Raw genomic sequence first — 144,179 nt, 5'->3', positions numbered from 1 at the left:
GAAGGAATTGCTGAGAGGGAATTGACCAACAGGAATTGGGATCAAGAAGACGAAACCCCGCTGAGACCCGAGTCCAGGCGAGCCTGTGAGCCTCTGGGCTCAGATGTGGTCACACGCCTCTGGGTCTAGGTGAGGCCTCACGCCCCTGGGTTTGGGTGAGGCCACGCGCCCCTGGGTCCAGGTGAAGCTGGATTCCGGGTTCGGGTGAGGCCATGTGCCCCTGGGTCCGGGCGAATCTGAACCCTGGGTCCGGGTGAGGCCATGTGCCCCTGGGTCCGGGCGAATCTGAACCCTGGGTCTGGGTGAGGCCGTGGGCCCCTGGATCCGGGTAAGGCTGGGTCCCGAGTACAGGTGAGGCCGTGAGCCCCTGGATCCGGGTGAGACCACGCGACCAGGGGTCTGAGAGAGGTAACGCGCCCCTGGGTCCGGGTGGCTTCGTGCACCTAGGTCCAGGTGAGGCCACGTGCCCCTGGGTCTGAGAGAGGCCACGCACCCCTAGGTCCGGGCGAGACCATGTGTCCCTGGATCCGGGTGGGGCCTCGTGCACCTAGGCCCGGGTGGGGCCGTGTGCCCCTGGGTCTGGGGGAGGCCAGGCGTCCCTGGGTCCGGGTGAGACCGTGAGTCCCTGGATCCGGGTGAGGCCTCGTGCACCTAGGCCCGGGTGAGGCCACGTGCCCCTGGGTCTGGGGGAGGCCAGGCGTCACTGGGTCCGGGTGAGACCGTGTGTCCCTGGATCCGGGTGAGGCCTCGTGCGCCTAGGCCCGGGTGAGGCCACGTGCCCCTGGGTCTGGGGGAGGCCAGGCGTCCCTGGGTCCGGGTGAGACCGTGTGTCCCTGGATCCGGGTGAGACCTCGTGCACCTAGGCATGGGTGAGGTCACGTGCCCCGGGGTCTGAGAGGCCAAGCGTCCCTGGGTCCGGGTGAGACCATGTGTCCCTGGATCCGGGTGAGGACGCGTGCACCTAGACCCGGGTGAGCCCAAGTGGCCCTGGGTCTGGGTGAGGCCAAGCGTCCCTGGGTCCGGGTGCGACCATGTGTCCCTGGAGCCGGATGAGGCCTCGTGCACCTAGGCCCGGGTGAGGCCACGTGCCCCTGGGTCTGGGAGAGGCCAAGCGTCCCTGGGTCCGGGTGAGACCATGTGTCCCCGGATCCGGGTGAGGCCTCGTGCACCTAGGCCCGGGTGAGCCCAAGTGGCCCTGGGTCTGGAAGAGGCCAAGCGTCCCTGGGTCCGGGTGAGACCATGTGTCCCAGGATCCGGGTGAGGCCTCGTGCACCTAGGCCCAGGTGAGGCCACGTGCCCCTGGGTCTGGGAGAGGCCAAGCGTCCCTGGGTCCGGGTGAGACCATGCGTCCCTGGATCCGGATGAGGCCTCGTGCACCTAGGCCCGGGTGAGCCCAAGTGGCCCTGGGTCTGGGAGAGGCCAAGCGTCCCTGGGTCCGGGTGAGACCATGTGTCCCAGGATCCGGGTGAGGCCTCGTGCACCTAGGCCCGGGTGAGCCCAAGTGGCCCTGGGTCTGGGAGAGGCCAAGCGTCCCTGGATCCGGGTGAGACCATGTGTCCCTGGATCCGGGTGAGGCCTCGTGCACCTAGGCCCGGGTGAGCCCAAGTGGCCCTGGGTCTGGGAGAGGCCAAGCGTCCCTGGGTCCGGGTGAGACCATGTGTCCCAGGATCCGGGTGAGGCCTCGTGCACCTAGGCCCGGGTGAGCCCAAGTGGCCCTGGGTCTGGGAGAGGCCAAGCGTCCCTGGGTCCGGGTGAGACCATGTGTCCCTGGATCCGGGTGAGGCCTCATGCACCTAGGCCCGGGTGAGCCCAAGTGGCCCTGGGTCCGGGAGAGGCCAAGCGTCCCTGGGTCCGGGTGAGACCATGTGTCCCAGGATCCGGGTGAGGCCTCGTGCACCTAGGCCCGGGTGAGCCCAAGTGGCCCTGGGTCTGGGAGAGGCCAAGCGTCCCTGGGTCCGGGTGAGACCATGTGTCCCTGGATCTGGGTGAGGCCTTGTGCACCTAGGCCCGGGTGAGCCCAAGTGGCCCTGGGTCGGGGAGAGGCCAAGCATCCCTGGGTCCGGGTGAGACCATGTGTCCCTGGAGCCGGATGAGGCCTCGTGCACCTAGGCCCGGGTGAGCCCAAGTGGCCCTGGGTCTGGGAGAGGCCAAGCGTCCCTGGGTCCGGGTGCAACCATGTGTCCCTGGAGCCGGATGAGGCCTCGTGCACCTAGGCCCGGGTGAGCCCAAGTGGCCCTGGGTCTGGGAGAGGCCAAGCGTCCCTGGGTCCGGGTGAGACCATGTGTCCCAGGATCCGGGTGAGGCCTCTTGCACCTAGGCCCGGGTGAGCCCAAGTGGCCCTGGGTCTGGGAGAGGCCAAGCGTCCCTGGGTCCGGGTGAGACCATGTGTCCCTGGATCTGGGTGAGGCCTCGTGCACCTAGGCCCGGGTGAGCCCAAGTCGCCCTGGGTCTGGGAGAGGCCAAGCATCCCTGGGTCCGGGTGAGACCATGTGTCCCTGGATCCGGGTGAGGCCTCGTGCACCTAGGCCCGGGTGAGGCCACGTGCCCCTGGGTCTGGGAGAGGCCAAGCGTCCCTGGGTCCGGGTGAGACCATGAGTCCCTGGATCCGGATGAGGCCTCGTGCACCTAGGCCCGGGTGAGCCCAAGTGGCCCTGGGTCTGGGAGAGGCCAAGCGTCCCTGGGTCCGGGTGAGACCATGTGTCCCAGGATCCGGGTGAGGCCTCTTGCACCTAGGCCCGGGTGAGCCCAAGTGGCCCTGGGTCTGGGAGAGGCCAAGCGTCCCTGGGTCCGGGTGCGACCATGTGTCCCTGGATCCGGATGAGGCCTCGTGCACCTAGGCCCCGGGTGAGCCCAAGTGGCCCTGGGTCTGGGAGAGGCCAAGCGTCCCTGGGTCCGGGAGAGACCATGTGTCCCTAGAACCAGGTGAGGCCTTGTGCAACTAAGCCCGGGTGAGGCCACGTGCCCCTGGGTCTGGGAGAGGCCAAGCGTCCCTGGGTACGGGTGAAGCCAGATCCTGGGTCCGGGTGAGGCCGTGCGCCCCTGGATCCATCCGGGTGAGGCTGGGTCCCAGGCCCGGGTGAGACCACGCGCCCCTTGGGTATGGGTGAGGCCACGTGCCCCTTAGTCCGGGTGACGCCGTGCCCCTGGGTTCGGCCGAGACCAAACCAGAGGGAGTCGGACCTCCATTACCACCATTTGTCCACCATCCAGAGCTGAGGGGTCAGTGCTGACATGTACACATAAGGAACTACTGGACATTGAAATTGGGTCTCAAAAGAACTGTTGGTCCAGGGGGAAGCTCGCTACAGATTGATTCATTTGCCTGTCAGCATAACTATTATTGCTCGTCTCACATTCAGTTCTTATTAGTATATATCTAGTGACATATGATCTCGCTCATCTAGGGGAAATGATGAACAACATAGACTGAGGAACAAGAACAGAACCAGAAGCAAGGAGGCATCGATCGGACTATCGGGCCTCAGAGGGAGGATAGGGGAGGGTAGGGGGAGGGTGGGGGGAGGGGGAGAGTTCAACCAAAGGACCTGTATGCATGCATATAAGCCTATCCAACGGTTAAGTTCAACAGGGGATTGGGGCATGCGTGGGGAGAGGGGTGGGATGGGAATGGGGGGATGAGGACAAATATGTGACACCTTAATCAATAAAGAAATTTAAAAAAAAAAAAAAAAAAAAAATAAGCATCCAGAGGGGAGGGGAGGGAAGGGATATTTGTCTGAAACCAGGAAGAAAGCTGACATCTTAGTCTCAACCACCTGGGTTGTGTTTGGTGCCTAAAGAGGATCCATTTATTTTATAATACTGTCAAGCCCTATTTCAGGGCCAAGATATGAATAATTTGACTCTTTAGGGGACAACACACAGAGAAAATAGAAAAGAGATGTCTTAGAAAAGAGAAATAAACCAAGTTTGGGCATTTTTTTAAGACCAAGAGCTTGGTGTGGTACACCTGTAAATTACAGATGAAGTGTTTTGCTTATAAAATACCATTCTGCCATGAAGAGACAAATGTTTTTACATATTAAAAGTAACAGCTGCGTTATTTAACTCAACAGAGAAAATAACATGCAAAAACACCATCTCAGGTAACCCTCAGAAAGGTGGCTATAAATGGTAAACTTGTGACAGCAAGAGTTAATAACCTGCAAAATCCACTGAGTGGTCTTCTGTGGTCAGCGGGGGAGGGAAATGACGGTCACACAAGCACTCCCCCGAAATGTCCAATCCTGGCACTGGTCATACATGCTGAAAGGATGAATCTGATTCTACCTCTTTAGCATCTGACATCTACTCTACCTACTGAAAGGGGGTGAGGGGAAGGTTTCAGGGAGTGAAAAGGATGAGGAATCATATTTGTCTTGATTGCTCATGCTCATGCTGGATGTGTTGTTCTACAAATTAACAATCACCCTAATGTTCTAAAATAGCAAAAGCAATCAAAGCTCACATTCCCTGAAGTTTCAACTGCAATCACTAGATCATACAATTTGTATTATGAAGTCCAAGTTTATATATAAGGGTTACTTAAAAAGGCATTGATGACAAGCTTGGTAATCCACTGTATTCTGTTAACAGTTTATGCTTTCTCCCCCAAAATAATCACTAAATCCAGGAAGGGTGAACCTAAAGGACAGAGCACAATGTCATAGGTTTAAATACCTTTATTTGGAAATTGAGATACCTGGTCTGAGGACTGAATTGTCTGCATTTGTTTTGAAACATGTGTGTTTCTAGCACATCCTTAGGGTACATAAAAGTACAAAGGGAATGCTAACCCTACTACAAATTCATTTTTTAAGGGCTGCTGGATATTTTAAAAGCATTTATGTGATTTGCATATGCTAATAATAAAGCATTCTGGTTATTAATTCAAAGAGGTAATGTAAGAACCTCAACCATGCAACATGGCTGATTTATTTCTATGGTATAAAATAAACAATCACTTTTTAAAAAATCTACATCCAAGAATTTTCAATCAAACTGTTCTTCTTGTCCGTCATTCATCTATAGCATCTTATCCTAAACATATGTAACCTGTCTAGAGTGAACTCAATATGCAGAAACTTGCACTCACAATTTATATACATTTAGGGCATAACTTCATTGTACCTTTGAGATCTTCATTTTAGAGAAAGATTCACAAGGGAAAAAAGTTATAAGAAGTTTCTATAATATTCTTAAACTAAAACTCAATTTACATACAATTTCTCAGAAATATATCTGAGTAAAATGAAACATATATCCAACTCCCCACTCTTCCAACAGACACTGACATGGCCATTCCCTCTCTTCACTCAAATGATCTTCAAATGCCCACAATCAGTGCCCTGACCACCCTGTATAAATCGGTATCCCAGGCCCTGATTCTCTCTCCTCCCTTACTCTGCTTTGACTTTCAGAGTATTTAGCACCATCTGACAGATGACATAGTTCTTTTTTGTTGTTGTTGGTACTTAATTTTTGTCTTCTCCGCTTAGAATATGACCACCTTTTGGGCAGAGTCTCCAAAGAACAGCTCCAGCTCCAAGAACGGTCCCTGGCAAAGAGTGGGCATTCAATAAATAACTGTTAAATAAGTGATAAGTATCATCAAGCAAGTGAAATAAAGTCTTATAATCTAGGATGAAAGATGTTGAACATTTTCTTTGATGTCCTAGACTAGGAAGAAATTATTCGCTGGGGGTATTGATAACTGTATCAATATGGTGTCTTAGAATCGTTTTCCATTGCATTAAAAGCTTTGGGGCAGATATTTTAGGAGCTAGCCATCATCCTTCCCCATTTTAAGTCAATAGGAATAATTAACCTAGTACAGATATTTTTAAACAATAAATGTATTAAAAACTGAAATTTCTTTTTTTTTTTTTTTTTTTTTTTTTTTTTTTTTTTTTTTTTTTTTTAAATATATTTTATTGACTTTTTACAGAGAGGAAGAGAGAGGGATAGAGAGTTAGAAACATCGATCAGCTGCCTCTTGCACACCCCCTACTGGGGATGTGCCCGCAACCAAGGTACATGCCCTTGACCGGAATCGAACCTGGGACCCTTGAGTCCGCAGGCTGACGCTCTATCCACTGAGCCAAACCGGTTTCAGCAAAAACTGAAATTTCTTAATGGTGGCAGTAGTTAAAGAATCTGGGGTATGGAATAAATCAAATCTCTCCTAAAACAGAACAGCTCTTTGATTCAGGTGCAGTCCATTCTCACTGAAGTATGAAGTTTTCTAGTGTTTCCCTGTGGGAGTTCTGACCTCTAGCTGTCAAACATGAGGTGATGAAGTACTTGTCCTTATTATTATGCACTTTGTGTGGGTAATGGATGGCTTCTTTATTTTCTGGAAGGTAGAACTTTGTTTATGAGTCACCTCTGAAATCTGTTTTCTTTCTTGGGTGGCCTTTCATTGTGCTCTATTGTAGCAACACCTATTCTTCATCCTTGTCATGCCTGGAGTAAGGGAGCATTTTAGAAAATGAACGTGTACTATACTTTGCACCACAGATCATATGCACCCTATAATTTTTCAATGTGTTCATATGTACAGTGTTAGGTGGTTTGTGTTTATGCTTCAGAGAGCAGTTCCTGCCCTCCGACACTCTTTGTATCAGTAATTCTCGTTCACACTATCCATTAGGCAGACAGAAGAAACAGATCCAGAGTGGCTCTCTTCCGTCAGAGAGGATTCTGACCCGACAAAATGGGCTCTCTGGCCCTTAATAGACTAACCCCACAGGACTGAGTTCTTATTTCTGACCCCATGGGGAAACCTTGAAAAACCACACAGATCCATAGGAAAAATGTGTCACTTCCAAATGCACCAAACCACAGGAAGTTCATTAGACTAGAGTTTTCCAGTGTGCCCTGTTGGATTCTGAATGTAATTACGATTGCCACCTGTAGGACTGGTCAGCTCAGGCTGTTATGCTGCCAGCAGCAAAGAACTCCCATGTCTTGGTGACTTATAACAATAAGGTCCATTTCTCACTCATGTAGCATGTTCAAGAGTCAACTTCAGCCCTGGCATCTTCACTCCTAGCCCAGGCAACAGGCGCAGCTCCTTTCTAGGGCATGTCAGTCTTATGGCACAGATAAAGAGTAATAGCTCTTACAGCTTTTTTCAGCAGTAGCATATGCCACCTCCACTCACATTTCATTGGCCAGAGCAAATCTATGGCCAAGTCCAACATCAGTGGGTAAGACTCTAACGCTTCTGCAGGACGGGAGCGAACAGGGAGGTACAGTGAATAGTTTTGAATAATAATGAAATTGACCATCCCTGTGACCTAAAATCCTAAATGGTTTAGGTCATGGTTGCTTGACCAGTATGGGAGTAGTCACATACCCCTTTGAGAAATCTGATGAAAATTACAGAACCTATCCCCAGAAAGAGGTACATACTTATAAAACTATCTCCAGAAATATGTGTATGTGTGTGTGTGTGTGTGTGTGTGTGTGTATGAGTGTGTGTATGTATGTATGTGTGTAGATATATATATATATATATATATATATATATCTACAAAAGTTTGCACATAATTTTAAGGGTCAGGCACTTCCTGAATGCTATACATGAACACCAAACCCAGAATAAGAACTCTTGTTGTAGAGAGAAAATGTCTTCACAGATCATTAAACAACAGCCATTTGTCAACAGGAGGTCAGCTTCCTCATTCCCTCTGAAATTAGAGGGGAAAGCCCTCACCTAGGTTCTCTGCAAACTATCTGCTATGCTTGCCCTGAGATCACTGCCATTGACAAAGTCCATTGAAAGGAGGCTACATTGCCTTTACAATGTATTTTCTTCCTGTTTAAATGGCCCACTGTTTTGTAATAGTACTTTTTTCTTTTACTATTTTATAAATCATAAATATATATAATTCTAATACTAAAACTTAGTAATATGAATAATATTACTAAGTAATAATACCTTAGTAATATTAAATAAATCATAATGCCTTATCCTAAGGCAGTGGTTCTCAACCTTTCTAATGCCGCGACCCTTTAATACAGTTCCTCATGTTGTGGTGACCCCAACCATAAAATTATTTTCGTTGTTACTTCATAACTGTAATTTTGCTACTGTCATGAATCGTAATGTAAATATCTGTGTTTTCCGATGGTCTTAGGCTCTACAGCAAAATAAAGATCTCTATAGTTAGCACATGGTGGTTAAAGATCTCTATAGTTAGCACAGCAGTGGTGGTTCTCAACCTGTGAGTCATGACCCACAGGTTGAGAACCGCTAGTAGGGTCGCTTAAGACCATCGGAAAACACAGATATTTACATTACGATTCATAACAGTAGCAAAATTACAGTTATGAAGTAGCAACGAAAATAATTTTATGGTTGGGGTCACCACAACATGAGGAACTGTATTAAAGGGTCGCGGCATTAGAAAGGTTGAGAACCACTGTCCTAAGGCAACCACACATTATGGTTACACACACACACTTGGATATTTGTGGTTCTGTTGATGGAGTTGAGGACCTGTAGCTTTTTTCTAAACTCTAGCAAAGTCCTTAAATGTTGCCACAATGAAGATTGAATGAGGGACCCCAGTGGGAGGGGGTAAGGCCATTCTCATTCTACCCAGAAAGCAACATTACCAAGGAAGCTGGATATGAGGGCACATGGCCTGCCATAGATCTAACAACATTTTACCAAATGTTAAGTAAGGTGGAACCAGCCACCTGTTAATGTAACACAAACCTGACAGAATTGTCAGCTGTATCTTTGTGAAAGCCATTGTCCTTTATGCTGTGGTTTGGGCTCCTTTATTTTTTAAATATTTTTAAAGATTTATTGATTTTTAGTTGTTCTTTGGAGCCAGAAATCCAAATGAAGTTAAAGTGTTTTAAGAACATGGGAAAGCACGAATAGGATGACAAAGCACGGGTCATCTAGAGAGAAGTTGCATATAGTTCTGCTTTCTGACCTGTATATCTCTCTGTAGGGTCAGGTAACACACGGAGCAAACACAATTTTAATTTGAAAGAAGAAAACACCTGGACATTCTATTACTTTAAACTTCAGCCTGGAGCAGCCATGATCAGAAGTGCTTCTCCGGGATGTAGAGTGGGAGGCTCAGCAAGGCTTGCCCATGTCCAGCCCGGGCTCGGCTCAACCTATGACAGCCTAATGCCACTGTGTGTGCCAACGGCCCTGCCGCACAGGCCTGGGGGGCTACAGGGCACAGTGCTCTGAGGGGAGAAATTGCCTCCCATGTTCTCATCTAAATAGGCTCTCACCTTCCGATTTATTTTCTTTGGGGAAGAGGGAGCCGCTCTGAATGTGTTGTAAAATCTTACTGAGAATTAAAGCTAAATAACTTCACTTTGGAATTTATCCCCAATCCAAAAATGCTTTCTGTTGGATTCCAAATCTCTATTTGAATTTTACATACAACTGCATGCATTGCTTTAAGAAAACCCAACACATAATATCCTGATTAGGAGGTGAGAATTTGCTTTACAAAAACTTTCACTAAAGATATCTTTAAATAGCAACCTTCTCTGGATGCATTTAAACATAATTTATGGAGATATAATGTGCATGTTCATACATAGTGAAGATAGTAGGAAAGTACAACCATCCACCCATATCTAGTTATATCTTTGTTCCTTAAGACTTTGCTAAAACATAGGTATCAAAACAACAAACACCCTCCAAGTTTAGAGAATGGCCACACTGTGATCTACAAAATAAATAGCTCTTTTGAAATAATAATAAAAGGGATAATATTTGTGCAAAATGTACAACAGTATAAATGCTATTATTTTCTGGGAAATATGGATTAACTATTATTAATTTCATTTTAATGGATTTAAGTATCAAAACCACCCTACCTGCTGCAATTTTTTAAATAATAATAATTGTGAAATAATTAAAAGTGAAAATGCATGTAACAATTTTCCCATATGGTCCCACTCTAAATCCCATTTTAACCACTTCCCTATCTATATTCCTCAATGCCTTGGAAATACCCCATACCAGTTATAAATGCTATGTCAGCCCCAACCACAGTACATGCCAACCCTCTCTACCCTGTTCCCTTTTGTCAGGGCTCCAGGAATGAATGGCTATAGAATAGGCTCCATAGGGTACCTTTCAAGCTTTTATAGACCACGAGGAAATGAGTCTCCAGATAATGGGCCATTTTAATACTTCAATTCCTCCAATTCAGACATTCCCATTACAGAGATGTCATGATTAGAAAATCCAAACAAAGAAAAATCATTTTACAGTATTTACAACTGTTCCCTAATACTTTAAAATATCACATAACTCTCCCGAAGGTTTTCTTTCTTATGGGGCAACACATGCTACATGCTGACATCAGCTGAAAATTGGGATAAAATACAGAGAGTGGGAGGAATGAGAAGGCTTATCAGAGAGAGAATGGAGCCCAGAAATCTTGATTAGCAATCACTTCTACCTTGTAATGAGTTTCTCCACCAGCAGGGGTGAAATTGCATGCCAAAAGTAACAATAAATTATTTTCCATTGGAACACTGACTAGCCATATCATCACCTAGTTCTAATGAAACTTGAACTTATCAAATGCATGCTGAACAAAAGCTGGCCTTCATTTCCTCATGTAGTTGTCTATGCTGGATGACTGAGCTTGGATGAAGGCTCTGTAATGTGGAACAGTGACCCACGACCGTATATCAACCACTGGGCATGTTATTATAGTGTCAACCAATAAACATAGTCTTAAGAGACTCCGTTAGTAACATACTATTTCAAGGGCTGGGCCAGTCTATAGAATAACTGCTCCATAGAGAAAGTCACAACAAGGTACCACAATTGCTATGTCCCTTCCTTCAAGTAATACCACCTGGTATTGGAGTAAGCCACCTATGCCACCTGGGTGTTTAAAAAAACAACTGGTTAACTTGTTAATCAAAATAGTTTAGAACAGCCTTGAAAGCAGATTTTAAATAAGCCATTTCAATGTACCCACCTACATTTACCAATATCTTTATTCACCTCTTAACCTATTACTTTCAGCAGCATCACAATAAGAAGACATATATATGTTTAACAGTCCTCAAAAAAGCAGCAATTTCAAAGAAAATCAGACTAATGGAAAAATGTAATGGAAAGAAATGTAGATTTCTCTAAGGTTCTCTGCTTCAGATTTTTTTATCAATATGAGCAAGGATGTGGATCTGTATATATAAAAAATATTTCCTGAGATATTTTCTGAGTCAACAATGTCATGCTTATCTGTGCACAAATAGTTGTTGAATTTCATTCACTCATTCATTAATTCATTCATTTAAGATTAATTCAACAAGTGTTGACTGAGTTAAAATATATGCTAAGCTCAGTTCAACACACACAGGGAATACTAAATGAAAATATTTATCATTGCCTGTAAGCCCAGTATAGGGAAAGAGAAGAGAAAAAAAGAGTAGAATAAATGCATTGATGGAGACAGGTACTGAGTATTCTGAATCTCCTATGAAGGCTACCTAAACAGATGAGGATCCCTCAAGGGAAACTTTCCCAGGGATGATCCCTGAGCTGTCCTAGGAGAGAGAAAACATCACTTCATGTAAAGTTTGAAAGGGAGGGACTGACATGACGGTACAGCCTGACCAAAGGAAGAGAGACCAGCGGAGAACTATAACCATTCTGCATTGTGGAATGCGAAAGAAGTCCCAAGTAAAGAGTAGCAAGAGACAGGTGGAGAGGTAGGCAAGACTTGTTATAAAGCCCAAAAGACTAGCTTTATCCCATAAGCAACAGGAAGCCACAGAAGAGGAATGGCCTAGTAAAATATGCATTTTTGAAAGATTCTTCTAGGAACTATATAAAAAATGGGTTTGTACAGAATCAAAGTGCCCAATTTAAAATAGTCCAGCCAGACCAGTGTGGCTCAGTAATTGAGAGTTGACACATGAACCTGAACTTTCATGGTTCGATTCCCAGTCAGCGCACATACCCAGGTTGTGGGCTCTATCCCCAGTGGAGGGTGTGAAGGAGGCAGTTGATCAATTATTCTCTCTCATCATTGATGTTTCTCTCTCTCTCTCTCTCTCTCTCTCTCTCTCTCTCTCTCTCTCTCTCTCTCTCCTTTCCTCTCTCTGAAATTAGTTTTTTTTTTAAAAATAGTCCAGATGAGAGTGGCTGAAGACCTGAACTATGGCAGAGGAGAAAACATTAAAGACATAGGATGCAAAATTACTAAAAGCTGGTGCTTCCCTGGATGTAAGAGTGAGGGAAAGAAAAGAGGCAATAAGGCCCTGGGTTTGGGGTCCTTGGCAATCAAGTGAACGGGACACTGTTGACACAGATGGGAAATGGAGAAGGAGAAGGAGCTAATGTAGAAGGTAGATGATGAGGCATATGTCTGAGGGCCTGTGGGACCACCAGCAGTGGCTGAATTTTTTAATCTTGGACTCAGGGTAAAGGTCAGCTGGGACATAAGTATAGAGGAGTTGTATCTTCTCTAATAATAGACAAATATGCAAATTGACCATACCTCCGACACACCCACAAGCCATGCCCACAAGCCACACCCACCATCCAATCAGAGCGAGTATGCAAATTAACCCAAACCAAGATGGCTACAGCCACAGAGAGCAAGGTTTCATAGGTAACAGAGAAAGCCAAGCTTTCCGCCTGCCCTAGCCAGGCCTAAGCCTCCACTCAAGCTACGAAGTTTCAATTATAAAAGGTAAACAAATTCAAACAAATGGCGGCAGAATGGAGCTTGAGAGAGCAGGCCAGGGTTGCCGGCGGCAACAGGGGAAGCAAAACTTTTCGCACACCCTGGCCAGGCCCACCCGCTTAAGGCAACAAAGTTTCAATTATAACCCCAACACAAATGGCTGCGGGCCTCGGAGGGAGCCCCAGGCTTGGCTCCGCTCCAGGCTACAAAGTTTCAATTGTAGAAGGAAAATAAATTCCAGATACCAGGGCCTCTGCTTGGGTCGCTAGGGGGCGTGGCCGGCCTGTAAACCACCACAGGCTCCTCACTCAGGCCGCCCCACACCCTAAGGGAAACCTCACCTGATCCGGGACGCCCTTCAGGGCAAACCAGCTGGCCCCCACCCCTGTACCAGGCCTCTCTCCTATCTAATAAAAAAGTAATATGCAGATTGATCATCGCAACACACAATATAGCTGCCCCCATGTGGTCAAAGATCCTGCCCCCATGTGGACACAAGATGGCCACCACAAGATGGCCAGCAGGAGAGGGCAGTTGGGAGGTACCTGGCCTGCAAGGGAGGGCAGTTGAGAGGGACCAAGCCTGCAAGGGAGGGAAGTTGGAGGTGATCAACCCTGCAGGAGAGGGCAGTTAGGGGTGACCAGGCCAGCAGAGGAGGGAAGTTGGGGGCAAACAGGCTGGCAGCAGAGTGGTTTAGGGGGTAATCAGGCTGGCAGGCAGAAGCAGTTAGGGGCAATCAGGAAGGCAGGCAGGCAAGCAGTTGGAAGCCAGCAGTCCTGGATTGTGAGAGGGATGTCTGACTGCCCTCAAGGGGTCCCATATTGGAGAGGGTACAGGCTGGGCTGAGGGACAACCCCCCTCCGTGCACGAATTTCGTGCACCGGGCCTCTAGTCCAATTATAAAGCAGTTGGTATCAAAATGTGTATAACATCACCCACAGAGTGTGTGTAGCAATAAAAACAATAGCTAATGCCAGAACCGCGCAGGGGAGGGGCTGCTTGATATTTAGTAAGTAGGAAAGGAAGCAGAGTCCAACTCTGAGAGAAAAAGACCAGACAGAGAGAGTGAAACATGTCATATTTGAAAGGAAGGAGGTGATTCACTAATCCAGCAGAGAATATTCCATAAGGAGAGAAACAGGAAACTATTCCCTGGGTCTGGAAACTAGAGGATTGTCACTGTTGACCCAAACAAAATTCATATTATCATTGTGATAGAGGTGATCCTGGACAACAGTGGGCTGAGGAATAAACTAGTGACAGAAGAAAGAGTAAGGCTATTTGTTCAACAAACTTGAATAAGAACAGAGGTAAGAGAGTATGCTCTAGTTCAAAGGGGGTGGTTAGAAAGGCTGAAAGGGGTTGGTTTATGTCTTTGTGTTATAAAGATGAGGGGATCTGTGAATGTGTTTATAAGCTGGAGGGAAGAAGCTGTGAAGGTGAGGAGGGTTAAAGGTTCCAAGATGCAGCAGGATGAGAGAAGATACATGTGATCAAGAAGGAGGTGGGAGGGAGTGTGCAAAGAGAAAAGAAGAGGAAGCTAAGCCTGGTGCCAGATTGATTCAGCTTTCTAGACACCACTCTTGCTACCACACTCCCTTCCAACTAATTTTAAAAAGCCATCGATGCCTTCCTAAGAAAGTTGCTGCCACGAAGGAAATCAGGTCAGCCTTAATGCTGACTTCAGAGTCCCTATTGACTAACAACTATGCAAAGAATAAAAAATCCACAAAACAAGTTACTTGCATTCATAAGCACTACATTTACACAAGAAATACAAGCATACTCACTAAGTACTAGTATATATTATACCAACTTCTTAACAATGTCCTACAGTAAATGGCTGTTTAGGTCGATTGAAAAAATACATGAAGTCTTCCATCTCACAGAGCATCTCTGTGACCTTCCCAGGAAGTCTGTCTCTACTCAAAAACACAGCAAGTTCAAATGTCAAATAATATGTATGATCAGCCTTGTATGCACCGCATAGACACATGGGTGTTCTGGGCCTGCTCATTCCAACAGGAAGCATGCAGGCTAACACAGTTCACTCTGGGGAGAGGAGACCCTTGTAGGAACATCCAGGCATTAGAGCAACAACAAAAACAAAAGCAGCCTGAGTGGAAGCAGAAAGAAAAAGGAGAGAAACAGCCCAGGCAAAGGAAAGTGTCAGAATTCATCATTTGGATTCTCCAGAGTGCCTTTCTACCTGCTCTCATTGCTATGAAAAGTTTGTATACTATTCTAAAACCATCTTACCAAGTACTGCATTGTGAGGACACTGGCTAGCTAGCTAGTGGGGAAAAAAAGAATGTAAGGTCCTAAGTCATGCCTTCTAATAAAATTAATTCTAAATGAATCAAAGACATAATCTAAAATATTAAACCATAAAAGTATAAGAAGAAAACCCAAGAGATTTTTTTAAAATCCAGAAGCAATAAAAAAGAATGATAAATCTGACCAATATTTTAAATTTCTGAGTTGTTAAAAATAGTGTTAAAAATGAAAAATTGAAGAAAAATATTTGCAACCAAATATTTCCTTAATAAAGAGGTCCTTCAAACAATAAAAAGTCAACAAATTAAATGAAAAAGAAGCAACAAATATGAACAGATACCTCACTAAAAAACGAAATATGAATTGATTTTAAAAATATGAAAAGATATTCAATCTCACTATAATAAGAGAAATATAAATTAAAATTATAATGAGGTGCCATTTAATCAGATAGATAAAAATATTTGAAAACACAGAGTGTTCAGAGTGTGGGAAGAAGGAAATTCCATACATTGCTAGTTAGATTGCAAATTGACATGACATTTATGGAGGACAATTTGGCAATTCCTATCAAAATCTAAAGTGCACATACCCTTGGACTCTGTAACTCCATTTACAGCTATTTATATGTTGGATATTTGTATAGGGATCTTTATTGGAACACATTTTTAGAAGCAAAAGATTTAAAACAATCTAAATGTCCACCAATCTATATATATAAAAGGCTAAGTGACCTTCTGACCATCTGACCGGCCAGTACTTATAATGCACACTGACCACCGGGGGGGGGGGGGCAGACACTCAACGCAGGAGCTGCTGAGCTGTGGTGACGTGGCAGCAGCAGTTCTCGGGTGACGCACCCTGAAACCAGAGAGGAGGGAGTCCGATTCCTCGCGGGGCCTCTCTATTCCACCTTCAGCCGTGTGTTATGTTGTTCCTGGGGCACTGTCGGTCCTGAATCTGGTTTACTGGACACTTGCATTTGCATTCCACGCCCTGTAAGATAGTAACTTTGCAGAGTGCCCTCTCGCACTCCAGGACTCCCTGGGGATGTTGGAGAGCCGGTTTTGGCCCAATACCTGCAGGCCAGGCTGAGGGACCCCACCTGCCGGAGGGACCCCGCTCACTCTGCAGACGCCCTTGCAAGCCACAGCGCTGCCCCAGGAATTCTAATTAATTTTCTTTCAATGTGCATGAATCCATGCACTGGGCCACTAGTAATAGATAACTAGTAAATAAATTGTAGATTACCCTTACAATGAAATACTATAAAACTGTTTCTTTTAAATGGGACAGCATTACAGGTACAGATGAAAAATACTCTCTAAGATATGTTAGACAAACAAACAGACAAGAGAGTAAGGTGCAAAACATGTGTAGTGTGCTATCATTATATAGAGATTAATACATATACATACATATCTGTATATGTAAATTGCATAAATTATCTCAGAAAGAACAGACCAAAAAAAAAAGGTGACTGCCTTTGAGTAATAAGAGATAGGTAACTGGGAGAAAGGGAAAGGCAGGAAACACTTTTTATTGTATGCCATTTTATAGCTAGAACTAGAGGCCCAGTGCACAAAATTCATACATGGGTAGGGTCCCTAGACCTGGCTGGCACTGAGGGCCAATCCAAGCCTTCCTTCCCCTGGCTGCCGGCTGCCAGCTGGGGCCTTCCCTCGTTCCGTGCCGCCCCCTGGTGGTCAGCGCACATCATAGCGAGTTGGGCGAACTCCCAAAGAGACAATTTGCATATTAGCCTTTTATTATATAGGATTGTGTGGTATGCACCTGCATTACCTACTCAAAGGTAAATTTAAAGACATATCTCACAATCATATGGACTCTTTTTGCTATAGTCATATGATATCACCTGTTACTAGGAGATACATTGGATGACAAAATCAACAACCTATGTAAGAATAGGGAGGAAATAAAGTGTGATATAGGTACAATAAAAAACAATATGAAAGCTTTCAACAGTAGACTGGGAGAAGCGGAGGACCAAATTAGTGAATTAGAAGAAAGGGAAGCAAAAGACACCCAATCTGAATTGCAATTGGAGAAAAAAAAAAACAAAAGACAGGAGGAGAGCCTGAGGGAGCTTTGGGACAACATGAAATGAAGCAACATATATATAATAGGGGTGCCAGAATGACAAGAAGAGGAGCAAAGGTTAGAAAGCCTATTTGAAGAAATAATGTCAAAAAAACTTCCACGATTTGGGGAAGAAAAAAGTCAAACAAGCACAGAGAGTCCCAAACAAGATGAACCCCAAAAAACCAACACCAAGACACATTGTAATTATAATGGCAAACGTTAATGACAAAGAGAGAATCTTAAATGCTGCAGGAGAGAGACAGAAAGTTGCCTACAAGGGAGCTCCCATTAGATTATTAAATGATTTCTCAACATAAACACATCAGGCCAGAAAGGAATGGAAGGAAGTATACAAAGTGATGCCCAGTAAGGGACTGAATTCAAGAATACTAGGTGTACTGGTTAATAATGTGAATTTTTTTCAATAGATGCAGTTACATATATGTTGATATATATGCAATTTGATATGTATGCTATTTTGTTGTTTTGAAGCTTGTTGTCAATAAAACTCTCAGCAAAGTGGGAATAGAAGGATCATACCTCAACATAATAAAAGCCTTATATTGCTGGGAACCAATTCCAGCATGTAATAATTACAAGAGTTTCACCAAAAGGTTTGTGAAGCTTGGGCGGCTCAACAAGGGTGAGCCACATATGCAGTTTACCTGTTGGAACGGCTAAACGGCACTTCCCCCAAACCTGAATAAGATTGTCTGCTGCTAGATAGCTCAGGGCATTTTATTGCCTTCTATTGGTCAAATACCTGAACAGCTGTAGGCTATTCCCCAAACTGACAATGCTTCTGTAAACCTACCCTTTGAAACCTTACCCTATGAAGTGTATATCTCCACCTTGCCTTAGGACAAATTGTGTTAATAAAAGCAAGGGTCCTAGACAAGGAGGTAGTCTTCAGTTCCTTTAGCTGAAGCACCTCTGACCCCCAATGCCTTCCAAAATTATCTTTCATCTTTGGACTCCTTCTTGAATCTACGCATCAGCCTCTTTATCCAGATTGCAGAACCCTTGGTAAGGCTGGGACAAGATCCCCGGCATTATATGACAAACCTACAGCCAACATCATACTCAATGGGAAAAATTAAAACCATTTCCACTAAGAACAGAAACAAGACAAGGGATGCACACTTTCACCATTCCTGTTTGACATAGTACTGGAAGTGCTAGCCATAGCAATCAGACAAGAAGAAGAAATAAAAGGCATCCAAATTGGAAAAGAAGAAAAATTGTCATTATTTGCAGATGACATGATATTGTACATAGAAAACCATAAAGACTCCATCAAAAAACTAGTAGAACTAATAAATGAATTCGGCAATGTAGCAGGATACAAAATTAACACCCAGAAATCTATGGCTTTTTTATACACCAATAATGAACTCACAGAAAAAGAAACTAAAAAAATAAAATTAAAAATAAAAATTAAAAAATCCCATTTACCATTACAACAAAAAAAATTAAGATACCTAGGAATAAATTTAACCAAGGAGGTAAAAAACCTGTACTCAGAAAATTACAGGATGCTAAAAAAAAAAAAAAAAAAAAGAGATAGAGGAAGACATAAAAAAAATGGAAGAATATACTGTGTTCATGGATTGGAAGAAAAAACATCATTAAAATGTCCATACTACCCAAAATAATCTATAGATTCAATGCAATCCCCATTAAAATACCAATGGCATACTTCAAAGACCTAGAAGAAACTCTCCAAAAATTCATCTGGAATAATAATTTTTAAAAAAAGACCCCGAATAGCTGCAGCAATCTTGAGAAAGAAGAAAAAAACAGGAGGGATACAATACCAGATATCAAGCTACATTACAAAGCCACTGTTCTCAAAACTGCCTGGTACTGGCACAAGAACAGACATAAAGACCAATGGAACAGAACAGAGAAGCCAGAAATCAACCCAAGCCATTATGCTCAATTAATATTTGACAAAGGAAGCAAAAGCATACAATGGAGTCAAGACAGTCTCTTCAATAAATGGTGCTGGGAAAATTGGACAGATACATGAAAAAAAATGAAACTAGACCACCAACTTACACCATACACAAAAATAAACTCAAAATGGATTAAGGACTTAAATGTAAGATGGGAAACCAAAAAATCCTAGAAGAAGCCATAGGCAGCAAAATATCCGACATATGTCATAGCAATATCTTTACCAATACAGCTCCTAGGGCATTGGATACTAAGGAGAAAATAAACAAATGGGGCTACATTAAAATAATAAGCTTCTGTACAGCAAAAGAAACCATCAACAAAACAAGAAAGCCCACTGCATGGGAGAACATATTTGCCAATTTTATCTCCGATAAGGGTTTAATCTCCAAAATTTATAGGGAACTCGCCATAACCGGTTTGGCTCAGTGGATAGAGCGTCGGCCTGTGGACTGAAGGGTCCCAGGTTCGATTCCAGTCAGGGGCATGTACTTTGGTTGCGGGCACATCTCCAGTTGGGAGTGTGCAGGAGGCAGCTGATCGATGTTTCTCTCTCATCGATGTTTCTAGCTCTCTATCCCTCTCCCTTCCTCTCTGTAAAAAAATCAATAAAATATATTTTTAAAAATATTATAGGGAACTCATACAACTTAACAAAAAAGAAGTTAAACAATCCAATAAAAAAAAATGGGCAAAGGACCTAAATAGATACTTTTTGAAAGAAGACATTCAAAAGCCAAGAGACATATGAAAACATGCTCAAAGTCACTAATCATCTGAGAGATGCAAATCAAAACAGCAATGAGGTACCATCTCACACCTGTCAGAATGGCTATCACCAACAAATCAACAAATGACAAGTGCTAGAGAGGATGCAGAGAAAAAAGAACCCTCTTGCACTGCTGGTGGGAATGCAGACTGGTGCAGCCACTGTGGAAGACAGTATTGCGTTTCCTCAAAAAATAAAAAAATGGAACTTCCATTTGACCCAGTAATCCCACTTTTAGGAAATATCCCAAGAAAACAGAAACACCAATCAGAAAGAATATATGCACCCCTATGTTCATAGCAGCACAATTTACCATAGCTAAGATTTGGAAACAACTAAGTGCCCATCAGCAGATGAGTGGATTAGAAAACTGTGGTACATCTACACAATGGAATATTATGCTGCTGTAAAAAAGAAGGAATTCTTACCATTTGCAACAGCGTGGATAGACCTAGAGAGCCTTATGCTCAGTGAAATAAGCCAGTCAGAGAAAGATAAATATCACATATCTCACTCATTTGTGGAATATAATGAACAACATAAACTGATGAACGAAAATAGAACCAGTCCTAGAAGCATGGAACAGACTGTTCAACCTATGAGGGAAGGTGGGGGGTAAGGGGTTAAAAGATCAACCAAAGGACTTGGATGCATGCATATGAGCATAACCAATGGACACAGATGGGGGGCGGGAGGGTAAAGGCATGTGCTGGGGGGGTGGGGGCGGCCAGGGAGAGTGGTCAATGGGGGAAAAAGGAGACTTATGTAATACTTTAAACAATAAAGAATTTCAATTTAAAAAAAAAAAGAAAGAAAAGAAACTAGTATAAAATTGGTTGCTGAGTGCTCATCTCCATGAGGATCAGGGTGGGAAGTGGGGTGTCATACTAAGCTTGAAAGAAACCCAAACATGTACCTATTGCCTTTCAGTGCTTCCCAACATTAGTAAGAGGCTTGTATCTAGAATAATAAGCTTGGCTATGCTGTAGCAACAAACAAGCTCCAAATCTCAAAGTCCTCAGACTACAAAGGTTTCTCTCCCACTCATACTCCATGTCCACTGCAGGTCAGCAGGGAGCTCTTCTCCATGTCATCCTCACCCTGGACACCAGGCTGACATCACCTCCAGCCTCGGAAATGTCTCTGGTCAAATGGAGAAAAGGAGGAAGACAGGACATGGCAGTTGCACACAGTTCTCACTTGCTTGCCCAGAAGCAAACATGTCACTTCCATTTATATTTCATTGGCCAAAGCAAGTCACATGGCAACATCTCATTTCACAGGAACAAGGAGGAATGATGGGTTCTGGAATGTGTCCAGCTGTGGGGCTATCTGTAAGCAGCAGTGATGATTATCACTAGGGCTCATGACAAGGATGCATGGGTAAGAAAACACCGCTGTGCCCTAGTGGGTTTGGCTCAGTGGACAGAGCGTTGGCCTGTGGACTGAAAGGTCCCGGGTTCAATTCCAGTCAAGGGCACATACCCAGGTTGCAGGCTCCATCCCCAGTAGGGGGTGTGCAGGAGGCAGCCATCAATGATTCTTTCTCATCATTGATGTTTCTATCTCTCTCTCCCTATCCCTTCCTCTCTGAAATCAATTTAAAAAATTAATTAATTAACAAAATAAAAATTTTAAAAAAACACACTGCTGTACTCAGAAACACCACTGAACAGCATGCCTATTTACACTGACTTTGAGTCCCAGCCTTTTTTTTTTTTTTTTTCCCAGCCTTTTTTTAATCTTAATTATTTCTGAGTTATTGGGGATAAAATAAATAACCAAAAAGAATTCAAAACACTTTATTTATATTAACTATCTTCAAAATTTAAAAGATAAGAAAATTAAGACTCTTAGTTCTAGTAAAATATCCTATATCTACCTGCTTAATTTCTAGAATTATTTTTTCAAGGACTAGTTTTAATCCAGTCACATGGGTGATATGTAAATCTGTGGGACAGCAGCCCATTAAATAATAATCTCAAATCAATTTACCTTCTTAAACGAGAAGATCAAGAATATTACATTAAATAAGAATTCTGCCACGTACATAAAATCTCATGACTCTTTGCTAATATTTATGTCTAGAAAGATTGCCAATACCACTTCATTTACTTGAGCCACCACAGATATATATCATAAAATAGCATAAGTCAAAAGTAAACTGATTATGTACGATATAGCTGATGAACCTGGATAAGACTAAATTAAAGAAAATTCATAAATAATAAAATACACTAACTCCCTTCCTTAAGGTGTTTAGATGATGAATTTTGTTGTTTACAATACATAAGGTATCAACAAAAGTTTATGATTAAAATGCTCCATGGCACAAACTTATAAAAGCAATAACACCTCAAACTCTACTGTGAGAACATGAATAGTCACAACTGCAGCCCAATAAGCCTACGACTTGATCCAGTAACCCTACTTCCAACTATTTATGCTTAGAAATAGTACAATAAACACTTGGTATGTGAATTAAAAAATGCTAACTGCAGCTTTGCTTGAAGAAGCAAAACAACTGCATTTCTTTCAGTAGGAAGTAGATGCAAGCCACATGAAATCCCTTTCTAAAATTAAGCAGTCTATGAATAAATTTTGAGTAAAACATTTTTAAGATATGCTCATGTATATATATATACCTATATAAAATTTGGCAGAATCTTCCCAAAGCAAGAATAAGACTTTGATACCCTGTCCAATCTGTATTTTTGAGAACTCAAAATACTACACAAACATTTCTGTTAACAGTGAACTAAAAGCAATCTTTAAAATTTCGTGTTAAAAACTAAGGTAATGCTCTTAACTTGCTTCAATGGTCAGATTTCTTACTCATGGAAACCCTCTCCCCTTTTCAATTTTTCTCTCTCTCTCTTTTTTTTTTTAATCACAAATCAAAATTTCAGTGGGGTGGCCTTCTATAAATGGGCCAAGTTTCTAACACAAATGATAAGACATGTTTGTTTTATATAGTCCTGCAAGGTCAGTGAATCACTCCCTGAAGTAAATTAAGCATTTGATCATTTAACAGTTTCAGCCCTTTGGGGAAGCAATTAGAATAGTGAAGAGAGATTTGACACATTTATGAAGAATATAACTCTGTCTTCCAACGAGTCCAATTTGTGCAAAGGAAGCAGCCTCCTCAGCCGGCAGAATTAGGTTCAACATGTTCATGTCTGGAGATCAAAATACCTGTTGCTGTTACAGCCTTTTATTTTACATACTACAAAAGTCATTAATGTTCATAACTGAAAATTAAGAAAATAGAGGAAAACAGAAAAGAAGACCATAAAAATCATACATAATGCTTCTATTTAGAGATAACTGTTGCAAACCACTGGTGCATTTTCCTCTGGTGTCTATTCTAGACACGCAGTCAACAATAATAGGGGTCTGGGGAGAAGGAAGTCATGGTCCATCACAAATCACAGTGAAAAGAAAAAGAGAACCAGAACCAGTCAACAGGAGGCACATTTAATAATGAAAACATCTTTAAATATTTACTATGCTACAGTTGCTCTTATATAAACTTGTATTGTTACTCAATTTCATAGCCGATCTCTCCTTATTTTTTAAAAAAAGCCTGTGTACCATCAGTGTATCGGTGAGCAAATGATCATTCCATCTTCTAAAGGATCAAGCAAGATAATTCAGACAATAAAAGCCAGCATTATGACGTTGTCTCTACTCACTGGCCACCAGCCATCACCACTCCCATGAACTCTGTCCTTGCCCCCAAACCCCCTCCAAGAGCCTCCAAAGTGTCATCTCCATCACTCCAGGCTAGGATCACTCCAGGCCAGAATAACAGCATCATTATCCCTCAGTGCCTTAATCCTCAACTTATAGCCATTTCTGTCAAGCCACTAATTAATGTTATTTTCATCAACTGTTCCCTACCAGAAAATCGATTTACTATCATAGAGTGACATGCCGCTCCAAAAGACAAGTCTTCTAATACATACGTGTTTTTGCTCATTTTAGAAATGCTACTCTTTAACTAGCACATTGTTGATTATTATGTCTATCACTGTTAATTCAAAACACAATTAATCTTTCCCAGAAAGTAAAAAGGTTTTATTTTATTTACAAAAAAAAGAAAAAATGGGATCAATCTGTTATAAACTGCAGTATTTGTAACCTTCTCTATTCTTTTTGTTTGTTTGTTTTGCAAAATTGGGATAACTGTGGTTTCTTTTATTTACTGTTTTGTAATCTATTGATTGGTTAATCAGAAATAATAGTAATGGGGGGGGGGGAGAGTCACTTGAAAGGATCTCTTTCACCCATCAATGTTGACCATTAGCAAAAACTTTGAAGAAACTTGAATTTACCTTCATCAAACCTCTTTCTATATAATTTTATTCTTCATTTTAGAGTCCTAAATAAAATAAGACAAATATGCCTTTTCATTTCACAGAACAAAAACAATTAGAAGAAACTACTTTCTGCTAAGGTTTATAGTTTTACAAAAGGATTAGCCAAAGAAAATGCTTCACCCAAAGTGAAATTTCAGGTACTCTAGTTATGGGAAAGTTTTCTGGACAAGGCTGTCCTATTGCCCTCATATATCTGCAAGAGACCATCCACAATGTTTATACATAAATCAAACTCTACCAACCAGGACCCTAACTAAACAGAGAGAAATTCTAAGAAGTGCACATTAATCTCTCTGGCCACACTGTAATGACAATCAATATTAATACATTCTGGAAAGCTAGCCTTCCTTCTCAAAATGCACAGGGACCCAAATTATGCAAAATCCATCAGGTTGAAATCAGAAAGCCACAAATGAATACAAGGTACTAAGCAAGAGGAATGCTAAAGAATATTGACTAAATTTTTATTGTTTATCATAGTTTAGTAGGTGATCACTCAAGCTTCAAATGGCAATGTATTAGTGATGGTTTGTATGAGAAAGGTGGGTTTCTGAATAATTCAAAAATTAAGCTATGGTTCAAAAAATGTTTTATACTTACTAAAATTCTTTTTGATGCAGCTAATGCTTAAAATTACAATAAAAATCCTTAGAGACAGTGGTTTTAAGAAAATGTTCAAGCTTATAAAATGTTCCATTTGCCCTTTCCACCTGCTACATTCATAGCTTAAAATCCAAGCTAGAAAAAGTATTTGAATACCCAAGTGGAAATTGTAGATATTCTGAAGGCATTAAGCAACAATTTCCTCAAGTGGAAAGTGTTGTTTGATAGCACTTACAAAATGCTTCAAGCAGAAAAGTGGAAGGTTTGAACAAGCAATCTGATCAGTCAATCTCGTAGACAGACCTCTCTCCTCCTCCAGGTAAGATTATTTGTCTAACCAATAGGAAGTTCACTAGTCATGCTTTTTGTAACCTTTTCAGTTCTTTTGGAAATAGTGGGTCCAATGCTGTTTAGATCATTAGACTTTTTGAATAGATGATAATAAGATACTCAGTAAGTAGAGTTTTCCATCTAGCTGAGAAATACAATATTTGCAAGGAGTTAATTATATATACATTCCCCACCACAGATTGCATCTGGCATAATAGATGAGAATAACAATAGCATCTGTAGTCATCATGTAAATACAGAATACAAATAAAATAGCACTCATAAAACTCTCCCAACATGTTCTGGTTATGCCGCAGTACATTATCCTCGTTTTCATTCTCTCAAACAGTTATCTGATCCCAATTCTGAGAAGCTGACAGAGAAAGACAAGATTTAACAAAAGATAACTATATACACAAGTAAAATGATGTTTAATATCTGTTCACTCCAAATGCTAGAGCTATATTTATCAATGTAGTCACTGTTGATTCTCAGACACTCTAATACCAGGTCTGCCCATAAAATAATAACAGGCCTGTTTTTATTTGAAGTGTCAGTCAATTTTTTAAAATCATCGCATGTCTTACAAGCAGTATCTCTCAGAAGATAATGCTATAATAATGGTATGGGAGGAACATGGTTAAAAAAAACTAATGAGTGATCAGGTAGGATAAATACTCTGCAAATACACTTTATTTCCATAAAACATGAGCATGTTCTAGCTTCTGTTAGACTAGGAAGGAAAAAGGAATCCACAAACTTTGGTTCCATTGTATCATTGCAAGGCCATTTCAAATATAAAATGGAAGGATTCTTTAAGGAAAAAGAATCATTTCCTTTTGCTGTTAGAAAAACCTAGCCCCATGCACATTGTATCAGGCTATTTCCCATCATATCCTTGCCAATCCAGATCACTGACACAGTACAAAAAAAGTCAGCTCTCCATGGACTTAAGAAAAAAAAAAAAAGCCTACTGGTAAAGTTCCCTTTATTTGCTTGAGTTCATTTTCACTACAATTTTCTAGTATCCATGCAGCACAGCCCTACTGCTGGCGAACAGAGCAGTGCCCCTCTGGGGATAGGTTCTGGTTACAGAGGAACTAAAAATTGGGTGAAAGAATATAATAAAATTAATCACCCCTTAATTCTGCTACAGAGATAGAAGTCAGATACCCCCCAATGAAAATATAAACTTGTCCATGAAATTATTCCCGTTGTATGAAATATTCATTCCATTTTAATATTTTAATCGTATAAAAAATACAATTAAAAGCTGAAAGGATAACTTTCTATAGTAACCAGGATAAATTCAGAATTCCTATTTATCAGTTAAATTTATGCAGATGAAAATTATCTGGAAGCAATATATCAACTGAATTCATTTAAGTATTTTGTTGTACTATTTTCAAATTATTTCAGCACCTTTGCTTATTAAGAGAGAGCCATTCTGGTTAGAGGAAAAGAATAAATACTTATCAATTAAAAACAATGCATTTAGTACTAGTCTCTATGGGGCATATAAAAAAAAAAAGGTAAAAGGGCCTTCCCTCTTCCCTTAATGAGCCTACAGAAAAGACAGATAAAATGGAACCAGGTATTGCTGAGTCCCAAGCCTAGTCAGTCCAGCCTAATGGCCTAATCAATCAATATGTTCCATCCTCCCCATTGCCAGTTTCTGGTTTAAAGTCAAGCATATGAACAAGGTTGGGCCAAACTGCAATCCATCTGGGACTTTAGCTATAAGGACTTTACCTGATGGCTAAGCTGAAGGGCTCATTCGTGTATGCATTCAGCAGTTCTCTGTTAGATATCTATCCCGTCAGGAGCCCTTCCAGATGGCAGATGTAAGCCACACAGAGGGGGAAAAAAGGGAGTAAAGGAAGGAGACAGATGGTTGGAGCATCTGGATTCAACCATGCCTGAAGTTAGATCCAAGCCTGGACTTTTTAGTTACATGAACGAATAACTCCCTTTTTAGTTTAAGGTGGTCTGAGATGAGGTTTCTGTCTCTTGCAATCAAGAGTCTTAACTAGCACCCCACGCCCAGCCCCAGGTCAGGGAGTAAAGCCTCGCCTCCTGGTACTGGTGCCTTGTACTGGTGCCTTGCCTGTTCCCATTATGGTCCGAGCCCAAAGCCCATTGGAGCAGCTTTGTGGCCATTCCTCACCCCTTTGTAGCATTTCTGTACCTAACTTGAAGTGACTCTCCAACTCCAACTTAGACTGGTCTTTTTCCCTTTGGGAAACCTACATAGTACCCACATCTGCACATAAACATACACACATGGCATTCGAGACACACCACCAGGGTACCTCCTCTTCCTCTTATCCAATGCCAAGAATCAACCAGCTTCTGGTTTAATACTTCCAGAAACAGGAAGCTCACCACCTCAAGCTCCATGTGTTCTATTACTGGGCACCTTCTATATCTGAGAAGTGTCATCATTATACCAAAACAAAACTTTTTCTCCCTGAAGTCTCCACTGCCTTATCTATTTCTGCTAAGTAAAACAAAAAAGACTACTCTTCCTTCCGTACTTGTCAACACTTCAAATATTTAAAGACAATTAGCATGTGTCTCTTTAGTGCAGGCGTCCTCAAACTACAGCCCGCGGGCCACATGCAGGTGTTTTTGCCGTTTTGTTTTTTTACTTCAAAATAAGATATGTGCAGTGTGCATAGGAATTTGTTCATAGTTTTTTTTAAAAAAACTATAGTCTGGCCCTCCAACGGTCTGAGGGATGGTGAACTGGCCCCCTGTTTAAAAAGTTTGAGGACCCCTGCTTCAGTGTATATTTTTTCTACAGTTCCTTCAGCCATTTCTTAAACTATGTGACTTCTAGATCCTTTGGCATCCTGATTCCCCTTGTCTAGATATACACTAGTTTGTCAACATCCCTTTTAAAATGTTATCCCTCCCACCCACCACTGAACAACCCTGTGGTGATCTGAAAGGCCCAGAACACTGTGCGCAGGTCACTTTCAAAAGGCTGGGCATTGCATCTGTGATAATAAGTCCTAAGATTTCATTGGCCTTTTTTTTTTTTTTTTTAATCTTTCCTCTCCTTTACTACTTTGGGGGTAATGGGTAGTTTGGTCTTTGTCTATTTTTTTATCCTAAGCCCCAGGGCAGGACCCTAGCAGGTTTGTTCATTACTGTATGGCCAGTATTTGAAATAGTGTCTAGCACATGGTAGGGACTCAATAAGGGCTGATGAACTAAACAAGTCTAAATTCAGCAACCCCCATCCATTTCTTTCTACTTAATTTTTAAATCAGCCTTGATATTCAGTTAGTTGGGGTCACTTGTAGTCTAAATTCAGCATGTTATATTTCTTAATTCATGCTCCTCTAAATTTAATAAGTCAGCCTTGTTCAGCTTTACCTAAGACATTAATGAAAACGTCGGACAGGCTGGAGCCAAGGTTGGAGCCCTTTAACTTAGTACTCAGCAAGAGGCACTGGCCAAGGTGACACTGAGCCATTATCCACGCTTCAGGGCTGAAATAGCTAACCCAGGTTAGATTTCATCATTTCACTTTTGGGAGGATTTTTTTAAAATGCTTTGTTGAAATCAAAATACAGTATTAGTAGGTTGAATCTTATGAAATTGCCATTTTTCTAGGCCGAAAATCTATTATCAGCAAGTTCATGTGGTTCAACCTAATGCAAAGCACTCCGCTAATAGCTAGTGAGTGTTTTGTTTATTAAGTTATCAGGACCTTCCTTAGAGAATCTATACTGGTTCTATTCTGTCATGCCCAAAAACTACCATCTTCCACCTCAAAAATAAAGATATTTTCCCATGTCTTCTCTAACTAACAGCTCCCCTGTGCAGGTTCCTTCTTCACACAGGATGCCATTTGCTTGAACCTGGAGACCAAGACCTATTCACTATAACTGAAGGGTAGTCTCCTATCAATGCCTAAGTGTGCCTTGGGCTCTCCTCATACTAAACTGTGTTTTAGCACTTATGGCCTGAAGACTATTCTCCATAAAGAGACTCTTAAACACACATAAGAGTTCCTCAGAATAAATCCCTATTCCTCCTGGAACTAGGTAAATGGCATTTTATAGTGCCCCAATAAGTGCTGAGTATTAAGGTATTTCTATAAGTAAATAGCAAGGTGATAATTTATACTATTGCAAAATGCCTCCCCACTCCAGACGTGTCAAATGTCCAAAAAAAGGAAGAAATTTCATAAGACAGATTGTATGTGACCTTTAAACAATAAACATAAATTTTTTAAGAGTCAGTGAAAAAATATTGATAGGTTCAAAGCTGTTGAATATATAAACTTGAAATAAATGCACCAACACATGAAATAATTTGACAGTTACACTATACATTATGGGCAGAGATTATATAGACATAGGCAAATGTAAGGTTAAGAAAAAGATTAGGACAAAAATTAAGCATAAGAAATTGTTTCAATATGGTTATCATTTTGAAAAACAATAGAAGCTAATGACTAAAGCTATATGCCATAATATTCTAATGTGAACCTGGTTCTTAAAAATATAAATGGGTTTTTAAAGTGTGACATCCTATGTATGGTATGTCAAAGAATTCATTCACCTCGTTTTGTGTGTTGTTGTTTTGTTGTTGTTGTTGTTCACTTCTTATTTTGCCATTAGTGACAGTGATCACAGGTGAAGAGTAGAGGAAAACAATTCCAGTAATGCACTACCACCAATGTGTTTAATTATTTTTAAATACATGGAAGCAGTCCTAAAAAGCAAGCCAGATCTAAGCTTTAATCAGATGAAATATCTAATAAGTATTAATATCTATTCTTAAATTAGAGAAAAGGAGGGGGAAACCCCATGGTTCTAAAATTATCTGAAACTAGAAATGAGATTATTCTTAAAAGAGGCATTGGACAAATGAACCTTGGCAACAAAGATTTCAAGTGAGCTATTTTGAATAAATTATTCTCTCTAATAGGCAGCCCAATCCGCACTGTGAAAGCTTCTAGCGCATAATTCAAAGGTCACTTTTCCTCTCAGGAAAGTAATGCTGTGCCCTCTGTACTTGCCCAAGCAGGCTTCAGGATATCACTTGCGTGGGCTGCTAAACTGTCAATTTTTCCTCAGGTTTTTTAGTTTGTGGTTTCTCCAAAGCTCTTTTCTTCTCCCCCACTTTGAGCCATACCCTTGCTTATTAGCAGTAACAGTGTACATTCAGAAAGGGAAAGGTGACCCTCAGGCCCAGCTCTCTGGGTGTGATTTGTAAAACAGACAATGGGGTGAACAATTGAACCTACGGTTTTCAACTGGGCTTGGGGATCAAGTGTGGATTTGAGTTTTTTTCCTAACTTGGCAACACTGTGGAAGCTTCTTGCTCACCTTAAATTGGTCAGCTTTTATGTTTAAAAGGTCTGGGCTCGCTACTGCTTTGTCTTTTTCAGATCGTCAGAAGGCACATGCTTGGTCTATTGCCCTCAGTTACTTTTCAAAGGCAACGCGTTGAAAAGGATTTGCAGCTGGAGCCAAGGTGACAAGTTGACCTTTGCTGGCTGCAAAGACCTTTGTCATAATAACCAGCTGCTTTCTGGTCTATAAGAGAACAATTCCTTCATCTTTCATTTACTGTTTCTAATATCAGCTCGGAGTCATTATAAATATTATCCCGCAAGTCTTGCAGAGAACCGGGGTTTGAGTGATGATGCCCTTGAAATGGCCCAGACCTGAACTTCAGCTGGAAAGTCAGGCAAAGGTTTCCTCCTATGCCTTATCTTTTGGAGAAAAATAAAAGTGGCTTTCAGATAAAGATAAGTTAATTCTTGTATACTTCCTAGTTATTTAAATTTGGGATGGAATTTGCCTCAAAAGAGACCACAAATTCACACTGTAAATATTCCTCGAAGTCTTCCCCCAAGGACTTTGGCCACTTATTAGAGTGCCTATACACTTGACAAAAGGAAAGACCCAAATATTTCAACCACTAAACACTGGCTCTGAATTGACACTAATTTCTAGAAACCAAAATATCACTGGTCAGGTGATAGATGGAGTTTTACATCAATTTCAAATTACAGTGAGCCCCCCTGGTCTATGGACCTACCTTACGGTTATTGCCCAGTTTCTCAGCGTATCATTGGAATAGACACACTTGGCAACTGGGAGAATCTCTGTGGAGTGAAAGCTACTGAAATTTCCCCTCCCTACCAAGAGAGAAAACCCAGGGAAATTTCAAAAAGTAGCGCTACTATCAAAGAAGAAGCAAGGACAATACCATGTGATGACTACTGCATGGCCATTGAACTCACCAATTTGGCCTGTGCAGAAATCAAGTGGATTTAAGAGAATGACTGTGGATTATCACTATCTTATTCAAATGGCGACTACAGCTACAGCTGCTGACCCAAACAGTATCTGTACTAGAGAAAATAAGCATGGCTCTGGTACATGGTATATAATTAGTGCCTTTCTCTCCACCGTAATTGCAAGGACCACCAGAAGTAGCTTGTTTTTACCTCACAGGGAAGACAGTATACCTTCACAGTCTTGCCTCAGGGCTATATCACTTTTTCTGCTCTCTGTCATAATGTGATTTGCAGGGTTCTTGATTGTCTTGACATTCCACTAACATCACTCTACATTGACAAGATTATGCTGATGGAATCTAATAAGCAGGAATGAACAAGAACTTAATGTCTCAGTAAGACAAATAAATGATAAAGCCCACAAAACGTTAGTCCTCCTCCCAATCTCAGTGAAGTTTCTAGGGGGTTAAGGGTATGGAACAAGTCCAGGTATTTCCTCCGTGGTTAAAGGTAAGTTCCTGTACTTTTACCACCCACCACCAAATAAAAGGTACAGTACACTTGAGAGGCCTTTTGGAATTTTGGAAGCAACATATACCATACTTTGGTGTGTTATTTTAACTCTTCCAGAGCGTCACCCAGGAGCCTATCAATTTCAAGTGGAAATCAGAGCAAGAGAAGGTTTGTAGTAAGTTCAAGGCTTTCTACCATTTGATCTTTATTATTTAGCAGATTCAGCAACACTCATAATCTCTGTGGCATATAGGGGTGTTGTTAGAACCTGCGACAAGTACGAACAGGAGACTCACAATGCAGACCACTAGGATTGTGGAGAAAATTGATGCCCCCTTCTGTGGATAATTATTTTCCTTTGGACAAACAGCTCTGGTTTGCTCCTGGGCCTTGACAGAAATTGCTCTCCTAACATGGGACATCAGGTGACCATGAGGCCTGAGCTTCCTATCATGAATTGGGTGCTGTCTAGCCATAGGCTAACTGTGTAGTAACATAAAATGGAAAAGAAAGACCAAGATTAAGCAGGTTTGAAAGATATGAAAAAGTTGTGCTGGGAAAGGCAGCTTCATGCATGGCAGTCTTTCAACCCCCACTCAGCCACATAAGAATAGGCCTTGGGTCTGGAACACATCCTTACCATAAGATAAAGAGCCTACACAGCCTGTGCTGGGCTTTTTGCCTTGTGTGGGAATATCTTTTCTTGTTTCAGGCTCAACGCGTGCTCCTTTGTTCTGTTTAAACTTACATCGATGGCCCTCGGGCATGGCCCCAGCTTTCAGTGTTTCAGACTCTGTGAGAGAAGTGGGGAGCAGTCCTTCTGCTGCACAAAGGCCAACCGCCCTGTTTTGGCTTCGGGGGCACCCACTAGACACGCGGGACTGATGCACACTACTGGAGCTGATCCTGCCCTGTCCCTTCTCTATGTAAGAAAGCATTGTTCCATCTAGAGCTTGACCATGCTTTCCTTGGTGACTCCAATACCAAGATGCAGTGGGCAGAAGTGTTGACTTCTATTCCCAGTTGCTGGCATTGTGATGATCTTTGCTATCCTCCACATAGTCGGAGTCCTCTCCCGGCATTGGTTAATGGTGTAGTGATACTCTACAATTTGCGTGAGCTCGTCACTGAGACTTAACACAACTCCATTTGCATTGCCTCTCAATCCATGCCACTGGCTTCCTGTGACCAAGTGACTGAGGAAGATATTTTTGTGCTCTCCATGAATCCCCATATTTATCCACTGCAGAGAGGAAGCTCTTACTAACCAAATGGACAAAACGATGCATTCACTGGATGTTAGTCAGTCTCTTTCCTTAGTCACCCCGGCGCTTTCTCACTGGGCCCGTGAACAACGTGTTATAGGCAAATGCTTGTGCACCAAAGAAGTGGGCAAACCCCAAATGTATATATGTAGGCTGGATAAGTTATGGCCCAGACACAAATTCAAATATTATGCAGTCATTAAAAATAAACTCTCCTAGAAGTTTCAATGAAATGTAAAGTGAGAGAAATCATGATACAAAACACTGTGGAGTGTAAAACTAATTATGTAAACACACAGACACACATTACCCACTACTGAAAAAAAAAAAAAATCAAAGACCAGAAGATTTACAGAGATTAGTGCAGCCTGATGGGAATGCAAAGGAAATTTTCTCTTTTCTTTACAGTTGTCTCTGTTTTCTAAAATATCTGTGATGCGCACTGCTATATTTATAAGTGTAAGTTATTTGTAATAAAGTATTTTCACACTTTCAAAATTGGCAAATATTTGATTTCCAAAGATTCAGTCTGTGGAAATGATTTCAGAGATGTATAGCTTATATTTATAATGACTATTGACAAGATCAATATTCCTATGTTATTTTATTTCAGTAAGAGGCAAAACTTACAATACTGCATGCAAACCATGTATAAAATTCATGTATAGCCCTCCTGATCCATTTTTACACAGCGATGCACCCTAGAAATTTTTATCATAACCAATGACACAGAATTCTTATTTTAAGTTCTAAGGAAGAACTATCAAGTTAAGCTCTAAGTCCGTCTTCTTCCATCCATTTCTCTGAGTTGAATTTTTGTTCTAAAACATAAACCAAAAAACTATTTGTCTTCCATGCCCGAATGCAGCCCTTCTCACAGTTTCCCCTCATAATGGCAATCAACTCAGGGCAATAGATTACGATCATTGAAACCATGCACTTATTTTAATTACTTTCCACATCTCCTATTTGCCACCTTGTCAGAACAATGTATGAATCACAGTGAACAATTAGTGCACTGGAAGAAAAGATGTCCAAGGCTGAACTAAAGCCTAGTTTGGTGATAATTCCAACAGCGCCATTCCCTTAAGACTAAAGCCACCCAATTATATTGACTTGCTCTTCATGTAGAGAGAGGTCTACTGATTTAACTACCAATACCTTCCTCGTACTAAGAAAACTCCTTCAGGGCTAACCTGGGTTGGCTCACCTTCACATCCCCCTATTGCCTAGGGTAGCCCTTGGCAAAGCTGGTACTCCTAAATGCTGGGCAGATTCACCTATACGGCAAGCTCATTTAATGAGGGAGAAAACTGTTTTCAGCAGTCTGGGTTTCGTCCTTGTTCTCAACAATAAAGGATAAACATGTTTATTTCTAGCTGGAATATGCTATTGCCACATTGACTGGCAGCTCAGTCTAAGAAAAGAAAGGCTTTGTTCCTTAGGTTTTCTCAATTGACAAGTGTTCTATTTTTGCAGAGCCACGGGACATTGAGGGTTTTTTTCTCATGGCTTTCTCTTATTTAACTCAGGAAACATGGTCAGTAGGATTTTTACTTTGTTAAGATTTAGGATCCTAGATAAGACCTGGACAAGGGTAAACAACAACCCCAAAGTAGCATTTGAAAGACAACAAAACTGTCCCTACTGAAACATTCTCTCTTATAATCCTTCCAGATTCTAGAAAATCACCCCACTGTGCATTGTTTTGGGCTCAGTCCCTGAGGGTTCCTGCTATAAAGGCAAGAGTATGATCTGGGAGAAATAAAATATTGGGTGAAAATTCAATATAGTTTTGTTCTTATAATCTTTTAAATTCCTTTTGGATGTGTTTTAGATAAGCTGGTTAAGCTTGGATTTGTTACTAAGAAGAGATACGACCCCTATAACAGAAAGTTGTTTGTGTTCTGAACCAAGTTTATGAGTTTGAGCTTCAGTGAAGTGGCTAATGAGTATGTTTAACCACTGTACTTAAATTATCTGCAAATTTCCACTAGCACCTGGCAAGACAGAAGAGCGAAGGAATGCTCTCTCAGTTGCTAAAAGGAAATTAGAAAATTATCCTACTGGCTGGGATAAAGGGTACCTGGGAAAGACAGGTATGTTACCTTTCCTTCTGGCTTCTGTTGGAAGCAGAACGAAAACTCCAAAGGGAACTAAGTTAGAATTATGAGACAATGACTTCAGTAGAAGGCTATATAAAAATACAGTTAATGAAATCATTCATTAAATGAAATAGCTATCGGTGCTACAACATCTAAGTTCAATCATAGCCAAGAACAGCTGGACCAAGGGTGGATTCAAGGAGTGGCTATAACCTCAAGGCTAGGGTTTCTAAACTCGAGTCATATTAAACAGAGATTTATAAGCACTAAGAAAAAATAAGGGGAAAAATTACTAACAGTTCTAAAATCAGGTCTATATATTTGATTCTTTAAGCCCTGTGCTACTCGTCAAGTATGTTTCTCATCAATAGGCACAAATCATAGAAGGGTTTGAAAAGCCCCTTCACTGTATGAATCACAGTGTCCTCTTGTAATACCACCTCCCATCTCCACCTCACCAAACCTTTTAACACTATTTATTCTGCCTTTTGGTGTTCAAAAACATTATTCGTGATACGAAAAAGAAAAAAATATATATGGATTGAGAAGACAGATTTTTGCTAAACAATCAACATTTATTTGCCCTGAGCATGGCTTTAAAAACACTTTTATTTTTCTTGTCATTTTTCCAAGTTCCAACTCATTCAGAATTTTAGCTTCCATAACACCATTCTTACAGACACATACTACCTTCTAATCATTACCCTTGTGCATACCTTTCCTTCCATCTCTTTTATTACATAAATGTTTTAAGAATCTGAACTTTGTTTCTTTAGGTTCTTCCATTGCTCTTCCAGATGATTAGCAATTGGACAATCACAGTGGTGGCTCCAAATTATAGGAGGGACTTAGGGCTGATAGCAATATGAGTGAAATAAGTGCTGAGTCTTGCTTTGAGGTGACAATAATAATAAGCAAATATATTTTACCTATATTTATGTAACAGATCAATAAAAGTAGTGAGATTAATAAATATCCAAATCAACAAATAATATTTTATTACTTCCATTATTGGGATTTTTAGTGGGCTAATGGATATTAATTAGGGATCCCTCCAAAGTACCCCTTGGTACCACCTTTAAGAGTTAGAATGCAGTTTTCTGAGCTTTCCATTCCTTGGGACATCTTCCTTTTCAGGGTATCATTCCGCTGACATACCCATGCCTTTCATTTCTCTGAACTTCTTGACATATTTTACACAGTCTGATTATGCTTCCTTCCCTGGAAACATGAACACTTTGCCAAGGGATGCCTCTTTCTCCTGACCCTCTCTACCCCTCCCATGGCATTAACCAGAACTTCCTTAATGGCCAGAATTAGAATCAGCATGATAGTTCCCTTTTGACGGCCTCTTTTTTCAGTGGAGAAAAAAATATTCCATTAAAAATGTTGGAGATGGTCTCCTTTTGGCCAAAAGTGGCTGCAGCAGACACCCAGAGAATAAAAGGTCCCCTTACTATCATGCCTTTAGCTATGACAAGGGCCACGTTTTTCATAGCCTTAAAGCAATACCCATTTTTAAAAGTTTTATTTTTACACACACACACACACACACACACACACACACACACACACACAAGTAGGTAAGCATGTTTCAGAAAAAAATTGTTGCACACTCCAGAATAATGTATTTCCCAACTGAACTTATTCGATACCATGCTAGGTATCAGGGCAGCTAGCTCTGAACTTCTTGAAGACATTCTTCATGCTCCAGCAGGGTGCAATGTGATTCCTTTGGTTCTTCTCCTCCTCCTCCTCCTTCTTCTACCCACACCCCCTATTCCTTCTTCTTCTTCCATTTATTCTCATCCATTTACTTTCTCCAAAAAAAAGAAATCTATCCCCAAATATATTCCTATGTCGGTAAAAAAAAAAAAAAAAAGAGTCTTTATACCAGTCAAACTCCCCTCTTAACAGTATAAATGTGATTCACTTTGCTGTCACTATGTCTTAAAATTGAGCCCTAATCCAGTAAGTCTTGGGATACCTGAGAAAAACAGATTCCTTTTCATTTTAGTGATGGCTTTTTGCAAGAGCCTATCATTAAGTAATCTTAAATCCTATTGTAGAAATCCAAGGCCAAAGATCTTCTCTTTCTTCCAATGTCAAAATAGATGTCAACTAGAAAAAAAATACCATGCTTGTGATAGCAGACTCCTTGTGTGCATGTGTGCATATGTATGTGCATGCATGCACACACATAATCAATCACACCTCTGGGTATTCACATTTTTGTACAGTTCATTCCCAAAGTGAATTTATGCCAGTCCTGTGTAACCAGTAGAACATGGTATAAGTAATGCTGGGTGCCTTCTGAGGTTAGGTCATGAGAAGGCTCATAGCTTCCTCCTTGCTCTCAAGGAACACTCTCTTTGAGAACAGCCAGCCACTGTGTAAAAAGTCCAACTGTACTGAGATCTTCATCTGTGAGGTAGCCCAAGATAACCATCAAAGAGACTACATGGAGAGAGATCGATGCCTGACCAGCCCTTATGCCAGACATGTGAGGAAAGAGCCATCTTGAAAAATACATCTTACATCCCATTAAATCTTCAGATGGCTTCAGCCCAACCATAATCTGACTGCAAGCAAGAACAAAGTTGAGTCCATAATTGTAACAGACAATAAGAAAATGTTGTTTTAAACCACTACATTGTGGCATGGCTTGTTAAAGTCATTTCCAGGTTCTCTTCTATAAGTGTCATTTGTCCCCATAAAAAAACATCAGGAGTGGATTAAGTGTGTTTCAGAAAACAATCTCATATACCTGTTTCCCAACTGAACCTAGCAGGTATTTGTTCAGCCTTTTCTGTTCCTGCCTCCCCATTAATAGGAAATCACCAAACACCATGACTTTTCTCTTCATTCCAGGCCAGTGAACAGTGGCCAGAAAATGCTTGGGATTCTTCCTTGTTGGCATGTGCTCTTCCCCCAAATATTCAGCTCCCTTCCGTGGGTGACCAGCACACCCATCGGGAGTCTCCTGTCTCATCCATCTGCTCTGTCACATCCTCTTGCTTTCCAAACTCTTGGTGCTGGTTTTGATCCCTCCTACCTTATCATAACCACCTTCCCCATGTTTTTCATCCTCTCTAAGAAGCTAAAGTACAGCACCACTCTCTAACACTCTTCACTTTGACCTCAAGTATAGACATCTGCTTAGAGTATGCCCTCACTTCACTAGATTCATCTGGAGCAGTAATACAAACAGCCCTTCTAATCCCCTCAGCCTCTATTCCTCTCATTAGAGGCTTATCTTTTTGGATTTTCATCCCTTGTGAGATCCCTTGATTAATGGTGGCAGGTGCTCATCCCCTGCACCAGCCCTGACAGGTTCTGAGGACTACTACCCTTCTCTGTCTCACACAATCAATCCTATGATGCTTCCTTCCCTTTCCAACCTGAACTCTCCTTCCCTGCCACAGATCAGCTTGGATCCTTGTTCCAGGACACTGGCCCAAGGCACAGCCTAGCTTTCTCAATACTTGTCTACCTGAACCAAGGCAGAGCCCCAAAAGAAATAATCTCCCCACTCAAGACTATAGCCCTTGCTCAACTCCTGCCACTTCCACGTCTAATCCAAGTCCCCCTTTCTATAGCTCTTTGCTTTCAGCAGACACTCATCCTCACTCAGCTGGAGTATCCCTCTGCTTTCGCTCAGAACTCAACTAAAACCCCTTTAAGAATTATGCAGATATGTGTTGAAGCAAATATGTGACAGCGCCTCAGTCTAGGTCATTCCAGGTCATCACCCACCCATATAGGCTTATGTGATTCAAGGAACTTTAATAAGGAAAGAACTAATTAAGAGAAATATTTTACATATGCATAGCATTTATCACTATAACATATGTCATATTTTTATATAAAATAAATACACATGCTTAACTTATTTACATTGCTTATTGTCTGTCTCCTTTCATTAGAATGCAAATTTCATGAAAACACAGATTTTCTTTTTGTTTTATTCACTGCTGTTTCCCAAGTGATGAGAAGAATGTCTAATACATAGTAGGTGCTCAAAAAATATTTGCTGAATGAATGAACAAATATTCACAGTTCTAATCAGAAACCCTGTTTCCTGTAGGTTCACAGATGCTCAATTTATATATTAAGGATTTGGGTTTTTGTGTGTTTTTTTGTCTCATGCAAGAGAAACTATTTATGGTTTAAACAAAGGGGAATTTGTGGGGATATGAAAATGCCAGAATTGTCAAAAGAAAGAGAAACATACTTGAAAAACAATTGTCAGTCAGATAGCTGGAAAACGGGAGGGACCAGAACATTCTCATCTAACTGGAAATGAGGGACTCCAAACTTTTCCAGTGTGTGTCCCTCTATTCAAGAGTCAAATTCCAGAGAGGGGTTATGTCAGAGCAGGGGCTAGCCCCTTGGACCGTGAACAATGGCATCAGACTATAGACAGTGGGAAAGGTGTCCATCTGATCCCCCAAGGAATTTGTTAGAAGGGAGAAATTCTGAACAACCAAATACAAAACTCTACAATCAAAGGGTCAAGCAATTAACTTGGGTTTAGCAACTCCAGCACCCTCACCGTTTTTTTAATGTGTTGTTTACATTTACTGTTTTCATTTTCTTATCACCTATTGACTGTTTTTTTCTTTTAATCTTTATTGTTGAAAGTATTACATAGGTTCTTCTTTTTCCCCCCCATTAACCTCTTCTCATCATCTCTTAAACTGCTTTACCTCAAAGAAGAGAATTTTCATCTATTTTCTTCCATTACTGTATGTTTAGATAAGCAAAAACAAATTGTATTAGAAACTTCTTAAAAACACTGTAGAATTATGTTTTAAATACAGTTTCAATATACTTTAGGAGTCACTACTACAAAGACTTGAAATATATGGACTCATTAAAAAAACGCTCCCCCTTAGAACCTTCTCTAGTGGCCAATCACAACTTTGGGCTGCTTTGATTTACGACCTTGGCTACTGTGGCCCAGCCATTTAATCTTATAATCAACATCAATCACCAATTTTTATTACAACATTTTGCAGGCTGAGCAAAAAATATTTCTCCTGAGGACAAATTAGGCACCCCAAAGTGACTCTTGCAAATAAATACTGTTGGCCATAACTCGCTGTGCTACAGTTCACTCACAACAATTCATTCTATAAGTGCCACAGAAACTAAAAGCAATTGTATAATTTAAAAACATGAAAGAAGTAGCCAAAGAGATTCATATCATATAATGGCTACCTGGTGACTGGATAAAGATTTTTAGTGGTTCAATGACAACATGTACTTTCATTTATGCCTCCAATGGTTGCCATCCAAAAGATATTAAGTGTGTCCAAATATCCTTCAAGACAGATCATAACTCACCATTAAGATGATGCAAGGCCCTATTAGGTTGACAGGCAGACTTCCCATTGGTTCAAGGTACTCATCCCTGAACTTGCACTCAATAGTGAAAAAGTAATGGCCAAACAGAAGGCACTATGCAGAATGGCTAATTGCCAGCTATACCACCAATAAATCAGCTGGGCCCCATTAATAAGTAATGGTGCTCAATTTACTGTTAATTCAGATACTCCCAGCAAACCCAGGGAGCTCTTTAAAAGTAACTGCAGTAATGATTCCCCTTTATGTAAGTCAAATAAAATTAGCATTTAATCCTCGAGTTGTATCCTGTAGAAATAATCATTATGATAAATTATTTAAATATTTCTCAGCACAGAATCCAGGATTCTGGAGTCCTGGGCTCACTATTCCATCTTAGCTATCAATACACCATGCAGCTTGTTGTCTCTGATAAAAGAGGAAAGCCCAAAATATTCCATAAATATTAAGTCTGGATTTAATCACTATTGACTATAATAACAAAATAATCCGTTTCCTCTGACAATCTCTACATGCTTACTTGGGTCTTCAGATTTTACCACAAATGGCACAGAGGGATATAGAGAAGCGTTCAATAGGGAATTCAAGGGTTTGCTTATAATTGCTGTGAAGTGGAAGGTAGTTTTCTCCTTTAATCGTGCCGTTTTTCCACCAAAAAAAAAAAATACATATATATTTTGTTCTTTTTTTTTCCCCCTCCTACCAGGCAGAAGAAATGATGACATATGGTCTCTCCCTGGGGACCGGCATGTCCAACACCTGAACACTAACTATGACACTGGTCAAAAATACAGTCCAAAGAATGCTTGTGTCTCTACAGCATCCTTTCCTTCCCCGCATTACCAGGACTTATCTCTAGCAAAAGGCTTCAGTGTCAACACTTGAAACCATCGCAATTGTCCTCCTAGGCTTTTTTTGTGAGGAACAAATGAGATGACGCACACAATGACACTCTGTAGAACAGTAAAATGCCATACACATGCTGGACATGTGTAGGATATTATTATTAATACAGTTTAGGAATAACAATCATATGCACTTAAACTCCCCATAAAAATAGCCCTCTGTGGTCTATTAATCCAAGCCCTGTCTGCAGCCTGGGATTTATATGTGCAGTATATCCTCTGAGAGCCATTCTGCACTGAGTGCACACATTTAAAAAATATAATCACTTCCAAATTACAAATTATGAGTTATTTTTCAGAAGACCACAGTGGCTATTATAACGGGTAAACATGTTTAAATAACAACACAAGCTTTTTAAAAACGGTATTAAGCAATGTTATATGGTGATTGTTTTATTGGGCTTCAAAAAGCTGAGCTAATATACACAGCAGGGTGGGCTATCAGGTCCTCTTCCCTCCACGTAGCCCAGGGGGCATCTCTCAAGGTCTTATCTTCCTGGAGCCTATAGGATGGCCCCACCGTCCCCTACTAAGATGAACCAGATGGATAACTCAATAAAGTCAGTGCCTCAGAAGACACTGGTATCCAGGCAATGTGAATTTCTACCACATAAACCACGAGAATTCCTGTTGGTTTTCATGCTGCTTTCTGTATTCAGATATTTCCAAATAAATACACACAAAAAATTCTCACATTTTCTTCGGTACTTAAAAACTATTTTTTTATCACAACATTTTGTTAAAATTCATAACCAGCTTATGATGTGCATAAATTTGCTTAATTGAGTTCAAAAAGTCTAAGTATATAAAATAAATGAATTAGTGCTGCAACTCTAATGTACATTTAAACTCAATATATTCAAGACATGAAGACGATTTTCCTACATCTCTTAAGCCAATCAAGTTAACATCTTGGATTAGAGAAAATAAATATTCATATGACAGTTCCTATGGTGACCTCTTAGAGATGAAGGTTATCAACCAGGATGAACTTAAGATTTCTCCACAAAGCAAGGTGGAGGAAGCAGCTCCCCAGTTTGGGGGCAGGATCGCCCATAAGGACATCAGTCATGATATATGCCCAGCATATGCCATGTCTGCCAAAGCGCCAGCCCTGCCCAGCGCCACACAAAACCCTAGGAAGACCCAGCAGTTTAGGACAACTGCACAGGTGTTGCCACGTGCACCAATAATTTTCTTCCGGGCCTGTTGCATTATGCATTGTACATTTCAAACACTGAGCCAGGAAAGCTCACTAGTGACACAAATATAAAGTTACAATTTGCATGGTTTTTCCATCAAAAGCAGAGTTTCCCAAAGGGTGGCAACTATGCCGTCATTTCAGGTAACTAGTAGTTATATATGTATTCTCGTGGACATTTTAAAGACATAACTAGTATAGCAACCTTATAATTTCATTACTTAAGACAGTGATGGGCAACCTTTTGAGCTTGGTGTGTCAAACTTTGCCAAAAAACTGAGCATAACTCGGGTAGTGTGTCACTTTGAGGAAAAAAACATTATTTCGTGATATTTATAGTTTAAATAACATAAATGTATAATTGTTATATATAATTGTATTTAATAAACCTCAGCGGCCACGTGTCATCAGAAATGGCTACGCGTGTCAGTGCTGACACGCGTGTCATAGGTTCGCCATCACTGACTTAAGATGTATTATATTCTTAAAACTGGCACATTATGTCAATAATAAAAAATGCCGTTCTACAGCTGCCATTTTGCAAGCTCTGTTGTACCACCCCAGGAGGTGGGAGAAGCTATTTGTTTAGCCATTCTCTCCCTCTCTCTCTCTCTCTCTCTCTCTCTCTCTCTCTCTCTCTCTCTCTCTCACACACACACACACACACTCACACACACACACACACACACACACACACACACAATAGTAGGGCTGTACCTGTGAACCTGGCTTCCTGATAAAGAACTAACAGCTTTTCTGCCACGCCCCAGCCTTCGCCTCAGCCTTTGGAATTCGGGTCCCATTAAAGACCAGGTTGGAAAGATGGGGCGCGGGTGGTGCAAACGCAATCATCTCCACCCGCTGTCCCTTCGGGCAAGGCTAACCCAGCAGCCTCAAGTCTTGCTGTGCACATTGCATCGCCTTGGGGGAGGCTTCGGATAACCAAGAACGGTTCTGAAAACATCACATCTTCCACGTCTGACCCCAACATCACATCTGCTGAGAGGGGAGGGGGGGTGGGGGTTGGGGAGGGGGAAGGGGGGACAAAGCAGGTTTCTGTACAGAAACTCAACTACCTGCCTTTCCATCCTGGAGTATGACTTCCGAATAAACAGGAACAGGGGAAGCGCTACAGCACGAGCTCCTTCCAGGCGGCTGGAGTCCCCGAGGCCTGGGGTGTGGTTGTCTCCCTGGTCCTCCTGGCCCAGCGCGAGCTCAGGCCGGGTCTGACTCTCCCACAATGCTCTGCGCGGGGAGCCTGCTGCAGCCCCGGGCAGGTGCAGGCCCTGTTCTAGCTCCTTGCGCCGGGGCCGTCGTTAATTAGAAGATCAGGTCCTCTCACCTTCCGTATGTCACTAAGTAAAAGATTCTTTGTGTGTAGTCTGTCCTAAATAACAGTAGAGCTGTTTGGGAAATCATGACATTTCTCCTGTGCCTTCACTCAGCTGGTCCTGGGCGTTCAGACACTAAAAAACAACCACCCTATTGAGAATAATGAAGGCCTGGACATGGACAGGATGAGTCAGATTTCACTCCAGGTGGTGGTCATTGGTAAAGGAAACTGTTGCTATCAGTCGGTAAGATGAGACTCCCATATTTAGAGGTCAGATTTGCCCCCAGAACTGAAAATCCTACTTCATCCAGTTTTTTGGGAAAACACATAAGAAGACATCAGATACCCTTAGTTTGCATTTCAGCTGTAATATGGTTCCTCACCTGTACAGTGAGGATTCATTTAAGGATATTTTCTAACTTAACAATCCCAGAAGCACTTTAATACAACTTTTTGATTGGTATTTTTTACTAAATGCAAATTATGCTGTTTTTCATATTGGAGGCCGGGACTAGCTGTATTAAAAATGTGCCCTAAACCCTGAATGTGGACTCAAAAACTAGTAGCACTGCCCTACCCTTGCTCAGTCGGCCTGTGGACAAAAGGGTCCCGGGTTCAATTCTGGTCAAGGGCACCTACCTCGGTCGCAGGCTTGACCGTTGCCCTCAGCCCTGGTCAGGGTGGGAGGCAACCAATTGCTGTGTCTCTCTCACATCGATGTTTCTCTCTGTCTCTCCCCCTCCTTTTCACTCTCTCTAAAAATCAGTGGAAAAATATCCTTGGGTGAGGATTAACAAAAACAAAACAAAACAAAAAAATTAGCACTGAAAGAAATATTAGAGCTCAATCTTCTTAACCTCTTTATAAAATTAAAAAGGAAAGAAAAAGAACAGATAGCCAATATTCACCTGGGAGCTTTGAGAATCATGGGTTAGATGAAGGAACATATTCTACTTAACTATTACCAGGAGAAAGCTTTTGAACAAGGAAGAATCTCCCCTACTATGTAAGGAAGGTAAGATTAAAAGGCCTCATGAAATATGGTCCCTGATGTATGCTGGCCTCAGGAACCTGACACATGCCACTGTGGGATGTGGTACAAAAATCTACCCCGCACAGGTATGTCAACAACAATGGGAGGAAGCTGGACAGACATCTTCACTCAGTTGTCTAGAGACAAGGCCAAGAAATGGGGGAGGGATTATAGAATTTAACCTCAAAATCAGCCCTTCTTTTTCAATGACTAAAAACTCAAGTCTGATAGCAACCGTTTCTTTTTCCAATGACCACCACCCTGGAGTGAAATCTGACTCATCCCTTCATTATCCTCAACAGGGGAGTTTTTCTTAGTGTGTCTGAACTCCGAAGACCAAGCAAGAAGTCTCTGTACAAACCCAACCGAGATACCAGAACAGTGCCGGCTGTGCCACCCATGGACAGCTGCTCAGACTCCTGTGTGGCTGTGCCTCCAGCCCAAGGGACAGGACAGGCTGGAGGGAGGCAAGTGCAAGGAGGACAGCTGAGCAGAGCTGAGAGTGGCCAGTCTGAGCATGACCCCCACACATGGCACATGTCGTGCTGACTGAGCAATCCCATCTGAGCAGCAACACCTGAAGGCAAAGAGCAGCACAGCATCGTCATCAAGCTGGTGTTATGGTGCCAGTCCTGTAATTATCCACAGAGGAGGTGGAGTCATCTTACAAACACAGCCTGCCTGCCCCCAGCTCTATACTCTGATCTGTTTGCCACCACTCCCCTGACCCCCAAACAGCAGAGGAAAGAATTAATGTTGGCAAAGCTCAGGATTCAGGAGGTGGAGCTAGAGCAGGACTCAAGCTGTGTTGCTATGTCCTTCCTTCTCAGAAGTGGCCATAGAGACAGAAGCCTGGGGAGAGGGAAGGGACACTGTGGCAAAGAAACAGCCAGAAGGCAAAGAAGAAGGCATATTCAGAGGCCACATTCCTCCTGCCCCTCCACTCCTCCTGAGCAGTAGCTACACAAATAACTAGCCAGTCACTTCCCCAAAACAATTCCATTCCCCAAGTACTGCTCAGGGTCAGGTATTAGGACACTGAGGGGACAGCTATTTCTGAGCAAAGGGGGAGAATGTTCAAAGCGGGTTTCAGAACAGAAGCAAAATTCAAGCTGGCCGGTGATGATGATGATGAGGGTAACAGCTGAGTACAGAGTGTCTACACAGTATAATTAACTGGGTTAAGTGCTTATGTGGATTATATAGCTTAATATAATCATAAAAATAGCTCGACAGGCAGGAAGATATGTAGAGAAAGCATTGCAGAAGGAACAGCATGAGTGAAGGTAGGGAAGAGAAAGGTTGTCGTGTTCAGGAAACAGTGACATGGAAGAAATAATGAGGAATTCAGAGAAGAGTCAGGCTAGGGTAGCATCTTCTTCCAGGAAGACTTACTCATGACAATTACCCATTCTGATGACCACCCTACATACTGCCCCCTCCACACTTAAAATGCATACTTTGTAGGATGTGCCAGTCAGGGTAATATTTGGCTAGAAGTATCAAATACACAAAATAACAGATAAATGTCTGTTTATTGCTCTTTCACATGGAAGCCTAAGGGTAAGTTGCTCATGGCAATATGGCTGTTCCTCAAATGCAGGAACCTCAGGCTTCTTCCAAACTCTACTCCTCCATTCCTAGATGAGGCCCTCATCTGCATGGTCCTACATGGTCACAGTTACATCCACATCTTGTGATCAAGGAGAGGACAGGATAAAGAAGGGCCAAAGGGAGTGTAGCTGGTATATAAGGGAGGTTCTCAGAAGAACAGTCCCTCTTACACATTCTTGGCACTGGCCACACCTAGCTGCAAGGGAGGCTGAGAGATGCATCTTTACTCTGGGCAGCCATGTGCCTCACTAAAACGTAAAAGTTATGTTACTGAAAGGAGAAAATAGATGTTGGTAGACAACTACCAGCCTCTGGCCATAACAATTTAATTGATCTCTTGTTTTCAGAACATTTTCTTTAACTCAACTAGATCACAATGTCCTTAACAATAAGGCCTGTCTTCTATTCTTTACTGCGCTTCATGACATCTAGTACACACCAAGTGTCCAATAAATGCTGTAGAGAAAGAATTGATGCATAATAAACAAGGAAATTCTTAAAACCTTGGTAGCATATATGTAACTTTTTTCATGGCAGTGCTACATACAAATAGTGTGACCATAAGGTGATTTCTCTTTCCAGTGTATATTATAAGAAAATAAAGATTTTTTTAAAAACCATGGTTATAACAACATTAGAAACAGATTGTTTTTTAGCAAACAAAACAGACCCTATGTACCCAAAGGAGAATCTTCACCTTCAACACAATCCTCACAGCCCACTGCACATACCTTACAGTGGCCAATGGTATTGAATCATTCTTCTTTTGAGGGCATGTTTGGAATTTGGAAGCAGGGAAAAGTGGTCCAGGATCAAATCTAATGAATAACACACTAGATGATCCAGCTATATTATGCCATTTCAGGTTCTTTTAACTGTAATGATATAGTAACTGGCCTAGATTTCTCATATGCTTTTAAAATGCCTGCAAGAAGTAATTTCAAGAGTGCAATTTCTAAAATGTTTTCTAGAATGGTGAATTAGTTAAATGTCATAATTAGTAGTTATATCATGTTTTATTATTTCGGTAGAATAATAATGTAGACAAAGAGAAGTATAATAGAATGATATATATGTACTTATACATGTGTACAACTGTGTGTATATGTATACATATTCACACATTTATATATGTACATTTGCATACACACACTCATGCGTGTGTGTGTGTGTCCTGCTATTATTTGATGAACAGGATTATCCAAAATGGAGCAAAACTTTTACCAATCCAGACCTTCATAATATAAAGCTTTACTGGGCTCCACATTATCACAGACAGTTACTGAAAAGCAAACCAAAACAAACAAATAAAAAGAAAATACTCCGATAGGCAACTAAAAATACAATAACAATATAATCAGTTTCAATCATGTAATAATGTCTTTGCAGAGAAACTGAAGCATTTTATAGACATCAATTTTCCTAGGGGAAAACATAGGCCACATCTCTTCTGCCAGCAATTCTTGGCTGTTTATGCGATGCTGAGCCATTATCTGATATGTGAAGAATTTTTTATTAACCACAAGGAAAAAAAACAAATCAATAATGTTGCTTAGAATGGACACAGCACTTCTAATCTTCCTAGCACTTTACCAACATTGATGAAATAAGCCTCACGTGGTCCCAGTGAGACTAAAACAGAGAGTCGGACTCTTTCACTCAGGGAAGAAGACAGAGTTAGGAGGTCAAGTCAATGGCCTTCAGCTCTGTGGGGAGTTAGGGTCAGGGACAGCACTGAGGTGAGAATGCAGCGTGTGGAGAAATCAGCACTACACCCCACAAACTCAAGCGCCCCACTCACCTTCTCATGCTGTCTTCAGAGAACAGTGGCCTTGAAGCCTGGGCGCCCCATTGTCTGAGGCAGCATGGAGAATGTGTTTTCAAGTCAAATATCTATCAATCAACACACATCGATTTTCTTTAATTATCTCCACAGGGCAGACTTGATTCCAAAGAGCTTATGTAATTTGAAAAATGTATCACCTATTTGTCAGATATGTATAATTTATGAAGTCCTTTCCACTCGATGTCTGTAGTCCAAAGCCAGCAATTTTTGAGTTATTAACATGTTATTAGACATCCCCTATTAAGATTTGCAGACTTTCAGCCCCTTACAGAAAAGCAAGAGAGACACTACGTAAATTTTCTCTTGCACTATTGAGCTCGCAGGATTCTGCTTATATCACTGCCCTGTGAATCCTTTCCAAGGAAGTGCCTGGTAAATGAAACAATCCAAAAATTACCCTTACTTTACTAATTAAACAATTTGGTTTAAAAGAAGCCTGCTTTAGGTAGACTTCTTTTCCATGCATAGCACTTGCCAATATTGATATTAAACTCAACAGAAATTCTTGGGAATTTTTATTGGCAACATACGCTCCTGAATTGGAGGCCAGATCAGCTATTTTATAGGTAACGGACTTAAAAATAACTACTAATACTTCATCATTCCTTTTATGTTAGGTGTCATTTACTAATACTAAGTAATATTAAATTTAGATATGTCCCAAGAACATAGGAACTTCTATTAATCGAGTAAGATAATTAACTGTGTAGCTATTATTATCTTATGTATAGCAAAAATGAAGCAAGATTAAATAGGCATATCGCCATTCATAAAGAGGGATAATTGGGTGTTAGAATGTGACCTGATTCATATAACCTCTACAATTCTAATTTCAGGTTAGTTAGTGAGAGTTCATAAATATGTATTGATCATACATCCTAGAAACTATGCCCAGCACTGGGGATCCAGCAGAGGTGAGACCAGCAGAGACCTCAGGAAAGGGGATCAGGGAAGATGTTCTCTTTTGCTTTTTTTAAAATATATTTTATTGATTTCAGAGAGGAAAGGAGAGGGAGAGAGATAGAAACATCAATGATGAGAGAGAATCATTGATTGGCTGCCTGCTGCACACCCCCTACTGGGGATCAAGCCTTCAACCTGAGCATGTGTCCTGACCTGGAATTGAACTGTGACTTCTGGTTCATAGGTTGACACTCAACCACTAAGCCACACTGGCCAGGCAAAGAAGATGTTCTTGAAGAAGCACCCAGAGTTTAGAGCTGAAGAAACACGAGGGATAACTGTAAGCCAGGCAGAACTACCAGCCTCTCTGAAGACCCCAGTGGGAGAGAACAGGGAATGTGGTAGGAGAAGAGAAAAGTCCCACTGGCAGGAGAGAGGCCTGGGCCAATGCCGCAGGGCTGCAGGCCACCTGAGGCTCATTCATTCTGAGGACAGCAGGAGGCCATGAAGGGTTTTGAGCATGGGGGTGGCAGAAGTAGGGGGAAGGACCTCAGGGACATGTGAGACAAATTATTATGAATGAAAAAGCCCTGAGAGTCTAGCTCTTTTTCAAAACCTATCTCAACTCTGAGTTTGAGGTGATGTTTTTAAATTAAAAAGAAAGAAGAGGTCACCTTCTCCAAACCACCTGAAGTAATAAAGCCCATTTACTAGAGGTTGGTTTTCACAGTCGATGCTACTCCATCTCTCTGAGGTTTATGTGAGGAAAAGGGGGAGGATGGGGGAGGGGAATGACTGTTTTATTATTAAATATTTCCCATATATCAAAAAGCATAAAGAAAAAATAACAAATACCCTCAGGCCATCAGCAAGATTTAGCCAAGGTTAACGTCTACGATATTTGGTGTTTTTTGTTTTTTTTTTTTTGTTTAGAAATAAAACATTATAGACATAAACTAATCCCCTTGGTATATTTCTTCCCTTCTTTCCCCAGAGATAATCATTATTCTGAAATTCTTGTATATCCTTCTTCTACATGTTATTTTTATTATAAATGTGTGTAGCTTTATATAATACTAGAGGCCTGGTGCATGAAATTCGTGCACTGGGGAGGTGTCCCTCAGCCCAGCCTGCACCCTCTCCAATCTGGGACCCCTCAGGGGATGTCTGTCAGTTTAGGCCCAATCCCTGTAGGGTCAGGCCTAAACCAGCAGTTGGATATCCCTCTCACAATCCAGGACTGCTGGCTCCTAACCCCTTCTGCCTGCCAGCCTGGTCGCCCCCTAACTGTTCCCCTGCCAGCCTGATTGATGCCTAACTGCTCCCCTGCCGGCCCAATCACCCTCAACTACCCTCCCCTGCCAGCCTGGGTGCCCCCAACAGCCCTCCCCTGCCAGCCCGGTCAACCCCAACTGTCCACAACTGCCCTCCCCTGCCGGCCATCTTGTGGAGGCCATCTTGTGACAATGTGGGGGTGGCCATCTTGTGATGACATGGGAGTGGCCATCTTGTGACAACATGGGGGTGGCCATCTTGTGATGATGTGAGGGCATGGCGCAAGGGCCACCTAGGCTTTTATTAGTATAGATTGAGTCTTGTATTATATGTTTTTAAACTTCAAGTAAATAGTTTCATACTGTATGTACAATTCTGCACCTTGCTTTTTTTCATCCAACATGTTTTTGAGATATATTTACATTGATACATATAGTTCTAGTTCACTTATATTACTGCTGCATAAATATTGTATGATGCCAGCACAATGTATCAGTTCTCCTACTGGTAAATATGTAGACATTCTTTTCCTTGTGATCATAAACAATACTGCAGCGAATATCCTTGCATTTGTCTTGATGCACATGTTGGGGAGCTTCCCTAAGGGACAACATGTATGGAAAATGTTTTAACAGATTAGAAGAGAGTAGTCTCCTAAATTGAAGCAATATTCTAATTGCTAGTAGTGATAACGATGACAGTGATGTGTTTGGATAGTTCAGAGCCACCACTTGACCTATATTCAAAAATATATGAAATCACTTAGACTGTGATGAAGAAGGGGCATGTGGGAGTCAAGCAGAACTTGGACAAGTGGCTGAAGCTCTGCAGGGTCCGATTGAAGCTGAAAATGTGGTTGAAAGAGCTGAGCATTTCTAATTTAAGACATATGCCAAGTAGACCCAAATAGCAAGGGGGAAAATGGGAATAGATGTACTGAGAGGAAAAAAAAAATCTTGACAGGTTCATGTTAGCATCTCACTTTCCCAACCCCTGAGGCTTATTTAACATGAAGAATTCTACAGAATTAGCTACAGACCAATGGGTTTTTCAAAGTCTGATTTTTTTCTCTCTTAATTTTTTTCCTTCCAAAAACTAACAATTCAGGGCCAGGATGGTGTCAGGGTTTCCATTCACATCCTACTGCTGCTTTTTTCATCATCACTCATTGATAATACTCAAACAGCCACCTTGTCAGCCTTGCCCTTTGGCTAACTGAACCGAGAATGAAAAATCCTTCTAAACTGAGCAGCAGTCCCATGTGGGTGAGTGGCAAGGTTTCAGTGGGAGAAAATAAGTGCAGATCCATCCTCTCTAATGTTGGCTCAGGGTGAAAATCTTAGATCTCGCCTCCTTCCTGCAAAGTGCAGAGCACCACTTTCTAACAGCCCAAGGAGGCCCTGCACATCGAGCCCTCAATACTGCCTGTCACTCAGACACACCACCAGTGTGCGCTTGGAATCAAAGGAACATGGACTTTTTTATTTATAATGAACTCAGAGACCATTTCATTTACTAGGTGTACCAGTTAATAATGCGGATTTTTTTTTCAATAGATGGAGTTACACATATGTTGGTATATATGCGATTTGATATGTATGCTATTTTGTTGTATTGACAGCAAGCTTCAAAACTTGATATGTCAAATTTGCTGACAGTGTTAACATCATAGATATTTTTACGCTTAAAAATGTCGAATTTCGTGCCCAAGAAAGAGCATTTGCGGGAAGTTTTAATTCATTACTTTATTTTGAAGAAAAGTGCTGCTGAATACTTCGGGAAGCTTATGGTGAACATGCTCCACCTCAAGATACTTGTGAACACTTGTTTAAATGCTTTAAAAGTGATGATTTCGATGTGAAAGACAAAGACGTCTCCAGGTCAACCGAAAAAGTTTGAAGACCAACAACTACAAGCATTATTGGATGAAGATGCATGTCAAACTCAAAAACAACTTGCAGAAAGATTAAACTTTGCTCAGCAAACAATTTCTGATTGTTTACAAGCAATGGGAAAGATTTTAAAGGGAGGAAAATGGGTGCCACATCAACTGAGCGAAAGACAAATGGAAAACCGAAAAGTCATCAGTAAAATGTTGCTTCAACAGCACAAAAGAAAGTCTTTTTTGCATCAAATTGTGACTGGCGATGAAAAGTGGATTTATTTTAAGAGCCCCAAACGCACAAAATCATGGGTTGATCCAGGTCAACCATCAACATTGACTGCAAGGCCAAATCGCTTCAGAAAGAAGACAATGCTCTGCGTTTGGAGGGATCAGGAAGGTGTGGAGTATTATGAGCTTCTAAAACCAGGTGAAACCCTTAATACTGATCACTACCAACAACAAATAATCAATATGAACCACGCTTTGATCGTGAAATGACCAGATTGTGCCAGAAGACATGGCAAAGTAATTTTGCTTCATGATGACATATCATCACACACTTCAAAACCAGTTAAAGACATGTTAAAAGATCTTGCCTGGGAAGTATTAACCCTTTGCACTCGCTTGCTTTTTTCTCGATTCCTTTATTCTAATGCTAACCGTGTTGAGTCACACTCGACATCCAAATGCAAAAAGTTAACCCACCCGCTGTATTCACCAGAACTTGCTCCTTCAGATTACCACTTATTCTGATCGATGGCACACGCACTTTCTGAGCAGCACTTCAAAACATACAAAGAAGTGGAAAATTGGGTCTCTGAATGGTTTGTCTCTAAACAAGTAAAGTTCTATTGGGAAAGTATCCACAAATTACCTGAAAGATGGGGAAATGTATAGCTAGTGATGAACATTACTTTGAATAAAGCACTTTTGATGTTTCTCTTGAAATTATCGTGTTTTCTTTGATTATAAAATCTGCCATTATTAACTGGTACACCTAGTAAACCCTTTGTTTTATAGCTATGGGAGCACAGTGATACTAAATGTTTTGTCCAAGCTCATATAGGAAACTACTGGCATACAAAAACTCTACATTCTCGGTTTCATGCTCTTTGTCCTGCATCATGCAGCTTGTATATAATGATAATGCTTTATGACAATTACAAATATCCATTCATTTTAAAATCTTCACTCATTAGAAGTTGCCAAAATTTTTCAGCAGCAGTACTTTTAGGTCACCATTAGATAGTTCCCTTGGAAGATTATACTAACATTCTCAATCATTTGCTCTGCCTCCCTGGATTAAACTGTCCCGTTCATGACAGGCTTGACCATGTGACTTGCTTTGGCAAGTCATGTGAATAGAAGTGTATCATGCCATTTCTAAGCATGTTTTCTCTCTCTCTCTCTCTTCCCTCGCCCATGCTGTAAGAAAAGCACATCCTAAATAGGGACCACTACTTCAGCCTGAATCCCAGGATGAAGAAGAGGCATAGAGAAGAGCTGACCCTCACTCACATTGATACACTGTGAATAAAAACAACCCTTTACTGTTTTAAACCATTAAGATTTTAGGGTTTTTTGTTATTGCAGCATAACCTAGTAAAAACTGACTGGTACAGTTACTAACAAACAGCAAAGACAACAAAAATGCTTGGTCAGTCATCACAAAACAACCCATAAATTATGAGCAGAGTCCAACCTAATATGTTATTTTTATAGAAGAAGGCAAGTCATTGTTCACTTTTCCCCTTTATTTGTTCCCTTCCACAATGCACAGAACTTCCTTTCCAAGAGCAGTGTGAAACATTGGCTGTGGGATCACTAATAGGTGCTTTTCACTAATCCTCCTCAAGAACACACATCGCATATCAAAGGAATTGACACTGTGAATGTGAAAATGCAATGTTCCACCTCATTACCAATGGTTCCTATAAAGGAGGCTGAAGAGAAGGGGCCATAGAGAAGCTCAAAACAACAAGAGCCAAGACTCTCAAGGCTGAAGGCTCAAGCTACTTATCTCTATGCCTACCCATGACCTAGTTACCCAACAACCACTCTGTCAAGAGGCCAGCCACTATCGTCTGTATGATTCCAGCAATAAAGTCCATCCCGAGCAAGACATTTGTCTCCAATCCTTCATTCAGCTGATATCTGTTGAGTGCCTACTGTATCCAAGTCAGTTAGGCCTGTTAAGATATAAAATAATAATAAGAAGAAGACAAGGTCCTGACCTCAATTAATTGATATTGCATTTTCACATTCACAGTCTCAATTCCTTTGATATGAGATGTGTGTTCTTGAGGAAGATTAGTGAAAAGCACCTAGTAGTGATCCCACAGCAGTGTGTGTGTGTGTGTGTGTGTGTGTGTGTGTGTGTGATCTCCAGTTGCCAGCCCATAACCTACCTGACACCATTTCCCCATCTTTCAGGTAATTTGTGGATACCATCCCAATAGAACTTTATTTATTTATTTATTTGTTTGTTTATTTATTTATTTATTCATTTATTTATTTAGGTTATTCCTCACCCGAAGATATTTTCTCCATTGATTTTAGAGAGTGGAAAAGAGGGAGGTAGGGGTAGAAGCATCAATGTAAGAGAGACACATCGATTGGTTGCCTCCTGCATGTGCCCTGACCAGGCTGGGGATTGAACCTGCAACCCAGGTACATGCCCTTAACAGATAATTGAACCCAAGACCCTTCAGTGTGTGGGGCCGATGCTCTAACCACAGAGCCACACTGACCTGGGCTAAGTTATATCTTAATGAGAGGCAGACAAAAACCAAACAAAATAGTAAACACAGATTTTGTGAAAAATATGGGAAGTAAATAAGGTGCTACAGTAAGGAATTTCAGCACAGATTGTTTTAGATAGTAAAAACCCCTCTCAGAACATGACATTTCAGCTAAGGTCTGAGGATACAATGAATTCAACGATGCAGAGAAAGAGCTGGGGAAAATGCTTCAAGTAATGGAGGTGGGAATCTCCAAGACTCTGGAGCATGAATGGGCATGACATGTTCAGGGAGAAAACAGGCTTTTAGAAAAATGGACTTTTTATTTGGGTCTTAGGACCAAAGTCAGCATCAGCAAAACACAGATTAAATGAGAGTCAGCTGTGGGGAAGAGTGGACTGTGGGGAAACAGACTTTTTAGAATACTTAACAGCTAAAGGCAGACATACTTTTGAGGCTTAACTGAAATTCAATAGTTCTCCCCTTACCCACAGTTTCACTTTCTACAGTTTCTATTATCCACAGTCAACTGAAGTCCAAAAAAATTACATGGAAAATTCCAGAAATAAAAGACTTACAAGTTTTAAATTGCACACCATTCTGAGTAGTGTGATGAAATGTGCACTATCCCACTCGATCCCATCCAGGTCGTGAATCAACCTTCTGTCCAGCTTGTCCACACTGTAAACACCACCCACCCTAGCCACTTAGTAGCCATTTCTGTTATCAGATGCACTGCCACGATATTGCAGTGCTTGTGCTCAAGTAACCTTACTGCCAGAAGGGCAGTAATAGCCTAATGCTTTGTCATAATGCCTACATCATTCAGCTCATTTCATCTCGGCCTGTGGGCATTGTATCATCTCCCATCATCACAAGAAGAAGAAGGATGTGAGTTTAGTACAATAAGATATTTTGAAAGACAGAGCGAGAGACCACATTCACACTGCTTTTATTACAGTACTAGAGGCCTGATGCACGAAATTCTTGCAAGGGGCTCGGCCCTCACAGCCATGGCAGCTTGCCTCCACCCTCGCAGCCCCGGCTTCTTCTGGAAGGTCGTCCAGAAGGATGTCCGGAAGGTCATTCGGCTGTCTGGTATAATTAGGATATTATGCTTTTATTATTATAGATATTTTTATAATTGTTCTTGTTTATTATCAGTCGTTATTATTTTACCATGCCAAATTTATAAATTAAACTTTATCTATCATATATATATAGGCATGTATATATAGGAAAAAATAGTGTATATATAGGGTTCATTACTAACTGTGGTTTCAGGCATTCACTAAGTCTTCAAATGTGTCCCGCACAGGTGAGGGGGTACTGTTGTATTGACTCTCCTCCAATGAGGATGTGGCTTTGCTGATGCTGAATTTGGTTCAAAACTGGGAAATCTAAGTGCACAGTACACAGAATATTAGGCTAAGTCTTGATGTGAGTCCTATGTGTAAAAGAGTTGTTGTATAGCAAAAATCTGGCTGTTTCCTTAGGACCAGAAAGACCCTATCCTATTCCAGTGGACATTATACTGAGGAACTAGCAATGAGGCAAAGCCTGACCAGAATACACTGCATCTGCTCTCATCTTCTGTGGACACACTTTTTCTGAAAAGTTTCTGGGCCCTGACTATACCAATCAGAACATGCGCACACATGTGCGTGTGTGTCTCCGTGTGTGTCTGTGTGTGTGTGTGTGTGTGTGTGTGTGTGTGTGTTCTCCAGTTGCCAACCCATAACCTACCTGACACCAAATTAACAATTTCAGTTAAGCCTTAAGCTGGGTTGGCTGCAGCCCCGTGATTGAGGGTTAGAATGGAAGATGTGAGATTGAATTGCGAGGTAGGGACAAGACTATGCAGGACCTTGTTTGCAGTCCTCAGAAGACATTTGAGCTTTATTCTGAAGGACAGTAGGAAGAGAGATGAAAGTCTTTAGAGGGCACCGGGTCTGGTCTATGCTTCAAGTATATCTGTGCTGTGCTTAGAGTAGAAGAAAGTGTGAAGACTAGTGAAGGGTACAGTTGAAGTGGGCGGGGCAAGAGATTACAGTGGCAAAGACCGGGGTGGTGGCAGTGAGCAGGCAGAAGTGGATGGTTTGACAGGTATTTGATGGGACTTGGTGGTGGACTACATAAATAATGATTTCCCAGGTGTTTTCTTTAGAGACTGGATACATAACAGTGCCATTTACTGAAATGATGAAGACTGTTGACCAGAGACAGATTTAGTGGGAGAAAAAGCAAGGAAATTAGAAGCTCACTCTGGGCCGCATTTGACTGGTGAAATCTGTAAACTATCCAGGTGGTGCTAAGTGAGACATGAAAGTCTGGAGCTCAGGGCATAGAACAGGGCTGTGGGTGTAGATTAGTGTTATCAAGACATGAATGGTGTGAATAAAACAAGCTTATATACTGTTAGAATTTATTCTTCTAGAATTACAAATTTATTTTTATCAGCTAAATCAATAACCAGAAAACCAAGATAAAGGACCTTATGGTTTCTGACTAGAAATTGGGTTTATGAATTTATGTAGAAATAGAGTTATGAAATAAATTTAGCGAGGTCATTAACAGTGTTGGTGGGCACATGACAGCTTAGGAATATGAATTCAATCTCCTACCCAGACATATTCTAATATAAACAGTTTCTTATATAAGACATATAGTGAGTAAATTCAATTCCAATTCCCCACAACAAATATGTAAAACAAGTTTTGCAGTAACTATAGCCTCAAGGTTAAAGATTGTATTCCATACATGATCACAATAAGCCTCTGTAATAAAGGGGGAAATATCTCAAGAGACTTCTTTATGTTTCCAGAAAACAAACCAGCCATAAATTCAATTTCACAAGAAGAAAAGCAAGTACATATAGCTCTAACCTTAATAGGACTTTTAATCCACCTGGCTAATACACCTTATTCTTTGTGGTAACTACTAGCATATGATAACTTCTTCAACCTGTGCCTTATCTTTGGAGCGAAGGATAAGAAGGAGCTCAGTGCTTTGCATTCTCATGTATTACACTTGTATCAACTATCTTTTTTCCTCTCAAGATTTCCCATTAAATACTATTTCTCATTAAATTCCACAGCCTACAATGTCAACTACATGTTAGCTGAGGTTGACTCCAAGTTCCTTCCTTGGGCTATGTTAATCTAAGCTTTCCCTACAGACTGGATGAAATCACCTTGAGAGGAAGTATAGACCTGGAAGGGGAAAAGGTCTGGAGCTGGGCCTAGAGGGACTCGGACATTATCTCAAGCTGAGAAGGATAAGACAGTGAGGGAGAATGAAAAACGTGAAGTAGGATGCACATTAGAAAAATGTGGTGTCAGGCAAGTTGTAATGGGCATTTGTCTTTGCTGCCCAGTATTCACTCCCTTTCTTGTGGTAACAGGACCTCAGATATGCTCACTCAAGGAGCAAGGAATGTGGGTGAAGTTAACTCTCCCTTAAGTCCTAGGGGCAGAGAATTTAACAAAGGTCAGGCTAATCCATATATTCCATTCCCTTGACCACCGTGGTTGGTTCAGGGATGACACAGAGCTTAGGACAAGACACTATGACCGATCAGTACTAATCCCGGACTTCCGGACTGAGGCATAACTTTTCCTACAGGATTTGCACATACTTAAGTGAAAGAGTGGAGTTCATGGCAGCCTCTCCTCTACGAGGGGAGAATGTCTATGAGAATGGAGCCCATTTGGAGGAGGTGGAGCCAAGAAATAAATAGAGAGAAAGCAGCCTTAGTAGCACTAACTGAGCTCCTGCCTCAGATCACACCTAGAGCCAGCCTCACCAAGACAATGATTATATGAGCCAATAATTTAGCATTTTGCTTGGCCATCTTTGGCATGGGTTTCTCTCACGACAATGAAGTCCTCACTAACAAAGAAAGCAAGAGAAGTGACTGCTGCAAGGAGTGCCCAACATCAGCATATCATGATTAGAGGTTTAAATTGAGTCAAAGCTTCCACAGAATTTAGCAACATGGAGGCCATCAGGAATCAGGGCAAGATCAGCTTCAGTGCACAGGTGGGCTGGAAACCAGATTCAGGGGGTCATGTGGGAGATCCGCCATGCCCATGTATTATCAATCATGGCTCCTAATTGATAAAACAGAGCAGAAAGAGTCAGAGAACCAGGAAGTGTGGACTCCAGGTACAGCTCAGCCACTAACCAGCTGGGGGAGCTTGGGCAAACTGCTCACTTAACCTCCTGAGGTTTAACAGTTTCCTTACCTAGCAAGTAGTTAGCCCTGCCTTACACCCAGGGGCCCTGTAGCACTAAAATTCTCGGTATTTTGTTATTTTCAGCGAAGTTATTCTGTTCTGAAACTTGATGGGAGAAGAAGTCATCCATTAGCATTCTCACTAGCTTTCTCTCCTGTGCTGCTAAATTAAATTCTCCTTGGCCCGATTTTCATTTCATAGAAGCATTTCACTGAAGGCCATGTCACTGCTGTGGTCGGCTTGTGGATAGTGCTGGGGTGTGGCCCCTGGCTCTGGCTTCCAAATTGATCTCTTCTCTGTGGTCACCCATACTGACATTGGCCCCACATGCCCTCTCTGTTTTGGGGTCTCTATTCCACTTCTACTCATTGTTGCTCTCATTGTTTACCAAAGATACAAGATACGGGCTCCAGTGTCTGTTCAGGAGTTTCACAGGCCTCTTGATCCTCAAAAGACAGATGTTTGCTGATTAGCTTTCGTTCTTGGCAGAGTCTTTTCTGGAATGTTGACTAGGCATTGCTTTTTACGTCACACCATGGACCAGTCCAATGGCAAACTCAACGTTGGCCATGAAGCAAAACACGCACAAAAGGTCAGTGGCTGTTAACATGCATCCCTTATTCATCTCAATCAGGAGCAGGACAGGAGAGGTTAACTTTTCAACGGGGTAACATACTGTATATATCAGCACTAACAATGAGCTTTTATTTCCCTGAGTCAGCTTTAAAAATAATGTTGACTTTTATGGCCAATACATTATGGATCACCATATTTATGTCAGAATGTATTGGCATGGAAATAAATCAGTGAAAAAATTAATACAGGAGCCTTGTGTTTAAATGAAACTCCTCGCAACTCCACACCTTCCTCTCGTATTTCACCGGAGCGCTTTCCCAGACCTCATCGCTGACATGTTTTACTGAACATGACATCAAGGCCTGTTTTATTCTCTATAACTACTGGTTTTAATCGGTCTTACATATAATGAGGTTCAAAAAAATATCCACTTGGTTCTTTTGCGATAAACATACATAACTGCATTCCATCATTAACAGCACTGTCAATTCAAATGTATGGTTTATGCATGAACAAAATATCTCCATGTCAAAGCTCTGACTGGTACACTATTGATAAATGAAACTCTTTTGTGTTAGAGACCAACTCTGAATAGTATATTTGCTACCCACAATTGTTTTAGAGCCATGAGAAGTTTCTATTGTAAGTATGTGTTTTAGAAAGCAAGCTCACAATCTAGACGTTAAAGAAAAATGGAGTTTGGTGGGGGAAAAAAATTCACTCTCTGAAGTGTGTCTTCTCTTTCTAATGCTCTTCTGTACTCATAGGATGCACCAAGCGCCAGCTGCTCACAGCACTCTCTGAGAGGATGCGTTTCTCAAATCCCCTGCAGAAAGAGCAACTCTCAATGTTCATCGTGTTGTGTGGTCCTACTTCCAACTCTGTGATCCATCATAGCGGCCCAGGCCATGAGGGAGGGGCCACCCCACCAGCCAATATGTGAGAGAGCCACAGCATGTGGGTGTGTGTGTTTAAGAGGCCTGGCTGTTGCAGTCCTGCCCAAACAGGAATTACAGTGAATACCTTGGTCAGGCAGAGTCTCTTGGGAAAATCTCTATAGATGTGTGCAAAGTTACCCATCTGCAGCAGTGAATGCTAAAGGATGCCCAGAGAAAAAGCTGAGTAAGGAGATGCAAGGAAGAAGCAGAAACTGAATAGAGAAGCAATGAAATAGAGAAGTAACAGACAGAAGAAGGGTGAAGGCACTGGTTGGTGGCAGCAAAAAAGGAGTCACTAGCCTGGCTGGCGTAGCTCCATGTTTAAGCATCGACCTAAGAACCAGGAAGTCATGGTTCAATTCCAGGTCAGGGCACATGCCCAGGTTTCAGACTCGGTCCCCAGTAGGGGGTGTGCAGGAGGCAGCCGATTAATCTCTCATCATTGATGTTTCTCTCTCTCTCTCTCTCTCTCTCTCTCTCTCTCTCTCTCTCTCTCTCTTTCTCTCTCTCTCTCTCTCTCTCTCTCTCTCTCTCTCTCTCTCTCTCTCTCTCTCTCCCTCTCTCTCTCTCTCTCTCTCTCTCTCTCTCCCCCCTTCCTCTCAGAAATCAAGAAAAATATTTTTAAATGAGTCACTAATTCTTCCCCCACCCCTATTATTTAATTCATCACCAAGTCACATTCATTTACTCCTTAAATATCCACCTGCTTCACCCATTTCTCTCTGTTCCCAGCCTCACCACACACATCAAAGCCACCAGCATCTCCCTCCTAGACTGGAGCAAATGCCTCCTGATCTGTCAAGTGCTCCCTGATCTCCACTCACCAAACAGCATCTAATCTAGTCATCATGTTTACCTGCTTCTTACACACACACACACACACACACACACACATACACACACACACACACACTAAACCCTTTAGTAGGATAACATCAATTAGATGTAAATGTGGAAGGCTTTCATATATTAATACAGAACAATTTCTTTATAACCTCAAGGTACAGAGTTTCTTAATCCAGATTCGAAAGCATAAACCATAAAGGAAATGTGACCATTTCGACTATGTTAAAATTAAGAACTTCCATTCCTTAAATAAAAAGTATATATGTCATTAAGCCACAGAGTAGGAAAGAATATTTGTAGCCATGAGTAACTGAAAAGAATTTTATCCAAAATATGTATAGAAATCAGTTACAAAAAGACAGACAACCCAATAGGAGAAAGAAAAAAATAAGCACGAAGAAACTAGAAGAATCACTTCACACAAAAGGGTACAGCAGGAGCCCCTCATCCCCCACACAGAAGCAGCACCGAAGAGTCTGGGGAGGGAGGGGGCACCTTGCAAGGTAAAAAGAAAAATGGGGTTGGACGAGAGACTGCATCTCTTCAGTGTGGCTCTTCTTTCTGATGCTCTCCTGTCTGCACAGACCATGCCATGCGCCCACCCGTGGCCTGGCCAGTGGGAGACGCAGCTGCTGAACAAATGCGCCTCCTTTCTGGCTCTGAGGAGGTTCCTGAGGTTCCCTGATTCAGGTTCTCAGAGGACAATCCTTTGGGCCTGAGCACCCAGTTGCCTTTGGTGGACTAACTCAACACCACTCCACCCAGTCTCCCGTCCCTCCTTCCTCATTGGACAGGTCACTCCCCTGGCCTCTCACTCCTGCTCCCTGCGATTGCACTCCCAAATACAACGGTTGCACAGTGAACTTGGGCTCTGCTTTCTGGGTGACTGAGGCGAGGACAGCATCATTCTCCTCCTCCCCCACTGCTGAGTGTCCAGAGCCATTGTCAATTGGCTTCCCACACCGCCCCCACCCTAGCAACACCCTAGCAACAGGAAAGGCTACGATGGTGGACAGAACATACAGTGTGTTACCACGTAAACGGCATTTGAGAGGCAGGCTGTGCAGGGAATTGGCTGCCTGAGGGGAAGAGTGGATCGAAGGAGGGGTCCCGGGATACAAGCCCTCTACTCTCAAAATGCCTTGGGCAACTTACCACTCGGCCTAGAGCCCCAGGCTCTGCTACTGATCTCCTCTCTTGCTCCAAACCCAACCAGCTTTCTACATTTCTCCACACAGCACACAGGGAAAGAGTTGTGATGCCTTTAAAGGTCTTTGTCTGATGCTAAATGAAAGGCAAAGGAAAAAGTTTAATAAAGATTCCCTTTTAGGGTCGTGAGCCCAGAGGCAAAGATGGACTTCTACAACCACAAGACTGTATAGCTACTGTTCTTTTACTGCACCATTGATTAAAGTTAAAAATTCTGGGCGCTCTCCCTCCCTGGAGCAGGCCTGTGCCTTTCTCTTTTCCTTCTCCTTCCCTTTCCCCCCTCCCACCCCAGGCACCCCCTCCACACCCAGGCACCCCCTCCACACCTCAGGCACCCCCTCCACACCCCAGGTACCCCCTCCACACCCCAGGTGCCCCCTCCACACCCAGGCACCCCCTCCACACCCAGGTACCCCCTCCACACCCAGGCACCCCCTCCACACCCAGGCACCCCCTCCACACCCAGGCACCCCCTCCACACCTCAGGCACCCCCTCCACATCCAGGTACCCCCTCCACACCCCAGGTGCCCCATCCACACCCCTGGCACCCTCTCCACACCCCCTGGCACCCCCTCCACACCTCAGGCACCCCCTCCACACCTCAGGCACCCCCTCCACACCCAGGTACCCCCTCCACACCCCAGGTGCCCCCTCCACACCCCAGGTACCCCCTCCACACCCCAGGTGCCCCATCCACACCCCAGGCACCCCCTCCACACCCAGGCACCCCCCCACCCCGGGTACCCCCTCCACAGCCCAGGCACCCCGTCCACACCCCAGGTGTGTTACCTTTATCTTCCTCACTCCCAAGCTCGTCGGGCCCTTCCTTTGCCTCTATAACGTGTTCCTAAGCCCATTTCTTTCTTCTATGAATTGCTACTTCTACCTCTGTGATTTTTTAAATAAATGTTCTCTTTTTTAAAAATTCTGATTGCAAAGTCATTTGGGGGATCACCATTCGTACAGAGGGAGGGAGGGATTATTTTTTTAGCAGCGAGCTTTCCGGGCAGGCTCATCAGCTGCAGAGCAGCACCTTCTCTGTGGCGACAGGACATGTCAGGCAGTGTTTCCCATCACGCCCTGTGTTTACACCCATCTGAAGGTGCCAATTATGTCAGATCCTTGTCAACAGAAAACAAAAATGTGCAAGCTGCTATTTAAATTAATTATTGACATTAAATAGTCCCTGTCTCTAGTTAGTCTTCTAAATTATTTAAAGGCTCCAATTTGCTTTCCTTGTGAAAAAAAAAATCACAGCCCCCGGACTCCTACATTTGGGGACAATTCAGACATGAAAGAGGGGTCCAGACACACAGCATAACAAACTCATTAAAAAGTGATGTCAGTGCCGAAACCGGTTTGGCTCAGTGGATAGAGCGTCGGCCTGCGGACCCAAGGGTCCCAGGTTCGATTCCGGTTAAAGGCATGTACCTTGGTTGCGGGCACATCCCCAGTAGGGAGTGTGCAGGAGGCAGCTGATCGATGTTTCTCTCTCATCGATGTTTCTAACTCTCTATCCCTCTCTCTTCCTCTCTATAAAAACTCAATAAAAAATATATTTTTTTAAAAGTGATGTCAGTGACTTTTCTCTTAAGACTCAAGGTATATTTTAAACTTTAACTATATACGTTTGCTATGTAGGTCTCACTCTTGACAGGATTTTTAATTCTATTTATTCTGCTACTTCTCTCCTTACCATATCTCCATATCATGCTTTTCAAGCTAGGGTTCTGTCACCTATAACAAAGGCACTGTATCTAGTGACTGTAGGGGTCACCTGCAGTTTTATTTCCACATCATCTTAGTTGTATGATTGGATAGAGGGGTTAAGTAGATAGATATAGGTATAGATATAGATATAGATATAGATATAGATATATAGATATAGATAGATACTAGAGGCCTGGTGCACAAAACTGGTGCACGGGTGCGGTCCCTAGGCCTGGCTGGCAATCGAAGCACAAGCGTCTGGCTTTCCCAGACTTCATTGCTGACATGTTTTACTGAACATGACATAAAGGCCTGTCCTCTAGGCCCTGGACAGCACCTGAGCCCCCAGGCCCCTGCGCACCCCCCTCTGCCTAAGTCATCGGGCCCCTGCCTGCTCCCTCAGCACCTGGGAGTCGGGTGGCGGCCCTGCCCCCCCCTCACCCCGCCACCACTGCTGGTCGCCATCTGTGGGGCGATCAGTGGGGCGATTGGGCCCTGCTCACACCTGTCTTGGCCTGGCGCCACCTGCTCAACTGCTCCACCATCCTGCTGCAGGTCCTGCTCTCATCGGGGCCCATTGGGGCTGACAGCGCCTACACTGCCACCTGTTGCCAGCGCAGTGCCACCGACGCCTGCCATGTTCCGCATCACCCCCTGATGGTCAGCACACATCATAGCGAGCGGTCAAACTCCTGGTCAAACTCCCGGTCAAAGGGACAATTTGCATATTAGGCTTTTATTATATAGGAGATATATATATATATACATACATACACACACACACACATACACATACATACACACACATCTGGGAATTTGCTTAGTCTCTCTCTACTTTGTAAAAGTAGTCCAGGCTTGGCTGAGCCCTGCCAGTGTGGCTCAGTGGTTGAGCATTACCTATGAACCAGAGCACATGCCAGAGTTGCAGGCTCGATCCCCAGTAAGAGGTGTGTAGGAGGCAGCCGATCAATGATTCTCTCTCATCATTGATGTTTCTCTCTCCCTCTCCCTTCCTCTCTGAAATCAATAGATAGATAGATAGATAGATAGATAGATAGATAGATAGATGATAGATTTTAAAAGTAGTCCAGGTTTTCCCCAGATCATAGCACACAGAACTTCCACAGAACCTCTCTGAACCTCAGTTTGCTTAGCTGTAAAATGGGAGGAATGCCTGCCATGCTTATCTCACAGGATCCTTTGGAAAATCAATCACAGTAACAGATTGCTTTCACTGACTGTAATACCAATTCATTGTGAGAATTGAACTGTAACTGTAGACAAAAGACCCAGAGGAGGTGGTTTGTTGGTGGGATTTCTCTGTGTTCTCAATGAATCATATCTCACCCACAGCTGCTATTCCTGGGCTTGAGCCCTACCCCAATTCCTGCTTCCATTTGCTGGAGAAAACTGCAACCTGTCTGTTGGTCTTCCACGCCATCCAGTGGTCTGTTGGCCAAATAACACCAAGTTATCCAGTGGATTTGAAAAAGACTTGGGAAAAGTAATTCAAAATAATGCAGACTACTTAAATCTACCACCTGATTAAACGTATTCAGGGCCCCCGTTTTTAAAAGCTTGTTGAAAAATCAAATAATTAAGTTGTGATATGAATAACAAATCCCCGACTTATCTTTGTAAATTAAGAAATGCATACATGAATCAAGTTTTTCAGAATAACTTCTAAAAACAAATTCTTATTGTCCATTAAATAGCTTAATTGTTTAAAGGTCTCCAGATGCAAGTAAAATATTTAATATTAAAAGGAAATTCCTATATTTAAGCATATTTATGATACAATAATGGCATTTTAAAATGAAAATGAGCAATGCCTACTTTTTTGTCTCAAAATTTTTGACCCAATCACTCCTCTACAGTTGAAAAGCAGTAGCATTTTGCTGTCACTCAAATTCATTCATAACTTTTCCTTTATCTGAACTCTGGAAACATGTATCATAAACACTTGTTAAAGAGAGAACAGTTTTTTCATCTTATCTGTGTCATTTCTCTGAACAGTGATAACTATTTCAGACCATTAAAGCGACAAAGACCTCTTGCCCCCTTTGGAAGAGGCCCACTGTGGTCCTCAGAGACCGAGGCTGCTCCCAGGAGGATTTGCTGTTCAGCAGGGGCCAGAGATGGGACCAGGCTCTTGGAGCCGCACAGTGGGGACAACACTGGGTTCAAGGTCAGAAGCCATAGTGCCCATTTAAACCAGAGTCGGTCTGGATTCTCGCTTCATTCTTTCCTCAAGGCCCCCTCCCCAGTGAGCTCATTTAAAAGAAACAAATTCCAACTCTAATTTGTGTCTGTCTTTTTTAAAGCTCTTGAAGAAATGGTGATAAAGAGGGGAAATTGCATTCTGCAATACACACTCACTTTCTAGAAGTGTATGCATCTCTTCTCCTTAGAATCCCATCCACCATGGCCACTGTCCCCCAAATTCTCTTCTCTCTAACCCCAGCTGGCCTCTCTTTCACTCTGGGTCTTTTCCTTGGTTCTATGAATAGCTACATAGACTTCAATTCTTCATCCCAATGAATGCCTCTAGGGAGCAGGAGAGAAGTCTGGGATGACAGAGGCTAGAGAAGGGACCTTCGAGGAGGTCAACAATGTCACAGCTTTTTGCGGGTAAATTAACACTTCATGGCCTGAGTTTCTCTCCCTCTTCCTTTCTCCATAGTAACTTCAATGAGGCACTAGTCTGAACATTGTGTAGTTCTTTTCACTTATGCCCTAAGAATGGTCATCCTCTCACATAAAAAGCTGTCCTTCCACACTGGGTTGTGGAACATATCTTAGTCTGTAAGCTGCTGTAACAAAATACGACTGGCTGGGTGGCTTAACCAGCAGAAAATGACCTTCTCACAGTCCTGGAGACTAGGAAGTCTAAGATCAGGAACTATAGGGCTTAGTTCCTGGCCTGCAGGGCACCTTCTCATTGCGGGGGCGGGGGGGGGGGAGAGAGAGAGAGACAGAGAGAGAGAGAGAGAGAGAGAGAGAGAGAGAGAGAGAGAGAGAGAGAGGAAACTCTCTACTGTCCATTATTATAAAGAAGCTAATTCTATCGGATTGGGACCCACTCTTAATGACCTCTTTTAACCTTAATTACTTCCTTACTTCAAATGCACACTGGGGGCTAGGCGTTCCACCTCTGATGCTGTAGTGGACACAATTCAGATCACAGCAGAAGGTAATAACCAGGAAGAAAAGTGACCTTACCCAGCTTTCGGGTAGCAAAGAGCGCTGGTTCCCTGGCACCACAGTCTCCAGGACAAGAAGGGGGGGGGGGAGGGGATAACATGTGTTGGGTTTCCCCTTGGGATGCCTGAGCCTCTCCTCACTGCTTCTCGGAGCAACCCCACCAGAGAGATGTCCCATTCTACAGCTGAGGAGCTCCTGGCTGAGAGACAAGGTGATTTGTTTCAGATGGTCCTTGTGGTCCTGGCAGAGTCGGGATTGAGTGCTTTGGGCCATCCACAGTACGCCGTGAGGGGTGGACACAGGATGCCCAGCAGGAGAGAGCCCACTAGAGTAGAGGGCACTGTGAGCCTACGGGCGTGTCTTCTCTGACCCTCCTCAGTGAAACGGGACATTAATGCTTCGTCGCAAGGCTGTCCTGAGATTAAGTAAGTTCACGGGTGTGAATTGCTGGCCGAGCCAGGGCTCCACCAGGCTGCTTCCCTCCCGGCTTCCCTCTGAGAGCCCACCCAGACCTGGGAAGGCAGCTTCGCTGGAAGTAACTAAGCACCTGCCAGCCTCCCACATGAAAGATTACAGGGAACAGAATGAATGAAAACTGCATTCCTTTTACTCACCAGCCAAGAAGCCCTGCTCTCCCAGTGGGGTGGATTCTAAAGCCAGTGAGCGAGGTTTCCACTCCTTGGCAGGCTGCAGCAGAGAGCCACTGCCCACAACCTCGGAACACCAGTCCCAGCCTTCAAGCTTCAGGCACGCGCCTCACACCCCACCCAGCCTCAGGGACACCCCCGACCCCTCCTCAGGCTCATGCATCATGTCCAATCAGTCCTGTCGCTCCTCCTCAGCAGCGTCTCTGGGGTCAGGTCCTCCTCTCTGTCCACCCTGCACGGCTTCACCTGGGGTACTGAGTATCTCTCATGCACATGCACCGCTACAGCGCCCCCTTATAGTCTGACTGCTCCAGGCCCATCCCGTGCTTCTGCTGCCGGTCATCTCCCTCAGGCAGAGCCTATTCCATCACCGTCCTGCTTAAGGACATGCCCCCTCCTTATGGTGGCATCCTTGAGGTTCATGCCCCACGCTGGCTCTCCTGCCATCCCAGGACACTGAGCCCTCCCCGCCAGCTCCTCGCATGCGCTGCCCACCCAGGGACACCCCTGACCCTCTCTGCCTCCCAAGCTCCTCTTTGTTCTCCCAAGCAGCTCACAGGGCGCCCGGTCTAGGAAGCCTCCACTCCCCCCTCTCAAGGGAGAACTACCACATCCTGCTGGTTTTCCCAGCATTTGGGCCACTTTTCACATTGTATTACCATCAGCTTCTGGGCTCTGTCTTCCCGCCAGACTGTGAGATCCTGGAGAACAAGGGCTGTTTTATTCATCTTTGCGGTCCCAGTGCCTGACTCAACGGATGCTCAATAAACGTGTGTTGACTAAGTGAATGAGGTCTCTCTTCCTTTTATTGTGAATGAAGTTCTATATATTTTAAGTGTATAATCAACCTTCAATGTATCTGAAATTACCTATCTTGATTTTTTTCTCTCTTGCCCTGTATTCATTCATCTTTCTGAATTAAGTTAAGTCCTAGAAATAAACGTCTTTCCATCCCTGTAGGCTCCATGCTGATTGGCTGATGGACCCACTGACTTCCCCATGGGACCAAATCTGCGGGCCCCACACACAGCTTCCTCGGCTGGTGGCTCTGCCCATTGGATCTGCTCTGTCCGCAGGGATGGGAGTAAGGAAGAAGCCGCACCTGGCTTCATGGCTCAGGTTTGTTTTCTTGGCTGTTCATGGTGCTGAGATGGTTAATAGGCAAATCAGTCTCCGTATTCAAATACGCAGTTAATAAATCCTGAAAGAGATACAAATCCAAATCTTCCAGCAGCGCCTGTAGGCAAAACCTGTGCTTTCCCTAATCCCCCGTAACCCCTAAGGATCACTGTCTTTTCCACCATGGCAAGTGGGATTAGGACCAGATGGTGGGCAGCATCACCCCCTGAGAATGCAAGCCTGGGAGATCTCCCCTTGGAGATTTCCTGACTCTATGCAAAGGATTCTATCCAGAGGAGGAGCCACGGTGCTGGAGGCTGTGTGCCCTGTTTAAATGCAGCAGCACCTACAGGCCACCGTGTGCACCTGAGCTTCCTAGCACAACCCAGCCCGCAGCGGAGAGCATGCAAGTCAGTGCGGGGCCAGCCCTTGGACCTGGTAAGCCCAGAAGCCCGTGTGTTGAAGACACGAGTTTAATTCTTTTTTGTTTTTCCCCCTGGAGCTGGTCTCTCTCAAACTAGGACTCTGACCACACTTTGGAGTTGAACCACAGATATAGAACAGAGCTGCCAGATCCAGGTAGAGGCTGATCCAGCCAAGGTCAGGATGCTCTGCAGTTCCCCCCTGCCTTTTTTTTTTTTAACCCATCTTTTTTTTTTAATATATTTTTATTGATTTCAGAGAGGAAGGAAGAGGTAGAGAGAGAGAGAAACATCCATGATGAGAGAGAATCATTGATCGGCTCCTCCTGCAAGTCCCACTGGGGGTTGAGCCCACAACCCGGACATGTGCCCTTGAACGGAATCGAACCTGGACCTTTCAGTTCGCAGGCCGACACTCTATCCACTGAGCCTAGCCGCTAGTCCCTTTTTTTTGTTGTTGTTAATCCTCTCCCAGAGATATTTTCCCATTGATTTTTAGGAAGAATAGAAGAGAGGAGAGAGAGAGAAACAGAGAGAAACACATTGATTGGTTGCCTCCTGTGCGAGCCCTAACCAGGGCCCGGGTCGGGGAGGAGCCTGCAACCAAGGCACATGACTGGAATCGAACCCCGGGACACTGGTCCACAGGCCAATGCTCTATCCACTAAGCTAAACTGGCTAAGGCTGTGGTCCCTTTTGCTTCCTCCCAGGGGCAGCAGGAGCAGCTGGGCTCCCAGAAGGAGCTTCCCAGGAGATGGAGAAGCTGGATATGAATGCCTCAGAGCAACAGGGACTCTGCCCGCTCTCAGAGGACTACAAGCAAATCTACCTCCCCCTGACCTACAGCATCATCTTCGTGCTAGGGCTGCCCCTGAACGGCACCGTCCTGTGGCTGTCCTGGCGCCAAACCAAGCGCTGGAGCTGTGCCACCATCTACCTGGTGAACCTGATGGTGGCCGACCTGCTGTACGTGCTGACGCTGCCCTTCCTCATCGTCGCCTACGCCCTGGGCGACTGGTGGCCCTTTGGGGAACTGCTCTGCAGGCTGGTGCGCTTCCTGTTCTACACCAACCTCTACGGCAGCATCCTGCTGCTGACCTGCATCTCTGTGCACCGCTTCCTGGGCGTGTGCCACCCCCTGAGGTCGCTGCCTTACCGGACCCGCCGGCACGCCCTGCTGGGCGCAGCCGCCACCTGGGCCCTGGTGGTCCTCCAGCTGCTGCCCACGCTGGGCTTCGCCCACACGGACTACATCAACGGCCAGCTGGTCTGCTACGACATGACCGGCCGGGAGAACTTCGATCGGTTTTTTGCCTACAGTATGGTTCTGACGTTGTCCGGCTTTGTCTTGCCCTCCTTGGTCATCTTGGTGTGCTACTCGCTGATGGTCCGGAGCCTGGCCAAGCCGGCGGAGACCCTCTTGGGGACGGGGAACACCACCCGGGCCAAGTCCATCCGGACCATCCTGCTGGTGTGCAGCCTCTTCGCCCTCTGCTTTGTGCCCTTCCACGTCTCGCGCTCCCTCTACATCACACTCCGCTTCCTGACTTCCCAGGACTGCCAGCTCCTGACGGTGGCCAGCTTGGCCTACAAGGTGTGGAGGCCGCTGGTGAGCATGAGCAGCTGCCTTAACCCGGTCCTGTACTTCCTGTCGGTTGGGAACAACGGAGTCAGGCTCTTCCAAAAACTGAGGCATGACAGGGTGGGTGAGCACCCAGCTGGAGGCAAGGGAGAGAGACCCCGGGGTGGGCAGGTCTGGGTAGTGTCGAGATGAAGGTGGGGGAAACGAGCTCCGAGATGTTACAATGACTTGTTGGAAGACAGTCCTGTGCTGGTGGGAGAGGGACTCACGATTGCCTAGTGGTGTCCTGCTGGGAAGGTCTGTACATTGATGTGGAGATTTTAAAATAATATGGAGAGAGCTAAGTGGAATCTGATGAACAAAATAAACTGATGAACAAAACAGATCCAGGGATATAGAAGCATGGAACAGACTGTTGAATCTCAGAGGGAAGGTGGGGGAGGGTGGGTGGGTGGGAAGAGATCAACCAAAGAACTTTATGCATGTATGCATAACCCATGGACACCGACAATAGGATGATGAATGCCTAGGTGGTGAAGGGACGGGGGAGGAGGGGGATAGAAGGGATCAATGGGGGACATATGTAATACTTTTAACAATAAAGATTTAATAAATAAATTTTTAAAAATACATGAAATTGACAAAAGAAAAGAATATGGAGAGAGCCACCAACACAAAGGAAATCTTTATTTTAATGACAGCTGACATTTCTCTCATCATTCAGGTCTTTCAGCTCAAATGTCACCTCCTCAGAAGCCATGCCAGCCCATCAAAGCTAATGTGGATATCTCTTCCCATAATGCGGTCACTATATTTCCCTACTCATTGTCTTGTTCACACTTATTAGTATCTGGACTTGTTAACTAGTTTACTTATTTATGATCTGTCTCTGCCCCCTAGACTATGGGCTCCTATAGGACAGGGACCTGGTCTGACTGCTGTGCCTCTAATGCCAGTCTCCACAGCAGGGCCCAAAACATGGTGAGGGCACAGACGGGGGCTGAATGAATAAGTGAAGGAATAAATGGATGGGTGAGTGCATTACTATGGAATCACTATGAACTACTATGTAAGAGCACTTCACATGGAGTAACTCACTGAATACTCACAACAGCCCTTGGAGGTGGGAGGTACTGTTAGCCCCAGTTACAAATAAGGGGACCGCAGCTCAGAGCTCGGGGTAACTTGTCCAAGATCACCTGGAGAAGGCCCACGTCACAGTGCTGCCTGGAAGCTCTGGACCCAGGAACTGAAGGGCACACTCCTAAGACGGGAGCACGTGGCCCCGTCCACAGACTGGTCCGAGCCAGCCCGTGCTCCTCCGAGCCAGCCCGTGCTCCTCAACAGAGTCAGCTCGTTTTACGTCAGCTCACTTTTACATAATTGCTGATCTCTGCAGACCATGCATATGCAGGAGGACTCTTTCACTACCTTACTAGCCAGTGTTCTGGCTGAGGTTAGAGAGAGCTCTGCAGGTAAAATGGGGGGTGCAGGTTAAAGTGACTTCATGAATGAAGGTCTCTGTCAGAACATGACATCTCAGTTTATGACAGATAAGTTTTACCACTGTCTTAAATCACAATATGATGTTCATTCTCTATAATAAAATAAAAATTATTTAAAAGCCAAGGTAATCCAAAAAGATGACCTTTAAAAAAAAAACAAATATTTAAACAATAATGATCTCCAAAGACTTCTCAGATCTAATCATATATTATTTAAGAATTCAGTATAATCTCTTTATGAAGAGGTGGATAAACCTTTTTCATAAAAACCAAAGTGAAACCCCTCATTATCACCCCACTCTAATTACAGAAAATGTCTGAGTAAACCATATATATGTCTAGAGTATAAAATTTTATTCTAAAAGTGCAGTTTATTGCTTTCAAGGGCACACAATAATTAGAGCTAGACGAAGTGTTGCCAGCAGATTTCCTTAGGATAATTAGCTTAATGAATAGGGAAGGATGTTTTCTGATTAGCAGGTCAGCTGTTTCCTCATAAGTAAGTGCTTCTACAGTAGCTGAGAGAACTTAAAGCTGTTTGCTCTTTTGAACATTCGCTTAACTTATTAATTTTTTTCTCTTTTTTGCATAACACACAGGGAAGATTCAGCCAACTTAAGAGTCCCAATGATCTATCACCCCTTATAAATGAATAAAGTTTAACATTACTAGAGAACAGGTGCACTAGGCTCCCCCCAGGCAGTTTAAACCCACCCCACACCTCACTTAGCCATCACCTCTAATGCCCACCAGCCCTGGAGGTGGGAAGAAAATGAACCTAGAATCCTCGGGATGCAACATCTTCATCTAAAAACCAAGTGCTCTATACCCCTGCCAACATGTTCCAGCTAACCTATGCTTGCAATTACTTCTCTGATCCATATAACGCTCATTGTTTCTGCGGTCTTTTGACCTCCTTAAAAGCAAAGTATAAGCATCCATTTCTAACTTTTTTTTGGATAGTTGGGCTCAAAAAGTTTTAACTTAGTTGACATCGTATCCTGGTTTTCAGGGACCGTTAAGACAGAAGAAACAAACTAGACTAGTGGGTCCCCTTTGTAAGAGGAGCTGGGGACCCACTGTCCAACGTAAGTCTCTCCTGTGGTTATCGGAAACCCATCCCAGAGAAGGGGACAAGGAGACGAAAAGAAAGAAAAGTTCTTCCTGTGCCCTAGCTGCTTTGGCTCAGAGGATAAGAGCGTCGACCTGTGCACTGAAGGGTCCTGGGTTTGATTCCAGTCAAGGGCACGTACCTCGGTTGCAGGCTCGATCCCCGGCATGTTAGAAGTGTCTCTCTCACAAGACACGTTTCTCTCATTCTGTCTCCCCCCGTCCCTTCCACTCTCTCTAAAATAAATCAATGGGAAAATATTCTCGGGTGAGGATTAACAAAACAAAAAACAAGAAGTTCTTCCTGAATCTACCCACCACCCTGGTGAAAGCTGGGATCTCCAAATGTGGTATCCCCCTGGGTCCCAAGCATATGGCATAATCTGCCTGGTTGTTGGGCAGTTTAAAATAAAATCAAAAGTCAGCGAATATTATCATGTTCAAAATCCCATGAATGCAGAGCAGTACTAGATGCAAATATAACGGCTGTAGCCACCTACAAAAGTATCAAGCACCGTGCCAGTCTGTAAGAAGGCTACAGGAGAGACAAAACAAAACCAAACAACAATATGCACACTAATCAACAACTTCAGCAGCTACGGAAGAAATCATGTCAATTACTGACTAATCCAAATGAACAATACAGACAGGAAATGTTCGGGAAGTCTGGGGAAGGGTGGTGAGAGCACTTTCAGCTGAGAGAGCCAAGAGAGGTATTATGAGTCTGCTGAAGGCTCAATTATTGGAATTCTCCAAGCAATGGAGAAAATGATAGCCAATGTTTGTTCCTAAAGGGGAAGAGGGAGATAATGCTGGGAGGGGAAGAACCACTGCTCAAGGCCCAGGGAACACCAAGGGCATTTGAGCAGGAGAGTGTGATACGATCAAAGCTGTGACTTAGAAATGTAATCTGGCAGCCCCCATGTTGGAATGAATTTGAAAAAAGAAACGAAATGTGACAGCAGACTTCAAGGTCTCCTCATTGGTCTTCCTTCCCTTCAGAGACATCCTGCATAACACCTCCAGATTTTCCTTAAAACAGCGTTTTTCATACATCACAGCCTCCCCAATTTTGTCAGTTTCCTCCCTATACCATCATTTCCATACAACAAAGTTCAGATTTCTCCTGTTGGCCTACTAAGCCCATCACTGTCTACAAGTGAACTGTTCAACTCACAGGTCTCCTACCACACCAGGTGGACGTCTACCCTCACATTTACCAAAGAGCCACAATCTGCCAAAAACAATAATCCCACCCTGGCCGGTTTGGCTCAGTGGATAGAGCGTCCGCCTGCAGACTGAAGGGTCCCAGGTTCGATTCCAGTCAAGGGCATGTACCTTGGTTGCGGGCACACCCCCAGTAGGGGGTGTGCAGGAGGCAGCTGATCGATGTTTCTCTCTCATCGATGTTTCTAACTATCTCTCTCCCTTCCTCTCTGTAAAAAAATCAATAAAATATATTAAAAAAATAATAATAATAATAATTCCTTCTCCAAATGCCTAAATACCCATCTTCCCAGACCATGAGTTCTACGTCCTCCGTTACCCCCAATCTCACTCACTCTGCCTGCTGACTTACCACCTTGACCCAACTCCAAGCTTATCGCCTTGGAGTTGGTGATGGACTCCTTTATATCATTTCAGTCTGTTTTATCTCCCCCACTATTTGACTTTTCAATCTATAGAACATGGCATCCTAGCAACATTCTGAACATAGTAGACACTTAATAAGCAATGGTGATGCTGATGGTGGAGGAAGAAGAAGGTGGTCAACATTTAGAAGACCACTGCAGTGATCCAAACATACAGATAATGGGCAGGAGTAGAACTAACAAGATTTTAAGATGTATTGGAAAGAATGAGGAGAAATAAAATGATTATTTGGACATAAGTGGTAACAGAGACATAAAAATGACTCTGAGATTCTCAGCCTGAGGAACCAGAAGAAAACTAGCACATAGTGGGTGCTCAATAGTCTTGGGGGAAGAAAAGGAAATAAATGGAGGGAGAGGAGGATGGAAGGAATGGAATGAGGCTGTGCATTGTGGAGGACAGTTCATACTCAGACAAGTGCAACGTGAACTGCCTGTGAGATGAATTGGAAATGTAGAATGCCTCGAGGATCTGAGACAGCTTGGGCTCAAGCTCTGGGTTTAGAGTTACCTGTCCAGGCAAATATTTACAACTGCAGACATAAATAATATCTCTGAGGGAGAAGAAAAAAATAATGAACAGAGGACCTAGACAGTGGTCAGCAAACAGGCTCGCGAGCCACATGCGGCTCGTGAGCCGCGGTTTGCTCCTCTGTTGGCTAATGAGTTTGCCGACCACTGACCTAGACTCTCAATTCCAATAATTACAGGCTGTTGTTGTTCCTTGTGATTAAGCCCCTATCCCAGTGGTCGGCAAACTCATTAGTCAACAGAGCGGCAAACCGCGGCTCGCGAGCCGCATGTGGCTTGCAAGCACAGTTTGCCGACCACTGACCTAGGAGATACAGGAATCATAAAACCTTCTGACAGGGGATACAGGGATAGGAGGTGGGTGTAGATAACAGAGCACTGGAAAATCAAATGAGGTTTTAAGAGAGTTGTCAAGGGTGTTACATAAAACAGACCAGTCAAAAAAGCACAAACAGGTGTCTCTCAGCAAACTCAAATGCCACCTCTTCCTAGGAGCCTCCCCTGATTGCCCATCAGAAGGCCCTATTCCTTCTCTGACCCATCAGCCGTCCCTCTGAAGGGACATCTTCCCTCCTACCAGGTCTGAGCAGCATCACTGAAATCCTCTTCTCTCCCTTCCTGCAGGATCTAGCAGAGGCTTGAACATATGGGTACTCACTAAATCTCTGTGGAATAAATGAATATACAGCAAACAGTTCTCCTGTGTATGCTTTCCTGGAATTACTGCCTAAACCCAATTTATAAATGTGTGCCTATAAAACTAAATCACAAGTTGTTTGGGATTTATTTGTTCTAACACCAACTCCAATTCACTGCAATTCCAGGACACACAATACCTACAAGCATTCTCACTTTTTAGCCCACATTTCAAAGACAATAAAGAGGGGAAATTTTTCACAAGGTCATTTGCAATCCAGCATAACCTAAGCTTATAAAATCATGTATTCTCATTATCTTTTACTTTCTTCTAAACAAGCCAAATCTCTATAGTATTTCCATTTCTCAACTTTTTGTTGAGGGTTGGTTTTTTTTAATGTATCAAACTTCCAAGGTAATGGCTTTAAGAATTATTCCATGATAAGAGCAGAGCTTATGTTCTTGCAGCAAGCTATAACTGGGCGTTTTTATAGTGGTTAAATCATGAACAAAAAGCAAGAAGTGCCACTCCAAGAAAATTAACGAATCAGCGAGTCTGAGAATGTTCCACTCCACAAGTGGAAAAATACATTAACAACGAGACCTTTAGAGAGTCTTAGCCCAACAACCAAAGAACGAGCCATTCAAGACTCCTTATGTTCTCTCTTCTTTTATAGCCTAGTTTCTTGCAAAGGGAGACTACATGTTTTCCTTTTTTTCTATCTTGAAGTTATACTCCAGATCTTTACAAGTCAGCTGCTGCTGGTCCCACTGAGATTGCTCTCAACAATGCATCAATGACTTACCAGTTACAACTGAATGGACACCGAGACCCTATCCTGCTTGAGCTTTAGGGCATTTGCCACTGTCACCCACTCTCTTCTTAAACTCCCCCTTTCATCCACAGAATGAACCCTCCCCTACGTCCCTTCTCATCTTGTCCTGCTCCCACCCTGTAAGTATGGGTGGGTGTGCCCTAGGGTTCTGTTCTCTGATTTAAACTAGTGGCCCAATGCACGAATTCGTGCATGGGGGGAAGGGGGAAGACGGGTGTCCCTCAGCCCAGCCTGCACCATCTCCAATCTGGGACCCCTCGGGGGATGTCCAACTGCCCTGTGGGATCGGGCCTAAACCGGCAGTCAGACATACCTCTCGCAATCCGGGACTGCTGGCTCCTAACTGCTTACCTGCCTGCCTGCCTAATTGCCCCTAACCACTCTGCCTGCCGGCCTGCTCACCCCCAACTGCCCCCCCTGACAGCCTGCTCACCCCCACCTGCCCTCCCCGCCAGCCTGCTCACCCCCAACTGCCACCCCCACTGGCCTGATTGCCCCCAACTGACCCCCACTGACAGCCTGCTTGCCCCCAACTGGCCCCCCCTGCCGGCTTGCTCACCCCTAACTGTCCCCCCCCCACTGGCCTGATCACCCCAACAGCCTCCCCCCACCAGCCTGATCACCCACAACTGCCCTCCCCTCTTGGCCCCTAACCACCTCTACCTCGACCCCGCCACCATGGCTTTGTCCAGAAGAACATCCGGAAGGTCTCCTGGAAAGTCTCCCAGTCTAATTAGCATATTACCCTTTTATTAGTATAGAGGCCTGGTGCACGGGTGGGGGCCGCCTGGTTTGCCCTGAAGGGTGTCCCAGATCAGGGTAGGGGTTCCCTTGGGGGGTGGGACAGCCTGGGCAAGGGGCTGGGGCAGTTTTCAGGCCAGCCACGTCCCTATGGGATGAGGGTCCCTGATGGGATGCCTGGCTAGCCTGGGTGAGGGGCTGATGGCTGTTTGCAGGCTGGCCATGCCCCCCAGCAGGGACCCTCACCCCATGGGGGTGTGGCCAGCCTGGGTAAGGGCTGAGGGCTGTTTGCAGGCTGGCCATGCCCCCCCAGCAGGGACCCTCACCCCATGGTGGCGTGGCCAGCCTGGGTGAAGGGCTGAGGGCTGTTTGCAGGCCCATTCCTCAGCAGCTGGCCTGGGCGACCCAAGCCTCCCGTGCTCAGGCCGGCTCTGTGGCCACTGCCATCTTTGTCACGCTAATTTGCATATTCCCTCCTGATTGGCTGTGGATGTTGCTGAGTGACGGTCAATTATCATATTTCTCTCTTATTAGTATATATATGTTTTTATTGATTTTAGAGAAAGAGCGAGAGGGAGAAACATTGATGTGAGAGCACAACATTGATCAGCTGCCTCCTGCACACTCCATACTGGGGATTGAGCCCACAACCGAGACATGTCTCCTGACGGGGAATGAAACTGGTGACCTCTTGGTTCATGGGCTGGGCTTGGCACTCTTCTCTCATTCCCACACTCCCCTGCACAATCTCACTGACATACTGATAGACTGGAAATCCATTTCAAACCTATGCTTCAACCTATACAACAGACCCTTGGGCACTGCAAGCTTCAAAAAGCCAAAACTGAAATCATTTCCCTCCCAAACCTGCTCTTTCTGGTAAAGTGGCAACACCATCCATCCACACCGGAAATCTGGGAGTCATCCTCAATTCCGGCCTCTTCTCTTCCTCACAGTCATACTCCCCTTCCTCACAGTCATACAGTCAGTTCGATCTCCCAAGCCTCACTAGAACCTGTCCTCTCCTTTCCTCTCAACTGCCAGTGCCTTCGTTCAAATTCCCATCATTTCTCGTGGGCTTCACTGCTCCAACCTACTGACCACATTTGTTCCCCTCAACCTCCAATTCATTCCCTTCCTTCTGCTAGAGTCATCTTCCGAAATGTAAATCCTTTTTTAATCCCCAACATAAAAATCTTCTAAAATCTCCCATTTGCCTTCAGGATTAAGATAAAAAATTAGGCTGGAGTGCACAGAAAGGATGCCAGTTCAATTCCCCAGTCAGGGCACAGGCCTGAGATGTGGGTTTGACCCTCAGTTGGGGTACATATGGAAGGCAACCAATCAATGTTTCTCTCTTTCTCTTCCTCTCTCTAAGCATTTCCTTGGGTGAGGATTTTTTTAAAAACATCAAAATGAACATGGAATGAAAAGCCCTTAGCAATGTGCCTCATATGAAAGCTTTCAACCTAAACTCTCCATGCGCTCCCTTCATTCTACTTCCATTAACCAGCAGATTCTCTCAGAATTAACTATGGAACCTCTGACACCCCCCCCCCCCCCCAGTCTTACCCACACCTCCTCTGCTTAGGTGCATCATCTCACTTATCCTTTAGATGCGGCTCAAAGACCAACTCTGAATACCACTGCTCTATGGTAGTGCTCATCAGGCTACACCACAATCACAGCCACTGGTCCTTTGTCCATTTCCCCCCTTCATCGACGAGACCCTTAAGGAAGGTGTTCCACATTTTCCACATCTCTGAATCACCTCCTCTACTAAAAAGCCTAGGTTCAATGATGCCAGAAATGAATGATAACACAGAAATCTGCATATCTTACATTATCAAGCATTATTATAGGCTCACTAGAGGCCCGGTGCACGAAATTCATGCACGAGTAGGGTCCCTAGGCCTGGCCGGCAATCAGGGCTGATCGAGGCTTTCCTTCCCCTGGCTACCTGGCTGCCGGCCGAGGCCTTCCTTCCCTGGCTGCTGGCCAGGGCCTTCCTTCATTCCGCACTGTCCCCTGGTGATAAGTGCACATCATAGCGAGCAGTCAAACTCCTGGTTGGTTGAACTCCCAGTCGGTCAAACTCCCGAGGGGACAATTTGCATATTAGCCTTTTATTATATAGGATTGCTTGGTTTTCCCCATAACTACATTTCTTTGAATCATAAGATGATGTCAAAGATAAGATACAGCCAATTTCAGAGATGTTAAAAGGTGAAATATTGTAGTCTATGAAAGACAGCATATTAATTTATGTAAAAGAATCATAAAAAAGTTATGCACTCTATCGTCAGATTAGAAAAGCATTTCACAAGTCCAAGTGCTGGAAAACAACCCAAAACTTTCTAAAATAACGCTTAAATGAAGGCAGCACTTACGTTATCTTAAGACATTATAATAGTTCCCCTTTGAAATGTTCATTAAGAGACTGTTCTACATCCTGGTGTGGTAGCCAGAACACAAATCTAATATCTACTAAAATTCATAGAACTATAAAGTCAAGTCATGAAAATAAAACATTTTTAAATGTCCATTAAATATACCCATTCCCCCTCTCCCCCATCTATCCGGTCTGGAATGGATCCATCCCCAAGGACCCCACAAGAATCCAAAGAGGACATGTATTTCTCCTCTGTTCCTCACTCCATCTCATTAGCAATGACTGTTAAAACCTGAGATGACCTGTCTCCAGGCCCATCTGCTGACTGTCTTCATGTCCCACCCAGGCTTCTTGCTGCTAATATGGAGCCATTCTCCTTCCAGCCATCTCCAGCTCTCCCAGCTCTGCTGTTGCCAGCTCAAATCCAGCTTCTCTCATCCTTCCCCCGCCCCTCATTCCACTGACAGTGTGTCCAGCTCTTGTCCACTGTACCCTCTGAAATCTGGGCTCTACAGGGCTTGGACGGAGGAAAGAGGTTCACCTTTTATCCTGACACCTTTATTTCCCTCTCTTCCCCAGGGCAAAGAGGATCTGCTTTGAAAGGTTAAAACCACCGAATGTGGTAAGACATAGAACCCCAACATCATCATATTTTTCCTTGGAAAACTGAGCAAACTGATCATCTATTTGCTAATCAGGAAATGGAAGCCCAGAGAACTACTACCTAGTAAAACTTAGGAGACAAGCATGAGAGATGGTCCATTCCAAAAAGACCAACTCCTACAAAGTACATGCTAATCCCAAATGGAATAACTCATAGGTCCACTGATTTTCATTTCACAATTGATTTGTAGTCAAACCTAGGGGGAAGTCAGTTTAGGGAGTATTGTAAGTTAGAACAGCTGCCCTGACGTGAGACTAACAAAGGGCTACCAAGGAGATGACTCATCACTTGAGTACATGACCATAGGTACACTTCAGGGGAATAAGTGGTAATAAGTGTGTCATAAGTTGACTGTCTGGCCTACCTACACGATGTCAAGGACTTTTCAGTATTTCTTACAAAACATCAAAGTTTTCCCCACCAACTTCTTAACAGCAAATCCCTGCTCAGAGTTCACCACCCTCCCCACCCTTGCCCCCAGGGGAGCTCTCCAAGAACAAGCAAAGGGAAGAAGCCAAGGGGTAAGAGGCTGAGGTGGAGGCATTCCAGAAATCTCCGGCAGCTTGTAGACAACTTACAGCTGTTCTTGGCTACCACTGGGATCAAAATGTAAGTGCATTATTTCATTTAGCCCATACCTCATTCTCTATTGCTTTGTCTCCTACAGTTCTCATCACATGCAATTTTCTTCCTATAAATGCAAATTCTATTTCTAACTCAGGGCTCTGTTTAACTCCCTCCTGTATCCTCAAAGTTCTTTGGAAAACACTACCTGTTACCTTCCTCCCTTCTGAACACTAATACCACTTTCTTCAGACTCAAAGACAGTCATGTGTATACCCTTCAGACACGTTTGTGTTTGCTTTTACAAAAACAGCAGCACTGAGTCTTCCACATAATAAAGCCATCATTGCCTAGGTCAGTATGCACTCCAATGAAACCATTTAACGGTGCTTCATATTACACTTTAGGCACATGATACGATGTCCTTGACTAATCTATTCTTATAAACGTGGGAGGTTTCCTATTTTAGGCTATTATAGGCCATCATGCAAACAAGATAGTTTCTTAAAATATATAAAAATGTGTATCCGTCTGATGGTTTCCTTAAGATAAACTATTAGAAATGGAATTGCTAAGCCAAAGTCATGAAGCCTATCACTCTACTCCTTTTAGGTCTTCTTATTCACATTTCCAATTTATCCTTCAAAAAAGTTACTCCAATTTACTCATTTTATTTATGCATAATTCAAAAAATATTTATTTGGTGCTGGGCACTATCGACGCAATCATTATTAACATTAACAGACACAGTTTTTGCCCTCAAGGAGCTTACAATCTAAAGGAAGAGACAGAAACCCACACCATCACAAATTCCTCATTATAGGCTCAGGTAAATTAAGAAGCAAAAGTACAGGGTTTTTCCAAGACCACAGGAATTAGTTCCCATAGGAATAATTCGTTCCCACAGGTTCTGAGCTGAGGCTAAGATTGTTGGAAATCAGGTGAAACCAGGTCATAGAGAATCCTGGACAAAATATTCTAGCAAAGGGAGCGTGAACAAAGCCCCTGAGAAGGGACGGAACCTGATTCAATTGAAAACAATGTAAGCAGGTCACTGTGCTGGGCACAGAGGCAGTGGAAAGATGAGGGCAGGGCCAGACCACAGCCCTCTGGCAGCAGAAGCAGCTGACCTCCTGCACCCTCCCCAACTGTGAGGCCAGCATTCACTCCCAGGGGCTAGATCAGGCACAGGGGCAGTCAAGCCCACAGAACCAACAACTGAATAATGACACAATGCACTGTAAATAAGAAACATGGATGAAAGTTAACTTACCCTGAAAAGGAATGCACTTTCAATCTGTCCCAGAAACTTTAGGCATACAATATTATGCCATGTATTTTAAACAATATAATCAGCTAAATTCATTAGTTTAATAGTTGTTGTCTAAAATATCTGCGTGCCCATAGATAGCAAAACACATGAAAAAGTCCTTGACTTTAATATGCTAAGACTAATAAGTCAATTAAAAAGTATTTAAATCTGTCAGAAAAATTTCATATCCACATTTTATTTAATGTGAAAAACATAAATGTCACTTTAAGGTCCTACATGGAGAAAAAGCTAATCCCCATAATCTTTCAATGAATAATTAGGTAAATTTTCTTTATTCCAACACAGATTTTCTTATAATCTTCCACATAAATAAGAGTTAAAATCAGTGTTTTAAGATCTTTTTAAAACTCAAAAGTTAGAAGACATCATGTAGATTCCTTCTACAACGTTTTTATTTATCCATGTAGAAATGGAATTATCATCATTTAAAGGACATTTTCAGTAATTAATTAGACTATATTAAAAACTGTACAGAAAGTTCATACCACAAACTTATGTCCCTAAGTAATAAAGGTGCTCAGTAACAGAGAGAGAGAGAAGCTCAAAAGGGTCACCACTCGGCAACCTGTCTCATAAGTAAAAAGAGAACACAATCTATTTGTGAAAATGAAGAGACTTCATCAAGTACCTTTCAAATAATCCCTATTACAAAAGGGAATGCCTATTAAAGTGCCGTAGTTTACTCTGTAATAAAACATCCCTTCTACCCCCTCAAAAGCTTTAAAAAAATATTTTTTGCTTTAAGATAAAGGCCATATCTCTAAGATATACTTTGTGAAAATGATCTCAATATAAATCCAATGATCTCCATTATTTACTGTCCTTATTGAAATTCACCAGCAAGTCCCAGAGCAATTTCCAAAACTTCACTGTTGATTAGGCTATTCTGAAGTGAAATTCTTCAGCAACACACAAAAGACAGAGAGTAAAATAGTCCTCACAAATATACTTAGAAATAGGTGTACATGAAATATAAATATAACTTTCCAGACCATTATTTTTTCTATTGACTAAACCCTATATAATTTTTTAATGGAGGTTTTCAGATCAATGATGTGTGCAGCCCATTCTCATGACACAGTCATTTAAACTTCTCATCTGCAAAACAAAATGCAATATATTATCAAAAAGGGGAGAAAAAAACACAAAGCCCCATCTGGCTTACAGAATAAAAACCATAAGCATTACAAAACACATAGCGCCAAATATTGAGAGTCCACATTTTGCTGAATAATCTTTTAACTCCTCATGATTGTAAAAGTAACACAGGACCAATTTAGAAAATATAGAAAAGCAAAGGAAAAATAAACTCTTATAACCCTACCATTCAAACAGAACTGTTAATATTTGGGGGCTTTTCTTTCATTTTTTCCTATTTTCATATTTTTTCTATTATATACAAATAACAGGTTTAAGAAATACTTGCTTGCATACTTTAAAAAATAATTAAATTAGATTATATCTGCATCTTTATCTTTTGCTTACTTAAAATATAGTATGTTAAATATCTGACTTTAAAAGTCCTTCTAAAACAATTTTAAAAACATACTATATGGGTGTATCATAATATATTTAACCATTTCCCTATTATGGGACATTTGGGATATTTCCAATTTTTTTACATAATAAACAGACTATCGTAAATATATTTAAAACTCATAACACTTCTGATTATTTTCTTAAAATGTATTTCTAGAAATAGAATTACTATATTAAAAGGTAATTTGACATGACCAAGAATCACCCCCGGAACTAAATAGCCTTGTTCTACCTGATTTTAACTTATTCAAAATTCACAAAACTTACAATTAAGTGGTATATATTTAAAAATAAATTTTTTAAGTGAAAAAGTATTCACTGTCTAAAAAAACAGAAATAATAGGAAACAGAATCACTATTATGTTACAGCAATAGTGTATAATATACACTATTATGTTGTACAAATAATAGGAAATAGAATCACCATTATGTTGTAGCATGTAGAATCACTATTAGGTGGTAGCATATACTCATGAAAAAATTAATTTAACTTAAAACACACTATATACTTTAATTTGTTCCAAATGAGTCAAAGAACATAAAATAGCATGTTAGCACCAAGAAAAAATGAAAAATGATCTCAACTAATTAAGGAAAAAGAAAACATCAGAGAGAATTGAAGGGTGAGCTCAACAGAGAAACTTAGGACAAAGGCCTTTGCTCCAATAAATTACAAATACTACACATCTCTGTCTCTCAGAAGGCAATTTAACGCCAAATTCTCCCACCTTGCCTTCATTTTAGACTTTGATATCCACCTTTTAAAATTTTCTGACACAAACAAGAACGTTGTTATAGTTCCAGAGATGATCATTAGCTCTCGAAACACAAGAAAAAGACTAATTTCTTAAAAATCCAATCCTCATACCTTGAAATACAATGCTAATGTCCAAGATTTTCAAAATAAAGACAACTGTTCTCTTTTTCAATACTTACTCAGCATGAGAAAGTTTCATTTCTTCCCTTTGTCTTGCAGAATAATTTAGGTTCCCACCTAAAACACAAATAAGCACAGAATCTTTTCAATATAACTATTATAAAAATTCAAACAAGCACGCAAGCTCAGGCACACACACACACACACACACACACACACACACACACACACACACATATACATTTGCACTGATATACTATGAAAGATGAGAAATAGTTTAGCTCCTAGAACCGTCCCAAGGGAAAATAGTTTATTTTTAAATCCTTATAGACAAAGACAAGTAATCACTCCTTAACTTTAGCATTTTTTTAAAGTTTGAACTTATGTATTACCTCAGATTTTCTTAATTGGGACATTGTATTAATATTCAGTAATAGTGAAAATTTAGAAAAATTAAAGAAAAGACCTGAATTATGTAAACAGCACATGGATACATTCTTCTAAATACATAACAAACAACCATTAAGGATAAGCCAGTTAGAAAAAATTGATATAGGAAACATCAAAATCTTATAAAGAACACACACATACACACACACACACACAGCACAAATGCATGTAGTTCACATATATTCACAAAAGAAAAAAATCTGCAATTTCTCATTCTATATCAAACACTATCAATCATAAAATGAAAATTTCAGCTGAAAATTTGTTTACTTTTTTTATTTTTTAATATAAGACAATAACACAAGAAGGGCTTTAGATTCTAAAATACTTATGGCCCAGCCAGTGTGGCTCAGGGATTGAGCATTGAAACAATTCCCTCTCTCTAAAATAAATAAAGAACATATTTTTAAAAAATGCATCTTTATGCTAAAACTAGAGGCCCAGTGCATGATTGAATCATGCACGTGTAGGGTCCCCTACACGCTTTCGCTTTTCGTGGTGGAGCTGGGTGCCTGTCCCTTGGTGCACCAGGCCTTTCAAAAGCCTCCGGCTCGGCGGAGGCTTCTGCAAGGCCTCGTGCCGGAGCAGACAGCCACCCAGCTCCGCCACTTTTGATGGTCCATGGCCGCTGAGGGGGGCTACCCTGCTGTTGAGAGGCGCAGGGGGCGGGACTCCCACCCCCTGCGCCTCTCAACGGCCGCTGAGGGGGGCTGCCGCGGACACCTGGCTATCCTGCCATTGAGAGGCGCAGCTGGGTATCCCCAGCAGGCCCCCTCAGCGGCCACGGATCTGGCCGTTGAGAGGCACAGGGGGCGCCTCTCAACAGCAGGGGAGCCCCCCTCAGTGGCAGTGGATCCGTGCCTCTCAATGGCCGGATAGGCCACCCCGAGTCCCACCCCCCAGCCTCCCGCCGCCCAATCGTGGGCGTAGCGGAGTGATGGTAATTTACATGTTACTCTATTATTAGATAGGATACTTCTTTATGCTAATATAAAAACATCATCTAGCCCGGCCGGCATGACTCAGTGGTTGAGCGTTGACCTATGAACCAGGAGGTCATGGTTTGATTCCTGGTCAGAGCACATGCACAGGTTGCAGGCTCAATCCCCAGTGTGGGTGTGCAGGAGGCAGCCGATCAATGACTCTGTCTCATCATTGATGGTTTGATCTCTCTCCCCATCTCCCTTCCTCTCTGAAATCAATAAAAATATATATTTTTTTAAATCTAAAATTTTCTAAAACTTACATTGAACAAGCCAGAAAGAACATGACAACAATTTTAATGAACGTGAAGGTCCAGAACACATAATCCTATATAATAAAAGCATAATATAAGTGTCCGACCGATCAGTCGACCACTTGGTTGACTGTTCAACCAGTCGCTATGACGCACACTGACCATCATGGGCAGAAGCTCCAGTAGGTTAGCTTGCTGCTGGGGTCTGGCCGATCGGGACTGGGCGAGAGGCCAGAAACCTCTCGCAGTCCCTCCCTGGCCGGCCAGCCCCAATCCACCTCTATAGGACTGGACGAGACAGCCCCGAATGGCTCCGATCGCCAGCCAGGCCGAGGGACCCCACCCGTGGTGCACTGGGCCTCTAGTTATATAATGAAATGTTTCCATCACTATGGAAAGAATGTCGTTATACTTGAGCTAAAGCACTCACTGGCTTCTAGAAAGGCATGCAGACTATCCAGTGACCCCACAAGATTATCACAGTTTAAGAAGAAAATGCCTGAACTTCTACTTACCTTGGGCACGGTTCACCAAATAGAGCAAGACCACAGCTAAAAGTGACACTGGAAGTGAAAAAACATAGGACCCTTAAAAGACGTGTAGTTTTTCCCAATGATTCCTATGTAATCATAATTACGAAGTAAAATTAGACAAATCAAATAAATCTTTATTAACTGGCATTTAAAAGTAAAATCACTACTTCCATTATTTTTCTGAAAGCACTAAAAATAAGTCACACACCATTCTCTCCAGGGGCTGCCTGAGCTCAGGGATGGCAAGGCCAGACACGGAGAAGCAGACACCCACAGGAAAGGGGAAGGACCCACCCATGGGTCATCCCTGCCACTCTTTCCTCTCACTTATAAGTGCTGGTCCTTCCCAGCACTTCCCCAAGACTCCTGCCAGCCCCTAGACTATTTTTTTACAGAGAGCCAAAGAGAAGTAGTGTGGGGGTTTTTTTGGCGGGGGGGGGGGGGGGGGGGGGGAGAGGGAGAGAGGAGAATACCATGGTCTGAAAATACCATGACTATTTTACAAATTAATCAAGCATTAGGATGTGGTCATTAGACTCCCAGAAGCCCAGTCAGTTCATACCTCAGAAAGTCAGATGCCTGGCTTTTTATCTTAACAGGTGAGGCCCACTTAATTTACTTAAAATTAACATGGCAACAAAAGCATTTTAAAATCATGTGCTATTTGGTTTGGGAACCAAATAATATGAAACTGCAGCTTGAAATCAAACCATATGTTGCAGCATTAAAAGTAGACAAAAACAGCCCCAGCTGGTTTGACTCAGTGGATAGAGCATCTTCTGTGGACTGAAGGGTCCTACATTCAATTCCGGTCAAGGGCACATGCCCAGTTTGTGGGCTCGATCTCCAGTAGGGAACGAGGCAGCCAATCAATGATTCTCTCTCATCATTGATGTTTCTATCTCTCTATCCCTCTCCCTTCCTCCCTGAAATCAATAAAAAGGTATTTTTAAAAAATAGACAAAAACACTTTCATGACCATTTTTTAAACTCTTAAATAACTCACTTTTTTAAAACAAAAAGCTTTTTTTTTTTTTAATTTGGTGTGCTTATTTCTAAAATATGAGATAAAGTGTATTCAGGCTATTCATAAGCAGTTCTCTGCAAACACCATACTTCAAGTATAGTCATTATTCCCTATAAATGAAAATGAAGCCTGATAATATCTTCACTGGGGTTTGCCATTTTAAATACATGTTATCAAAGTATAAAAGGCATCTTAATATATTATATGAGAATTTTTTTCAGATGAACACAATTTGTGTATGGTGAAGACAATCAAAGCAAAAATGCTGGTTTATGTTTATAGTTTTCAACTGTATTCTAACACATGCTATTTTTAACCAACAAATCATTACAGGTAAAAATTACATAAAAAAACTAAGAATAAAAATAATTTAAAACTGCCTGATCAATTAACCCTGAGCACACTAAATCACACATATATCCACACATTCACACCTAGGACCCTTCAAATGGTTCTACTTTAAAGGAGAAAATGTTTGTTTTGTTTTTTAATGTAAATATTTAATACAGAAGATAACACATATTACACTGCTGCCTTTAAGAATAGTAATCTCCTGAAAAATGCCTGTGAATCTTCAGAGAACTACAAAGTCACCAGCTGGGAAGCTCTCTGAAATCAATAAAAATATAAAATGCACAAGCTAAGAATCAGGCAAATCTGAAAGCTACATCTTAGATATTTGACTTAAAAGAAGAGAAAAAAGAAAGTAACAATAACACCTAAAAGCATAAATAAGAACATTCTGCTACATGTTAAAAGAAACTAAACAAATGTTGCCACATGGCACACTTACAAGACACACAGGCAATGAAGAAAACTTCTAAAAACAAATATCCCCGAGTATCCAGTATCATGCCAGCAAGGATGGAAATGATCGCCAGCCCAAGATTCTGAATGGACTGCATGCTGCAATCGAAGAAATATAAAAACACATTTTAATTTCAAAAGTCTTCATAGAGGAACAATTCACTACAAATATCAGTATCTACAAACAACATAGTATTAGTGTTGAGACATTTTCAACTGGAGATTTTTAAAAATTACACGACTGTTTCCTCTTTTAGACTTCATGCTCAAAGGTAGGGGAGCTTGCCTTATTAAGTGCACTATGAACTCAAAACCAAGTGAATACCAACCTCCTGCTGCCTTTGGGTCAGAAACCAGAACTCAACTTCTCACTGAGAAGCCCTCGGATAAACAGGCAGTGGGATTATAATGGCAGCAATTACCTCTATGGGTTAGCTTAACTCCAGCTCCCTTGCTGGAGCATTTTCGTTGCTCCAAGTTAAGCATAAACAGATTACCTGAATTTTCTAGTTATTTCCAGGTTTAGAGCTGTCCCAGAAGCCTACAGATGACTAGATTCAGGAGACCTGGAGTTTTATATAATAATAAGTTGGTACAGCAGAGAGACATTATATAAGTCCCGGTACAAATACTTACAAGCCATATGCAGTTCCCAGTTGATGTTCAGGAACTACAAACGCCACCATTGGCCACAATGCACAGGCAAGCAATGAATAGGAGAGTCCCAGGAGACTCTATAGAAAGTAATACAGAAAAGGGTAAAAGTCGTATACTAACCAAAGTGACTTTCCTTTGATGCAGATTAGCAAGAGGGACATATTAGCTAACATACGAATCTTCATGCAAATGTTATTATAATCAGGTTAAAACTCATATTTAATCCAAAAATGTCCTGGCCCTCCCTTACAAGTATCCCTCTAATGAAAAACTACATGCACACTGTCTTAATCACATTATTTATATGTGTACATAACTGCCTGGGCCCAAGGTACAGTAAAGAACCAATGACCTAACTGGTTTGGCTCAGTGGATAGAGCATCAGCCTGCGGACTGAAAGGTTCCAGGTTCGATTCCGGTCAAGGACATGTACCTTGGTTGCGGGCACATCCCCAGTGGGGGGTGTGCAAGAGGCAGCTGATTGATGTTTCTCTCTCATTGATGTTTCTAACTCTCTATCTCTCTCCCTTCCTCTCTGTAAAAAAATCAATAAAATATTTTTTAAAAAAGAACCACTGCTTTAAAAAAATAAAGAAAGAACCAAGAAAGAAAACAAAGCTAATTTGCAAAAAATTATTGTCAATATTTTAGGCAAGCTAATTTTCCAATATTTATTAGGAATCACAAGTTAAACAACCAAGGCAGCATCATTTTTCTTCAATTAAAAAGGGAACTTCATCATTTAAATTAAAATTAAGAGTTATACTTATCATGTGAGCAAAAATTAAAATAATGCCAATATCCAACAATGACAAGAATACTAAAAACAAATACATTCTTATATTACTGATAGAGCTCTACTGAATATCTACCAAGACGTTAACTGTGCAAAGCCTCTACTATAGCATTTCTACTTCTAGGAACCTGTCCTACAGAATTCTCACCTAGTGCACAAAGACAAAAGCAGGTTTACAGTTGTGAGCACACGAAACAGAGTTTACTCTTGTATTATTATTTATTAATTATTGTATTACTTTCCATAAGAACAACTGTAATCCTACTTTTGCCCCGCCCTATATATGTTCAAGATATTCTTTTATTAACAGGAAAGGAAAACAGCACTTCAGCCTGTGGTCTTAAAAATGACACTCTGAAGAACAATCACAAAAATTTGATGAATTCCTTATCACTTTTTGACCTACTAAACGTCAAAGACAAAAGGATGTGAAATCATGGATATTGGGCCGATAGTTTTGTGTGTTTTTTGCCACCTATGATGGAAGGACGACTTTTCATGAAGTACAGAAAAATAAATGGAACTAGTAAGCACTTTGGCTTTCAAAAGACTAATTTATTTCAGATACTATTTTGGCATTGAGGTTACTCTATTAAATAAGTCAAATGAGTCAAATGAAATTAAAAATACCCAATGCACTAATAATTAATATGTATGCACTTTAAAAATAGTTATTTTGTAGACACTGAAATCAACTCATTGTTTTCCCCACTGTCACAAAGCACTGCTATCGGAGGAGCTGAGTGGCTCCTGACATGGAATTATAGGGCCCTCCCTGAAGCCCCGAGCCCCCCAGGTGTGAACAGCCACATTACCATAGCAATCCAAGGGTTCCACAGCGTGAAGGCCAGCAGCATGTGGGAAGCAAGGGTGGTCACCACTGCACACAGAACCCAGATGATGTTCTTCCCTGTTTTATCTACCATGAGCCCAAATATTGGGGACATGGGAGCTGATATGACATATACAATGCTGCCCAGAGAATATAAAAGATATTATTTAATGAAATGTATCCCAGCTACCAGAAAAAAATAAAAAAAAAATCCAAGTCCCTAAATCCATTAGGCAAAGCAAACCCTAGCACATTTAGTTTAACAATCTTCTAAAATGGTCACCGGTAAATAGGAATATAAAGATATAAAGAGTGGTCCAACGCTTCTTTGGTTTTCCATTAATGCAAGATGGCCGCTCAGGATCAAGTCCCAATTTAATTTTGATCTCACACTGTGGATGTTACATCACATATGTCTTATAACATTGGGTTATAATTAAAGACCCACACTAGGGACACAATAAGCACTTAGAGAATTAATGAAATACCTGTTAATAGCACTTGCTGCCTGGGAAGAAAATCCAAATTTCTCTATAAAGAACACTCTAAAATACAGAGAGAGAGAAATAAGCACTTTAGAGAGAACTACTCTGTTTTCTGTTTTGTTTTTAAATAAAGGCAGAACAAAAACTGAATACAAATAATTCTAAGCTTAGTCAACTTTTCCTTCTTGATACTATTTTCCCACCTTATTTGAAATTATTCACATTTAAGTAACTGGCTAAAACTTTAGTGTTTATATAAATATTTCACTAACTAAATAAAATATACTGATGCCTATTTTTTCCCCTATTTACATATACCACAAACAGTACACACACGTTCAGAAAACCAAATGCACTACCACAGGGAATTAAGAGAGCTCCTTTTCCATAAAAGCAGTACTGACCAGGTTTTTTGCTATATAATGCATAGAGTTCTTGTCTCAAATTATTTAGAATTATAGCCTGAATTTTAAGGTTTTTATTACAAATACACACCCCCCATAAACACATTCTCCCTCACACACTGCTCTGTTTAAGCAGCTGCTAAAGAAAATAGACAGAGAGGTAAAAGATAAAGCAAGAAAAATTTGATTTGAATCCTGAATTTGAATGTGGAGAAATTCCAGTCCTAAGAAATAAAAAATATGCCCAATCACTACAAGCCAATATGCTGGCTCCATTCTCAATAAGAGGCTTCCTAACCAAGGAATAAAGAGGAAATTTCAAAAAATACTAACCTAAAATCAAGCAGTAAAATAAACCAATATTTTGAATCAAAAACTGTTATTAGGTATTTCTTCAAAAAATATTAAAAATATATTAAATAATACTAAGCCTTAAGCTAAGAAAATCAGTTGTATCCCAGGATATGAAACAACTCCTGTGTATATATAAACTATAAGTAGAGAAGCAAGATTAACAGCTAACACAATTACATTTTTGTGATTGAAATCTCATTATAATTAAGTCAACAGAAGTCGAATACTAGAGAATACTCACTTCCCCAGTCCAATGAAAGGGAACACTGCCACATAATAGCAGACACAGATGATAAATATGAGCCACAAAGGCAAGGAGAAGTCCTTCACATCAGTTAGCTTAATAACTTCACCTTAGACAAGAAAGGGAAGAGGCCATCAGTATAATTTTACATAACAAGTCAAGATTATTTTTCATTTATCATGTGATTAACCTTTGCAATTCAGTCGAAAGACACTTTTCTCAGGAAATAACTGGGACATAGTTTCTGGGATAACTTAAAAAGACATTAGAAAAAGCAAAAGCTAAGATTAGTATCTACCTACCTAATGATGAGGAACATGCGTCATTTTGCAAATATACAAAGAACATATAAGGGGGAACATGTACCCCAAAATTTAGATAAATAGAAATAGATTTCAAAATAAGAGATCAAAAGACATGTTTTAAGCCTCACTAGGTTTTACAACACTGCATTGGGAACTTGCATAATGGTACATTATTTCAAAAAGGCCATCATTCCCCAAAGTCCCACTCTTCTCGCACTGAGACTCACCTGTTTTTCCTTGTTCTTTATGAAGAATTCTTTCTGCTCTCTGATCCAAGTAACCAAGGGCCAAGGCACAAATTAGTGAAAGAATACAGGTTATACCCCCTATAATTTAAAAAAAAAAAGAGAGATTTTTTAAAAGAGAGCCAGGCTGAAGGTTCCTTAAAACACAGCACATCCCATTAACAGCCGGAAAACTTAGCAACCAAAGGGGACAGTATTTCGACACATGTAAGAAAAGCCCACAATTACAAGTGAGGACAGAAGGAAGGGAAGAGCACATGGTAAGCATTCAACAAACAGTAGTCGCTATGACTATATTACTTCCCAGTAGAAGGTTGGAGAATAGATGGAAAAGATTAGAACAAACTAGTCCACTCTTCTAATACAGAATACAAATGGAAGAAAGCTGATAACCAGGCTAGCAGATTAGTCCTACTTTCTTAATTCAGTCTAAGCACCAACTGTTAGTGGATGTCGGGGGAGAGGGGGGATTATAAAAGCTAAGTCTGATTCTGTGATCACCTCATCTTCCTCCTGATTCCTTCCCAAAGTCCGTCACCCTTGCTCCTAACCTCTGGCAGCCCGAGAGCCCCACCTTCCCACGCACAGCTCACTCAGACTCTCTTTCCTATGCGTATTCAGCATTACTCACTAACGCTGACCTCATACAACTACTGTAAACCAGATAATTAATCAAGTTTGCACTCGTCAAGAATTTTACAAAGAAACTTAGTAGCTCCAGTTGGGTGGCTCAGTTAGTTGAGTGTTGTCCACACCAAAAAGATTGCAGGTTCAATTCCTGGTCAGGGCACATTTCTAAGGTTTCAGGTTCCACATATGGGAAGCAACTGATCAATGTTTCTCACATTGATGATTCTCTCTCTCTCTCTCTCTCTCTATCTCTCTCTCTCTCTCTCTCTCTCTCTCTCTCTCTCTCTCTCTCTCTCCCCCCCCCCCTCTCCCCGCCACCCATATCCTCAGGTGAGGATTTAAAAAAAATTAAAAGTTTAGTAAAATAAATGCATCTTTAACTGGCTGACATAATATGGTCCAGTTGAAAAACTGTTGAAGTGACAGACAGTAGACATTAGCTCTGTTTCTGCCACTAACAAGCTGAATGATCTTTTTTATCTTAATATACTTTATTGATTTTTTTTACAGAAAGGAAGGGAGAGGGAGAGAGAGTTAGAAACATCGATGAGAGAGAAACATCAATCAGCTGCCTCCTGCACACCCCCTACTGGGGATGTGCCCGCAACCCAGGTACATGCCCTTGACCAGAATCAAACCTGGGACCTTTCAGTCCGCAGACCGACGCTCTATCCACTGAGCCAAACCAGTTAGGGCCAAGCTGAATGATCTTAGGCACAAAACTTAACCTCTCTGGGCTTACATTTCCCCATCTGTAAAATAAAGAGACTTTGATTCATGACGGCACAGGCCTTTTCTAGCTCCAAAATTCTTTAACATTCTCAAACTCTCCATCATAGAGGGAACTAGAAGAAATACTAAAGAGCATTTGAGAGTAAGAAAGAGGGTTTAAGTAAGGCAAAGGATTTGAGGAGACATGAGAGGAGGAGGAGTCTCTAGGCACGAGTCTCCTGTTTAGGATTACCACTCCCCTGTTCTCTTTTTACCAGGCTGTATCAAGGAATTCTAAGGAATGAAAGATGGCACAGGACATTCACCCCATCTCACAGGTCACTCTAGGGCTCTGTAAGCAGCCCTCTTCACACCATGGGGCTCAGGTAGACAAACTCACTGCTCAGAGAAGAAGCACCAGGGGTGAATCCAGAGGGCCTCATTCGCTTCTCAGTGATCCGCCCAGTCACCAGCACAGTGGAGCCTCAGCTAAGAGAACTTAGGGCCAGGAGGAACCTGTACAGTTTTGGCCCAATACCCGCAATCTTACAGAAAGGAAAACTGAGACCCAGAGGTTAACTTCCTTGTCCAGGGTGACTGACCTGTCAGAGCCAGGACTAGAACCCAGGCTCCTGACCCCCAACTTAGTGGATTTCCCACCACATTGTATCATCTCTACAATATCTAAGCTCTCCATTTCTAAATTCCTGATGGTTTCAGAGTTTTCACATACAGGCTCTCAGTTAATCATCAGTCCAATGCTTAAGTAGACAAGAATAGGACAAGATCCTCCTTTTTTTAAGAAAGTAGAAATGAAAACAAAAGCATGAATGGATCGCTATATCTAATTAGGTCAAAGAACTCATGAATTGTGCAGGCAAAATTATAACCAACGTGGTCTAACCCTCATTCCAGTGTTCCTTCCTCTCTGCCGCGATACTTCCTATGACGTGTTCAGAAGAGACAGAACATGGGACATCAGGATTCACTAACCGATCATAAGTGTGACTCCAAGGGTAGTGTGACCAGCAGAACCCAACGAAGCTTCAACCTTGGAATACAGCCATCCCATGAGGTTCATGTTTACTGTACTTCCCTGAAAGGGGGGGGAAAAAATCAACCTATCTCATATATATATATATGTGTGTGTATATGTATATATATAGATATATATACATATTTATATACATATATATATGTGTGTGTATATGTATATATATAGATATATATATATATATATCGCCCTGCCTTGTTCAAAAACTAGGATGTGAGGCGGCTTAGAGAATAGATATATAGGACTAAGATTAAACAGAGGTAAATTTTTTTAAAAACATTAGAAAAGGAAAAACTAACAAACTAAAATAAAACCACTGATGAGATTATTACACACAAAAAATGCCAATTTATAGAAAATGCTAGTATTCAAAATAGCACAGTACATTTGTAACTTCCTATTAGCCAAAACAAAAAATGAAACTCGAGTTACAAAATTCACAGGGAACCAATGACAAAATAAACCTTAGCTCAGAAAAAGCACAGCTCTTCTGGGAACTGACATGTGAAAAAGAATTCGTCTTCTGAGTGTCCATAAGAAGATGGTAAAAGTTATAGATAACATCCTCATTCGTTTATTCATTCATGTAGCAATTACTGAACCCTAATTATATGTCAGTCACTGTTCTAGGTGCCAGAAAAACAATAAGGAACAGAACAAAAAAAATGTTTAGCTCTCACAGGGCTTTCGTTTTAGTAGGGTGGGTAGAAGAGGTGAACTAGGTAGTATATTAAATAGTGCTTAAAAATGCTTCAAAAAAAGGGGAAACATATAAAACAGGGAAGGGGAATATAAAGAGGCAGAGGCCTCACTGAGAATGTGACTTTGGAGTAAAAGCGTGGAGGAAGTTAGCTGTGAGGACATCTGGGGGAACAGCATTCCGGGCGTAAGGAACAGCCGACACAGGAAATGAGCCTGTCTAACCAAGAATTCAAGAGCTGTCTTCATAAGCAAAATGCTGGTGCACAGCGAGGAGGTAGACATTAACTACAGAGGGCAAGTTTGCAGCAATCAGTAAGAGCTACATGTGCATGCAGATGCATCTCTATGTGAACTTGAACTTCATAAAGTTAACTGAAGTCGATGGGCTGCCCCATCACACGGTGAGCTTCAATCACTGAAAACAGGCAAGCAGAGCCAGGAGATGACGGTATGTGAGGACTTTCACAGCAGGGATGCCCAAATGGCTAAGACATTAGACAATGAAACCTGTGAAGATCCATTACAATGCTCAGATTCTCTGAATTAATGAATGTTCATTTAGCCATGTTAGACTGTTTCTAAGGGAAGTAAGGTTAGAAATACCTTAAAGTAGGTACACCCTATACTGTGGTCTAGAGAAATATATTAACAAATCAATACCTAATCTGTCATACACAACACTTCATCCTGTAATTTTTAAGAGATCCCTGTGATATTCAATCCTGTGCTTCCTATTTGGCTTCATTAGGTTGGTCATACTTACAATTCTAGCCATGCTAAGTTGAAGTCCAAACACCAGGTTCAGTTCTTTGCCTTTAAACCAACTCACAGCATATGTATTCTGGGCAACTGCTAAAGACTCCCCACCAATCCTAAAAATTGGGAAAGGAAGAAAAGTCAAGCTTCTGAAGAAAGACCACAGTCAGCAGCAGCAGGCTTAAAGCTCTGACACCCCTCTAACTGTCCATCATAAGATGGTAACAGTTATAGATGGTGGTGTCGCTGCCTCCTCCCCTGAATCCACCTTAGACTATGGTAAATGTAACGCTGTGTGACCCCCAAGACCGGGTCATAAAAGATGAATCTGCTTTTTCATCAAACACTTGCACTTGGAGCCCTGAGCCGCCTCGTAACAAGTCTAACTACCCTGAGTTCACCATGCAGTGAGAGAGCCAAGCCATGCTCCACAGAGAGGCCACACGCAGGCACTGCAGCCAGCAGTGCAAGTCTTCAAGTCGTCCCAGCCAAGTGAATCAACTAGCTCTCAGATGACTCTAGCCCAGAGCCTTCCATGCAGCTTTCCTGCTGAGGCTCCAGACACAGGTGCACAGACAAGCTGTCCATGCTGTACCCTGTCCAAATTCCTGACCCACAGAGTCCACTGCGGAGCTTTGGGGAATTTGATATGCTGCGATAATAACGACAGGCAAGAAAAGGACTCAGGGTTGCCACGTCACCATCTATGCGACATAAAAATGTTCATGTGAAGCCCTGGCTGGTTTGGCTCAGTGGATAGAGGGTCCCGGGTTTGCTTCCGGTCAAGGGCACCTGCCTGGGTTGTGGGCTCCATTCCCAGAGGGGAGCGTGCAAAGGCAGCTGATCAATAATTCTCTCTCATCATTGATGTTTCTATCTCTCTTTCCCTTCCTCTCTGAAGTAAATAAAAAAATGCATTTTTTCAAATGTTCATGTGAAGAGTGAGCCATGCTTTGTGAAAACACAAAAGTTCACTTTTCAGGCGCATACCTTCCATATTCAATGTTCTCCTACTTTCCTTCCATAAGTTCTACACATTGACCAGCCCCACACCTAGGCCTTCAGCTTCTCTTCCATATCCTAACTCTGAGCCTTCTTCATCACTCCGTCCTAGTTCAAAAACAGTTCCCCTCTCTTCTGCTTATCCAAACCCTACACTGGTATCAAGGCCCACTTCATCCGTGAAGCCACTTCTGACCACAGTTCCATATGAATCCCTTTCTATTTTTATATACATTTTGTTTCCTTTTCTCTCCCTTAGAACAGTTTTTGGAGTATGTCACATGTCTACATGTCCTTGGTACAAATGAAAATATTAAATGAATTGTGCTTTTAAGTTAAAAACTAAATAAGTTATTTCATCTGGGTTAGGAAGCCCAAGGCTGGACTCAGAATGGGCTTACTGAACAACACTGAAATTCATGAAGGCTATTGGTATTTTGCTCATTCAAGCCTTTTCAACAGGTTCAAAAGGACCTGTGCTTAGCCACTAAGAAACAGCAAACTGTCCGTGAATCACCAACCTAGAAACTGATGGTCTACACTATCATAATACAAATGAAGTTTTAATCATAGTCTTCAATATATCAGAACAGCAAAACACCTAGGAAAAACATCATTTCTGGAGAACTATTTAATATTCAAACCCACACAGTTAAATTAACTATGGTCACTCAAAATTGTTACTTACTTTGAAGGAAAATTAAGACAACTAATAAACAGTCTTGTGTATATGTGGCTACATTTTAAGGACTTGAAGTAATTCTCCTTAAGAGACAATAATATCTTTTTTATATCCTTAATAAACTGATAGCTGACTACTAAAACAATATATTAGGACAAATGAAATTATGCATAACTTACCCAAACACAAACCTTCCAAACTCCATCAGCCAAAAAGCATTAAATATTCCACCCAAAGCAAAAATAACCTATAATACAGAATATAACATAGAATTAATGAATTCAAGTTAATTCAAGGTATTCAAGAGAAATAAGTAACTTATGATGAATCACAACTTCTACCATAATTTTAGTATTCCTTGTTAGTAAATCTGTGAAATGAAAACATTAATGTTCATCTGTCTCAAGCCTTAAAATGAATTATGCCTTCTACTATACAGGCATTTGTGAGCCTTGCTTAATTCAGTTAGGCCAGTGGTCGGCAAACTGCAGCTCGCGAGCCACATGCGGCTCATGAGCCGCGGTTTGCCGCTCTGTTGACTAATGAGTTTGCCGACCACTGACCTAGACTCTCGATTCCAATAATTACAGGCTGTTGTTGTTCCTTGTGATTAAGCCCCTATCCCAGTGGTCGGAAAACTCATTAGTCAACAGAGCGGCAAACCGCGGCTCGTGAGCCGCATGTGGCTCGCGAGCTGCAGTTTGCCGACCACTGAGTTAGGCATTCATTAAAGACATCTTTGCCAGAATTAGAAAAGAATTCACGTCACTATCACTTACTCAATGAATGTTTTCGCCTTCCTTACCTGTCCAATGCAAACAAAGCAGCTAAAAATAATGGTACCCCATCTGTTGGAAGAGAATATGAGTTAATATGTCAGTCACCACATCTTTCAGTCATGTTTTCTTTGACCCCTCTCTTTTAAAAGGACAAATATCAACCATATTAATACAGTTACAAACCTGTTTACTCAGAGATTCTACACTTGGAACATCTGATTAATGTTTCCCCAGAGTAATAAAATGCCTGTGTTAGAAGAGTCCTTAATGAGCACAGAAGTAAATGTCCTTCCAAAACTCAAGCCCTCTCTCCACCCTGGGGAAATGGCCACACTGCACTCAGCACTGGAAAACCCACTATGGCCCCAAGGCAACTCATGGTCCATCCTATCCTGTCAACCTAAGTGAGCAAGGTCTGTAACATACAAAGTGGAATCTATCCTCCTACAGTTTCCAGCTAATTCTATCCCTTTAGATCAAGCAAAATAAATGTAATTCTTCCTTTATACCCTAACTCTTGAAAATGTTTTCAAGTTAGTCCCCAAGTCTAAACACTCAGTTTCTTCAATTCTTTTCCACCAGACATGGTTGGGAGACCCTTCATCATTTTGCCCTCTGTCTCCTGAAAATATTCCCAGTCTACACCTCTCTTAAAGCCTCCACTGATAACACACCTACAATCATAAAAATGAAAAGTAACAAAGCTTTTAGTGTGATTCCTTCTATCTAATAAAAGTGGTCACAAAGTTCAACCCTTAGAAAAGCACAAAGCCTCAATAGGGAGAGGCAAATACTACATATGTGCTGGTTACTGTACATCCATCTCAATCCTCATAACCACCTTACAAGGCAGGAATTATTATCCATATCCTACCAGTAAGGAAACTGGAGCTCAGAAAGCCAGGAACAGCTCAGAAGAGTTGGAAGTTGAGCAAGTGGCAGTAATGGGATTCGGACCGTGGCCTGCCTGATCCCAAATGGGGGCATATCTGAGCTACCTTATTTCACGAGTCCCAGCCTTAACTGAAATACCAACCTAGTTTCAAAAACCAATTCCAGAGACATAAAAATATCTTTAAATAAATACTAATGCAGATTATCACGGCAATACAGAATCTTATTCAGTTCTTTCTAGAAATTTAATTTATTTCTGTGTTTTCCTTAATAATCAGATTTTAGCCACAGGTGAAATATTTTTTTCAAGCTTACCGTATTCCAAATACTCGGTCTATCAAAAAGCCACCCAGGAAACACAAAACTACATTGGGCCAAGAATACCAGGCATACAGCAGCATGAATTTCGTGGTATTCACCTGCATATCCTATATGAAAAAAAAAAACAAAAAACTATTTTTTCCAAACAGTTAAAATTAGTAACTAACAAATTAAAACTTTTTGGGTTTTTTTCTGTGTAGGGCAGGAATTTCTTAACCATTTGTAGTCACTTAACTGCTTTGGTTTCTCATGGTAGCTATGGCCTCTGCCTCAGAAAAAGGTCACATCTGGGAGCTTCTTGGGTCCGCGTGCCATTTCACATCCCCCACTATGGAGACCACCTCTGTCTGCATCTGCCCATATGTCTATCTTCTCATTATCCTATACTACCTGCACTGGGGCTCCCCACTACAAGGAAAAAATAATCTTAGCCTCCCCCTACTAACTCGTACCTTCTTTCCCTTTCATTCTAGAATGTGAAGGGCCCATCTATGCATTTCTCCCTGTCCAAAGACAAAAGAGACTATCAAAATGCACAAGAAATTGGAACTATCAAATTCATTTTTACAAAACCAACATGGACAATCCTCTACAATCAGTATCCAGGTTTTAAAAACAAAATAACAACAAAACATACTACCAAATCATTTGTCAGTCAGGGGATTACTCAAAGGGAGAGCGAAAGGCAAACAAAAGTCTCCTAATACTTTCGGTAATACTGAGGAAATAGCACATAATTATTTATCTGAGTGTGAAACAATATCAAGTTACAAATGAGTGCTATAAATGAATCTTGTGGCCACTCATTCCAACTCACAAACACTCCTTGGTGACTACAGATATTAAAATGGACTCACTGGAGACTGCTGCAGACTAGGCAACCTGAGAGCTAATGAAGCCTCAACAAATACACCTTCTCTAAAGCAAACAAAGGTGAAAAATCAACTTACCCGTTTAACCTGAGTCTGAAGGGCAGCAGGATTATCATAGCAAAAATAGCTGCCTAGAAAAAAGAAAGAACAAATATTTTCTAAGTAAAAATACTATCCACAGAAGAGTTTCAACTTGCAATTACTACTCAAATGGTGATTTTTAAATGTTTATACTTGGGGTTCGAGGACTGACACTATGGAAATTTTTGAACCTTTTCCCCGTCCATCATTATTTTCTAAGCTGTAGCCAAATAATCCAGAGAACACATGTCAAATCACAAATTATTAGCCAGCATATACAGCAGTGGTTCCCAACCTTTTTGTGGCCATGCCCCACCTAAGCATCTCTAAAATCCTGATGTTTCCCTCCCCCCGGTAACATAGAATTTTTATTATTAAAAAAGTGAACTCCTATTCACGTGGAGGAAGCCTAAAAGGCCATTAACTTGGTCTAAACAAGCTTCCAAAGAAAGCATCCATGAAAGAGAAAAATAAAAGAGCGAAAGGACAGTTGAAGTACTGAAGAAAAAATCACTAAGAAATTGTTAAAAAACACACACACACACAATAATATGAAGTGATATGAAAAAAAAGCAAATAAAGTTTCAAAACATATAATAGAGAACTGAAATGCATAAAAATGTCACAATATATATTTATATACTGTATGTGAGGCCCCTAGAACCATGAGAAATGCAGAAAATCCACTGTTAGTAACTCATTCTCGAATTGCCCCCCTTAAAAATCAAATTGCCCCCCTGTGGGGGGTGTGCTCCACGTTGGGAACCACTGATATACAGCAAATATTGGGAACCTGAACCATGAAGTTAATCAACAACTAACTGTCCTTCCATTTTATTTTCATGATGCTTCATATATCTATTACTTTCTTGACATCTTCATGAAGCACTACATTTTCCTTATTTAAAGTTATGAAAACACACACTAAAAATTTCACAAACTTTGTCAGCAGTTTCCTAGTAACGTTACCCGAGATCACCATTTATCTTGAGAGCAGAGGAATGGAGTTTAACTGCTCTAATATTTGAAACAAGAGCTCTAATTCTATAAACAGAATGCTCCAAATATAATAACTTAGCAAACACGGTGCCAGGAGTGAAGAGGAATAAAAGAGAGTTCTAACGGATTAAAGACATAAAAATGTCTGTTGACGGGTAAGAGAGAAGTGGAGAGAGGTTTGACATTCATTCGCTGAGCTTTATTCCTAAAGTACTGTAATTGACAGATTTATAGTAGGCTTCAAGATAATACTGCCTCCATTGTCCCACTCTCTCTAAAAGTACATATTAGAAAGTACAGATTCAAGAGAGAGAAAAAAAGTCAATAGAAGGGTATGAATCTGGCTTTTGAAAACCCAGGCAAGTAGCCATAATTTACCAAAAACGACCTGTCTACTTCAAAAGAGGTCATGTTAAGTGTTTTGTGTTGTTCTTTTTTTTGTTCCTAAACCAGCATCTTGTAGTTCCTGCTTTAATCGCTATTGTAAGGGGTACCAGTATCATGATTTAAAGTTAATGGATGGGCATCTCTTTGCAAAAAGGGACTGGCCAGGTTGCTCACAAGGTTGCTGGTTGGATCTCTGCTCAGGGCACAGGCAAGAAGCAACCAATGAATGTGTGGATAGGTGGAACGACAAATCAAACTTTTTAAAAAAGGATGGGGGCCGAAACCAGTTTGGCTCAGTGGATAGAGCGTCGGCCTGCGGACTGAAAGGTCCCACGTTCAATTCCAGTCAAGGGCATGTACCTTGGTTGCGGGCACATCCCCAGTAGGGGTTGTGCAAGAGGCAGCTGATCGATGTTTCTAACTCTCTATCCCTCTCTCTTCCTCTCTGTAAAAAATCAATAAAATTAAAAAAAATAATAAAAATAAAAAAGGATGGGGGGGGGGGGCTCAAAAAGACTGGCAAAAAAACAAAGCCCAAAGTATCCTCCATGCCTGCTTATGTATCCCAGCAGTAGCATCAAGTTACCCAGCATAATGCTCCAAAACTTGATTACACCGGCTCCTGTGAGCGCCCTGAAAACACAGTATTACTTCCATACCAAACTAACACAGACATTGAAGAGTTGCTGAATACGTTAGCTGCTGGAACACAGGAAGGTGTTTCAAAAATTATCTCAAGAAACTGCCTTCAGATTTCCTAAGTGAAACCAACCACCGCCACGACCACAAGTCCCATGCAGCACGACTGCTCCGCAGTGGCCGGGCGGAGAGGAAGGACACGGCTACTCGCTGATGCTATCAGCAAGCCACACTCCATTTCCAAAAGCGGGAGAGCAACGTAGGACACTACCAACGAAACTGCTGATTTTTTAAAAAGCCTTTTCCATGCGGAGGGGGAGAGCGGAGGGAAGAGAGGTGGTTCAAACTTTCTGAACCGAGCGCCAGGAGAGGAAACTTGGTTTAGAGATCCCTTCCGGTCGGCGCCTCGGGGGAGCGAGAGGCTAGGAGCCCAGGAGCAGCGAGGGACAGAGCTGGCCCAGCGCAGCCCCCTGACCCCACCTGTGGACGCCACAGAGGTGAATGGGGGACGCGAAGGGGAAAGGAGGGAGGCCCAGGAGCTGCACCAGAGGCTGCGCGAAGGCCCGGCGGCCCCGGTGTGAGCGGATGTCAGGGCTCCGAGAGGGACAGTCGCGGTTTTCCTGATGGTCCGCCCCGCCCGACCCGGCCGGGCAGCTCACCGAAGCCGAGGAAGCACATCAGCAGCAGCACCAAAAGCCGGTGCGCCAGGCGCCTGGGGTCGCAGAGCGCGGGCAGCGCCCCGGGGACGGCGGCGGCATCTCTACCGGCCTCGTCGGGGCCGTCGCCCAGGAGCCCCCGCGCTTCCTCCTCCTCCTCCTCCATGGCGCCCGCGGGAGACCGAGAAGCAAGAGCAGCGGCAACCCCGGTACCTCACAGGGTCGCCCAGACCAGAGCCCAGACCAGACTGAGGGCACGTGACCGCGGGCGCTCACGTGACGCCGCGGAAGTCACGCAGGGATGCGCTCACGTGATCGCGCGGTGGGCGGGGCTGGCGGGGAAGCCCGAGAGGAGGAGCTCGGGAGTGTTCTCTCGCTGGACCACCTGTGTCTGTGGGGCTGCGGTCCCTTGGGCGTCCACCCTCCCTCCCCCTGCCAGCGCTTACCGCGTGTGCTGTCGTTTCCCGACCTGCTTACAAATGCACCCACTGCGGACCGGCCCTCTGCCCCGGAGAGACTGCCTCCCATCCATCCGGCTCAGCGCCCGGCTCCTGCCGACCGACCTGCGCTAAGGACACCGAGACACGCGCCACTCTCCTGCAGCATTGCTCCCCGCAGCCCCCTTATAAGGTGGCCAGATCGTCCCGCTTTTGGCGGGACAAAACCGATTTTTCACAATTTGTCCTGCGTCCCACGGAGTTTTAAAAAAGTCCCAGAAAGGATACAGATTCTTTCCAAAAATAGGGAATTTTTTTTAAAACGCCATGGGACGCGGGACAAATTGTTAAAAATCGGTTTTGTCCCGCCAAAAGCGGGACGATCTGGTCACCTTACTTAATACTCACAGGCTCCATTTAGTACCTTTCTGCGCTAGTCTCAGACCTCAGAGTTCACGGTTTAGTTCACGGAGAGGTCAACAGAAACTGATGCTTAGAAAGCAACATGATGAATGGATGCATGTAATGAGAATAACGACAGAAATAAGCACTACATCCTATTAAAATGCCTGGGGATACCATCTGGGAAAGGGAGAACAGGTGACTAGTTTAATCAGCTTGGAGGAACGTGACAGCAGAGGGGCTGGGGAGCGCTGAAGCCCTTGAAGTGGGTGTCTGAGCTAGGATTAGTAAGAATGAGCCAAGAAATGGTGTCTGTTTGAGGGGGCTATGGGGGGAGACGGTTAGGAGGGGTAATAAAGACGCCAACATAAAGCAGAACTGGGTGTGTGTGTGTGTGTGTGTGTGTGTGTGTGTGTGTGTGTGTGTTTGTATTGAACTGGGAATGAGAGCGAAGGAACTCAAGAGTAGAAAACACTAAACCTGGTCCATGAGAAGCCATGCAAGGATTTTGAGCAGCGCAGCAAGAATGAAAGATTTGTGTGTTTAAAGATTCAATCTGGCAACACAACCTGACCCCCTCCCCTTTTTCTGGTTGTCCCCAGGCTTTGCCAACAAAATTTCGAGGGTGACAAGGCTAGAAGTTGAATAACCATGAGGATTATTAAGTATTGGAAAGATTGGAGGTAGCAAGGTCCTATACTGGGGAAACAGGCATGAAGCAAAGAAGATGAAATAAATATCGAGGAGGTGAAATGGAAATGACTTTATAAATAATGGCATGTGAGATCTGAAGGAAAGGAAGAATTTGAGAATGTCTCCCAGATTCCTAGCTTGGGCCCCAATAGAGATCGGAATATAGGAATGGGGGGGGGGGTGTCAAGAGATAAATCAGTTTGGCCCTAACCGGTTTGGCTCAGTGGATAGAGCATTGGCCTGCGGACTCAAAGGTCCAGGGTTCGATTCCGGTCAAGGGCATGTACCTTGGTTTCGGGCACATCCCCAGTAGGGGGTGTGCAAGAGGCAGCTGATCGATGTTTCTCTCTCATCGATGTTTCTAACTCTCTATCCCTCTCTCTTCCTCTCTGTAAAAAATCAATAAAATATATTTTTTTAAAAAAAGAGATAAATCAGTTTGGGAGTGTTGCCTTTGAGATGTCTATACATGATATCTCCACTTTCCACCTCCCATTCTCTCTTCATCTCCAAAATAGGCGCCCCCAGTCTAGTGAAACCTCTTGCCAAGATGACTATCAACTCCATCTTCCCACTTATAGTGCTCACTTCTCTGTCCTCATCTTACTCGATTTCTCAGCATCAGTTGATGCCGTTGCCAGCTCCCTCTTTCTTGGCCCCTTGACATTACATTTGTCTTGTTTTCCTCCTAGTTTACTGTGATCTCTCATTTGCTGTCTCATTTGTCAACTCCTCCTCTTCTACTTCAAATCTAAATGTTCAAGAGCTCCAAAGCCCAATGTTGAGACAAACTGACATCATGTGCCTCCTGACACGAACACAGCATTCTGTGGTATAACTAAATGTCATCATGAGGAAAACAGCAGACAAACCCAAAATAAGGGACGTTCTACAAAATAACTGGCCTCTGCTCATCAAAAAAAGTCAATGTCATAAGGAACTGCTACTGGTTAAGGGAGATGAAGAAACATGATAACTGAACCCAATGCATGGTCCAGAATTTCTTTAGCTATAAGAGACATTATTAGGATAGTTGACAAAATCTGAATAAGGTCTATGACTAGATCATTTTATTCTATCAATATTAATTTCCTGATTTTGATGATTATACTGTGATTATGAAAAAATACACATTAGGATATTGACAAGTCAAAGGACAACATACCTGCAACTTACTCTCAAATGGTTCATGAAAGTGTGTATGTATATGTGTGGGTAGGCACAAACATATATCTACACTAATAAAAGAGAAATATGCAAATTGACTGTACCTTTGCAATGCCCACCAGCCAGTCAGGAGTGAGTATGCAAATTAACCCAACAAAGATGTTGGTTAATTTGCATACACAGGCATCCCACTCCGCCCCAGCAACTCGGGGCCTCTGGGCAATATGGGAAGGCAGAAAGGCGGCTCTGGGCCAGAGCAAAGGCAATGCTGGCAGCCAGGAGAAGGAAGGCCCATTCTTGCATGAATCTTCATGCATTGGGCATCTAGTATGTGTATATGTATGCAGAGAGAAAGAAATAAAATAAATATGGTAAAGTGTAAACATTGGTAATCTGGATACAAGATATATGGGAATTATTTGTACTAGTCTTACAACTTTTCTGTAAGTCTGAAATTATGTCCACAGACTTTGACATCCTGAGAGCCTTGTGAGTCTTTGTATCTCAAATACTTAGTACAGGGCCCAGATTGAAAAATGCTTAAGTGAATAGATGAGTCCCTTAAGTCAGGAGAGAGTTGCAGCAGCGAGTGGTGTAACAAGGAAAGCTTACTGTCATGGAAACATTATTCCCGCCTACACAATGAACTTGCTCATTCTAACTGCACTGACCTATTATTAGTAAAGCAAATTGCACTTGTTTTGTAACTACCGAGTGATGAAAAAGTGAGAATGACTCAGGGTATAGGTATAGACTTGATTATCTGGGACACACGGCCACTGGATTGCCCAGCCAGTTTCATTGGTGTGGGCATGACCTCAGTCTCTGGAGCAAAGTTAGCCCCACAGACAGAAAAGAGGGTAGGGTTCTCTCAAAAATCTAAGTTCTAGACTCAGCCTTCTTGTGCCTTTTCTTCCTACCACTCCTCCTGAGGGCTGTGTGGGCCAAAAAATTCTCCTATTGCCATGCTATGTGGAAGCCAAGCCGGAAATCTCACAGCCTTCTTCAATGCCTTCTTTCCCTCCCTGGTCTGCTCCCACCTCAACCTCTCCCCCCAGCAGTGTGAGTTTCTAAGAGGGACAAGAGGGAGGCGTGTCTGACTCTGCCTGGGAGCCCAGAAGCAATGATAGGCGAGCTTGATCTCAAAGAATGGAGAAGACTGAAGGGAAGGAAGAGGGATGGGAGAGGAATGAGAATATTTCAGGCGAAGACAACATCACATGCAAAGGTTTAGAAAGGGCTTCAAAACCACATCAACGGCCATATCAGCTTCATCTAACTCTCTGTGGAAGCTGTGCAAAGGGAAGCGTTGAATGTCTGGTAAAAATAACTAGAATGATCTGAGTGATGGGACTCAAATTTAAGTCTGGTTTTCCCATATATCGACTCGTGAAAATTATTTTATAGTCTCTGGTCAAGTTTATATAATCACAGGAATGAAATTTTGTATGTTCTTATTTGAATGAGGGACAAATTTCAAAAGAAAAAGATGTGCTTTAGCTTAGTAGTATAAGATTGCCCTTATATTTTTAGAATTGAATAAGCAAAATCAGTGGCCCAGATAATGGGAAGACATACACTCAGAGGTTTGGGGAGTCTTGGCTAATATTTACTAATCATTCTTCAATTGCCTCCTTTACCTTTTTTTATTTTTGCATTAGCACCTATGACCTGAGAATCTGTGTCATGGGTGTTAATCTGTGTCATTAAGCCTGGTACCTTGCCTTTGACTGTTCCCAGTATGGAGAAAGCATTTTCTTCACCTCTCGGCTCTGGGACTCAAATAAATGGACTGTTCTTTTACCTCTCAGCTCTGGGACTCAGATAAATGACCTGTTCATTTATTAACATTTCTCTTAGCAATATGTTTGCAAGGAAGTCCACTCCGTACACCTACTTCCTTTGCCTAGAATATAAAATTCACTTATTTGTAAAGAACTATAGCATGCTATAAAGCTGAAATGATGTCTCATAAAGCTTAATTTTAAAAGTTGCCTGAAATAGATGTGTTTTTTTTCAATAAGAAACGCTATTATATGATTTGGACTCTTTGCTGCACATTTATACACCTTAAATTTCCCATCAGTAAAAATCATATTTGTGACCTGCATACTCTATTGGGATGCCAAGCTTATTGTGGGATTTTTAACCATGTTAATGTCCTCATATGAAAAAAAAATGAATGTATGCATTCATCTTTTAATCTATTTCTATTTTTCTCTTTCTGTAAGTGTCCAGCTATGCGATCATCCATATGCCTTCCTCTACTTATACAGTTATCTATTTATCTATCATGATTATAGAAGTCTGTTTTATAAACAAATTATAAAAATAAACTAACCATATTTTTCCTTCCGCATAACAGATGAAGAGGGTCAGGAGAGAACAGGCAGTATTATATTTTTCTGGTTGTAAAAATTTAAAGGAACTCTCCAGCTTGGTAGAAGAAAAAATATATGTATATATACACATATGTGTATATGTGTACATATACAAATATTGAGCAATGAAAATTGTGCACATATTTATGAATTACATATTGAAGAAGAGAAAGAGGGTGAGAAAATATTTTTTAATATTCAGTTGTTGGAGGAACAGCGTGGGAAGTATAAGGGCACTCCTTACGTAGGTTATGGACTTGCTGTCTGAGCTGCAAGGTCACCCTTTCCACCTGGCCTATGAACATTTTAAAACGTTCCCTTTGCCAGCTGGCACGATGTTCAGCTTGGTCAGTAGATGGCGTAGAAGAAACATCTCAGGCAGAAAGGGTTTTTTTTGTGTTTTATTTTTATTAAAGATTTTAGCCCTGGCTGAGTAGTTCAGTTGGTTAGAGCATTGGCCCTACACACCAAGGTTGTGGGTTCAATCCCAGGTCAGACCACATCTAAGAGGCAACCAATGAATGCATAAATAAGTGGAACAACAAATGGATGTTTCTTTTTCTCTCTCTCCCTCTAAAGATCAATAAATAAATAAAATAAAAATTTTAATGTTGACATTATTGCAGCTATCCCCCTTACCCCCCACTTTGACACCGCCACCCACCCCTGCCACCCACTCCCTTGGCCTTCACACACTATTGTCCGTGTCCATGGGTTATGCATATCTGTTCCTTAGCTAATCCTTCACCTGCTTTTTTGCCTCCAGCCTGTGCTCACTCACGGCTTTGGCCAAGGCGTGCACAGCATCTCATGCCCAGTTCCGGTTGCACAGGTGGTCTTCTTTTAAGGAAAATATTAAGAAACCCAGAGGTTATTAGAATAAATAAATCTATAAAATAAGCACCATAACAGAATTATAGTACTTATAACAAAGGTACCTCTGGAATTTAAAGTGAGAAGAGAAAAGAATGAAAAGAAAAGTAAACTAAATTAATAAAATAGCCAGTCTGATGGGAGAACAATCATAGAAAGGGACAGATGAGCAATCGCCTACAGAAGTCGGGTAGGTTTTACAGCTTGGGAAGTAGCAAGGTCTTCCCTACTCTCCTCCTGGGATTAAATCAACACACGTCCATCAAACAGACCCGTGTAAAATCTTGGAGTGAAAACTTACTGGACTCTGGTCCACCTGCTGCCATCTACTGAAGGGTGATTTGTCTGTGAATACTACAGCACGGTGAGTCAATGTGTGGTTCAAATCATACCTAAACCCAGACACACATTTTATTATCTGCTTGAGTTATTTATCTATCATCTGTTATCTATCTCCTATCTATCCTCTATTATCTAGCTATCTCTCTACCTTTCTATCTATCTGATCTGATCCAAATAGATTGCAATAGTGAGCATGTCAGGAGGGCTGGCCAGTTGAAGGCAGAGACAGGTATCTTGCCTGATTCACCACAAATTTCTAGTACTGAAAATTTAAATTATCTCCTGAATCGGGTCAAAAACAACTTTGCTAAAACTTGTTCAAAGTTGTTTCTTTCTGCTAACAATATAGTCTGAAAATCACTTTATATCAGTTCATGTAGACTTTACTCATTCGTTTTGTATCCCTGCATAGTACTATATCGTTTGTATGTAATATAATTTAGTCAACCACTCTCCTATATAAATTAAATATTAAGTTTTTAGTATTTTTCGATTATAAATCATGTTGCAATGAATAATCCTGTGCATGTATACTTTTATGTTGCTAAGTCAAAGGATAAATGCATATATGGCTTTGTCAGATACTGCAAATTTCCCTTTAAAGAGGATGTAATATTTTTCATCAGGAAAATACCTGTTTTCCCACAACCTCACCAAGAGAATATATTGTCAAGCTTTTGAGTTTTTGCCAGTCAGGTTTGGCATAGGTGCCATAGATTTTCAAAAATAACATGAAGAAATGTATCTAATAGTGGATATAAAATGCTAAAGGCAGACGTCATTTGCTTTTTAGGTAGATGTATTCCGCTATGGAGAGTATCTGTCTCCAAATATTTTCTTTCCCTGTCACTCATCAGAGGTTAGCTCTCTCTCACAGAGCCACTAAGGCTGTTTGGCCAGCGGATGTCACTCCAGTGCTACTTTAAGAGACAGTTTCCAGCACAACCCTCTTGGTTCATATAATTTAGGGCAATAACTCTCTTTTAAAATCCCCTCCATGGCCCAGCCAGTGTGGCTCAGTGATTGAGCATTGACCCATGAACCTGGAGGTCAGGGTTCAATTTCCTGTCAGGGCACATGTTCAGGTTGCACACTCAATCCCCAATTGGAGGGGGGGGGAAGGAGGGGCTGTGCAGGGAGCAGCTGATCTATGATTCTCTCTCATCATTGATGTTTCTATCTCACTCTCCCTTCTTCTCTCTCTAAGAAAAGCAATAAAAACCTATTTTTTAAAAGAAAAAAATCATTAAATTTCATATAGATGAAATTTTAATAGATATTTTATCAATAGTCCCAGCAGGAAAAAAAAAATGATAGTATACTCAAATTAGGATACTTCAAAAATGGTTCTAAGAGACTTAATGAAGACCACAGAAGATTAATTTTACTTGAGAAAAGCCAAACTCCCCATGTGGCCAGTGCAGATCATGTTCTCCCACGGGATCTCGAGTAAAGCATTTCACGGACCCACACACAGGAGACTGTGGTGTGGCAAGCTTTATTCAGGTGGAAATAGAAGGCTGCCCCTCCTTGGTTCCCAATGTCCCATCTCCATCCAACCCATCATGGAAAAGGTCCAATCTTGTCTTCATCGAGGCCAAAACAAAGGTCAGTGTCCAGAGTTTCTGTTTCATAATAAACCTTAGTCCTTTGGAGCCTGCACGGTCTGCCTCAGACCCCAGACAGCTGCTAGCTAGTCCCTAATGGTAACACATGTTCCTGGGTAAGAAAGAGTGTGCTAAAGAATGGGGTGAACACACGTACCCATTTCTAGAATAAGTTTAATTTTCAGTGAGCATAACCATGATTAATAAAACTGAGTACAAATGAAAGACACTGAGTTCTGACATCAACAGTTAAATCTCTCCTCATGACAACCCTTAGCCAGGTGTGGATAAAAAATAATCGTCTCCATTCTGAATGTCACTCTCTGCACTGTGTAAGTTCTGCCACACATAGTCACCTGCAGGCTCAGTTCTTGTTAGGTCTTACAGCCTTTGTTCCAGTGCCAGACAGTCCCGAGTTCTTGCTTATGATCTCATTCCAAGGCCAGCCAGTAGTGTGTGGGTTCTAGACTTTGTGTAGGAAAGATTTCACAACGCAAGTCCAGGTAATTTTGAGAGTATCATTAAAGCTGGGACATTAAACAAGCAAGGCCCGAGGGTAGAAGAAGCAACCAGAGTTGAGCCCAGGAGAGGCTTTGTTGGCTCTCTAGAAACCTTATGGGAAAGAAGTGAGCCTGAGCAGGGCTGCTGTCGGCTCACCGGACGCCAGAGAAAAGGGGCCCTTGGAGACAGATTCAGGGATTTAGCCAGGGGAAGCTGCCGCTGCCCATTGCTCCCCTGGTTGCAACTCTTGTGAGGACCCTTAGAGTTTAGGAGAAAGAAAATTCACTGGAAAAGGAGATTTGAGTGGGTGTGCTCCAAAGAGGATGTGCTGGCTTCTTTGTCTTAAGGGGTTCTATCTGCTTTCCCAAGGTGAGGGCTTTAGGGGAGGTCTCAGGGAAGATCTCAATAGAACATTCATCGGCTTTTCCAAATGGGCCCTTTCAGAGTTGTGGTCTCCACTGATTGTTCAGCACCAGGGCAGAGGTCATTAGCCATTGCAGCTGGTCCTGGTGTTACCCACCTGGCTTTGCTGCTTTTGTGGGCCTGGAGCTAAAATAAAGTTGAGGCCTAGATGTTATCTTTAGGGGGGAAAGGTCAGGGGAGGGTCCAAACCACAGGACCAGTGATATGCCAGGGAGGAAAGGTCACCCGGGGCCTTCTGCCCTGGTGAACTTCTGTGCCTGCCTGTTAATTGCTTAGCCCAGTGGTTGGCAAACTGCGGTTAGCGAGCCACATGCAGTTCTTTGGCCCCTTGAGTGTGGCTCTTCCACAAAATACCACATGCAGGCACGCACGTACAGTGCGACTGAAACTTCATGGCCCATGCACAGAAGTCGGTTTTCGGCTCTCAAAAGAAATTTCAATCATTGTACTGTTGATATTTGGCTCTGTTGACTAATGAGTTTGCCGACCACTGGCTTAGCCAGTTGTACAGCTCTCTGTCTCAATTTCCCCATTCTACTTGCCAGGGAATTTTTCTAGCTTGCTGCTATCCTGCCTCAATCTGAAGTGCACTCTTCACAAAAGAATTCCCAGGAGTGTCTTCTTTCTTCCACTACGCTTGTTAAATCACATATTGTTAGTGTAGGCAGCTAGGAGTTAACAAAAGAGAGGGAGCTAGACTAGCTGGGCCTGACTGAGTATAGAAGTTATACTTCATCAGGCTTCTGTCTGGAAATTACAGCTTCAGACACCCCAGAGGAGAGCTGAATCTCACAAAGGTGACTAACATCCTCCCATCCCCCATGTAGGGAGGAAGGACCAGCTTTCCAATCTCCGAGAGAACAACTGGTCCACTTCTGGACTATGAGGGGGAGGAATAAATACTAAAAGGAATCTCCTTTGCTAGACACATTTGCAGTAGAAGCCAAGATGGCCCAGGGGGAGGTATGCACACGTGCAGTAGAAACCAGATGAGGAGGCAAAACTTTGAGTCACGTGCAGTAAGAGCCAAAATGGTGACATAAAGGGGCAGAGTCTAGCCTGGGAACATCTGGGAAAAGGATCAGATTGGATAAGGGATGCGAAACACTGGAAGATCCAGAAAAGGGATTGGATAGGGGGAGGACCCAACACAAGCCTGCAAAGAGTTAGGAAAGAGATTGATTCGTTTGAAAGAAAGCCCAAGGTAATATAGTCAAAGCTTAACAAAGGCCCCTCTCAGTAGCACGCATTGGTTAGTTAACCCAGTTGTTCACGCACTCTCTCTCTCTGTAACAGCCACATGGGCCCAGACATGTGCCCGTGTGCAGTGCTGGCCACAGTCAGGGCAGACTCTACTAGGAAAAGGTAGAATGAGCACACTGTAGGTAAGCCAGAGGGTTCTGGGAATGTAGGCACTCTACCTAGAGCAGGTGGGGTGGATCAGCCCAGTGGACCCACACAATACCCAGATACAGAGTGTGTCCCTCAGTGTGAAGCCTGATGGAGGAGTCAAATGCCTTGAGAGGAAAACCAGAAGCTCAGGCTAGGTGCCCCTTCTGTAGGAAAGGAAGCCTCTACTAATTAGACTGAGCTAGTAAAGAGGTAAAACAAAAGAAACAATAAACCATGACACATCGCTTTGTTGTTCCACCTATCCATGCACTCACTGGCTGACTCCTGCATGTGCCCCAACCGGGGTTCAAACCTGCAACCCTGTTGCATAGGGATGACACTCCAACCAACTGAGCTACCCAGCCAGGGCTGTACCTGCCATATTATTTAGCTGAGAGTTAACAAATAAGACTTGTCTCTTACCCACCTGTGCTCTAAGACACAGTAGTAGTCAGAGAGATGGAGATAAAATTGATAGCTATTGCACTAAGTGGGCCTATGTGCAGAAAAAAGTTAACATAGCAGGCCTACGCTGCTGTCCTTGAAAACAGCAGCTTGCAAGGTTGGTCCTGGACTGGCATCGGGAAACTTAGATTCCAGGAGGGTTCCCACCCATTAACTGACAAGTGTGGCGCACTGTGCCAAATGATGTGGTTTATACTGAACATCTGCTTTCCTTCTAGAGCCTGGGATTGGTGTATATTCTAGATAAAGAGTGCCATGTGGCCAGCCCCCAAGGAACGCTATGGGCACTGATTCCCTACGGGGCTTCCCTGGCCGGCACATTTCACATGCATTGCCACAACGTGATGCTGGGGAATGCAGTGTCCCGTGTGACTCTATTAGGAGAGGACTCTTAGAAGCTTGTACCTGGTTTCCTCCAGACTTCACCCAGTGCACTGGATCCCTTTGCTGAGTTTGCTTTGCATCCTTCCTCTGTAGTAAATTATAACCATGACTATGACTATATGCTGAGTTCTATGAACCCTTCTAGAGCAGGGGCGGGGAATGTCCGGCCCTCGGGCCATATAAGGCCCTTAAAATCATTTGGTCTGGCCCTGCTAAGACATTAGGGGTGACTTAATTAAATGTTTGACCAAATATAGCAGTCTAATTTTTTTAAAAGATTTTTTTTTTATTTCAGAGAGAGGAAGGGAGAGAAAGAGAGAGATAGAAACATCAACCATTAGAGAGAATTACACTGGGGATTGAGTTCACAACCCAGGCATGTGCCCTGACAGGGAATCAAGCTGTGACTTCCTGGTTCATAGGTCGACACTCAACCACAGAGCCACAATGGCCAGGCACAGGCCAATTTTTAAGTTGATAATTTTGTATAGCTCATGAATGATGTTACAAATATCCAAATGGCCCTTGGCAGAGAATAGGTTCCCCACCCCTGTTCTAGAGAGTCATTGAACCTGGGGGTGGTCTTGGGATCCCCATGACATGGCCTACTAATACTTCCTGAAGTAAACTTACCCCAAACTGCAGACTACAGACTGCAGACCATCCTTTGTTGAGGCATTTGAAAAGAAAGAGCCCAGACTTTTAATTTATTTATAAAAATAGGCCCACAATGCTTTCAACAATAAAGATAAATATTTTTAAAAAGAAAAAAAAAACAAAAAACCACCACATATGATATCTTAAGAATAATAGCAAGAAACACCCCTGCTAGTCAAAGGAAGGCAACACGAATCTGTGCCTTTGCCCATGCAAATAGTGTTTTCTCATGACTTTGGGGCTTACTGTGTACACACAGGATGAACTCAATAAATGCTTACATATTTAAAAATGTACATTACGCAACAAAAAAATAAAAATCTTTTTCCAAATTTTTTAGTATTTTTTTCCGAATGCTTAAATAAACATCTCTTAAATTAGCATTAGAGAAATTGGGTATTTTTTAAATTACACTGCCAACTATCTCATAAGATAAATTAGATTTATTTTTATCAAAAATTGCTCTAACACTCTAAAAACAAATATTTCTCACTCATTCACATGGACTCAATTATAAATAATGTTCCCCTGTCCTGAAATTACTTTGACTGTAGACTCTCTTACTTTAGTTTGTACTGAAGCAGTTTTTGAATTAATTGAATTACGCCACTCTAGTTGTAACTACATAGCAAAATAAGCATGAGATAATCTGCATAAGACTACACAGACCTCAAGGGAATTATGTTGCATGAAAAAAAGAAAAGAAAAGAAAAGCCAATCTCAAAGAGTTACAAATTGTGTGATTCCATTTATACATAATTTTTTAACTTTTCCAGCCTAAATTTATAGCTTGTGCTGATATAATCATTTTTCTGTAAAACAGATAACTTCAAAAGAGTTGGAAAACAAATGTTGTTGCTCTCAAAAAAAGATGGTCTCTTTTGAAATTGGTCTTCTCATACATAATTCTTGAAATAACGAAATTATAAACATGAAGAAAAGATTAGTGGTTGCCTGAGTTGGGAACTGGGATAAGGAGGTGAGTGTAAAAAATAAACTAAACAGAACATGATTATTAATCGGGACTGTAGAAAGATGAAATCCTATATATCATTTATTTGAAAAATATTTATCATTACACATTTGATCTTTTTCATTTCCAACCATATACAGTTTTCACCTTGGTGATGACCTTGCTGAGTGGGAAACATAATATCTTTAATACATGAGTTAAATCTAAGATGATGGTCAAATGGAGTGCAGGTAACTGTTTATGTCAATAATAAATACAGTAGATTACTTTTAAAACCCATACTTTGGACTTTTTATTACAGATGCAATTGCTGACTTACCATAAATCAATGTGCTTAAGGTGCCATATGATATCAAATGTTTAGCTTAACAGCATAAAATGGAGCAGAAACTGTAAAACATGTTTTATAGGGGATATAAAACCCCGGGGCTGGAGGTCCCGCTTTTTTGCATTACTCTGATCCATCAAGTCCACTGAAAATTCCAGATAGCCAATACACTGGGGAATTGAAAATTGGCTTTCAGAGTTTATTCACTTCAGTTAATATAACCTCCAGGGACGGCTCTGCTTCCTACTATGGGGAGAGAAGCACAGGCCCCACAGAAAGGTAAAACATTATATTCTATATAATCCCTCCTGCTGTATCTCATCTTTCCCACCACAGCCCTCGGGGACTCTTTAGCATCTGGAAAGAGGCTAATTGATATGACAAGAGGGAAATCATTATTTATCTTTAAGTGTTTGTTTCCCTTAGCAGTGGACACTCATTCGTTCCGCAAGTTCAGTTACTGTTCCACTTTTAAGTACTGGTCTGTGGCTCAGCAACGGACAAGACAGGGTTGAGACAGTGAGGACAGAGAGATGTGACTGATGTGGGAGACCTTTAGGATATAGGTCAATCAGACTTGGTGAGGAAAGGGGTGAGAAAGAGGAAGAAGTCAAAGATAACCCGCAGATTCTTAGCTCCGCAACTGGGTGAGCAGTGAGACTTCCATGATGTGACTGCTGCCATGACCTAGAGCCAGGCCAGAAAGAGATTGCTTCCCGTAAGCATCCTTAGAGACCATCTGATCAGAATTGATACTTTTCTTCTGACATAAACCAGTGCCTCTCCCCTGTTAACGAAAAAACCATTGAAACCTGTAAAGAATTTTAGTGAGTTTATTTGAGCCAAAATGTCGACATATGCCGGGAAGCAGAACCTCAATGAATTGAGGTAATGCTCCGAAGAATGCAGGGTTACATCTATATTTATACCTTGAAATCAAAGAAAAGGGACGTAGGTGAGTTACATGAAATCCATTGGTGACAGATTAGGGAGGTGGGACAAAGCAAAGCGGGGAAACCTCTGGGATTGGGTGAAAAGTGAAATGATGGACATGTGCTTCTCTTACAGAGATAGATACAGGATACTTTAACGTAATTAACAGTTGACAATTAACTTGATAACAATAACAATGAAGGAATGTCCCGGTGCCATTTGTTGTGCCCTGAGGGGTCCGGGGTAAAAAGGAAGTTACAAGTTACCCAGACATCTCACAGACATCTCACAGATATGTTATCTTAGAGGCAAAAAGGCAAATGGGCTCAGTAAAGATCTAAGTTGACCTTTGTCAGGGAAGATATCGGCCTAGGACATGACTGCCCACTATAACCTGTTTGTAGTTAAATATTTAATTTTCAAACCATCCTTTGTGGTTATTTCAGGTCTCTGAGTTTGCAAGACTGCCACGTAGGCCTCCCCTGAGCTTGTCAGGTTAGCATGTGGCTCCTTCCGTTCACACCCCTGTGTCCCACAACATGCTGGTTCCTGGAATAGGCCATGGTCTTGACTTGGTCAAGCGTGTAAGACATTTTCCCATACCTGAGACTGATCACATACCAGTGTCCCTATCCATCCTGCCTTGTTCTATGTCATTCTTTGGCACCTGTCAAGCTACACAGAGGAAACTTCCTTCACCTTGCAGTCACCCAAAATGCACCTTGTATGCAAGTTTCCCTTAATAAACTCTGGTTTGGCCTTCCTCTTTCTTCAGTCTTTCCCTGTCCACTGCTTATGGAGGTAGATTTTCAGTCTCGGGGATTTTCCCTGGGCCCGTGTGCCCTAGCAGATGGTGGTGCTAATGACTGAGATGGAGTATAGAGAAGGAAGCCAGGGCACATTGAATTTGAGATACCCTTGGGTCATCCTGTGGAAATTTCCAATAGCAATTGCTTTTATGGGTCAAGACCAGAGGGCAAATTAAAAGGAGTTAACTGTGTGCGGAAACCAAGATGGCGGCATAGATAAACACCTAAACTGCTGCCTCACACAACAACTTCAAAACTACAACTAAAAGACAAAACGGACATCATCCAGAACCACAGGAAGGCTGGCTGAGTGGAAATTCTACAACTAGAAGAGAAGAGAAAAGCACACTGAGACTCAGAGGAGGTGCGGAAGGCAGAGGTACGGAGGCGCGTGCGCGGGAAGGGCTGGCAACTGAGTATGCGGCTGGCTTTTTCAATCTAGAGGGAGACACAAGCTCCCGACTGCTCTGAACTCCAGTTCTGGGCGAGACTCTGGGGACACAGACTCATACGGGGAGAAACTGGACTGTCTGGCAGCGGGCAGAACTCGAGGGTGGCTTTCTCTCAGAGGTGCTTGCAGCAATTGCTGAGGGACACTGAGGACAGGATGCCTCTTAGGGCGGGCTCACGGGAAGCCATTGCTGTTTGCTCCACCCTGAGACTCCACCCCATCCAAGCTGTGCGCAGAGGTTTTTGCATATGAATGGTCGGGTCCTTTGAAAACTAAACATACCTATAAAACTGCAGCTGAGTCAGTGAGACCCAAAACATCCAAAAGAAGGCCCAAGGCCCCACAGCAGCTTGCATTGCTTCACAGCTGGGCCTCATCTGGACACCTCCAAAACCCAAACAAAGAAGTGGAATCTGCAGATCTCTCCATAGCTCCTGCTGGGTGGCCTCAGGCAGAGGCTAAATTAGCACCTCCTTGGAGATCCAAGAGCCAGTGTACCCAGGGGTCAGAGTAGGACCATCCAGATTACAACTTCTCAGATCCATAAGGGACACACTCAGGGGGCAGGCTCAGTGAGCACCAAAGCCCCACTGAAGCAAGTCTTGCCTCATAAGGTGTCTCCAGCACAGAAGTTCTCCCATTGTAGACACAGCTGATCCTCACTGCTAATTGGCCTGGAGGTCAATTCCTCCCAGTGATACCAACAACAATCAAGGCTTAACTACAACAAGACTGTGCACACAGCCTACAAAGGGGTGCACCAAGAGTGTCCACCTCAGGTAACTGGGGAGGCTGAGCCACTGGGCCCTATAGAACACCTAGCACACAAAGCCACTCTATCAACTCAGGGAAGCAGCCAAAATGCGGAGACAACGAAACAGGTCACAAATGAAAGAAATGGAGGAAAGCAAATGACTGGATTATAGAGTTCAAAACCACGGTTATAAGATTTTTCAAGATTTCTCTAGAAAAGGCTGATAAATTTAGTGAGACCCTCGAGGATATGAAAAAGGACCAACTAGAAATTAAGCATACACTGACTGAAATAAAAAATAATATACAGAGACCTAACAGCAGACTAGAGGATCACAAGAATCAAGTCAAAGATTTGAAATACAAAGAAGCAAAAAACACCCAACTGGAAAAGCATAAAGAAAAAATAATCCAAAAATATAAAGATAGTGTAAGGAGCCTCTGGGACAACTTCAAGCATACCAACATCTGAATTATGGGGGTGCCAGAAGAAGAGAGAGAGCAAGATACTGAAAACCTATTTGAAGAAATAATGACTGAAAACTTCCCCACCTGGTGAAAGAAATAGACTTACAAGTCCAGGAAGCGCAGAGAACCCCAAACAAAAAGAAGCCAAAGAGGACCACACCAAGGCACATCATAATTAAAATGCCAAGAGCAAAAGACAAAGAGAGAATATTAAAAACAGCAAGAGAAAAGCAGTTTCTCATATGGGGAGCACCCATATGATTGTCAGCTGGTTTCTCAACAGAAACTATGCATGCCAGATGGGAGTGGCAAGAAATATTCAAAGTGATGAATAGCAAGAACCTACAACCAAGATTACTCTACCCAGCAAAGCTATCATTCAGAATTGAAGGTCAGATAAAGAGCTTCACAGATTAGAAAAAGCTAAAGGAGTTCATCACTGCCAAACCAGTATTATATGAAATGCTGAAAGGTATTCTTTAAGAAGAGGAAGAAGAAGAAAAAGGTAAAGATAAAAATTATGAACAACAAATACATATCTATCAACAAGTGAATCTAAAAATCAGGTGAATAAAAAATCTGATGAACAGAATAAACTGGTGAATATAATAGAATCAGGGCATAGAAAGGGAGTGGACTGACAATTCTCGGGGGGAAAGGGGTGTGGGGGGTGCGGGAAGAGACTGGACAAAAATTGTACACCTATGGATGAAGACAGTGGGCGGGGGGGAGGTAAGGGCAGAGGGTGGGTTGGGAACCGGGTGGAAGGGAGCTATGGGGGGACAAAAGAGGAACAATTGTAACAATCTGAACAATAAAGATTTATTGAAATAAAAAAAAAATAAAAGGAGTTAACTGTGGTAAACACCACTGATGGTGTTTTCTGTTGTTGTAAATGCAGACCCTTCCGTTATAAAACCATGCATCCCATTGATCACCAGCCTTTGAATGGATGCTTGGTGTGACAGAGGTATTTTCTTTTTTTTTTTTTCTTTTTTTTTTTTATTTCATTGATTTTTACAGGGAGGAAGGGAGAGGGATAGAGAGCTAGAAACATCAATGAGAGAGAAACATCGACCAGCTGCCTCCTGCACACCCCCCACCGGGGATGTGCCCTCAACCAAGGTACATGCCCTTGATCGGAATCGAACCTGGGACCTTCCAGTCCGCAGGCCGACGCTCTATCCACTGAGCCAAACCGGCTTCGGCAGATGTATTTTCTAAAAATGGCTGTAAAATATTTCTGATTTCATATGTTCATCTAGAACCTTGCTGTTATTTCAGTAAGAGGTGGAAACTATGTCCCTTCCCTTGGGTTGACCTTTATGACTTCTTCAGTAGAAAGAGCTACTTGATGCCACCAACCTATACCCCTCACTTCCCCTCCACCCATCCATATGCACCATCCTCTGGGCTGTCCCTCTCCCATTGCCTCCCTGACATGGGGCTTTGGCTCTGGAGTTCATCCCCACCTCTTCTCCCAGAAACCACCCCATTGCTCTTCGTTAGTCCCTAGGGAACTCTCTTGGGTTCCAGCTACTGCCCTCACCCCAGAATGCCCTGCATTTCTGCCATCTCTGCAGGGTCCCTCAGAATCTGCCTCCAGCAGTTCAGGGAATAAACCCCGCCTCTCTTGCTAAGGATGGGGCTAAGGGTGGGTGCAATAATGGGTGGGTTGTTATTAATGAACACGGTAAGATAATGTCTTGAGATGTTAATCTGTGGGGTTTTCTTTCCCTCCTTCCCTGTACAGTGACCAAGTGGCCTTATGAAAGAGAAAAACTGATAGAGATTGAAAGGGGGGCAAAAATAGGCAGTGTGGAGCTTTGTGATTCCCAAACAGCTTTTGAGAATCAAAAAGTGAAACTTGGAGCATGAAGCACACGGAAAACATAGAACAAGGAGACAGACTATAGAAATTACCAGGCGGCCACACCCTAAAAGCCTCCCAGAGTAGCTCTGTGGGGCTGGGCACGGGGAGGAGCAGGGAGGACCACGCGGAGAAGAGCAGGTCAGCATTGGAAGACTGGGGAGCGAGCCCCTGAGAGCCTTCCCCATCCCCACCCATCCCCAAGAGGCCCTCATATTCCTGAGGACTGCATATCCCTGAGACATTTGCCAAGCTCCATCCATACTCCTCTAAGCGTACCCCCTTCAGCGTTCCAGGACACTCTGAGCCCCAAATGTTAGCAATACTTTCAGCTACAAGCAACAAAAAATATGATTAGCAGTGCTTTAAACACTAGAGGTTTTTCTCGTGTTAACAAGAATAGAGGTGGGCAGTTGCCTTGTAAAAATGTAGATTCCCCAGAACCAGTTCCTGAGAACAGGATTCAGTTCATTGTGGAATGATCTCAGAGATCTACAATTCTAACGACCTTCCAGGTGATCCTAACTTGCATCCAGATGTGGGAGCTAATGTCCTGGAGTTCACTGAACCTGCTGCGCTGTCCCCTGTTCTGAGTTTCCAAAGACCTTTAGCTTCCAGAGGAGTCAACAGCACTGCCATTCAAATGGCCAACAAACAGTAATTGCTAACCTTTTTGCTGGTAGACACCAGCCCGGCGAGGCTTGTGAACTGGGCCTGGAGACATGAGGATTCAGCAACATTTTCAAACGGTGTGGAGTTTCCACTGAATCTTATTTTAAGTACTTTCTTTTTCAACTGAAGAAAGATGGGGTAACCATCCAAGCAAAGAGGATGGATTGAACTCCATCGTTTGCTTCCGTTCCCTCTTGAAACCTATTACAATATAAAGGTTTTGTTAAAGGCAACAAAATCATCAAGGACAAAGATGAAAGAAAACGCAACAAGAATGGAAAGAGAGCTTTGAACAAAATGTTGGCAACTGGGAAGCAGATGGCGAGTGATGAGTGATTCAGAGACCAGGCCTGGGTTGCAGAGAGGACACAGGGAGCTAACAGATTGGCCCCAGAGAGCCCCTGAAAGGCATAGGATTGGATACCCCAGGAATCTCTCAGAAGGTGGGGTGTTGGTTAAAAGACTAAATTAAATGCAGAGGATCCCTAGAGTTCTTCTCCACTCCACCAGCCAGACAGCTCACTCGTCCAGAAAACATACTGGAAAGGGGGATTCAGGGCAAGCTGGCATGCTGAATAAATGCTGAGATCCACCACAACTCCTCACTATTGCAGCTGAGAGTCTGGAGGCCCAGCTTAGACAACTGGCTAGAACTTTCCTCTCTAGGGAAACCAAGATCCTCAGAGAAAAGACTTTTAGACGATGCTTATTGAGAATCCTAATCAAACATAAAAATTCAGAGGAAACCAAAACAGCACAAACAGCAGAATAAACGTTCAGGAAAGCCATAATTAATATCTTCAGAGAGGTAATAGAAAATAATGGCACCAATGAAAAGAGAGCAGACTATTCATAGAACAAAAATGATTTCTCAGTTTTTAAAAAATAGGGAAAAAATTTCAAGAAAATCCAAGCATGCTTTATTAGGGAGCTACTGGAGGTTGTACTCCACCCAAATGAGCGAGTAAACCAGGAGACAAAGAATTCAAGAAACACATGCATATTAGCATAACCAATGGACATGGACACTGGGGTGGTGGGGGCTTGCCCTGGGGGGGGGAGTGGCTGGGGAAGGGTCAATGGGGGGAAAAAGGAGACATATGTCATACTTTAAACAATAAAAAAAAAAAAGAATTAAAGAAACAGAAATCATCAGAGCAGAAAGCCAGTGGGCTCCAGAGGGGTGTGTTAAAAGTAAAACATCATTGATTGCCTGACACATTGGAACTATTAGGAAAGATTAACCATTGTGGTAAAGAGTTGGAGGAGCATTAAGGATAGGTATGAGTCAAAATATAAGATAACTAGAGGCCTGGTGCACGAAAATCATGTGTGGGCAGTGGGGGGAAGAGTCCCTCAGCCTGGCCTGTGCCCTCTTGCAGACCTGGAGCCCTTGGGGGATGTCCAACTGCCTTGGAGGCAGGAGAGACTTCTGGCTCAGCAGCACTCCTCCTGTGGGAGGGCACTGACCACCAGGGGTCAGCTCCTGCATTGAGCATTTGCCCCTTGGTGGTCAGTGTGCATCATAGCAACTGGTCATTCCTCCGTCCAGTCGATTTGCATATTAGTCTTTTATTATATAGGATGTTGAACTCTAGGGGAGGAAAATGTAGTATAACAAAGGAAACATCATCAGTGTACACAGCATGCCTTAGCTGTGAGAAATATTTACAACTAGTGGCCCAGTGCACGAAATTCATGCACATTAAAAGGGGGACCCAGAGTCAAGTCCCTGCCCACTCACATGTGCCTCAAAATTGCATTAGACTCAGACCCGGCCGCCTCCCACCCCCCCGCCATTGGGCTAGATCCAGACCCAGCCAGTCCCACCCTTGTCAAGCCTGCCAGGCAGGGGGCATAGCCTCAGGTCCCCTGGCCCAGCACCAGGAGGGCATGGCCTGAGGTCCCCCAGATGGGGCAGGGGGCGTGCCTTGAGGTCCCCCGTCAAGCCCCGCCAGGTGGGGGCCATGGCCTGAGATCCCCTGTCAAGCCCCATTGGGTGGGGGGCATGGTCTGAGGTCTCCCATCAAGCCCCGCCAGGCGGGGGGGCGCAGCCTCAGGTCCCCTGTCAAACCCCACTGGGTGGGGAGCACAGCCTGAGATCCCCTGTTAAGCCCAGCCAGGCAGGGGGGCGCAGCCTCAGGTCCCCTGTCAAACCCTGCTGGGTGGGGGGTGTGGCCTGAGTTCCCCCGACCCAGCACTGGGGGTGCACCTTGAGGTCCCTGTCAAGCCCCACTGGGTGGGGAGCACAGCCTGAGATCCCCTGTTAAGCCCAGCCAGGCAGGGGGGCGCAGCCTGAGGTCCCCTGTCAAACCCCGCTGGGTGGGGGGTGCGGCCTGAGTTCCCCCGACCCAGCACTGGGGGTGCACCTTGAGGTCCCTGTCAAGCCCCACTGGGTGGGGAGCACAGCCTGAGATCCCCTGTTAAGCCCTGCCAGGCAGGGGGGGGGGCGCCGCCTCAGGTCCCCTGGCCCGGTGCTGGGGCAGGTGGTGCGGCCTGAGGTCCCCAGACCTGGTGCCAGGGTGTGGGGCGCGACCTGAAGTCCCCTGTCAAGCCCCACCTGGTGGGGGTGTGGCCTGAGGTCCCCCGGCCTGGCGCTGGGGCGGGGGGAGCAGCCTGAGGTCCCCTAGCCCAGAACCAGGATGGGAAGCGCACCTTGAGGTCCCCCGGCCTGGTGCTGGGGTGGGGGGAGCAGCCTGAGGTCCCCTAGCCCAGAACCAGGACGGGAAGCGCACCTTGAGGTCCCCCATCAACTCCCGCTGGGTGGGGGGCGTGGCCTCAGGTCCCCTGGCCTGGTGCCAAGGCAGGAGGCATGGCCTGAGGTCCCTGTCAAGCCCCATGGGGGCAGGGGAGGGCGTAGCCTCAGGTCCCTGCTGATTGCTCGATAAGGCTCCTTAAGGGAACTTGGCCTCAGCTGTGGGTGCAGCCATCTTTGTGATGGAATGATGGTCAATTAGCATGTTCCCTCTTTATTAGATAAGATAATCACAACAGTGTTAATTTCTGATTCAACCAAAAAATATGATAAAATTACTTTGGAAGAATGGGGAGAACAAGAGTGCTAAATTCTCATCTTTCGTGGGAGGAAGTCGAGTTTATATCTAAATCTGAAAAATCAGTACAGAAGCGTGTTATGTAGACACTTGGAGGCACAGTCAGGAGAAGCCGAGAGGCCAACTGAAAGCGAGATTTTCATTTCTCTGATGAGGCCGTGTGGGAAAGGGTACTGTCAGACCACAGGGAATTTTCTCATCCAAAAACCCCAGGTTTCTGTGATTCTTTCCCCCTCCTTCACTGGGTTCAGCCAAAGTCCTCCCTTGAGGATTACCAAGTGTAAACTCTAAGGAAACATACAAACACACACACTGAACTTCACTTGAACTTTGTTTTGTCCTTTGTTTCTAAGCCAAGAGTGTCATAACAGATAGGGAAGGAGTCAGAGCCCACACAAACATGTGGGGTTTCGTGTAGAGGGTCTGTTCCCTGAGCCTCTTGCATCTACGTTTTTATCAACATGAAGAACTGTGAGTGGCTTCAGGACATGTTTGACTGAATGAAAGAATCAACATGTGAACAGCCATGAGCCCAGTCATTTTCACACAGCGTGGATGCTGAACAAAAGTGAGGACCCACAAAATTTGCCTTTGGTGCTGCTTTCTGATTCACTCAGAGGTTTAATGGCCCCTTATGCATTTTGCTGTATATGAGGTAGGCACCTCTCATGTGAAGACATGCCTGTCTTCAAAGAACTGCCGTGTGTCTGGGAAGGCAAAATGTGAATAAAGGGGAATTTAAACTCATGGCCACAGACGGTCGAGGATGGGTGTAGAGGAAGAAGTTACTGTGGACTTGAACCCATAACCTTAATGAGAGGCGGCGGCAGGGAGGTGTGACTTTCCCAGCACTGGCTGCAAAGTCCCTAGAGTCTTTTTCAAGTATTTTGTTCACATGGAGGGTGGGAAACTGGGAATAGAGGGCCACACCAAGTGACACACTTGTTTACAAAAGTCAACAAAGAGCAATTGGTTGGCTTCCCGCAAGCCTTCTCATGTTTACCTTAGCAATTTTATTCTAAGGCAAAGAAATGGGAGTTCCCTGATGATGAAATCTCCCCACCAGCCTTTCCTTCCTGCCAGGAGGTAAAGTGGGGGGTAGTGGGGGGGGGGGGGCCTGCCTGAGGGCTGCCGGCTCTGCTGGCTCCGTGACTGCAGATGAAAATCATTGGGTATTTCTTCCCACTGGATCAAACCATTACCCAGGAATGGCTAAGAGAACCTGGTCTAGGCCACTTATTTGGGTGTTTACTTAATCCTGGAACCCTGTGTCCTCAGGAATCCACCAGGTCCCCTACTGGCCCCACCAATTCGTAGCATAGCAGTCCCTTCCTCATTTGTTCTAAGGCAGTGGTCGGCAAACTCATTAGTCAACAGAGCCAAATATCAACAGTACAATGATTGAAATTTCTTTTGAGAGGCAAATTTTTAAAACTTAAACTTCTTCTAACGCCACTTCTTCAAAATACACTCGCCCAGGCCGTGGTATTTTGTGGAAGAGCCACACTCAAGAGGCCAAAGAGCCGCATGTGGCTCGCGAGCCGCAGTTTGCCGACCACAGTTCTAGGAGAAACACCCTCATGGAGGAGAAGTCTTGGTCTCAGCCTGTGCTTGTTCAAACTTCAAAGTATAGAGTCCTCACCAAATGCATTTCTTTAGCTCTGGTGACACAAGGCAGGTCAGAGGAAGAACCCTAACTTGTCGCCCTCACCTCAAAACTCCACAATCCATTGTTCAGCCCTTTGGATGCATCAGAATTTTGATATCTTTTGGAGAAAAAACAAATCCACCGTCTTGTTGTTTACTTTTCAATAAATTTAAATTCTCGAGGGTACAGCATCTCATGGATTCACTGTGCGATGGCCTTAGCAGGAAGGCTACTTGGGAGTTTGACAGGAAGCAGAGCACGAGTTACTTTTCTCCAGATGCTCCTGGTTTGTTCAGTTTGCTACCTAGAGTTACTGTTACACTTTATGCTCATTGACACATCTCTGGCTCAAAACACATCTCCATCAAAAATTCAGTTTTGCCCTAACCGGTTTGGCTCAGTGGATAGAGCGTCAGCCTGTGGACTGAAGGGTCCCAGGTTCGATTCCAGTCAAGGGCATGTGCCTTGGTTGCGGGCACATCCCCAGTGGGAAGTGTGCAGGAGGCAGCTGATCGATGTTTCTCTCTCATCGATATTTTTGGCTCTCTATCCCTCTCCCTTCCTCTCTGCAAAAAAATCAATAAAATATTTTTAAAAATTCAGTTTCATGTCGGGCATAAACACCTGTAATTTTAAGACGAGCTATGTGTCCCCTCTTTTTCTGGAGACCTTGCTGATAGCCAGCAAAAATGCCCTTGGACTCCAACCTCCCCAACACAGCTACCGCTCTGGCAGTCCTGTTCCTGGCAGGCTTCCTTCCACAGGCTCCAAGTGGTCAGAGTGGACTTGGTCCCTTTTGATAGAATAAGAATCTCTCTCTAATTACAGAAGAACAAAGTACTTTTTAAATACAATTTGTCCCAAAATAAAGTGTTCTGATTGCCGAATCTAAGATGTAGTGATCTATGTAGTCCTAAATCTTACTCAGATTCTTTAAAACCAGCTTTAATTTCCAGAAGGTTTATACCATCTTATTTTGTTGGTACCATTTATTATTTTGTGATGAAAAATTAACACTATAAAAAAGTAATAGTTTCACTAACAATTCCACCCAAGAAAAATAACTTCATTTCTCCTCATTCAAGTTTGAAAGACAGCATATCAGCTTACAGGGAGATTGCTTCAAAATTCGTAATTAATCCCCAAGTGATGTAAGAGTTCTGCGGGTCAATAAAGAGGAAAATAGGAATGAATTTCATAAAGCATTAAGATTGCCCAAGGTGTGGCCCAAAGCCATACCCCCTCGAGCTTTGCGGGATCATGTTCTCAGGCAAAGTGGAGTTAGGGTTGGAGAGAACCCAAACAAAACACCACCAAAAAGCATGCGGGGGAGCGCAGGACATGGTAGTTACAATTCAGGAGGCCTTGTGCCTCTTGAGTCAGTAACAATAACAACATTTATCACTCCTGGGGTGCTTTCGAAACCTTGGAAGCCCCTCAAAGCCCTACCCACTGAGTTGCTGAGAAAGGTCATTGCTACAAAGATCATGTGACCTGATGTCTCCCACGCTGGTGGACAGCATGGGGGAGGGAGAAACCAGCACTGAGTGCCATGTAGCACCTTCCTCACTGAGCTTCCCGCATCCACGTGTGCCTGTTCCATATGCTCACCGCAGGGGGCCGGGTGACCCTTCACAGTCTGCTCACATCACATCGCTGCTAACATTCAGGCCTCATGTCAATCTTACAACAAAGATCAAATCATAATGGGGTCTTCAGGACTTGGCATCACCTCTAGCCCTACTCTCCACCATCATCTTCTACTCACTGCTCCTGCACACTGACCACTACAAGCTCCACAAGCATTTCCCTGAGGGTTCCTTCCTACCACAGAGGGCACAGGCCATTCCTCTGTCAGGACCTCTCTGTACAGACTGTTCCCTTGGTAGGAACTCTGCCCGCTCCACCCCCCTTTGCCTGCCTCACACACGTACTCAGGTCTCAGCTTAAAGGTCTGTTCCTCAATAAATGTCCAGCCCCACACTAGTTTACCTCCCCCAGCACCAATTATCTTTCCCTCAAGAATTTTTTAAAAATATATTTTACTGATTTCAGAGAGAAGGAGGGAAGAGGGAGAGAGAAATAGAAACATCAATGATGAGAGTGAATCGTTGATCAGCTGCCTCCTGCACGTCCCACAGTGGGGATCGAGCCCACAACCTGGGCATGAGCCCTGACTAGGAATTGAACCATGACCTCCTGGTTCATAGGTCAATGCTCAACCTCTGAGCCATGCCTCAAGCCCTGAGCCATGCCAGCCCGGCTTTCCCTCAAGAATTTATCACAATATGCAAGTATGTAGTCATGTGCATGATGATCTGATTAATGTCTTCCTCCTCCACGTAAGCTGTGATCTCCATAGAGCCCACATCCATTTTGCTCAGAATCATTTCCTAATGCCTGGCTCAGGTACCTCAAAGGTTCTCACTAAATGCTTGACGAATGTGTAAATGGTAATGGGCTGTCCCATCCTTTACACACATGTAATATCTGGGTTCGCTTCTACGTCTCCAGCACCGGGCATAATCAGCATGCAAATCTCTATCCCAAACACAGTAAAGATTGAATCATATCTGATTCTCTATCATTTAATAGCATTTTGATTACTTGAATCCATGCACCGTCCTTCAAAAAGAAAGTCATCAGACTTCTAGGGCTAAAGGGGACTCAGTTATTTTGACTGAACAGTTTAAACATTAGGCAAATGTTAAGCCATCTAGTCAAGATAACTGAGCTTCCTACATTTTTCGACTGTTAGAGACCCTCTCCCTGACCAAGAAGCCCAGTCAAATGCCACTTAGATGTGTGTTCACCCCAACAGACAAAGGGAACTCCTCCTTGCTCTTCATGTGCCATCCCTCTGACTGTCTGTCTGGGACATGAAGGTCAACCATGTGTAGCTGCAATGCATCCCTTCCTGTTCACAGAGCTCTCTGCATAGTTGATGCACACTTTCCTCCTTTTCTCTAAAATAACCTACCACCTTTTCTGACTCAATCCCTTTATTCAAGGTGGTTTTTCTTCTCAACTTGGATCTGTCTTGGAAAAAAACAAGTTTGTTTGAAAAGAAGAGTATAGATAAGCTTGCTCTGCCAAATATCAACTACATTTTAGGGCTGTGATGACTGATGTGACTAGTGCCAAGACTTCCATTTCAATAGCCGTGAAAGAAGAATGTGAGATCCCCATAATGCAAACCCTGGTCAGTGCCTGTTCAGGGCTGAAGTCCGCCATGGCTCCTGGGGTGTACTTGACCCACTGAGGCTGCTTCTAGGCCAAGGCCCCATTCAAGGACGGCTCTCCCAATCCCAGAGTGCCTGGTTTCTCCTGGATTTCCTAGCCTCTCTTGTCTTCTGGCCATTATCCCTTTTATCCACTGAGCCAAAACCGGGGTCTCTTCTCTTTCCTCACAATATCTGTTGTTGGCCTATGGGGAAAGTTCTCAACCACCTCAATGGTGAGTCCCAGGTGTTAGCAACTGGCATCACCATGTCAGTCCTCAAGGGCCAGTGCTAGGCAGCCTTCCTCAAACCCAATAGTCTAATCTCCACTCCCAGGAGAGCGGAGAGGGGAACCCTCTCAGCCCTGGAGAAAGTTGCCCTCCCACCCAGAATAGACCAAACAGCTCTTTGCCATCCAAAAAGAGCAAGACAACAAAAGTTGGGTTTTCATTTCAAGAGAAAGTTGTATCCTGCTTCTCATACCATAATTCATTTAATACTCACAAATATCTCTAGCACATGCACATTAAAAGGTGACATATTCTTGCCCAGCCTGTGTGGCTCAGTGGTTGATAGTCGACCTATGAAACAGGAAGTCACGGTTCGATTCCTGGTGAGGGCACATGCCTGGGTTGCGGGCTTGATCCCAGTGTGGGGCTTGCATGGGGCAGCCAATCAATGATTCTCTCTCATCACTGATGTTTCTATCTCTCTCTCCCTCTCCCTTCCTCTCTGAAATCAATAAAAATATTTTTAAGTGATATATTTTTTATATCTAAGAAACTTCTCAGAGACAGGATACTCATTGTTATTTGTATTTTGTTTAATGCTCAATTTATTAAACTTATAAGTTTAATAACCAAAATTTTGAAAATAAAATTTTCTTATCCTCTCTAGCAATGATCATATACTTAAGTTACCTTAAATTATTTATGCTAAATTAAAATTATAGCGTGACTAATTTTTGAATACTTCAAACACACAAACACAATGACTACAAAATTCTTATAATGATTCTAAAATATTAACCCAATTCACTTTCTAATTATTTCTATACTTCTCATGCCTTTTCAAGTATTATACAATTATCTCAGGCCAAAGGCAGGCAGTATCACTCAGTGTCTGGTTGGGAAAACCAGACCGACTGAGGGTATTGCCGACATCGGGAATTAGGTGCTACTTGTATGGAGGCTCCCAAGCACCCCACTGCCACCACTGCCTGCAGGAAGCCGGAGCTCACCCTCCCACCAACACAGAGCCCACCCCGTCAGGGTCAGAGCCAAACCCAGTGGTGTTCTTCACCGCCTCTCCTCCCAGTCAGGAACAAGCATGTGCCCATACCCAGGGTTTGTGAGTAGACGCAGCCCCAGAGAAGAAATACAAAGCCCACATGTATTGCTGTTCTCCTAATCCCTGCAAACAACACTAAATTAAAAACGCACCATGGCACTGACTCCTCCACTACAACTTTTGTGTTCACTTTATATTAACTTTTTTTCTTTCCCATATCTCTAGCTTTTTACGAATTCAACTCTTCCAGTGAACTGTAATGACCATTTTCTTTGTGATACTCGCACTGCCCAAGGCAGGCGGGAAGTGGCGCCAGGTCAACTCCTATGTTCTTTTAGCACAGCCCCTGGAGTCCTGGAGGTCACTCTTGTTTTGTTCCAGATCACTCCTGAGGTTTTCTCAGGCCAAGACAGAGAACTAGCTCCCTCCAGGGGCCCTGGCTCCTCCTAGAGACCCATCTGGGCAGAGAGGTGCTCAGGAGCATGCGTGCCAGGAGAAGGGCCCCACCTGCTGTCCTCCACAGTGAGCAGTACTAAAGTGTCTTTAAGGCTTTGTAGTCACAATAATGCTCCGATTTAACTTACCCTATTGTTGTGACCTACTTTTCTTATGTATGAGATCTCATTTACCAACATTTTTTTTTATTTATTCTGACTTTCCTCAAGGCAACTGAGGCTGCGAGAGCTTATGTGATGTGCCCAGCATGCCCTCATCAGTCAGCAGCAGATGTATTTCAAACCTGGTCTAATCCCAAAGCTCATGCTCTCCATTCCACAGCACTTAGTGAATGAGAAGCTATAGTTCTGGTCATTTTTCATTTATTCCACAAACCAGTCCTCCCTTAGAGCTTAGGACTTGTCCTTCCTTCTCCATCCCTTGTCACCTGTTGTAAAGTGATTGGAGCACACCTGCCCATTCTGGACACGCTGCCAATGATGAAGAGAAGAAACACTCCTGTGGTCACATCAAACTGAAAAAGAGTTACTTTTTAATTTATTTTTATACCTTCAAGAACTATTCTCTCAAGGCAATCAAGTTACCTCCCATTTCAAGGTCAAGGACAGAATAAATAGGGGAGTGTAAGTGAACAACAAAAGAAATAACCTGAACAGGACAAGCCAGCAGAGCAAAGGTAAATGAGGAATCAAATCTTGCCCAGCTCTTAAGTTTCAGAATAAAGGATCTGCTTTCTCCTCACAGAATTAGCCTGCGGATCAAATAAGAGCCCATTTAAAGCTCTTAGCTCAGCGTCTGTCACAGAGCAATTGCTCAAAAGAATGTTAGTAATCATTAGTAGTATTATCACTTCTTTCTGAACCAGCCAGTTTACGGGGCACCTACAATGTGTACAGGAGAGTGATTTGAGCTGGGATTAGCATAAACAAACAATCCTGCCTATCCACTAATATCAATCATCTTTTTAACAGGTTAATTTTGTTGATAGAAATGCTGATACAGGTCACAAGGTGTCGTTCTGAGTATGGAGAAGAGGGGCTGGCAGCGGGTGGGGTCAGCCAGCTCCGAGGAATGGGCTGCACGTGGCGTGTTTTAGTGAAGAGCTTCCACCCACCTTCTTTCATGATCTGAGAAAAATAAATGAGTCAAAAAGTAATTGAGTTCAGAACTATCATGGATTAAACTTAATTAAATGCACATCCTTATTAAGCATTAAGTTAAATATGGTCTAAGCATTTAAGATGGCTTCTCTTCATCAGGAAGTTAAAGGGCAATCTTGGTTTTAGCACATAAAAAAAGAGTCTACTCTATCCAATCCTACTTCTTCCCAATAAGGTACACTATATTTGTTTGTTTGTTTCTTCGTTTAGAGTGATTATATTCCTAAATGGAGGCCCACTAAAGTCTTCTATCTATAGGCATGGTAGATCAAATAAACTGAAATTAGCTCAGAAGGTTGTGGAAATGTCACAGTAGAGAAAACTGAAGAGTTCCCGTACCACATACTATAAAACCGACCTTTTTGAAAAAGCAGAAGGAAAATCCTCAAACTGCTGGTACATGGCCAATCTGTTTCAGTCAAAGCTATCTCAGTTTCTGTCAACAGTGGCACAAATGGACAATAAATAATTCCTTTCGGTTCCTAATTTCTCAAGTACAGAATAAGATACTTAATATAGCTTTGAGTGACCTGATTAGTAACTGCAGCCAATTGGGCAGAAGTTTTAAAATATAATTTTAAAATATTATATGATTGAAGTCTTTGTATCATGCTCAAAAACAGTACTGGAAATAGGTGCTAGGTTAAATGCTACAATGAAAACCTACGCTTATATGTATAAACTAGAGGCCCAGTGCACGAAATTCATGCACAGGTAGGATCCCTAGCAGCTGCCAGCTGCCAGCCAGGACCTCCCTTCCCTGGCTGCCAGCTGCCAGCCACAGCCTTCCTTCATTCCGCGCCGCCCCCTGGTGATCAGCATACGTCAAAGCAGCGATCGAAGTCCCGGTTGGTCGAACTCCCAAGGGGACACTTTGCATATTAGGCCTTTATATAGAGAGATATTAACTATAAAATATATCACCTAAGCTTATATACTTTATAATTGGCTCTTCTATATCATCCAACCAAGTGTACACTGAGATAGTCGCCTCTCAGATTTCTAATAAATGCAACACAAATTTTGGAACTCCCTGTGAAACACCTCCATAAAAATGTTGCTAGAAAAACTATACACCTAAATATATATTCCTTCCAATGGAATGGGTATCCAGGGAGTTTGCCATCTGACTCAACAATGGATAGAGAGAGTAATTTTTTTTCATGTGAAATCAAACCTTCAAGCCTATTCCACTCATGGAAATGGGATTCACATTTATATTAACCGGAAGGTTAGTCCAAGCCCCAAAAGCCCTGCTATCTAATTAAAGACAAACTACCCTGTAGGGACACCAAAAGGGAGTCAGGGTTTCAAGCCTGTGAGATAAGCCATGGACCAACACTGGGGACATATTTTCTTTCTGTCTCACTTGGAACATTTATAAAAGTTGAACATTTACAAAATTGACCTCTGACCGACAGCAAAAGGAATTTTGTTTTTCACTAACTACCAAAACTTGGTACTATGCAGATAAAGTTCTCTAACCCTTGGAAAGTACAATCAAAAATAAAAAAAAAATTTTAAAAATAAACCAGTGTATTTGAAAAATAAGAAACAGCTTTCTACATATGAGTTAAAAAAAATAAATCATTTTTAAAATTACAAAATATTTAGAATTGGATGCCAAAGAAAATCCTGTGTATCATATGGAAGGTAACTAATGCAGAACTTGAAAAAAATAGATATAATAGAAAAGAAGAAAAATTAAAAACTAAAAACCTAAGCATTCAGCCGAAACCGGTTTGGCTCAGTGGATAGAGCGTCGTCCTGCGGACTGAAAGGTCCCAGGTTCGATTCTGGTTAAGGGCATGTACCTTGGTTGCGGGCACATCCCCAGTGGGGGGTGTGCAGGAGGCGGCTGATCGATGTTTCTCTCTCATCAGTGTTTCTGGCTCTCTATCCTCTCCCTTCCTCTCTGTAAAACATCAATAAAATATATTTTTTAAAAAATAAAAAAAATAAAAACCTAAGCATTCAGTTCAAGAAATCATAAAAATAATAAAACAAATAAAGTAAGAAGGGGCTAATAAATATAAGAACAGAAATGAATGAAATAACATAATAACCAAATAGGTTTAATAAAGTCAAAAGCTGACTCTATAAAGACTTGTAAAATGGATAAAACTCTAACAAAACTGGGCTATAAAAAATGAGAAATTGCACAGATCAATATAAAAATTAAATATGAAAATGGTACAGAAAAATATAATTTCATGAAAAAATAGTATGAATGATATGACAGTAGATCATTAGATAATTTGCTAGACAAATGTTTTTTTAAAAACGTGATTTAGGGGAATTAAAAACCCTGAAAAGACCTTAAAGCATTTAAAAACAAATTGAATCAGTAACAAATAAATAAAATCAATTGAAAAAAGCAACAATTCTTTGAAATGGTACAGCTACTTTGGATGGCAGTTTGATGGTTTCTTATGAAACCATAGTCATATGTTACCACATGATCCAGCAATCATGCTCCTTGGTATTTACCCAAAGACGTTGAAAATTTATGGCCACACAAAAAATCTGTACACAGAGGTTTATAGCAGCTTTAGTCATCATTACCAAAACTTGTAAACAACTAAAGTGTCCTTGGGTAGGCAAATGGATAAATAAACTAGTGGTGCATCCACACAATAGAGTATTTCTCAATGCCATCAAACCATGAAAACACATGGAGAAAACAATGCACAATGCAAGAAGCCAATCTGAAACATACTACATGATTCCAACTATATGACACTCTGAAAAGACCAAGCTATGGAAACAGGTAAAAGATCAATTATTGCCAGGGGGATCAGGAAGAGAGAGAGAGAGAGAGAGAGAGAGAGAGAGAGAGAGAGAGAGAGAGAGAGAGAGAAGGAGGGAGGAGGAGAGGGAAGGAGGGAGGGAGAGAGAGAAGGAGGGAGGGAGAGAGAGAGAGAGAGAGAGAGAGAAAGGGGGGGAGGACTAAATAGCTAGAACACAATGGATTTTTAGGGCGGTAAAAGTACTCTATGATACTATTATGGTGAATACATGTCATTATACATTTGTCAAAACCCACAGAAAGCACAACACCAAGAGTGAACCCTAATGGAAACTATGAACTGTGGGTGATGAACTGTAGATTCATCAATTGTAACCAATATACTACTCTAGCATGGGATGTTGATAGTGGGGGAAGGCAGGGGTCGTGTAGAGACAGGGAGTGTATGGAAATTCTGTACTTGCTGCTCAGTTTTGCTGTGATTTTAAAACTGCTTTTTTAAAGAAAAATATATGTATATTTAAAAGGAAAATAAACCACACCAGTTCTTGATGGTTTACAATTATTTCACCAAACATCTGAAGAAAGATAACGAACATCTTAAATAAAACGTTAGCAAACTAAAATCCAGCAGTGAATTGAAACTTAAACAATAGCCATATAAGGCTCATTCCTAAAGTGTAACAATGGTTTAACTCCAGAAAATTTATTCATGTGGGAGCTAACTTAACATGTTAAAAATAAAAAAATATGTAATTATTTGAATAGATCTGAAACCCTCACTTAACTACTGTAAAGCCCATAGATAATTAGAAACTAAACTTTTAGCAAAGTAGTCATGGGAGGTAAAGCTCATGACCTCATAAAAGATGTCCTCCACAAAATTATAGCCAACGTCGTACTTAATTATGAAACAGTTGAAGTATTTCCTCATAATCAAGAAAAGTTCAAGAATTTTCAATATCATCTCTTCTGTTTAGCCCAAAGTTTTAGCCAGCACAATAAAACCAGAGGTGAATATAAAATGTATAAGGGTAGGAAAGGAAGAAACAATCTTGCCATTAGTTACAGGTAATATGATTATTTACAGATGTATTTGTTTTCTGTTGCTAAGTAACAAATTACCACAAACTTAGCAGCTTCAAACAGCACACATTTAATATCTCACAGCTCTGCCCTAGCTGGTTTTCTTCAGTGGGTAGAGCATTGGCCCACAGACTGAAGGGTCCTGGGTTCGATTCTGGTCAAGGCTCAATCCCCAGCCCTGGTCAGGGCGTGAGCCTGAGGCAACCAGTTGATGTGTCTCTCCCACATCAATGTTTCTCTCTGTGTGTCTCTCCACCTCCCCTCCACTCTCTCTAAAAAATAATGGGAGCAAAAATTTTCACAGTTCTGTAACTCAGAATTCTGTTCTCTGCTCAGGGTCTCACAAGGCAGAAATCAAGGTGGGGCCCTACTTCTGATCTCAGCCAGAGTTCAGGGTCTTCACCTAAGCTCATGTGGTTATTGGCAGAATTAAGTTCCTGTGGTTGTAGGACTGAGGTTTCCATTTCCGTGATGGCTGTCACCTGGGTGCTGCTCTCAGCCCCTGGAGCTGCTGGCAGTCACTTGTCCCCTGGCCCACACTGTGACAACGTACTTATTCAAAGCCACCAGAACAATCTCTCCCTTCCATGGGTTATGACTGTGTCTTATATGATACTTAGAGGCGCTATGCACGAAATTTGTGCAAGAGTAGGCCTTTGCAGCCCTGGCTGCCTCGGCCCTCGCAGCCGTGGCTTTGTCCGGAAGGACATCAGGACGGTCGTTCCACTGTTTGGCCATTCGGTCTACTTGCATATTATGCTTTTATTATTATAGATAACATAATAAGGGGAGTGTCTATCCCATCATCTTTGCCATACAAAATTACCTAATTAAGGAGTGACTATTGCATCATATTCACAGGTCCTGCCCACACTCAGGGAAGGGGATTATACGAGGTGGGTACCTTACAGAAGTTCTTGCTAAACAGTCTTTCGGTTCTAGGAAACTGTGACTTCCAGCAAAACTACATTTAATGAAACAAATTTTACCATAGGTTAATTGACGTGAATAATAGTTAAGTTCCTTTCTGATGACAAAAACACCACCAAACTTCTAAAGAAAGACCCAAAGCACTTCTAATATGAAACATTGACATAAGCATGAGCTATACACACATTTAAGGAAGATTAATAAAAAAACAAGTCAGATCATTACTTTCCAACACACTTATTCCAGTTCAGGATCACAGGTTTCCAGAGCCCATTATCCCCAGCAGCTCAGGGCACAAGGTGGGACCCACCCTGGACAGGACATACACCCACACTCGCTCAGACTGGGACAATTTAGACCCACTAGTTACCCTGCCGGGCACATCTTTGGCATGTGGGAGGAAACCAAGCACCTGGATAAAACCCACGCAGACATGGGGAGAATTTGCATACACCACACAGACAGTGGCCCTGGTTGGGACTAATATTTCATTTTCTCATCAATGTCAATACTGAAGCAAGACTATTTGAGGACCTGCTGTCCACCAGCAGGTGAAAATCCTTGGACCTTTCTTAGATATTGCCTACCACAACACAGAACATTTAAGAGGCTCTTAAAAATGATTATAACTAATACTAGAGGCCCGGGGCACGAAATCGTGCACGGGTGGAGTCCCTAGGCCTGGCTAGAGATCAGGGCCAATTGGGGACATCTCGCCCAGTCCCAATTGGGGTCAGGCTGATCAGGGCCTGCTGGCCGGGGGATGGGCAGGGGGAGGGACCACAGGAAGTTGGCCGCCCAGGGGGAGGAACTGGGGGAGGTTGGTTGGCTGCAGGAGGTTGGCTGTGGGAGCACACTGACCACCAGGGGGCAGCTCCTGCATTGAACACCTGCCCCCTGGTGGTCAGTGCGTGTCATAGCCACCAGTCGACCGGTCATTCCAGTCATTCGGTCGTAATGGTCGCTTAGGCTTTTATATATATAGAGAGATGACCGTTTAACAGATTCATACGTACAAGATCAACAGGCAAAAAAAGTATTTAGACCAGAATCAACTAACACAAATGTAGTGGAAAATAGGATTCCAATCTGAATACAAACAAAACCACCAGGTACCAAACTAGGGGGAAAAAAAACTACCAAAAACAGTACAAGATACAGAGAAAACTGTCAAATTACAATGATAGATGTGAAAGGACATCTAAACAAGTGGTATATTCACCACAATCAGGAATGGTAAAACTTAATATTTTAAATAAGCCAATTCTCTTCAAATTAATCAATAAATTCAATGAAATTGAAATAAAAACCCCAACAAGATTTTAAAAAATGGAACTTGTCAACTCATCCTCAAATTAATAGCAAGGAACAAGAGGAAAAGTACAGCAAAGAAGCCCAGCCAGTGTGGCTCAGTGGTTGAGCATCGACCTATGAACCAGGAAGTCATGGTTTAATTCCCATTCAGGGCACATGCCTGGGTTGCAAGCTCAATCCAAAAATATTGAAGAAGGAGGAGAAGGGAATTCACACTTCTGGATAACGCGACTTATTATGAAGCTAGAGACACTAAAATAACCAGTGCCAGGTATTCATAAAATAATGAGCTCAGGCAGACAAACGGACCAAAGAACACATCTGGACACAGCTTCTCACACATATGAAAACTCCATTTATGGCATAGCTGGCATTACAATATAAGCCAATAAGTGATGCTGGGACAACTCAATGTTGATTGGAGAGAAAAATCACTTTTCACACACATATACAAAGTGATGGCTGATAAAGGCCCAATGTGGAAAACAACCTCTGAACACCTTTAGAAGAAAATAAGAGGCTATTTTTATGACATTGGAGTAGGAAAGGAATTTCCTAAATAAGATATAAAAGCACAAACCATGAAAGAATAGATCAACTCGATTAAGCTGTAAAACATATTTAGAAAAAAGTCAGTATACACGAAATGGAGAAAAATGAACAGACACCAAGCCATAGACTAAGTCACTAAGAGGAGAAATTGGCAATACGTATAATCCACTACAGCCACTGGGCTCCATCCACCTTCCGCTTCCTCTGGATTTGTCCATGGAGATTCCAATGGATTGGAAGCAGACAAGGTTAGGAGGTCAGGCACCTATTCTCCTGGTATCCGTGCATGTCCCCATGACTGTCTGTGACTATCAACCAAACACCAGCGCTCTTAAAAGAGTCCCTCGCAACCTATCCTCATAGTTCCCAGGTTCCTCCTCTGTCCCATTAGCCTAGGAGTACAACAGCCCCCACTATTAGTAGAACTTATGGTTTCCCTAAACCCTGCCCACACCTTTATTACACTTGCCTCCAACTGCCCCATTTAGGTTTTCCATCCATTCTCTCCTGGGACACTGACTTGTACACACGGTACAAATTCTGCTCTTAATGTGGTATAGCTCTATTAGTCAGCTTACGTCACCTGTCGGACTCCAAGGACTTCATCCATAAGCTCCTCAGCACAGCACCCAGCATGGTGAGCACTCAGTGGATGGTTGGTATGGTTATCATGATGGTGGGGTTATTATTGCTGTTACTACAACTATGTCTTCATTGCTACCCAGTCATCTAAGGAGCACCTAACCCTCGCTGGGCAGAAACCTAAGGCAGGATGACTAAGACTTAATTTGCTATCAGACTTGAGGAACTCCCCAGAGTTTTCTTAAGGTCACCATTATAGTAAATGTTGACCACTCTTTGCCAAGTGGAATGACATAGAGTTGTCTTCTCTCCACTTATAATGAATGGGCCAGTCCAATTTATCTCCTGCAACAAGAGAAGCCTTCATTATTTTTAAAGTCCAGGCCATGCTGGAGGCCAATTCCAGCATGTCAGCAGGGCTGAATCATCTGGAGATGGCTGAGGGCATTTCCCCAAACCTGAAAAGGGTGCATAAATTGATTGTTTACTGCCAGACAGCTGAGGGCATTTCAACCTACATGTTATTGCCTCCTAATGGCCGTAGGAAATTTCTCCAATCTGACAATGGATTCTGTGTACTAAACCCTGACCTTTGAAGTGTATATCTACCTTGCCTTAGGACAATTTTATTAATAAAAAGCAAGGGGTCCTGAGACAAAGGAGAACTTGGTTTCTTCAGCCAAGCTCCTCTGGCCCCCCAAAAACCTTTCAAAATTATGTTTCGTCTCTGGACTCTTGATTAATTTACACACAGCGCTTCTCCAGATTCCTGAACCCTTCTAGATGTTGGATTCAGACCACCGGCAAGGCCACACCAATCACTCCTATTCCACAGACACCTGCAGGTATGTCAGCCACAATAGTCAGTGATAAGCTTGCAAATGCAGGTCTCCATAAACATCAGCCAACACAAACCAGCGGTGGAGGCTGGCCACCCCCGACTCCTGCACCTGTAAGCGCCTCTGCTGGCTGCAAACCTCCAGGGTGATTTCTGCCAGCCAATGACCAGGACGTTGGTCCTTGTATACCTAATGGCCCCCATGGCCAGGCCGAGTGTTCCCACGTAAGTTCAATTTTACACACATATTTTTAAAACACTACAAGTTACAACACAGAATGTTTTAATTGGCATGACATACTGAACTATTTAAAGAAAGTTATGCAATAGGAATTGTGGGAAAATAATGTAGTAAACACTAGGTTACCTGTCTCATGGGGAAATATGGAAATTTTTTAACTTTTAGGTATTTTTCAAATCATGTATAACTGCCTTATTTTATAGGATATTTACTCCACCCTCATTATATTTGCATAATGTCTAAGAGCTGTCAGAGTGTTGGAGCCTGAGCCCACATGAGGGGTAAGG

General features: G+C 42.7%; 1 protein-coding gene and 1 pseudogene across 3 annotated transcripts; one reads left to right on the top strand and one right to left on the bottom strand.

The window, feature by feature from the left end:
• The first annotated feature begins 59,463 nt into the window (after positions 1 to 59,463).
• Positions 59,464 to 72,051, top strand: LOC103286784 (P2Y purinoceptor 3-like; annotated as a pseudogene).
• Positions 72,052 to 83,184: 11,133 nt separating this feature from the next.
• Positions 83,185 to 106,053, bottom strand: MFSD1 (major facilitator superfamily domain containing 1). 3 transcript variants are annotated; one of them, XM_008142240.3, is made up of 16 exons: positions 105,795 to 106,053; positions 103,108 to 103,160; positions 102,152 to 102,264; positions 100,969 to 101,011; positions 100,343 to 100,410; positions 98,487 to 98,595; positions 96,961 to 97,063; positions 94,609 to 94,707; positions 94,074 to 94,185; positions 93,078 to 93,134; positions 92,573 to 92,729; positions 90,941 to 91,038; positions 90,291 to 90,403; positions 88,453 to 88,500; positions 86,310 to 86,367; positions 83,185 to 84,932 (listed from the first exon to the last, which is right to left on the bottom strand). In XM_008142240.3, exons 1-16 carry the CDS (start codon positions 105,955 to 105,957, stop codon positions 84,929 to 84,931), a joined length of 1,398 nt encoding a protein of 465 aa, XP_008140462.2. In that variant the 5' UTR covers positions 105,958 to 106,053; the 3' UTR covers positions 83,185 to 84,928. The 3 variants fall into 3 exon arrangements, with proteins under 3 accessions (XP_008140462.2, XP_054569652.1, XP_028002307.2); XM_054713677.1 differs by lacking the exon at positions 94,609 to 94,707; XM_028146506.2 differs by lacking the exon at positions 83,185 to 84,932 and having other exon boundaries at positions 86,306 to 86,367.
• Positions 106,054 to 144,179: the final 38,126 nt, after the last annotated feature.

The sequence above is a fragment of the Eptesicus fuscus genome, chromosome 3 (genome assembly GCF_027574615.1).
Source record: "Eptesicus fuscus isolate TK198812 chromosome 3, DD_ASM_mEF_20220401, whole genome shotgun sequence".
Classification (NCBI taxonomy): Eukaryota; Metazoa; Chordata; class Mammalia; order Chiroptera; family Vespertilionidae; genus Eptesicus; species Eptesicus fuscus.
This window is presented reverse-complemented; position numbering and strand designations above follow the sequence as displayed.

Coding starts and splice junctions, on each gene's coding strand:
- MFSD1 (XM_008142240.3), bottom strand. CDS start 105,957: ATGGAGGAGGAGGAGGAGGAAGCGCGGGGGCTCCTGGGCGACGGCCCC. Junction 101,012..102,151: donor GACCGAGTATTTGGAATACG/GTAAGCTTGAAA, acceptor CTCTTCCAACAG/ATGGGGTACCATTATTTTTA. Junction 98,596..100,342: donor TTTGGAAGGTTTGTGTTTGG/GTAAGTTATGCA, acceptor CCCAATTTTTAG/GATTGGTGGGGAGTCTTTAG.